The sequence below is a fragment of the Lepus europaeus genome, chromosome 7 (genome assembly GCF_033115175.1).
Source record: "Lepus europaeus isolate LE1 chromosome 7, mLepTim1.pri, whole genome shotgun sequence".
Taxonomy (NCBI): Eukaryota; Metazoa; Chordata; class Mammalia; order Lagomorpha; family Leporidae; genus Lepus; species Lepus europaeus.
Genome location: NC_084833.1, coordinates 64,642,791 through 64,781,197, shown reverse-complemented (window position 1 = coordinate 64,781,197; position 138,407 = coordinate 64,642,791). Strand labels below are relative to the sequence as shown.

The 138,407-nt window shown below is 55.7% G+C and overlaps 3 protein-coding genes, 1 long non-coding RNA gene and 2 other non-coding genes across 7 annotated transcripts in view; 2 read left to right on the top strand and 4 right to left on the bottom strand.

The window, feature by feature from the left end:
- KLHL35 (kelch like family member 35) overlaps positions 1-785 on the top strand; it is a 6,704-nt gene extending 5,919 nt beyond the window's left edge. Inside the window, exon 6 of the mRNA XM_062196724.1 lies at positions 480-785. Coding sequence (XP_062052708.1) covers positions 480-668 — 189 coding nt within the window. The 3' untranslated portion in view covers positions 669-785. The remainder of the gene's footprint in view (positions 1-479) is intronic.
- A 12,530-nt stretch (positions 786-13,315) lies between these two features.
- On the bottom strand, positions 13,316-19,204 carry RPS3 (ribosomal protein S3). Its single transcript, XM_062196727.1, has 7 exons — positions 19,101-19,204; positions 17,995-18,125; positions 17,641-17,734; positions 16,514-16,608; positions 14,416-14,603; positions 13,822-14,018; positions 13,316-13,386 (listed from the first exon to the last, which is right to left on the bottom strand). Exons 1-6 carry the CDS (start codon positions 19,128-19,130, stop codon positions 13,825-13,827), a joined length of 732 nt encoding a protein of 243 aa, XP_062052711.1. The 5' UTR covers positions 19,131-19,204; the 3' UTR covers positions 13,316-13,386; positions 13,822-13,824.
- On the bottom strand, positions 14,105-14,250 carry LOC133764933 (small nucleolar RNA SNORD15). The gene has a single exon (XR_009866501.1). It is a non-coding gene; the product is annotated as a small nucleolar RNA SNORD15 (small nucleolar RNA).
- On the bottom strand, positions 18,255-18,402 carry LOC133764934 (small nucleolar RNA SNORD15). Its single transcript, XR_009866502.1, has one exon. It is a non-coding gene; the product is annotated as a small nucleolar RNA SNORD15 (small nucleolar RNA).
- A 42,463-nt stretch (positions 19,205-61,667) lies between the features above and the next one.
- Positions 61,668-131,941, top strand: ARRB1 (arrestin beta 1). Of its 2 annotated transcripts, XM_062196722.1 has the most exons (16): positions 61,668-61,772; positions 110,483-110,513; positions 111,356-111,416; positions 115,955-115,999; positions 116,549-116,745; positions 118,310-118,369; positions 119,123-119,190; positions 120,659-120,794; positions 121,504-121,588; positions 121,916-121,988; positions 124,157-124,294; positions 124,981-125,064; positions 126,490-126,513; positions 127,928-127,998; positions 128,609-128,660; positions 129,799-131,941. In XM_062196722.1, the coding sequence occupies exons 1-16, from the start codon at positions 61,753-61,755 to the stop codon at positions 129,908-129,910; spliced, it is 1,257 nt and encodes a 418-aa protein (XP_062052706.1). In that variant the 5' UTR covers positions 61,668-61,752; the 3' UTR covers positions 129,911-131,941. The 2 variants fall into 2 exon arrangements, with proteins under 2 accessions (XP_062052706.1, XP_062052707.1); XM_062196723.1 differs by lacking the exon at positions 126,490-126,513.
- Positions 115,395-116,673, bottom strand: LOC133763276 (uncharacterized). The gene is made up of 3 exons (XR_009866386.1): positions 116,565-116,673; positions 115,796-115,983; positions 115,395-115,617 (listed from the first exon to the last, which is right to left on the bottom strand). It is a non-coding gene; the product is annotated as an uncharacterized LOC133763276 (long non-coding RNA).
- Positions 131,942-138,407: the final 6,466 nt, after the last annotated feature.

Here is a 138,407-nt window from a genome sequence, read left to right as displayed (position 1 = left end):
CACATCCTGGAAACTCCTCCACCTTCAGTCCCTGTCCCCCAAAACTTGAGAGAGGCTGCATACTGGTGTAGAAGGACTGGGGTCTCTGCCAGCCCTGACCTGCAGTGATCGTAAGGCCTGGCACCTCTGGCTTCTCTGAGTCCAAGAGCCGGGCTGCTGGTGGCGACTGCTGTTTGTGTGCTCTGGGAATTCAGACCCCGTCAAGTGGGGAGGGCATCCTGTGAAGAAGGTACTGCCATTCTTCTCACCTCCCACGTGACAAGCCCAAGACACAGAGAGGTCGAGGGACAGGCCTCAGGCCATTCACTGAGGAAGGGTCCAGCCAGACCTTGAACTGTTCTGTCCTGCCTCCTGCCCCTGTGCCAGCCAGGCTGCCTGTTTCACAGTCTGCAGATCAAGGTTCTCTTACCTGGCCTGGCCAGGGAAGGATAGGAGGAACCCCAGGTAGGGGCTGAGTTTGGACTTTGTTTGTCCCCCAGGAGAGCTGTGGCCTGACTGTGTGTGATGGGAAGGTCCACATTCTTGGCGGACGGGATGATCGCGGGGAAAGCACCGACAGAGTCTTCACCTTTGACCCCAGCAGCGGACAGGTGGAGGCCCAGCCAGCCCTGCAGCGCTGCACCAGTTCCCACGGCTGTGTCACCATCGTCCAGAGCCTGAGCAGGTGACTCAGGCTGGGACAGCCCAAGCCAGGAGCAGAGAGGCAGAGGGGATTCAGGCGCACCACTCTGCGCCCCTCCCGACACTGCCCTGTAAATAGCCCCTTAGTGCTCCTTTTTTGTAGAAATAAAACCTCGCTCAAAGGTTTAGTCTGTGTTCCAGCTTGAGCTGGTTCTGCCTGGAAAAGCAGCCCCAGGCTCTGCTGCCTGTTTTTGCCCCATACAAGGCACTTCCTGTCTCCGTCTGTCTGGGCTGCTGCAGCAGACAGGAATTTACTTCCCAGTCCTAGAAGCTTCTGGGACATCTGCGATGAAGGCGCCTGCAGATCTGTCATCCGGCAAGGGCTCTCCGCGTCCCAGGTGCTGCTTTCTCATGGTGGCCCCACCTGGTAAGAGGGGCCAAGGCAGCGCCCTTCAACCTCAATTCTAAGGGCACCACTTCACCCTCACTTCCCTCAGGGCCCCACCTCTTCATACTGTCACACTGGGCGTGAGGTTCCAGCAGGTGAATCTCGGTGGGCGAGCACCAGCATTCAGCCTGAGGGACGCCCTTCACTTCACCTGGTGTGCTACTGCCGTGACAGCACAGCAGGGGGCTTTAACATGAACACTGTTTAGGCAGAAAGAGAATGAAACAGCTCAAGAATGAATCTCTTTGCTCCTTCCAGCTAGGTTAAGAAATCACTGGTGACAGACGCCTCCATGGTCCCCTTTCGCACCCATCCCTTCCCCTCTCCTCGAAGAGATAATCACTGTGTGTGTTTTGGGAGGGTCGGCTCTTTTTCTGTATCCCTTGTCCTGAGCTCGGTCCCCTGCGTTCCACAGATGAGCACCTGCCTTACAACAATGACAAGAACCGCCCACATTCGCCGCTGGTCTGGTCAGGATAGTCTCTTTCTCAACTGCCCTCTCCAGTTCAAACACCTGGCAATGACAGATAGGCTCACACCAGAAAACTAGACAGAGGCACAGGCTTAGAAACAAACACAAGGGCCAGAAATGACAGGGCCACACAACACTGCGGAAGGCTGACATGCAAACTCAGGTTCACTCTGGAATTCCAACCAGGCCCCCTGCTAGAAGCCAGGCCAAGGTGGGACCCCCTCCCCATGGAAGAAGCTGAAGCAGCACAACAACAAACTGGGGGAACCCTGAGCAGCCATGGGGTTGAGGCTCACAGCAAACTGCAGGCCCCGGGTGGAGGCTGCCAGAGCCACAGGCCTCTGAGAACCCAGCCACCTGGCTCTGATTTCGTGTGTGCAGTGGTGGGTCTTGTTTTGGGTGCACCGCAGGCACAGCAATGAGGCTGACACCTTTCCTGCCTTATGTATGTCAGGGGAGACCTGAGCTGTCACACAGGAAGGCCTGCCCTATGCTGGGTGACAGAAAAGAGGCAGCAGATAAAGGGCAGAAGGAAAGAGTGGACTACTCCAGGCCAGGGCTATCAGGTGAGCCCAGGCATAGTGCAGGAAAGGACATGGGCACACGGAAGTGTCTCGGTGAGACGTCCATGTCCCCACAAAGAAACCTGCTCCTACTTGTGGCCTGGGTAGACAAGCAATATGGAGCCGCCTTTGGTTTGACAGAGGCGTTACCCTGGGCAGGGCATCCAGGCTGCTCCCCTCCCCCTGCTGCCATTATCAGCTGTGTCCAGATGGCCAGAGCATCCCTAATCTGGGATAATCGGGTGGTTGGAGCTCAGCTGGGACCCGGGCCTTTGTGCCAGGCTGTGATGGGCCAGCCCCAGCTGGAGAGACCCTGCAGACCAGGCCCTAGGGCTTTGCGAGACAGGGAGGGTTGTGCGGCTGACCCTGTGCAAGGGACGAAGATGGGAGGAGCAGATGGATAACTCCTCTTCAAAAGGCAATCCATGTGCAAATGAAGGAGAGCCCACAGATGGGGCTTGGCTGGCTCCTCCAGGCTCAGCCTCAGAATCTGTCTCTGGTGCCTTTGTTCCCCACTTCTCCTCCTTGGATCCCACCCCAACCTACCCAGCAGCTTCGTGTTGCTGCAGCCATACCAGGTGCTTACAGTGCCCTGGGGAATCTGTCAGTCTGTTGGGACTCTGGCTGCTGCTTCCCCCACACAAATGAGGAAACGGAGACTCAAGGGCCGCACAGGGAGGTGCGTAGTTACTGGGCTGGGGAGGGGCCAGGATTCCAGCCCGGGCCCAGTGCTCTCCAAAGCCCACTCCGCTCCACAGCCTAAGGCTCCGCTCACCTGACACAGCATGGTGCATGTAGCAGCACAGGGCTGCCGTCATGCCCACCCTGGGAAATCCCAGCCTGCTATGAGATGCAGGGAGACGTGGGTCATGTCCTTGATAAGTGAGGCTCACAGGAAAACAAGCAAAGGTGACATCCACGTGTTCTCATCTCCCAGGACTGCTGGGGACCACTACACTTCAGACCCCCCCGGGGCTGCCTCCTGTAGGGAGGGGCAGCTACCCAGGCCACAAGTGGCAAGCACTAACCCCTCAGCCACGCAGGCCCACCATGTCTCCCCCATGAGAGCAGAAAGGCTTGTCTCAGGCTGTGTGAAACAGTAGATGCCACTGGACCTTGAGTGAGCTTTTAGGTATCTAGCAGTTCTAGCTGTGAGGACTGGTATTTTACATTCTATTTCTTAGTCATCTTCCAAAGGATAACACAATTTACTTAAAACAGACTGAAGGCTGGCGCTGCGGCTCACTAGGCTAATCCTCCACCTGCGGCACCGGTACTCTGGGTTCTAGTCCCGGTTGCTCCTCTTCCAGTCCAGCTCTCTGCTGTGGCTCGGGAGGGCACTGGAGGATGTCCCAAGTCCTTGGGCCCTGCACCCACATGGGAGACCAGGAGGAAGCGCCTGGCTTTTGGCTTCAGATCGGCTCAGTGCGCCGGCCATAGCAGCCACTTGGGGGGTGACCCAATGGAAGGAAGACCTTTCTCTCTGTCTCTCTCTAACTCTGCCTGTGAAAGACAGATGGTGGGGGAGGAAGGAAGGAAGGAAGATAAAACATAAAAAAAAAAACAAAAAAAACAGACTGAAATTCATCCTATCTTTAGGTTGCCACACGGGGTCATTCATTGCATTTTTATAAAAAAAAAAAAAGGGCCGGTGCCGCGGCTCAATAGGCTAATCCTCTGCCTTGCAGTGCCAGAACACCGGGTTCTAGTCCCGGTTGGGGCGCCAGATTCTGTCCCAGTTGCCCCTCTTCCAGGCCAGCTCTCTGCTGTGGCTCGGGAGTGCAGTGGAGGATGGCCCAAGTGCTTGGGCCCTGCACCCCATGGGAGACCAGGAGAAGCACCTGGTTCCTGCCTTCGGATCAGCACGGTGCGCCGGCCGCAGCACGCCAGCCGCGGCAGCCATTGGAGGGTGAACCAATGGCAAAGGAAGACCTTTCTCTCTGTCTCTCTCACTGTCCACTCTGTCAAAAAAAAAAAAAAAAAAAAAAAAAAAAGGGCCAGTGCTATGGCATAGTTGGTAAAGCCGCCGCCTGCAGTGCCAGCATCCCATATGGGCGCTGGTTCCAGTCCCGGCTGTTCCACTTCTGATCCAGCTCTCTACTATGGCCTAGGAAAGCAGAAGGAGATGGCCCAAGTGCTTGGGTCCCTGCACCGGTATGGGAGACCCAGAAGAAGCTCCTGGCTCCTGACTTCAGATCAGCTCAGTTCCAGCTGTTGTGACCAACTGGGGAGTGAACCAGCGGATCAAAGACCTCTCTCTCTTTTTCAAATAAAAAAAGAGATTTATTTATTTGAAAGGTAGAGGTACACAGACGCAGAGGCAGAAGCAGAGAGGTCTTCCATCCACTGGTTCATTCCTTATATGGCTGGAGCTGGGTGGATCTGAAGCCAGAAGCCAGGAGCTTCTTCTGGGTCTCCTATGTGGATGCAGAGGCCCAAGCACTCGGGCCATCTTCTACTGCTTTCCCAAGCCATAGCAGAGAGCTGGATCAGAAGTGGAGCAGCCAAGACTCGAACTGGGGCCCATATGGGGATACCAGCACTACAAGCAGCGGGTTTACCCGCTATGCCACAGCACCAGCCCCACTGCACACTCGTAAATTTAAAACACTCTGAGGACTTGATGGGCTTACTTTTCCTGCTGCATCTTCAAACACTTTGCTATCTCATCATCCTAAAAATTCCTTCCTGTTACTCATCAGTTATTCTCAGCTCTGCTAGACAAGATTCCGAGAAGCAGCAGATGGAGGAATGACAGTGTGCCCGTCACACAGTCCTTTCTGCATTTTCCACAGTGCTGTACCATCTTCCAGAAGTCTGCAAACACTGGCCGACAACCTGGTTTCTTCCTTTTCTGCCCCTACTAAGAAATCGGACAGAAGACACTCACAGCAGCTCATTAGGCTCTTAGGATGGCAGCAAAGTTAGTCATGTGGGCAAAGTCTTTCCCAGGTCAGCCACCTCACACCGGGGAACTGTCGCCCCAACCACTTGAGGAGGTTGGACTTTGGTCACTTCCAACCTAGGGTCTCATGCTACTTGTTCTTAAATAGAGTGGGAATTGAGAGTGTGGCATTTCCCAAAGCCTAAGAGAAACCACACCACTCCCCAAGATGTACTGCGTGGGTTAAACTCATGTAAAACAAGGTGGGTAATGGATCCTGTCAGTCACAGGGACATTGAGATTAAATGAGATGTTTACAGCAGGCTCAGGCACGTACCAATGATCATCTTGCCATGGCTGTAGCTTTGATTAATGAGAACGGTCTGGGAGACAAAACAATATCAAAATCTGATGCCCCTGGGTAAGACGACAGAGGAAAGCCATCCCTGAGGTTGAAAACGTTGACTCTGAATGTTCTGCTCTGATGCTAGCAGGCCCCCTTGGAAACACAACAGCCTTACACACAATAGCAGCGGCACTCAGAGACAATTACTGGATGGGAAACAGGATAGTGCGCAGTAAAAGACTAAATTCATCAACACCAATCTGGAGCTCCTGACCCCTGCCCAGCCACTCCCATCTCCCAGAAGAAACCACAGCCCCCATGGTCGGGCTCTTCCATTTAGGATGGAGAGAATCCAGCATCATGAAGTCAGCTACTAATGATATCCAAGTAGCAGTACCAACAGCTAGCACATTGAGCACTTGCCACAGGTCAGGTGCTATGCAAAGGACTCCCTGTGCCGATGACCAAATGGAAGTACAGACAATGTGAACCCAGGGCTGATTGCAAAGCCCAGTGTCTCCCCAAGATGTCTTTGTCTCCTCAGCAAAGGGCCCTGCGGAGAAAGGCTCCTGCCACCACGGCAGCTCTCACATCCTCATAGCCTGCACCTAACTTCCAGCACAGCGTGCAGGACTGATGGAGGGGGCAAGCTGGGGCTGGGGCTGAAATCACTCAGACCTACCCTCAAGGGTGCACAATCACAGCCAGGGGAGCAGGCTCACAGGCTAGTACACGTCACCTTCGGGTCCTCAGCTTCACAGAGCAGAGGCTTGGCTGCCCTCACCTGTTTCTGTGCTCCTCCTGGCTCTCTAAGCAGAGGCTGCTGTCTCTTTCAGGCCCTAACCTCTCACCTGCCCTCTGGGTGCATCCTATGCCTCACACGTCTAAGGGATGCTCTCTCCTAGCCTGATGAGCAAGTGGCTGCCAGCTTGTCAGCAGCTGCCAAGACTCCTAACAATCAGAACCTAACCTTCAGAGCCTGACGGTAACCTCTTGGTGGCATGTCCATAAAAGGCTGCAGCAGGGACTGCCCAGCAGCACCAACATGTTGCCTGCTGGGGGCAGAGGGACTGTTTGAGCCAGGACACTTGACTGTGTTACACCTCCACTGTGGAAGCTGAAAGGGAGGCCCACACGCTCCCCAGCCTCAGCAGCTGGGCCAGACCAGAAGCATGGTAAATCAGATGTTCACACCTGCAACTTGGAATCTTACAGTGACACACACACACACACACACAAACCCAGGACAAAAAAATGCATCACTGAAGCCCGGTGATGTCATCCTGAGCCACAGCGCTTTTCAGCCATGAAAAGCCATGAAAACCTTGGCTGTGCTTTCTGGTGCCAGCTTCCCTGAACTCCATTTCAGAGCTGAGTTTTCCTGGCTTCTCAGTGGATTCTGAGTTACCTGGGATCCTTAAAACAAAGCTCCATGCTACTTTGTGGCAGCCCGTTTTTCCCTTTGCTTACAGGTAGAATACCTACTTTGCTGTCAAAATGCAGCTCAGGGTGACCCATGCTAGTCTTCTCCTGAAATCCTGTTGTGGTTAGGTTACCAAGAGCAAGCCTGAACTTTTAAAAATGACTTCTGAACAAACTACATTCAGACTGCTGCCAAGTATCGCAGAACTGGACTCAAGTAGCACTGGAAGGTCACAGTACACACTTACTCTAGAATACACCAGTCACACAACCAGAGTGCCTCCTGCAGGTGGAAAGGAAGGGTGCAAACAGTGGGAAGGGGCTGACACTTTATTTTATTTATTTATTTATTTATTTATTTTGACAGGCAGAGTGGACAGTGAGAGAGAGACAGAGAAAGGTCTTCCTTTTTGCCGTTGGTTCACCCTCCAATGGCCGCCGCGGTAGGCGCGCTGCGGCCGGCGCACCGCGCTGATCCGATGGCAGGAGCCAGGTGCTAATCCTGGTCTCCCATGGGGTGCAGGGCCCAAACACTTGGGCCATCCTCCACTGCACTCCCTGGCCACAGCAGAGAGCTGGCCTGGAAGAGGGGCAACCGGGACAGGATCGGTGCCCCGACCGGGACTAGAACCCGGTGTGCCGGCGCCGCAAGGCGGAGGATTAGCCTAGTGAGCTGCGGCGCCGGCGGGGCTGACACTTTATATACTCTGCAGTTTTTACCATATACATGAATATGTATTATTTATCTGAAAGGCAGAGAGGTGTCTTCACTCCCCAAATGGCCACAACAGCAGAAGCTGGGCCAATCCAAAACCAGGAGCCTGGAGCTTCTTCCAGGTCTCCCATGTGGGTGCAGGGGCCATCTCCTACTGCTTTCCCAGACTATAGCAGAGAGCTGGATGGGGAAGTAGAGCAACCAAGATGAAAACCGGCACCCATATGGGATGCTGGCACTGCAGGCAGTGGCTTTACCCAATAAACCACAGCACAGGCCTGGGGCAATCTTCAGAAGTCAAAATAAAAGTACATAAACACATGTTGTTTTTGTTTGGTTATTAGACCTTTTAAAATATGTGAACCCCAAGAGAGAAAACAACGGCCCTGAAGCTTTCCCATAAGCCTGAGCTCAGCTTTGTTCCTCCTCTAGCCAGAACTTCTGGCCCTGTGCAGAGGAGCATCCGATCACTTTATGTTCAGGGTGGAGCAGGCTGAGCACAGGGTGCAGGGAGAGGCTGCAGGAGTCCTCAAAGACAGAAGGTACCTCATCTGCACTCTATCTTCTTGCCCTGTCTTGCAAACCCTTCTTAGAATGTGCTGTAGTGCAGGAGGCTAAGCCGCCATCTACAGCACAGGCATCCCTTATGGGCACCAGTTTCTGTACTGGCTGCTCCACTTTCTTTTTCTTTTTCTTTTTCTTTTTTTATTTTTGACAGGCAGAGTGGACAGTGAGAGAGAGACAGAGAGAAAGGTCTTCCTTTCCCGTTGGTTCACCCTCCAATGGCCGCCGCGGTAGGCGCGCTGCGGCCGGCGCACCGCGCTGATCCGATGGCAGGAGCCAGGTGCTTATCCTGGTCTCCCATACGGGTGCAGGGCCCAAGAACTTGGGCCATCCTCCACTGCACTCCCTGGCCACAGCAGAGAGCTGGCCTGGAAGAGGGGCAACCGGGACAGGATCGGTGCCCTGACCGGGACTAGAACCCGGTGTGCCGGCGCCGCAAGGCGGAGGATTTGGCTGCTCCACTTTCAATCCAGCTCCCTGTTAATGTACCTGGGAATGCAGCAGAAGATGGCCCAAGTGTTTGGGCTCCTGCCTCCATGTGGGAGACATGGGTGAAGCTCCTGGCTTCGGTCTGGCCCAGCCCTGGCTGTTGTGGCCATCTGGGGAGTGAACCAAGGGATTCAAGATTTGTCTCTCCCGCTCTGTAACTGTGACTTAAGTATATACACAGATAAAAAGAATTAGGAAGGGATAGAAACAGAATATTCAGGCACGTGGCCTACAGGTAAGCAAATCTCCCCCTCTCCAAAGCCCAGCACTGGAAGCAGGAAGTAGAGCCAGCTGCGGAAGAGAGAGGTGCCTCCAGGCAAAGCGGGAGACCCCAAGAGCCAAGCTAGCCTAGTACCATTCAAACACTTCCCATGTTAGTCCCTGCACCTTCAATTGTCACTGCACACCTATATTCCCATTTAACTAACACATGATGAAAGCTGAAATACAAGTAGGTGAAGTTCTGTGCCAGCCAGGGGCAGAGACTGAACCCTAACACAGGGAAGACTTCTCAAAGCTGCAGTCATCCAGTCTGCTGGACTTCCCTGTGCCAAGGTGCCTCAGCTTGGCAACCCCTCAGGTTGCAGTGCAGTCCCTTACATCTTCTTACCCAAACTCAGCTGGCGGGCATGTAGCGAGGTAACTCTCATACTAAAGGTACCAAAATGCCCCACACATCTGACAAGTTATAAGATGGCAAGCAGGTCTGGCCTCAAAACTGGCTGCTTACTGAACACCTTAAGCTGGGCCCTGGCTCAGCCAAGGGCAGAACACCAGTGGGCTCCCAGGAGACAGTTCTGGGTCTCCCAAGAATAGACAAAACTGCCTAGTAGTGGCTCAGGGATCAGGAGGTACAGCTTGCTCCCCTGCACACCCACTTTTATTCATGCAACACACCTCTCTGATGGTGACCGTGCAGTTAAGGCTGGAGATCAAGCTAAAGGGGGAACTGCAACACTGGCAGGCTGTGTACTGCTGGGGGTTGGCCAGGGAGGCGGGTGTAGTAGTCTGTGAGCTGCCATAACACCACACCAGACTGGGAGTCTAAACAAATTTGTTCCCAGTTCAGGAAGCTCTAAACTCTAACGCTGGTTTCTATTGAGGTCTCTCTTCTGGTCTGACAACAGCTACCCTGCGTGGTCTTTTCTGTGTGATCTCCTTCTCTTAAGGACACATGTCCTTTCTGATCAAAGCCCCAACTTCAAAACCTTATTGACCCTTAATTTCCTCCTGAAAGGCCCTTCTTCAGCATACAAATTTTGGGAGACACAACTCAGTTCCTCATGGTCAGGGAAGGCTTCACAAAGGCAAACTTCAGGTTCAGTCACTGGCGAGCAGGCAGAGTATGCGGCAGGTGCAAATGCACACGGGGGAGTGGTGAGGGCTGGGAGCTGCAAGCCCTTATTGGACAATCTTCTTTCAAGGCTGCTGCAGATGGGCTTTACCCAGGCATTTAACGGGAAGCTTGTACAGTCAGCAGCTCTATCTACTTACATAGGCTGTGGGTTGTCTAGGATCACGTGAGGCTTATCGCCTGTAGTTCACTGACAATATCTGAGTGCTCCACCTAGAGCTAGGCCCCATGAGAAAGGAATGTCCCATGCATCCACCCACCTTCCTGACAGCTGCTCCATTGGTGAACCACTCAGCTTCTGCGTCACAGCTCCGGCTCCAATAGTAAAACCATTTGGTCAGGCAACAAATACTTTAAAGAAAAAAACAACTCACTTGGGGGAGTAGACACAAGAGGTTTTGAAGGGAGCTTGCATTTCTTAATGAGCTGCTCTCTCACCTGAGCTCTACATGTGTCCTGTGCCGTTTCCTGAAAGCATTTAGAACAGCAAACTCCCCGATTTCCTCAGATCTAAAAGCTTTGCTTCTAGTGGCCACAGAAGTGCTCACTTTGACAATTCATCAAGTTATACCATACTCACCTACGTAAGTTTTTTGCACCACCAGTTATTTCTTCCTCCCCAAGCTGCTACTGAGAGGCACATTTCCTTTGCTACAGCACCACCTGGTGGAATATTAATAACACTACTTTGCTCCAGAGATAACTTTCAATTTCAAGTATACTGAGGTTTGCACCTGTGTAGGAGACCCAGCAGCTGCTCCTGGCTTCAGACTGGCCATTTGGGGAGTGAACCAGCAGATGCAAGTTCCATCTCTCCCTCTAACTCTGCCTTTCAAATAAATTATATATATATATATATATGATTAAGACAGAAGTCAGTGTAGTCCTCAGCCCTAAATAACCATAGGCTCAGTACGTGCAGACTCACCAACCTGACTGAATATATTTGGGGAGAAAAAAATCATGTCACATGACTAGTACATGCATTAGGCATGGTAAACTTAAAGGTTACTTAAAGCAGAGAGGACCAGTGGTGTGGCACATTGGGTTAAAGCCCCGGCATCCCATATGGGTGCCAATTCGAGTCCTGGCTGCTTCTCTTCCGATCCAGCTCTCTGCTATGGCATGGGAAGGCAATAGAAGATGGCCCAAGTCCTTGGGCCCCTGCACCTGCGTGGGAGACCCAGAAGCTCTTGGCTCCCGCCGTCATGGCCAAGTGGGGAGTGAACCAGCAGATGGAAGACCTCTTTGCCTCTCCATCTTTCCCTGTGTAACTCTTTCAAATAAATAAAAATTTTTTAAGATTTATTTATTTACTTGAAAGTCAGAGTTACACAGAGAGAGGAGAGGCAGAGAGAGAGAGGTCTTCCATCTGCTGGTTCACTCCCCAGACGGCTACAACAACCAGAGCTGAGCTGATTCGAAACCAAGAGCCAAGAGCTTCCTCCGGGTCTCCCATGAGAGTACAGGGGACTTGGGCCATCCTCCGCTGCTTTCCCAGCCATAGTAGAGAGCCGGATTGCCAAGAGCAGCTGGGACTAGAACCAGCACCCATAAGGGATGCCGGCACTGCAGACAGTGGCTTTACCCGCTATACCACAGCACTAGCCCCTAAATAAATTTTAAAAAAATAAAACAGATGGAGGATGTGTTGTGATCATAGGCAAGCAGCACCCTTTCAGGAAGGGAGAATACCACCTGCAAGATGCTAAGTTCTGGAGACCTACCGCATATAACGTGAACATATTTAACACTATGCAAAGTGCACACTTAAAATGCTCAGGATGGTGAATTTTCTTTTTTAAAGATTTATTTGCAAGTCAGAGTCACACAGAGTCGGGGGGAGGGGCCGGAAGGTCTTCCATCCGATGGTTCACTCCCCACTTGCCCACAACGGCCGGAGCATGCCAATCCAAAGCCAGGAGCCAGGAGCCTCCTCCCAGTCCCCCACATGGGTACAGGGGCCCAAGGATCTGGGCCATCCTCTACTGCTTTCCCAGGCCACAGCAGAGCTGGATTGGAAGTGGAGCAGCTGTGTTTCAAACCAACACCCATAAGGGATGCCAGGGCTTCAGGCCAGGGAAGCAACCCACTGTGCCACAGCACCGGCCCAAGGATGGTGAATTTTTTTTTTTTTTTTTTGACAGGCAGAGTGGACAGTGAGAGAGAGAGAGAGACAGAGAGAAAGGTCTTCCTTTGCTGTTGGTTCACCCTCCAACGGCTGCCGCAGTAGCGCGCTGCGGCCAGCGCACCGCGCTGATCCGATGGCAGGAGCCAGGTGCTTCTCCTGGTCTCCCATGGGGTGCAGAGCCCAAACACTTGGGCCATCCTCCACTGCACTCCCTGGCCACAGCAGAGAGCTGGCCTGGAAGAGGGGCAACCGGGACAGGATCGGTGCCCCAATCGGGACTAGAACCCGGTGTGCCGGCGCCGCAAGGCGGAGGATTAGCCTGTTGAGCCACGGCGCCGGCCGGTGAATTATTTTTTAAAAAAGATTTATTTATTTAACTGAAAGGCAGAGTGAGAGAGACAGAGGGTCTATTCCCCAGATGGCTGCAATGGCCGGAGCCATGCCCACCTGGAGCCAGGAGCCTCCTTCTGGTCTCCCACACGGGAGGTCCCAAGTAGAAACTGCTTTCCCAGGCCATAGCAGAAAGCTGGACCAGAAGTGGAACAGCCAGGACATGAACTGGTGCCCACATGGGATGCCGGCACTGCAGCGGCGGCTCCCTAGGATAGTGAATTTTATGCTTACAGTAGTTAACAGGGTGTAAGCACAGGTAATTCAGCGTGCCCAACATCCTAATGATGGGAAGCCCCCCTCCCCGCGAGTGATCAGAATCTGGCTAATCATCAGTGTTACAGGAGTTTCAAACCAACCTGTTCCCTTTGAAGTTCTGCCTGAATAAACCACTCAATCTTTTGTAAAATAGACACTGGTATGAAAGAAAAAAAATAACAACTTCGAAATGCCATGACAGGTAAACTGTTCTCCACAGAACAATGGCAAACAATAGGACTTAGGAATGTGGATCCTGAAAACGGCTTTATACCACATGGCCAGATTTACTGCAGAGCTTGAAGCTCAGTGGCAAAAGTAAATCCCCTTACGGTTAGAGATACTGGACTACATGAATCTGTAAAGGACCCTTGGAGCACATGACACACACATGACCACTGTAGTTATTCGAAGCAGTCCTCTTCTAAACCCATCCTCCTGACCGACATGACAACCACAATGCTGCTGGCTAAGCACCCTTCACTGTCGTTGGATTTTCCACCCCACAGGATTGATTATCTCTGCCAAGCTCTGCTCGGGTCCTTCCATTCTGTCTCTTGTAAAAACAACGGTAAAGCTAACAGAGTAAGGCATGCCCACACAGGCCAACGAGACCCTCACCCTCAGGCTGAAGATGGACAGTCAGTCAGGCTTTGCGTCTTTGTACAAGATTTTATTAAAGATCTTTATAAAGTAACATCCAGACTCCATACAGCTGCCAGGGAGACCCTGTAACCAAATAAAGAACAGTAAGAGAAACTTACATCTGAGTATTAGGATCTTTCATTTACCAAGTCGGCACACACCCACTCTTAGGGACTGCACGAAGTGTAGTCACAAAATACAGAGACCAACTGAAAACAAACAAAAGCCCCAAATGTGCTGGGCGTGGGAGGCTCAGAGCCACCACCACTCAGAGGGACTACAAAAGGACAGAAAACCTAATTAATACCAAGAATGCCTTCAAAACCTTGAGCAACCCAGTAGTCAAAACAGAAATTTCTGACAGAGGCAAACATACAACCCAACAGAATCATGAGCTAAATGGGCCCAGCTTTCCAACCTATATTCTCCCAGATGAAGCAAACATAATCCAACCATCATTCATCCAGTGTGGGAGAAGAAAAAGGAAACAGGACCCCCTCCTGCCCTGTGCAGACGTACCTGTTATGCTGTGGGGACTGGCTGGGGCATGGCAGGCGGCTCTGGCTTCCCACCCTTCTGCTCCGAGATGGGGGTGGTGGGCAGAATCTCATCTTTGGGTTCCACAATGCTCACGTGGTCGGGCAGGGGCTTCTTGGGGCCAATCTTACCACTCGGGTCCCAGGGCAGCATGATCTTCACCTTGATGCCCAACACACCTAGGAAACCCCAGAGTTAGAACCTAGTAAGGTTCACTAGCCCCTACCACAACAGCAAGAGTTACCCAAGAACCTCTGATCTGGTCCCTTCTCAGACAAATGCCTCTAAATCAATCAATGAACAGGACACTTCTGCCCAAGGAACCCACGCACAGCACCACAGAACGTGGCACTGACACAGCCCGAGGGCAGGACGTGACCTTTCTGACTCGTCATCGTGTCATCACCGAAGGGCACACAACTGGTCTTCCTGATCAGCTGTGTCAATGCCTATAGTTCAATGCAGGTAATCAATAAATCCCAGCTACTTCCAAAATGAATTTCCTCAAACCCTGGGGCACCCATGGAATGACACCTACCCACCAATGGCCCTCTTCACGCATTCCCAGTGGCTCACCCTGTCTGAGCAGCACATGGCGCACAGCGGTGTCAACATAGTAGTTAACAGGGTCCCCACTGTGGATCATCAGGCCGTCCACAAACTTCATGGACTTAGCCCTCTGTCCTCGCAGCTTCCCAGACACCACGACCTCGCAGCCCTTAGCTCCGCTCTCCATGATGAACCGCAGCACACCATAGCAGGCCCTTTGGAAGAACAGGGAGACACACTTGGATTACTACTGAAGCCGGAGCCTATTGACCCACCCCACCAAGTTAAAAAACAAAGATTTAGGGGCCAGTGTTGTGGCGCAGCAGGTTAAAGACCTGGCCTGAAGCACTGGCATCCCATATGGGTGCCAGTTCTAGTCCCGTCTGCTCTTCAAACAGCACTTCTTGCCTCTATCACATTTTTTCCTTGGGAAATTAAAGGCAAGCTCCTATTCCGAGTGCTTTCCAACCATGACTACAAATCAGTTAACTCAGAAAACTTAATCCACAGGGGCCAGTGCTGTGGCACAGCGGGTAAAGCCTTTAACACCCACATCACAAGTGGGCACCAGTCTCGGCTGCTCCACTAATGATCCAGCTCCCTGCTAATGCACCTGGGAAAGTAGCGGATGACAGCCCAAGTGCTTGGGCCCCTGTACCCACGTGGGAGACGGGGAGGAAAATCCTAGCTCCTGATTTTGGTCTGGCCCAGCCCTGACCATTGCAGCCATATGGGGAGTGAACCAGGGGATAGAAGACCTCTCTGTAACTCTGCCTAATAAATCTTTTAACAAACCAAAAACCTCTTGATAGCCCTCCTCCAGGCCAATTACAGCAGCAATCACAAGTGGTGAGCCCCAGGCAGATTATTCTAATATGTAACCCGGGTTGCCCAAAACTCCCACGATGATGGGATCTGGCCCTGCTAAGGCAGCCACAGTCAATCTAGAGCAGGCTGATTTTTAAGCTGGTAATTCTGTATGGCCTGTGAAATATTATTATAAACATCCAAACAGCCCTTTAGCAGCTACTACCCCTGGTGTAGTTAAACTTGACAAACACACTTCGAAGCTCTGTAAACACTGCAGTCACTCAGTGACTCACTGAAGCCTCCTTAGGAAGCCCGCACTGCACGTTCCAGTGCCTCTGCTCCCTCCAGATGTGGCAGAGGGTTAAGCTGCTCCTTCTGATTCCAGCATCCCATATGGGTGCCAGCTGGAGTGCTGGCTGCTCCCCTTCTTTCCAGCTCCCTGCTAATAATGTGCCTGGGAGAGGAGAAGATGGCCCAAGTGCTTGGGCCCATCACCCAACATGGGAAACCCAGACTAAGCTCCAGGCTTCTGGCCTAGCACCAGCTGTTGAAGTCATTTGGGAAGTGAACCAAGGGAGGGAAGATTTGTCTCTCCCCGTTATCTTTCAAATATCAAAGAAGTTCAGTACCTTGCTTAGTTTAAGAACTTCCATTCCCCCAAAAAGCCCCCACCCCGACCCCAGGGCTCTGTGCTAAGTACTGACTAAATTCCAAACAGCCAGGCAAGGCTTTCCAACCACTTCACAAACTTGAGAGAACACACTGAAACCTCACCAGCAAGCCCAGCTTTGGCGGCAACCTAACTTCATGCCTCTCATACCCTGTGCCACCTGTCACCTTACTATCTACGCACAGCCCACCACCTTCAGTACCTGAATTTTAAGCTCTCTCATCAGGACTGCTTTCTCGGTTATAGTGCCAATAAGAGTGACAATCTCAACCGATCAAATGTCTTCTATCTTGTTCTTTCGGGGCACCCCACAAATTACCAGTAACAGGCTGACTTGCCCACCTCCCAGAGGACACTTAAATCTCATCCAGAGACCAAGGAGAATTGGTCCCCTCCCTAGACATCTGTTTTTGCTCTCTTCCCAAGCACCCAGAACACCTGTCCACCTTTTCTCATTTTTCTTCTTCAGTCTTCTTAGCCTGCGGCCAGCAAAGGCATGGATTAACAGTACTGTGTTGCTGGAACCCTCAGAGGCTAGCAGAAGCTGTCACTCAAACACAAGTTCATTTGTGAAACCAGCAAACAGCACACACCACGTCCTGATGCACACAGGAGGGCATGACCACCAGGCGGCACAACACTTACCTCCGTACAGCGAGCCCTCCTAGGAGTTTGTAACGCAGAGACTCTGCCTGGGCAATGGCACACAGGCCCCTCGTGGCCACCTTTTCAGCATAAAGCTTTAAAGGAAGCAAAGCACACCCTGTTACCTTCACCCTTGTTTTCAATTGAAAGTCAGCACACTCATTTCTTTCCCTACACATATGAGGGTACCTCAAAGGGTTTGTGGAAAATGGAACTCAAAGGTAAGTTTATTTCAGTGCAAGCATTTTTGAAACGTATGCATGACCAGTCTTCAAAGAGCACAGGAACAAGAAGAATCATGAAAAAAGCCACAGACTTCAAATTTTGGAGGGGCATTAAAATAAGTATCTCTGGGCCGGCGCCGCGGCTCACTAGGCTAATCCTCCGCCTTGCGGCGCCGGCACACCGGGTTCTAGTCCCGGTCGGGGCACCGATCCTGTCCCGGTTGCCCCTCTTCCAGGCCAGCTCTCTGCTGTGGCTAGGGAGTGCAGTGGAGGATGGCCCAAGTTCTTGGGTCCTGCACCCCATGGGAGACCAGGAGAAGCACCTGGCTCCTGCCATCGGAACAGCGCGGTGCGCCGGCCGCAGCGCGCTACCGCGGCGGCCATTGGAGGGTGAACCAACGGCAAAAGGAAGACCTTTCTCTCTGTCTCTCTCTCTCACTGTCCACTCTGCCTGTCCAAAAAATAAAAAAAAAATAAAAAAAAAAAAAATAAGTATCTCTGAATTCCATTCTTCCATAAACCTTTTAAATTATATCACAGTAGTATCCCTCAAGTCCAAAAGCACTCCTGCCCACACCCAGGACAGACGCAAGCGGACCAAGCCTCACTGCCCCACCTCTGGCTCCTCCTACAGCTTCACCAGGGAGACCAATGGCACAGAGCATCCACTTTGTGTCACCTGCACATTCAGGTGGTGTGTAACATCATCATCCACCAGAAATGAGCACCACAGGGTTGTAAAACCAAACCACTGCCCACTGAGAACCTCAACCAATGCCAATCCCACTGTAACACTCACTGATCATGTGTAGGTCTCCATGGTGAATAAGGGATTTCAGAAGCACCATTCTAAAGAGCCATTTTGACGTCCACTTAACCTCTGGCATGAGCCAGACCACTCACCTCTACGCTGCCCTCTGGGAAGCCAAACCTCTTCTGAACAACGGCGGTCAGTTCCCGGATTCGCCGCCCTTTCTCACCGAGCACATTCTGAGTCCTGAGGCAAGAAAGAGACCACTGATGACGCACCCAAGATCCTATATGAACTTTAAATCTTGCATTTTACACATGGTACTAAAGCCCCACTTATCTGCCCCAACACAAATATAAATTGTACATGACAGAAACTAATGTTCAATTTTTAAAATGCCACTTTAACGCCAGATTCACTTGGCCATACCCTTCAAATTTATAGAGAGTGATTTCCTTAGTGTATACAACTAGAGATCACTACCCTCCAGTCAAGTGATATTTTACCTGGTGGCTAAAATAATGATTTCTGTCCTGGTTGGTGTAACTCGGACCTCAACTCCAGAGTAGCCATCTTCAGCCAGCTCCCGGGTGAGAAACTCGTTCAGCTCAGCTTTGAAGATGCCGTCAGCAACAAACTAACCAAAAAAGCAAGTTCAGAATTAAAGGAGGGGCAGGCTCACTTCCCCCTGGACCAGCCTAGCCTATCAGACGCCAAGGCATCCTTCATCAGAATTCAATACTTGTGCCAACAGGGATGCTGCAACCCTTCTCAGACAAATGCCTCTAGGTCATCTTGGGGATGTTGCTTCCACCAGGGCCCTTTCCAGGATGCCACAGAACGCAGCACGGCAGGAAGACCCCCGGGGAGAGCCAGCACCCCCGGTCAGACTCGTCATCACCTCTTCATCGAAGGGCCTCAGAATTCCTCCACTCTGCGCAGCAGGCACACTGCTCTACCTTGTCATAGGAGCAGGCGTGGGCTGCAGACCTGGGTCGAAGCGGTCTCACCTGCACCCAGCCAGGCCACCCCGCCTTACCTTGTGTACCTGTGAGCTTACCGACGGCGGCGCTGCCAACCCTAGCTGCTGTGGAATTTTAACAACGATATACACACGCAGGATGGCAAACTATGGATGTCTAAAGCAAGCGATTTTGACCCAAAATGACTTCGAAGTTAAACCCGAGGGAGCTTCCTGCCCCAACGGGACAAGTGAGACCTGTACTGTCGGAAGGCGGCACCCAGGTACCCGCAGGGCGGCAAGACGACGCTGCTATCTGCCCTTCCCACAGCCATGGGTCAAGAAGCGAGAGAAACGGCTCACGCCCCTCAAACTACTACACAGTCACTAGAGTTGTTGACCAAGACAGGCTCCCCGGGACAGGTGGGGCGCCCCAGGGTCATCGCTGCACTCTTTCCAGCCGGCCACCAGCGCCCGCCTGGCTCGGGCCGCGCATTCAATCCACCGCCATCCGCGGCCCGCGGCCACACCACGCACTCTATGCCACTGCCCAAGGAAGGGAACGGAGCTCGGCGTCTCGCGGAGGCGACCCGAAAAGTCCCCGACCCGCGCGGCACCGCAGTTCCCTGGATCCGGGCTCCAGAAGCTCACCTTCCTCTTCTTAGAAATCTGCACCGCCATCTTGCCGCCGCGCGCAGCCGAAGGGAAAGGAAGTGGCTCGCGGACGGAAATGAGTATAAACGGCTCGGCGCGACGACGAAGAGCGGCGCGACGTCGACGCCTGCGGGCGCTCATGGGAAATGTAGTTTTAACGCAGAAAGGCCGTAAAGGAGAGAAAAGAGCGAAGGAACACCTGTAGTCGGAATCAGGAACTGCTAGGGGACTTAGAGTCCCATTCTCTAGTTTTGAAAAGGACGGAGAGGCTCAGAGTTTCAGCAAGAGTTTAGCCAGCGTGGAACCCTGGTCCCCACACTTTCAGGTCGATGCTAACGAGTATCTACCGAGTATCTACCGAGAGCTCCCATTCTCCCCAGTCTGTATCCATTTCCTCCCTTCCCAATGATGATAATACCTACTATGTGTTAACGTCCTAGGAACTATTCTGTGCTCTTTATGCTATTAACTCATCACTTGCATACAAGCTGTTACAACCTATAGCAGAACTCAGGGTTCTGGCTCACGTGCGCACAATTCTTCTACATTTAACTTCGGCACTAAAATAACTCTGATGCAAATGCCTGGTCCTTTCATCATGAGATTATAATAAAGCGGATTTCCGTGGGAGCTAAGCAGAGGGACAAGGGAAGGGAAAAGAAGTGGATGGGGGCTGGCATTTTAGCCTAGCCCCTAAGACGTCGTACACATCCCACATGGGAGTGGCTCAATTTGATACCTGGCTCCAGGTTCCTGCTAATAAAGACACTGGGAGGCAGCAGCCATGGTTCCAATGACTGGTTCCGTCCACTCACCTGGGAGAGCCGGATTGAGTCCCCAGCTCCTGGCTTTGGCAGGCCCAGGCATTTGGAGAATGAACCAGTGGATGGGAGGCCTCTCAGTGTGTCTGTCTCTCTCTCTCTCTCTCTCTCTCTCTCTCTCTCTCTCAGAGACAAACACACTCATAAATAAAAAGAGGATGATCCAAAGACACAGCTGGGACCCTGACATGTCTTGATGACAGATTGAGGTTGAGGGGGAAATCGAGGTGATACCTGGTTTCTGGCTTCCATGGTGGCCTCCTCGTGACAGTCCTCACTGAGACATGGAGCTGGAGAGCAGGGGTCTTCCTCATCGGCTCCATGGTCTGCTGAATGCGGCCCTGGTTAGTCCCCCCCTCCTGACTTCTCTAGGGAAGTGGGCAAGCAGCAGGGCACCCACCCATGAGTGTGGGGTCAGAGGAAAGTCCCCAGGGCCCACTTCAATCAGGCTCCTGTCCTTCTAGATGACCTGCTTTGTGTCCTCATCCCCGTGGGCCTCTCTTCCTCCCAGTGTCTGCTCTGATCTGTGTCAGAGCTTGAACCCCACTCGCAGGAGCCGCCACCCCACCCCCCACCTCACCCCTTGACCACACAAATGATACCAACAAGAGCTGCTCCCTCCCACTCCCTGTGTCCCGCATGTTCCTGGCCATCCTTCCCCACCTCCTTCCCCGCGTAGGAAGGAGCTGGCATTGTGGCAGAGCGGGTAAAGCCAACACATGGGCACCAGTTGGTGTTCTGGCTGCTGCACTTCCAATCCAGCTCCCTGCTGATTGCCAGGGAGAAGCAGCAAAGGATGGCCTGGGTGTTTGGGCCCCTGCACCCACATGGGAGATCTGGATAAAGCTCCTGGCTTCAGCCTGGTCCAGCCTGGGCCATTGTGGCCATCTGGGGAGTGAACCAGTGGATGGAAACTCCTCTCTCTCACTCACTCTCTCTCTCTCTCTTCCTCCCTTCCCCCCCACCCCCGTAATTCTGAGTTTCAAAATAAATAAATCTTTAAAAAAAAAAAAAAGTGAAGAGCCCCTGTTTCTGCCCAAGGTCAGCCTCCCCTTGATGTTCTGTCTGGCTCAAGTGTGGTCCTGTGTCTCTGACTCACTGGGTTGGGATGGTCTATTTATGTGTTTCTCTCGACAGGCCCAGGCTCTGTAATAAGACCTTGAACCAAGGCTGGTTTGTTCATTATACCCAGAGCCTAGGACCCACCTGGGCCCAGGCCCCCAGCATCAGTGGAAGTCTGATGGCCATACACACACTCTGCGTTTCAGTTCGGCTTCTGGTGGCATATTTCACACAAACTTGCTTGCAATTTAAAATTAATAAATAATTTTATTTGAGAAACAGAAATCTGTGCACTGGTTCACTCTCTGAATGCCTACAACAGCCAGGGCTGGGCCAGACTGAAGCTAGGAGCTGGAATGCCCGCCGGGTCTCCCATGTACTCAAACCATGGTCTGCTGCCACACAGAGCGCACATTAGCAGGGAGCTGGAATTGGGAGGGGATTCGGGGCTGCCACAGAGGGGATGCAGGCACTCCAGTGTGGGATGCAACTTGGGAAGTCCATGCTGTGTCTTCTCAGCTGTGTCTTCCCCGGGACCTTCCCAAAACCTAATCCTAGAGCCTCAGCGCTAAGGCTCAGAGCATGGCTAGTTCTACAAGGTAAATGCCACCTCCTGAGGCACTGCGGTGTCTCACCTGCCACCCTGGAGCTTGCCTGGGTATTATGCCCTGGCCCAGCAGAAAATCCATGGAGGACGACTTCCTCTTTGTCATAATGCCCTTTGTCTGACCTAAAACTATCATGAAGGGGAAGCCATCCGCTCACCCGGCTAACACCAGAAGATAATCGTACTACCCACAGAGTTCTGATGGAAGAGCAGGGGCTGTGGGAGAGCCTTGATATCTCCCTGCTCTCCAAAATGTGAACCAGGGTCCGTCGGTCCAGTGCACGGGGTCCCAGAAGTGTGAAGAAGACTTGCTGCCTGAGGACACACACAGCTTCGTGGCCACACTCAGGCCACATCTGGGCCCCCTGAGCACCACAAAGGTCCTTTCCCAAAGTGCTTTAAAAAAAAATCAAAGGTCGGGCTGGCGCTGTGGCACAGCGGGTTAACGCCCTGGCCTGAAGCAATGGCATCCCATATGCGTGCCGGTTCAAGACCCAGCTACTCCACTTCTGATCCAGCTCTCTGCTATGGTCTGGGAAAGCAGTAGGAGATGGCCCAAGTCCTTGGGCCCCTGCGCCTGTGTGGGAGACCCAGAAGTTTCTGGCTCCTGGCTTCAGATCGGCGCTGCTCCGGCCATTGCAGCCAATTGGGGAGTGAACCAGTGGATGGAAGACCTCTCTCTCTCTCTCTCCCTGCCTCTCCTCCCTCTGTGTAACTCCGACTTGCAAATAAATCTTTAAAAAAAAAAATCAAAGGTCAGGAGCCAGCATCATGGCCCAGTGGGTTAATCGCCACTTGTGATGCCAGCATCCCGTGTCGGTTCAAGCTCTCGCTGCTCCACTTCCACTCCAGCGCCCTAGTAATGCACCTAGGAAAGCAGCAGACGATGGCCCAAGTACTTGGGATCCTGTCACCCATGTGGGAGACCCAGAAGAAGCTCCCGGCTCCTGGCTTTGACCTGGCTAGACCTGGCTGTTGCAGCCATTTGGGGAGTGAACCAGTGGATGAAGGTGGATGTGTGTGTCAGGAGGAGAGAGAGAGGCTCTATCTTTCAAATAAGTCTTTCACAAAAATCAAAGTGAGATAAATGCTGGTTGAAAGGATTCAGTCCACAGTTTCTGAGAACAGTTTAGCCATTTCCAAACTGGTGAAATGTGGTGGAATGAGAAGGCCATGCCAAGATGGCTGCTGGCAAGCGGGCGTCAGTTACTCAGGAATGGCTTTGAAACCCACATGGCAAACAGAGCCTGCCTGGCAACAGGCTATGATTGGATGGCTTTGGAAACTGCCTGGCAACAGGCTGTGATTGGTTGGGGCATAGCCCGCCCCTTGACCGGATTGGCTGATCTTGGCTATATAAGCTGTTGTACTAACTGAAATGAACAAGTCTGCGGGCTGCTTGCCTCAAGCCCACTTTCACCCGACTCTGGGGTCTGTGTGGTGACTCCATGCCTCTTGCCCTCACCACGCTCCTCCTCTCAGAAACAAATCCATTGCAACATTGTTAAGAAATCAACTGCAGGCCAGCCCTCTGCAATGGCCTGGGAGTGCAGTGGAGGATGGCCCAAGTGCTTGGGCCCTGCACCCCATGGGAGACCAGGAGAAGCACCTGGCTCCTGCCTTCGGATCAGCGCGGTGCGCCGGTCTCAGCGCGCCGGCTGCAGCAGCCATTGGAGGGTGACCCAACGGCAAAAGGAAGACCTTTCTCTCTGTCTCTCTCTCTCACTGTCCACCCTGCCTGTCAAAAAAAAAAAAAAAAAAAAGAAAGAAAGAAAGAAAGAAAGAAAGAAAGAAAGAAATCAACTGCAACAGTGAAGTAGAAGGAATTTCAACTCCTTGAATCCAGCTGGAGGAGCTTAGCACAAAGCATGGAGATTTTCAGCTGGGCAGCGGATGGGCTGGGTCAGGAATGATTGCCCCGCTGCTGCAGGCTCAGGGCAGGCCAGGGCAGAGCCGTGTCCTCTGCTCTCCCAGGCCACAGCCCCACTTCCCCCCGGGCTACTCCTGGGGTGAGCATCGGCTGAGCTGAGAGGGCAAAGACAGGGATTTTTTCTGCAAGACCCCAAAACAACCTAACAATTTTATGTCATGTCTGGCCAAAGAACAAGGGCTCTGTGCCAAGCCCGAGGGAGGGCCGGGCTGGCAGGGAGGGATGTTATCACTCCGGTGAGCCATGCTGCATCCTCACATTCTCATTGATCTGATGAAAACGGACCCACCACTCACTCCGGGCCTTGACTCAGTCTCCATGTAGGAGTGGAAGAATACTGGAGAGTAAATTTGGACAGCGTTTTTACTGCTTTTTTATCTTTGCTGGGTGGCTCACTTCTGAGTCCTCCTAAATGCAGCAGGAAGAAGACCCAGTATATGGAAGGCACTGAGAAAGCCAATCGCCCCCACTGCGTGGGTGGAGTCTAAGTTCGGAGCTCTTTTTTTTAAGGTTTATTTATTTGTTTGAAAGGCAGAGTTACAGAGAGAAGCAGAGACATACACACACAAGAAAGACCTTCCATCCACTAATTCACTCCCCAGATGGCTGCATCGGCCAGTACTGGGCCAGGCCAAAACCAGGAGCCAGGAGCTTCCTCCAGGTCTCCCACATAGGTGCAGGGGCCCAAGGACTTGGGCCATCTTCTACTGCTTTCCCAGGTGCATTAGCAGGGTGCTGGATTGGAAGTGGAGCAGCCGGGACTTGAACCAGGGCCCATATGGGATGCGATGTCACAGGCGGAGGCTTAACCTGCTGCGCCGGCCCCAGGTGGCTATTTCTCAGCCAGCTCAACAGAGCCCCTAAAATGCAGAGTTCCCAAGGCCCAGCAAATGCATGCATTTCCCACCACTCGAGAAAGCTTCTTACCATTTAAGTAAAGTGAAATGAAGACCATCTATGCGTGTAAATGCGCAGAAGGATCCAGACCCAGCTGGCAGGTGTCTTAGGCCACGTCCGGGATTAGAGCGGCATTTGCAGGAGGGGATCAAGGAGCAGTGGACCGTGCTGCTCAGTTTCCCATCGTGAAAATACACGGAGACAGAAAAGCCCACATGGGGGCCGGCGCTGTGGCACAGCGGGTTAATGCCCTGGCCTGAAGTGCCGGCATCCCATATGGGCGCTGGTTCGAGTCCCAGCTGCTCCACTTCCAATCTGGCTCTCTGCTATGGCCTGGGATAGCAATAGAAGATGGCCCAGGTGATTGGGCCCCTTGCACCCACATGGGAGACCCAGAAGAAGCTCCTGGCTTCGGATTGGTGCCGCTCCGGCCACTGCAGCCAATTGGGGAGTGAACCATCGGATGGAAGACCTCTCTCTTTCTCTCTCTCTCTCTCTCTGTCTCTGTCTCTCTCTCTCTCTCTCTCTCTCTCTCTCTGCCTCTCCTCCTCTCTATGTGTAACTCTGACTCTCAAGTAAAAAATAAATAAATCTAAAAAAAAAAAAAAAACAAAAACAGAAAAGGCCCCACACACACGGAGCTCTGTTCACGCGCTGCCTCTCCGTGTCCAACAGCCAATCCTGTAATCCCATAGTCCTTTATGCTGGGGCACTGGAAAATGCCAGTCTGAGTGGAAATATGCTGTCAGTGTGAAACACACTCCAGATTCCAAAGGATAAGAGAGAATATGGAGAGGCCGGCACTGTGGCGTATCAGGTAAAGCCGGCAAGGGCGCCAGTTCAAGTCCCGGCTGCTCCACTTCCAATCCAGCACCCTGCTAATGCCCCTGGGAAAGCATTGGAGGATGGCCATAGTGCTTGGTGCTTGGGCTCCTGCACCCACATGGGAGACCCAGTGGAAGCTCCTGGCTTTTGGTTTCAGCCTGGCCCAGTGCTGGCCATTGCAGCCATTTGGGGAGTGAACCAGCAGATGGAAGACTCCCTCTCTGCCTCTGTCTCTCTCTCTCTGTAACTCTTTCAGATAAAATAAATATTTGTTTAAAAAAAGGTAAAAAAAGAAAAAATATGGAATATCTTAAACAACTTTTTATATTGATTGCTTGTTGGAATGACGACATTCTAGATATATGGAGTTGAATCAAATGTGCCATTAAGAGTCAGTTCTCATGTTTGCATGTGTGGGGAAATCAGGCACAGGAGGCAATTCAAAGATGGCGCCCAAAGGAAGTAAGGTGGCTGGTATCCAAAGTTGTCTACCACCAAAGCTGATTGCCCGCGCAGCATCAGGGGAGGTGACGACAACTGATGACGAGTGTACAGACATGTGGCTTGTCCTGTAAAAAGTCACCCCGTAAAATGACCTTTTAAGTAATTGGTTGGTCCTTATGCCCTGCCCCAGTAATCCTGCGGTCTTGTGCTTTAAAAGGGTTTGCTATGCACGCAATAAACTGAGTTCTTGCTTGCTTGACTTGACTCCCCGCTGCGTCTGACTGTCCCCGGGATGAGGGGTGGGGGGCTGGGACACGGGCGAGCGGCGCACTTACCTTTCTTCGGACCCAGTCCATCCTCGTTCGGGTGGACTAAGACCCTGCTGCATGTGCTTTTTTTCACATAGCTCTTAGAAAATCTCTCCTCTGGGCTCTCCTCTTCTGCTGGCCAGTGCTGCTGTCACCTCACTTACACACAGCAATGATGTTGACTTGTTTCCTGAGCTTTGGAAAGAAAGTGAGCGATCTTTAAATATCCGCAAATGTGATGAATAAACACAGGACAGCTTACCAGAGTGTTAAATACGAGCCTTCTGGGGCTGGCGCTGTGGCATAGCAGGTAAAGCCTCTGCCTGCAGTGCCGGCATCCCATATGGGCGCCGGTTTGAGCCCTGGCTGCTCCACTTCTGATCCAGCTCCATGCTATGGCCAGGGAAAGCAGTAGAAGATGGCCCGAGCCCTTGGGCCCCTGCACCCACGCGGGAAGAAGCTCCTGTCTCCTGGCTTTGGATCAGCGCAGCTCTGGCCATTGCAGCCAATTGGGGAGTAAATCAGTGGATGGAAGACCTTTCTCTCTCTCTGCCTCTCCTTCTCTCTCTGTGTAACTCTGACTTTTAAATTAATAAACAAATATTTAACAACAACAACAAAAATACTAGTGTTCTTTCCCTGTTTGCCTGGGGCGCTGGGAAACTCAGAGCTGAGTTCCTGGGACCCACCCTGGCCCAGAACATCAGCCAGAGAAGGCTGGTGGAGGCAGGCCCAGGGAAGGCAGGTTTGTTTCCAGAGCCCTGGAGTGAGACCACCACAGTGGTCGGTGTGAGAGCAGGGCAGCGAGGCCATCACAGCCCCTTGTCCACACACACGCTCCTTTTCGTCCACAATCTGAGGCCCAAGAGAGGTGAACCCAGCTTCTCCCGAACAAGCCAGCTGTGTGGCCACTGCATCTGCAGAGTGGGCTGAGATATGGACTTAAATCCTGGCCTTTGCAGCCATGCAAAACATCTTTCTTGTTGAATGAAACCTTAGAAAAACATTTTTTAAAAAAAGTACTTATTTGAGGCCGGCGCCGCAGCTCAATAGGGTAATCCTCTGCCTGTGGCGCCAGCACCCCGGGTTCTAGTCCCGGTTGGGGCGCCTGATTCTGTCCCGGTTGCTCCTCTTCCAGACCAGCTCTCTGCTGTGGCCTGGGAGTGCAGAGGAGGATGGCCTAAGTGCTTGGGCCCTGCACCCCATGGGAGACCAGGAGAAGCACCTGGCTCCTGGCTTTGGATCAGTGTGGTGCACCAGCCATGGAGGCCATTGGAGGGTGAACCAATAGCAAAGGAAGACCTTTCTCTCTGTCTCTCTCTCTCACTGTCCACTCTGCCTGTCAAAAAAAGAGTACTTATTTGAGAGGTAGAGAAACAGAAAGACCTCCTATCCGCGGATTCGCTTTCCAAGTGCCTACAACCCTGGGGCTGGGCCCGAGCAGGGAACTCAGTCCAGGTCCCCTATGGGTGGCCGGAACTCAGTCCCTCCAGCCAGCCCTGCTGCCCCCCAGGGTCCGCTTTGGCAGGAAGCTGGGACTGGGTATCAACCCTGGCACTCCCATCGGGGACACAGGCCCCTCAACACTAGGCCAAATGGCCGGCCCTAGGATTCTCATCCAACAAGACGTTACCAAGCCCAAGCTCCACAAAGCACGGTGCTCAAGGTCACAGAGCTGGGCCCACATCCCTGGTCTAGGTTTCAGTAGTTATGCGACCTTAGGGCAGTTATCTGTGCCTCAGTTTCCCCATCTGTAAAATGGGATGGAAATAGTAGTAATCTACCCTAACGGGTATTGTGAGATCAACGCAGGCCAAGTGCATAGCACTCAGTAATGTTCCTGGGCTGAGCCTTTTGGGAGCAAAGGAAAAGGCCCCCCCTCCCAAATTATGAAAAGCTTTCTGATTCAAACGATGAAATAAATCCACAAATACTGAAAATGATAAAGACGGAATAAAGTGAACGCAGACTCAGTTCTTCGCCGAGACAGCCTCCTGCTTGTCCTCTCTGCCCTATTTCTCGTTATTAAACTTCGCTACTCCCTCTCGTCCGTATCTTCTCTTGCGCGAAGACAAGGCCCCATAAGCGGGAACCCCACGACACACGCGGGCCGCGGCAGGAGTTGGGAAGGCGGGGAGCGAGGGGAGGCGTGGCTCCGCACACGCACCGCCTGCAGCGGGAAGCTGTGGGAATAAGTGGGCCCCAGGGATCCCAACCGCTCAGGCTGCCCCCAGGGGCTGGCGCGTGGGCCTGCCCTGGACCCGGGAGGGCCAACACGGGGAGGGAAGACAGAGACGGGGCTTGGGCAGGTGCACGTGCAAGGCACCCATGCCGCGGTCCCCGAGCCGGCTCTCCTGGAGCGTGCGTGCTGCGCCCCCTGGTGGCCACGCCGGACAACTACAGAACCTGCCGTGACGTTTTGCCGACACCTTGCAGCCCTCATTGCTACGCGGGCCGCCGGCCGGCCGGGTGCCCGCCTTTGGCAATCTGAGAATCCACACGTAAGGAACAGCATTTGCTCCGTGACTCCGCTGAGTGGGTGGACGGGGGCGAGAGGATGCCAAGCCAGGGCTGCGACCCGCCCAGCTCCCTGCTCAGAGCAAGGCCGTAGCAACCGGGGCTGCTGCGTTCCTGGAGTAGGACAGGGGTGCGGGCAGCAGAGGGCGCTCTTGCGGCCGAGAACCATGCTGGCTTCCGGCGGGGTCTGGCTCCACAGGCTGGGAGACCTGGGGCCCGCTGCCGTGTGCTGGGCTTCTCTGGGAGCCGCTGCCTATGTCTGCTCAGTGGGCCACGGACCTCCACACGGCCACCCTGCCAGGATTTGAAGGATGCGGTTGCTTCTCTTTTAAAAAAGAGATTTGTATTTATTCGAAAGGTAGAGTGACAGAGAAACTGATCTTCCATCTGCTAGTTCACTCCCCACGTGGGTGCAGGGACTCAAGCATTCCAGCCATCCTCTGCTAGCACGTTAGCAGGGCGCTGGATTAGAAGTGGAGCAGCTGGGACTCGAACTGGCACTCTGGTGTGAGATTTTGGTGTCACAAGCCAAGCTTACCTTGCTGCACCACCATGCCAGCCTGGAATGCACTGTTCTTTTGTGCCTTTTAAGTTATATAGAACTCTAACCTAGGCAGAACTTCTTACCCTAAGTTCAAATAAACTTACAAAGACCATAATTTCCAGCATTATCGTAATGTCAACACTTTATATAAATGCCACAGTGATTTGCTACCCCCAATTAACCCCTTGAGCACACACAGATAAGTCTTTCTTCATCAGTTCCGCTTTTTGCATTGTCTCATTTTCTCCTTGAGCTTGTATTTCCAGCTCCCACAACCCTGAGAACGTCCCCATGCAGCCTGGAAAATCTGGCGTTCCCAGTGGAGTTGAGCTGTGACCTCTGCCACATCCACTCCCCTCGCCCCGGTTGGCTGAGCTGACCCCGGGCTGGCTTCACTGGGGACTTTTCCAGGCAGATCCTGACCCGGCCAGCTGGGTATTTTCCAAGTCCTGTGACCCATTAAAATCTAGTTTCTTTCCATTCCCTTTGTTGGCTCTGCACCAGGGTTCTGGGATGCAAATAACACCCTCAAAACACTGCCGCTCGCCTACACAGCGACTTCACACATTCAGAGCTCCATTGAGGAAGGCTTTACAGTGTGGCTGGCACTGGGCTACCTGATTCATGTAACACTGGCCCTTCATGCCGCCTCTCCCAGGCTGGGAGCTGCTGCTCAGGGCAGAAATGAGAAGTTGGAGACGGGGTGCAAAAGCCAAAGCGAGCTTATTTGCGGTAAGCGACAAAAGCTCCCCGCGCGGCAGAGGGGCCCAGAGCTGGGAGTCCTCGCCCCAGCCCCCAGCTGTTTCTGTGATTTCCTTCTGCTGTGGCCTGGCAATGCCTGGCTATTCAATGCTAGCTCCGCTGAGCCTGCCAGCCCCCCTTGAAGATACAGAATGTGGCCTGCAAGCCCGTGGGCTTGGGCGGCACAAACGTCCCCTTTCCTTCTGTTTTCCTGATTGTAGTCGCCTGTGGCCCGGGCAGGGATGACACCACTCATGCACCTAACAGGACAGCTACGTTGGGGGGGGGGGGGGGGGGAGGCCAGGGGGAATGGGATCCGCTCTGAGACTGCAATCTATTTTTTGTTTAAGATTTATTTATTTATTTTAAAGGCAGAGTTAGAGACAGAGAGAGAGAGAGAGAGAGGTCTTCCATCTTCTGGTTCACTCCCCAAATGGCCACCACGACTTGCGCTGGGCCAGACCCTTCTTGCACGTCTCCCACGTGGGTGCAGGGGTCCAAGCATTTGGGCCATCTTCTGCTGTTTTCCCAGGCACATTAGCAGGGAGCTGGATCGGAAGTGGAGCAGGCAGGACTCGAACCAGCACCCTGTGGGATGCCAGCATTGCAGATGCCGGCTTTACCCTCTACATTACAGCACTGGCCCTCAACTGCGTCCTACTAACAGCGACTAACCCCAGTGCATAAAACCTTGGATTTTATACAAGCACAACGTAAGTTTGCTGTCATTTTATATCCTTACATTGCATTTTTTGTAACTTAAGCAACCAGCACCTAACCAAGTTGAACGTTTCATTCGTGGCGAGTTCCAGGGATCTGACCGGAAGTCACAAAGTCCGAAGACTTGGTTAATATTTCTAAATCTAAGGCATTTTCAGAGGTTCAAAGCATTTGGTCAAAATAAAAATAGGCGGATGAGGTACACTTCACCTGAGCACTTTAACTAAAGCCGTGAGCCAGGTCTAGGTAAGCAATCACCAAAAATAGGCTGATAATTTTTTTTAAAGATTTATTTTTTACTTATTTGAAAGGTAAAGTTGCAGAGAGAGAGAGAGAGATCTTCCATCCACTGGTTCACTCCTCAAATGGCTGCAACAGCTGGGGCTGGGCCAGGCAAAAGCCGGGAGCCAGGAGCTCCTCCAGGTCTTCCGCGTGGGTGCAGGGGCCCAAGCACCTGGACCACCCATCCACTGCTTTCTCAGGTCCATCAGCAGGGAGCTGGATCAGAAATGGAGCAGCCGGGACTCGAACTGGCGCCCACATCCCATGTGGGCGGGCGGAGGCTCCACCTGCTAACCTGCAGCGCTAGCCCAAGGCAGGTAATGTTAACTCCTTTAAGACCCAGTTCTCCTGGATAATGAAGACTCAATGCAAAACCTTCCCCGAGATGCATAAAATCCTCATTATTTGGGTCAGTTGGCATAGCACAGAAAAGCCGTGATGAAAAGGATTAGCACGTGACTGCACCACCTTGAAGCCTAGAAGACAAAACATGTAAGTGTTGAGCAAGCCATGTTTCGTTAAAAGACATGGCTACATGAGTGGGATTGCAAACATCTCCAGAGAAGTACAACTGAAGGCCAAAACCCTTCAAACAGATGCTCGTGGTAACTCAGCAGTTTGTGGCATTCTAGAAGGCCCTGCGAGGGTCAGACTTTGATCACGACAGCCCCAGGACCTTCTGTGGAGGGCGGTGGTGATGGGAGAGCTCTGAGGTTAACAGGTTTCAGGAGGCACACACTGGCCCCAACTGTACAGCACAAGGATCTTACACCGGTGGGCCGAGAAACCCCGTAATGCAGCGAGCAGGAGCACAGGAAGCCTTTGGGTGAGAAGGGCCAGGAGGCCGGCGCTCTGACCGGTCTGGAAAAACTTAGAAGGGGGGCGGGACACACACCCTGCAGGGCTCTGCAGTGGTCACCAACAGCAGTGGACAATGACCCATGTTGTCAGAGAAACAAGGCCCGGGACCCACCATGTGAGACAAAGGGGAGGGGCAGGGAATAGACCCTGCACGGCCCAGGCCAGCCAGGGAGGGCCGCGAGGGCCCAGGCCGAGAGTTTGGCCAGGGAGGCCGTGGCTGGCAGAAGCAGAGCAGGGTGTGGCCAAGGCAGCTGGGCTACAGGAAAGCGGGCGAGCCTCTGTCTCCACAAAGCATTGGCGAAGGGACTTTGGCTGTCACAAGACAAGGCCAGATGCAGCAGTCCTCAGAACTTGTCCCTAGGCTTTGCCCGTGCCCCACGTTGGGCACCGCATATGGTACCGGGGCCGGTGGCTCGGGGTTCAGCCGTGAGCCAGAGAGGAGCGGTGGTGAGCACAGTAGCAAAGCTTAGTGAAGAAGGTGCACCTGGCAGGCTGGGTGGGCGGCTCAGCAGAGTCAGAGAGCCCAGTCCCCATTCAGATGGGAGGTTTTATGCATCTGGGTGTGGGCCCTCCCTTTGTCCTCTGGCCTACCCCCTGCTGGGGGGAGGGCTTTCTGGGAGTAGCAGATGAGACTCCCTAGGCACCCCCCCAGGGACAGAGCTGGGCCCCAACCGAGCAGGCCTTTGAACTTTGCATATGTACATGCTGGTTTGCTTCTAAGGCTTGCTACCTTACTCCGTGTCACAGAAATTCCCACTACCTTACCAGAGCTCACCAGACAGCTTAACCTGCTACTAAACCATTCATTTTGCCAACTGCATTCCAAGACCAAACATCTCGCTCCCTAAACCAACTTGCAAATAAACATCCGGGAATTACAGGGTTCGGCAGGCAGAATGGCTGGAGAGGTTAAGATACCTAAGACATCGGAACCACAGAGACCTGCTGAGAAGGTGGAGTGTCAGGATAGCAAACACAGGGGCCAGCGCTGTGGCTTAGGAAGAAGCTCCTGGCTCCTGGCTCTTGGCTCCTGGCTTCGGATCCGCTCAGCCCTGGCCATTGCAGCCATTTAGGGAGTGAACTAGCAGATGGAAGACCTCTCTCTCTCTCTGCCTCTCCCTCTCTGTCCGTAACTCTACTCTCAAATAAATAAATAAAATAAGTGGTTGGGGGCCGTTAGGACACCCGGCTCCCTAGACAGAAACAGGCGTGTCGCTAGATGGAGGGAGGCAGGCTGGAAAAGGCGCCGCTGGGGGGCGACAGAGCCCGCAGCAGGAGCGAAGCTGGCCTGCCGAGGTGCTCGCGCGGAGCTGGGGATCGGAGGCTGTGGCCTGGGCGGGGGAGGGAGGGTCAGCGTTGCCCGATGGACATGTAACGTGAGCCCGATGTGTAATTGCAAGTTTCCTATTAAGTTTCCACTTAATAAAGCAAATAAAAAGAGAGTCGCCTGGAGACATGAAAGCCGAGGAAGTGGACTTGCTAACTCCCTGATCTGATCCATTTGTGCTGTGCGTGTTGAAACACTGCCCAGGACACCATAAAAGCCGACCGGTGGATGGAAGATACCTCTCCCTCGGTCACTCTACCTTTCAAATAAATACATAAATTTTTTTAAAAAAAAATAAGGAAAAAAGAGCATGCGATGTGAATTTTACTGAATTTAAGCCCATAAATCCAAAATGCTATCAGTTCTACAATAACTGATATCAACATTCTTCAGCCAGCACGTGTTCTGTCTCTGATACCTCTTTTCTTCTGAGCTCGGACGGCTGTGGCTGTCCCCAGCCAGCTCTGCCCAGGCAGCACCTGCTGCAGGATGAGGGGCTCACTAGGACAAGGACTTCTGGCCCCACCTGCCTCTCCACCAACAGCGCCATATTGCCGGCCACCCTGCACCTGCCCCACCCATCTGAGGGCTGCTCTCTGAAGTGCAGCTCGGCCCATGGGGACCCAGATTAGGAGACAGGTTCCCCCATTCTGACTTCTTCCCTCTGGTCTGAGGTCAAAGCTACCAGGATTCAGGACGTTCGAGACTCAATGACTTAAATAAAAAACCCTCAATGCTTAGATTCTTGATCTGGTGTCCTACCCAAAGAGAGGTTGACAATAGGGTCTGGACCCGTGACGCCTGGCATGGACCCCGGTTGAGAGACCTTGGGGAGATGGCTGAAAGCCTCAGTTTCCTTATCTGTACAGTGGGGATAAGAATAATACTTGTCCAACAGGTTGTTGTAAGAATTGAGATATGAGGACATTTTATGCAAAATGAGAGTTAAAAGATATTTGTTTTGTTGCACAAACTATTTTGTAATCTATGTGTACAAATGACCATCAAAAAGTTTAGGAAAAAATGCATATTATGGGGCTAGCATTGTGGTGTAGCAGGTTAAGCTGCCGTCTACAATGCCCCATATGGGTGCTGGTTCAAGTCCCAGCTGCTCCACTTTCAATCCAGCTCCCTGCTAATGCACCTAGGAAAGCCGCAGAAGATGGCCCAAGTCCCTGGGTCCCTGCCACTCATGAGGGAGACCTGGATGAAGCTCCTGGCTCCTGTCTTCAGCCTGATCCAGTCCTGGCTGATGTGGCCATTTGGGGGAGTGAACCAGCAGATGGAAGATTCTGTGTGTGTGTGTGTGTTTTCTTTTCTCTCTGTAACTCTGACTTTCAAATAAATAAATAAATCCTTTAAAAATGCCTATTATGGGGGTTGGCACTGTGGTGTAACAAGTAAAGCTACCTGCCGCCTGCAGTATGGCATCCTATATGGGCACTGGTTCAAATCCCGGCAGCTCCACTTCCAATCCAGATCTCTGCTGTGGCCTGGGAAAGCAATGGAAGATGGCCCAAGTCCTTGGACCCCTGCACCTGCATGGGAGACCTGGAAGAAGTTCCTGGTTCCTGGCTTTGGGTGGGCGCAGCTCCAGCCGTTGTTGCCAACTGGGGAGTGAACCAGTGGATGGAAGAACTCTCTCTCTTTCTCTCTCTCTCTCTGTCCTTCTCTTGGCTGTAATTCTACCTCTCAAATAAATAAAAAATTTTTTAAAATTTTAAAAAAATGAATTGTAGATGTTAGAGGATGGCCGATGGCGACAGGAGGTGATGTCACAACACGGCAGCCCAGGCGATTCATGGATGCTGTCAAACAAGGGCACCTCGACAGCGTTGCAATGCGGCTCTGAAAGTGCAGATTTTTGGATGTTGGTGCTTATTTAGCAGGGACCCAAGCACTTGGGCCATCTTCCACTGCCCTCCCAGACCATAGCAGAGAGCTGGATCAGAAGAGGAGCAGCCGGGACTCGAACCGGCGCCCATATGGGATGCTGGCACTGCAGGTGGAGGTCCAGCCTATTATGTCCCAGAGCCACCCTTGCCATCTACAATTTTTTAACAGTAAGAAAAAGCTGCTCAGCTGGAAGAACCCTTTTAAAAACAACTTGATTCTCTGCTAGTAAAAGGCTCTTGGCAAAGTGTCGGGGTTTTTCTCGGGGATGCCTTAAAGCACCTCGGAGATGGGCTTCGGTGTTGTACAGCCAGGTTGGGCAGCTGGGACGGGACCAGGGTCAGCCTGAAACCCCGAGGGTCTAGCTCTGGGCTCTGAGTCCCCCGGGCCACCCCCTTGCCCATCCTGCCAGGTCAGTCACTGCCCACCTGAGTCCTAGCTCTCCTACACTGCCCTCCGCCCCCGTCTGCACACGCATGACCCCCCACCCCCACCCCGTGCTCACCTCTTGCCCTGTCCCATCTGGCGCATGGGCCTCTGTGCCTGTGGTGGTGTCATCGCTGGCCTCTGAGTACCCTCTCCTGCTGACCAGCAAAATCTCTTCCTTGAGCACTCAGGCCTCCCGGGAAAGGCTCCCGCCTGTCCGCACCCCACCCTGCCCTGCCCTGTGTCCCCGGCCCGGCCACGTGACGTGATGGGCTGTGCTGGAATCCAGTTCCTCATACCAGGTGTCGGCTCCCTGCCTGGTGACAAGGCCCAGGCCCAGGCCCAAGCCCGGGAGCCTGGTAAACCGAGACTTCATTCTGGCTCTGTCGCCTGCTTCGTGAGTGCCTTCAACAAAAGGCTTAATTCACCATGCGTCCTCCAGGACTGTGTGAGTGCGGCTGGCAGTGCGTGTCGAGTTCCTGTCACACACTCCAAGTTCATCCGTGGTGGCTTCTTATTACCCAGCACAATGATTGCCTTGTATTTTTCTCTGAATTTTAAAAAATACATAATTTCCTTGTGATCATAAAATAAGATAATCAGTAAATTGCCGGGAAAGGCAATTGGATAATAACCTTGCCCGCTTTCAACACACTTGCCCTTTGAGCCAGAAATTCCACTTCTGGGAACTTATGTTACAAATATATTCCCATGGGGCCGGCGCAGTGGTGTAGCGGGTAAAACCGCCTTCTGCAGCACCGGCATCCCTTATGGGTGCTGGTGTGAGTCCCAACTGCTCCACTTCTGATGCAGCTCCCTGCTAATGCACCTGGGAAAGCAGCAGAGGATGGGCCCAGGTGCTTGGGTCCCTGCACCCACGTGGGAGATCCTAATGGAGTTCTTGGTTCCTGGCCTTGGTCTGGCTCAGCCTTGGCCATTACAGTCATTTAGAGAGTGAACCAGCAGGTGGAAGACTTATCTCTCTCTGTCTCTGCCTCTCCCTCTCAGTAAATCTGCCTTTCAAATAAGTAAATAAATCTTTTTTTAAAAATTCCCATGCGTAGAAATTGCATATGCACAAGAATGTCATTGTAGCAAAATATTGAAAGCCTCCAAAATGTCCAAGACTAGGAACTGCTGAAGTGAATTGCAATGTCTGCAGCTGAGACGCTATGAACCAGGAAGACAGGAGGGTATGGGCCACCGTCCAGGGTCGTCGTCTTCTTCTTTTAGACTTAGTTATTTACTTGAAAGGCAGTTAGAGAGAGAGAGAGAGAGAGAGAGAGAGATCTTCTATCTGCTGGTTTAATTCCCTAATGGCCACAACAGCTGGGAATCCCATCCAGGTCTCCCATGCAGGTGCAGGTCATCCTCTGCTGCCTTCCCACTTTCACTCGCCGGGAGCTGGATCAGATCAGGACTCAGATCAGGGCTTATATGGGATGCTGGCATCATAGGCGGCGCGTTAACCCACTGTGCCACAATGCTGGCCCCTCTTTGTCTTTTAATATCAGGAAAATGTACTCATGCATGACTTGCACAGTTAAAAGTTTAAGATTTTGGCCAGCGCCATGGCTTAACAGGCTAATCTCCGCCTTGCGGCACTGGCACACCGGGTTCTAGTCCTCGTTGGGGCGCCGGATTCTATCCAGGTTGCCCCTCTTCCAGGCCAGCTCTCTGCTGTGGCCCGGGAAGGCAATGGAGGATGGCCCAAGTGCTTGGGCCCTGCACCCGCATGGGAGACCAGGAGAAGCACCTGGCTCCTGGCTTCGGATCAGCGAGATGCGCCGGCCGCAGTGGCCATTGGAGGGTGAGCCAGCGGCAAAAAGGAAGACCTTTCTGTCTCTCTCTCTCTCGCTGTCCAGTCTGCCTGTCCAAAAAAAAAAAAAATTTTGAAATTTTAAAAGTATTTTGCAAACACAGTTCTTGGGTAACATAGGGGGAAAGAACCGGAAGTGAGGGAAGCACACTTGTTTCTCTTGCCTGAGGCCACCCCCTTGCCATGTGAGCAACTTTCCCTCCGCGGTGTTATTTTTATGCACATTATACCGCTGGGCACGGTTGAGAAAGTACATGCAACTTAGGATTCCAGTTTTCCCATTAACATTATGACCTGGCATTGGCTGGCAGCTGGACATCTGCCAGTCGCTGCATCTCTGAACGACTACGGGAGGTAAGCAGGCACACAGGGACCGAGGGGAGGCAGGGGAGAGCTCTGTGCGCTCTGAGCACCCGTGGGCAGCTTCCGCAACCTTAGCGCTCTGGATACTGTGGTCTGGATACTTCCTGACCGTTGGGGGCTGCCCCTGTGCGCTGTAGGAGGTGGAGCCTTATCCTTGCTTTCCACCCAGAGAAGCCAGCAGCAACCCCAACCCAGCGGTGACAGCCAAAAATGTCACTGGGCTTTGCCAAACTACCCAGGGGGAAGGTTGCCAGATTGAGCTATAAACATACAAGCCGCCCAGCTAAGTGTGAACTTGGATTTCAGATAAACAACACATTTTTTTAAAAGCTTTGTTTATTCATTTGAAAGGCCCAGTTACAGAGAGAGGGAGAGACAGAGACATCCATCTGCTGCTTCACTCCCCAAATGGCTGCAACAGCCAGGGTCAGACCAGGCTAAAGCCAGGAGCCAGGAACTCCATCCAGGTCTCCCACATGGGTGGCAGGAGCCCCAGAACTTGGGCCAGCTTCTGCTGCCCTCCCAGGTGCAATATCAGGGAGCTGGATCAGAAGCAGAGCAGCTGGGACTTGGATCAGGGCTCATATAAGATGCTGGATCTGCAGGTGGCTTAACCTGCTGTACCACAACACCGGCCCCTCAACAGAGAAGCTTTTTTAAAAATTGATTCAAAGACTTACTTATGTATTTGAAAGGCAGAGTGAGAGAGAGAGAGAGAGAGAGAGAGAGAGAGAGATCTTCCATCTAGTGGTTCATTCCTTAAACGGTGCAACAGCTAGGGTCAGGCCAGGCCAAAGTCAGGAGCCGGAAGCTTCTTCTGGGTCTTCCACAAGGGTAGCACCAGCAACGGATGATAGTCCAGGGGCTTGGAACTGGATTGGATGTGGAACAGCATGGACTGGAACTGGTGTTCCTATGGGATGCTGGTGTCACGGGCAGTGGCTTAACCCTCTGAGCCATATTGCTGGCCCCTCAATGAATAAGTATTAGTGTAAGTATGTACTGATAGCCTGGTGAGGGAACACACTCTGAAAATTACCTGTCTATCTGATAATAGTTGATCAATTCATCTCCTGCATGCTTACTGCTGTCAGTGCTGGGAAGCTCTGACCACTGGGCTGACCTGAGGGCACCCTGCTCGGGACAGCAGGTGCGGGAGGTGCAGGCAGCAGTGGGGTTGGGGCTTGCGTGAGGGGGAGGAGTGGGGTCCAGAGGATGAGCCTGGCTGATCTGGGGGACGAGGGGTGAGCAGTGGTGGTGTGGTTGGCTCTGGACATGTGTGAAGTCCCAGGTGCTGGAGACATTTGGGTCAGACATCCAGGGCCCAGGAGAGAAATGTGGGCAGAAGCCGCCAAGGAGAACGGTGCAGTGAGAGTAGCAAGAGCGCGAGGAGGCTGAGGACGGGGCCTGGGAGCCTCTGTCTTGGGGGCAGTGAGAGAGACACAGAGAGGGAGGTGGGGCTGGATGTCCAGCAGCCAAAGCAAGCGACACAGCTAAGAAGGCAGGTGAGCTGGAGGCGGGTGGTTTCCCAGCCCCTCAGACATGGAGCACTTGGAGTGGTGACGCTGCTGCATCCCTGCCCCGAGCTCAGTCTCCTGCTGTTACTTGGACATGGCAAATGTGGTTCTGCCTCAGGGCCTTTGCACTTGCAGTTCCTCCAGTCCAGAAGATGCCACAATGTCATTTCCAGACTTTTACTCAAAGGTTGTCTTGTCTGTCCCTAACATAATCTGTTTAAATAGCAACATTCCTGCATCTTCTTTCCCACTTCATGTCTCCCCATAGCCATCTAAGGAAACCCATACAAACTTATTCTAAATGTCTGCCTTGACTTGCAGGAGAATACGTTCACGTGGCTCCAGATCGGAAGTTGTGCCTTTGCCGTGACATCAGCGCCGCAATGAATGATCTTGCACCTGCATTACCTTGTACCATGCAGATGCCGCTCTGGGCTGAAGTCCCAGATGCAGGATTGCTGGACTAATGGTTAAGAGCATTTGTAACTTTATTTGCTTCCTGACTAGAATGTGAGTTCCATGAGAACATGGGGATTTCAAAGCTTTTGTTCATTGCTGTGTCCCCAAGTGCTTCAGGTAAGCCTCGGCACCTAGCAGGTGCTCAAGGAATACACGGGTTTTAACAATGTTTAAATGCAATCAAGGTTTTAAAGAATGGAGTGATTTCATTTTTCTAAAAAATGTGTATTTATGTATTGTTTATTTTATTTGAAAGGCAGAGAGCGACAGACAGAGATCTTCCATCCTCTGGTTCACTCCCCAAATGCTTGCAACAGTCAAAGCTGGGCCAGCCTGAAGCCAGGAGCCAGGAACTCAATCTGAGTCTCCCAGGTGGATGGCAGGAACTCAATTACTTGGGCCGTCACCTGCTGCCTCCCAGGTGTGCACATAGCAGGAAGCCAGAATGGAGAGCGGAGCCAGGAGTCGGCCCAGGCACGCTGACACGGGATGCAGGTGTCTGAGAGGCATCTCCACCGCCGCGCTGAACTCTTGCCCAATAAACACCTGTGGAGGCAGTGAGTGACCCCATTGCTGGCGGCCCTTCCAGCTCCAGCTCCCTCCCAGCCACATGTCCTTAGAGAGCTTGGCCTCCCCCCCACCCCCGTAGCCACCACCTCCTCTGGAAGCCATGAGCCCTCTTCCTTCTCAGACGCAGCAGGGCCCTTCTAAGCCCCCCTTGCTCGCTCTCCTGTGTCCCCTGCTTTCTTTACCCAGGAAGACATTCTAAACACATCTCCTAACCAGGCATCATTTCATCTCTACATTCTCTCCCTCAACTACATTTTCCTCCTTTTTAGGAATTTACAAAACCATCCAACCCTTGAAGATTTATCAGGTGGCAGAGCAGCAAGAGCGATACTTTTCAAAACCTAAATTGATCATGGAGTGAGTGGTGGTTTGGTGCCAGGCTCTGTGCTGGCAATGGGAACAGGACAGGGCCATGGGGACAGTCGTCCCTGCAGTGGAGGGGGCATCAGTCAAAGGAAGACAGTACCCAGGGGCAGTGTCCTGGAGGGCGGGAAGTGTAGCTCCTCATTTCAGAGTGCCCAGGTTTCAGCACCCGACGTGGCATAGTCACGACACCTACCTGCCCTCCCCTCTCCACATTACAAACAGGACTTGCAAGGGGTCAGCTCTGTGTGTAAAGCTGCCGTCTGCAGCACCGGCATCCCATATAGGCACCAGTTCAAGTCCCAACTACTCCACTTCTGATCCAGTTCCCTGTTAATGTGCCTGGGAAAGCGGTGGAGGATGGCCCAAGTCCTTGGGTCCCTGCACCCACATAGGAGACCTGGAGGAAGCTTGTGGCTCCTAACTTCAGATCGGCTCAGCTCCAGCTGTTGTGGACATTTGGAGAGTGAACCAGTGGACAGAAGATTCTCTCTCTCTCTCCCCCCATATCTCCCTCTCTTTCTCTCTCTCTCTATAGTTATATATATAACTCCAACTTTCAGATAAATAAATACATCTTTTTAAAAAAAAAGGATCTGAGGTTTAAGCCCCCTGCTGTGTTCAGAACAATAGTGATCAGGTTGCTCAGAAGAATTCCCTGTTTTCCCCTCACCTGCGGGAAGGACCCTTTGTGCTGGCTGGCTGGCTTTGGCCTTGGCTTCGTGTTTCTGGGTGTGTCTGTTGATATTTGTCTAAGCCAACAGTTTAACTACAGGAAACTTGGCTACGCTGATTTCAGGCATGCCTGTCTGTGACCCTCAGTGAACACCCAGCCCGGGATTTGGGTTTCTCCCTGGCTTCCAGGTTTTCCATGGGAGTGGGGCAGAAGCGGCAAAGGCAAAGGCGTTTGAAGCCTGGAGCCAGATCTGTCTGGGTTCAAATCCCGGCCCACAGGGTAGCAGCTGTGAGATCCCGGGCAGTTAAAGGGAAAGAGCCCAGCCCTGATCTTGTGTCCCAGCCGTGCCTGCTCTTCCTGGCCCCCTGCCCCTTGTAACCAGCCACCCCAATAAGGAAGGGGTAAAGTCCACAGCCGTGACTCAGGCCCGAGACAAGGCTTCCACGAGGACAGTCTGTGTGCCCAGGGCCAGGCTCCTCCCTCACCGTCACGGTCAAGTGCACTCTCTCTCAGCCCAGCCTGGGCTCTGAGACTGTAGATTATTTCTGAGGCTCTTCTGTGGTGGCACTGCCCCACCTTTTGGCTCCTAAACTGAACTTCCCAGACATTCTAAGAGGTCCCGATACAAATGCGAATGTTCTTTGGTTGTCTTCCATCCTATATGGCACTGTCTCCATGGCGTGTGCTATCAGGGACGCTCTTAAATTTCTTTCTTTCTTTCTTTCTTTCTTTCTTTCTTTCTTTCTTTCTTTCTTTCTTTCTTTCTTTCTTTCTTTTTTTGACAGGCAGAGTGGATAGTGAGAGAGAGAGAGAGACAGAGAGAAAGGTCTTCCTTTTTGCCGTTGGTTCACCCTCCAATGGCCGCTGCGGCCGGCACATCTCGCTGATCCGAAGCCAGGAGCCAGGTGCTTCTCCTGGTCTCCCATGCGGGTGCAGGGCCCAAGGACTTGGGCCATCCTCCACTGCCTTCCCGGGCCATAGCAGAGAGCTGGCTTGGAAGAGGGGCAACCGGGATAGAATCTGGTGCCCCAACCGGGACTAGAACCCGGTGTGCCGGCACCGCAAGGTGGAGGATTAGCCTGTTAAGCCACGGCGCCGGCCTCTTAAATTTCAATAAATAGAAAAGCACATAAGATTCTAGAAGTTAGACACCTGTGTCAGTATTCATACCGGAATGGGAGATACCACATCTCTTTTTCTATTTTTTATTTATTTGAGAGGTGGAAAGACAGACATAGAGAGAGCTTGCATCCACTGGTTCACTCCCCAAATGCCTGCAAAAGCAAGGGCTAGGCCAGGCCAAAGCTGGGAGGCAGGAACTCAGTCCAGGTCTCCCTGGTGGGTGGCAGGGACCCAAATACTGAGCCACTGCCTGCTGCCTCCAGGGTGTGCATCAGAAGGAAGCTTGAATTGGCAGCAGAGCTGGGACTGGAACCCAGGCACCCCAATATGGGATGTGAGTGTCCCAATAGATAGGAATTTCCAAGTAATGTTGAGGAGGTGGAGAGACTTCCAGCTAGATTGGGTTCTTGTCTCCCTGTGTGCAAGAATAGAACCAGGAGCCGTAGACAGAGGGGAGGAGAAGAGCAGGACTTAGCAAATGGCAAAGGCACAGTACACACTCAGACAGGGTGCAGGCAACCCCAAGAGAGGGAATGGCCCCCACCCAGACTGGGATCAACCTTTTATAGGGCGGGCCCTGACTGAATTCCCAAAGGAGACGGGCCTGGGTCTGGGGTTGCAGTGCCTGGGGTGGTCTTCGGGAAGGTGTCTGGAGCACAGAGCAGAGTGAGGCTCGCTGCGCGAGGAAGAGCGCGGGTGCTGCCTTCCTGATGAAGCAGCACGGAGGATGCTGGAATCTGGGCAGTGCGCACAGCGAGGGGGTTGGCAGTCCTTAGCGGCTTATCCCACATCAGAATGAGAGAGAGAGAGAGAGCGCTCTTCTATCTGCTGGATCACTCCCCAAATGCCTGCAACAGTTGGGGTTGTGCCAGCCCAAAGCCAGGAGCCAGAAACTCGATCCAGGTCTCCATGTGGGTGTGTGGGTGGCAGGGACCCAAGCACCTGGGCCATCACCTACTACCTCCCAGGGACATGTGCAGGAAGCTGCATAGGAAACAGAGGCAGGACTCAATCCTGGGCACCCCGATATGGGATTCGGGCATCCTAAGCAGAGGCCTAACCTGCTAGACCACCATATCTGCCTCCTGTTTGTTTGTTCTTGGTTTCTGGAGGCTGTTAGACATCCTGAAACCCTACAAATGCCTTGGGATGTCTCTTGTTTTCTTTGGTTTTGCTCAGCCTTCAACAAACACTTTTAACCTAAAGACTTATTTATTTATTTATTTTTAAAGATTTATTTACTTATTTGAAAGGCAGAGCTACAGAGAGGAAGAGGCACAGAGAGAGAGAGAGAGAGGGGTCTTCCATCCCTTGGTTCACTCCCTAGATGGCTGCAATGGCCAGAGCTTCGCTGATCTGAAGCCAGGAGTCAGGAGCTTTTTCTGGGTCTCCCATACGGGTGCAGGGACCCAAGCACTCGGGCCATCCTCTACTCTAGTGCTTTCCCAGGCCATAGCAGAGAGCTGGATTGGAATGAGGAGCAGCCGGGACTTGAACCGGTGCCCATATGGGATTCTGGTGCCATAGGCGGAGGCTTTAGCCCACTATGCCACAGCGCCAGCCCCTTATTTGTTTTTTGGTTGCCTTTCTATTTTTCTCTGATGGTTTTCTTGCCCGTATTGTCTTCCTCCTGGAATGCTTATTAGACAACAGTCAGACCTCTTGAACGGAGGCTTGCTCTGTGACTGGATGTTTTCTCCCTTGTTTTAAAGCCTTTTTTTGCCTTCAAATTCTTGGAGAATTACACAACTTTTGCTTCTATATTTAAAAAAAAAACATTTAATTATTTATTTATTTGAAAGGCAGAGTGACAGAGAGAGTGGGAGAGACAGAGAGACCGGTTTTCCATCCGCTGGTTCACTCCCCCAAATGCCCGCAACAGCCGGGGCAGGGCCAGGCTGCAGCCAGGAATCTGGAACTCCATCCGGGTCTCCCACATGGATGGAAGGGGTCCAAGCACTTGGACTATCTTCCTCTGTCTTCCCAGGTACATTAATAGGGAGCTGGATTGGAAGTGGGAACAGCCAGGACCCAAACTGTGATATGGGATGCTGGCATCAAAAGGGGCACAGGGCTGGCTCTGCTCCTAGAATAGTCTTAAAGTAAAATCTAAATTCTAGGATAATTTTAGATTTATGAAAATGTTGCGCAGAGAATATACAAACTTCCCATACAGCAGTTACCCAGTTTCCGCTAACGTTAGCATCTTACACAATCAGGCCCATCAAAACCTGCCAATTAGCATGCATACATTCCCAGGGACCAAATTCCAGCTCCGACTCGGATTTCGCCAGTTTTCCCACTACCGTCCTGTTTCTGTCGCAGGAGCCAGTCCACAGCTGTTTGTCCCTACAGTGTCTGTGACAGCGTCTCAGCCTCTCCTGCTGTTGTAAAATCAGTCAGGCTGAAGACTGGCACTCTCTAGCGTGTTCTTCCATTTGGGTTTAAGTGCTTGGGGAGAGAAAGCCGAACAAAGCGAGAAGGGCACGGCTGGTCCCACGGCCGCAGCGGGGGACGGTAGCCTTGGTAACCTGGATCACAGGAGGAAAGCAGTGACTGGCAGGTTACAGTGCCCCTGCTGTCCCCTGCATGCTGTCCTCTGGAGGTGAGGCGCCAGGTCCAGCCTGGAGAGGAGGCGGCGGGCCAGTCAGTGCTGGCGTACACGTTATCTGCTGTCTTCTCCCCACGTGTTTATTTATTTGACCATTTATTTAGAGAGTAGGGACGCGTGTTTATTTATCTCATACTTGGATTGTAAGTCAATGCAACCTTATTTATTTTCTTGCTCAAATTGTTTCAGTTTTGGCTACTGCAAGCCTTGTCAGCTCCCGCCTCCCTCCCATGAGCCACAGTCTTGTTGAAACACCTTCCTTACCGTCTGGCACTGGCTTCCAGACTTTTCCATCGTATTTTCACTTGAATAATTGTTTTTCATTTCTCTGAAATTGATCATGTTTTCTGATCCTTTGAATGAGCAGATTTTTTCTTGTTTTATAGATCCAATGTAATTGCAAATTGGAATTTTTTTCTAAAGATTTTTATTTTATTCGTTTGAAAGGCAGAGTTATAGAGAGGGAGAGACAGAGATCTTCCATCTGCTTATTCACTCCCCAAATGGGTGCAACAGTCAGGGCTAGGCCAAACTGAAGCCAGGATCCAGGCACGTCATCAGGATCTCCAACTTGGTGGCAAGGGCCCAAGGACTTGGGCCAACTTCTGCTACTTTTCCAGAAGCGTTAGCAGGGCGCTGGTTCAGAAGTGAAGCACCCAGAGCCAGCACTGTGCATAGAAGGCTAAGTCTCTACCTGCAATGCCAGCATTCCATGTGGGTGCCGATCCAGCTCCCTGGAAAGCAGCAGAGGATGGGCCAAGTCCTTGGGTCCCTGCACCTACGTGGGACCCAGAAGAAGCTCCTGGCCCCTGGCTTCAGCCTGGCCTAGCCCTAGCTATTTTGGCAATTTGGGGAGTGAACCAGCAGATGGAAGATTCTCTCTCTCTCTCTCTCTCTCTCCCCTTATCTCTGTATCTCTACCTTTCAAATAAAAAAAAATCTTAAAAAAAAAAAAGAAAGTGAAGCACCCCTATGAACCCTTCCCATATAGGATGCCTGCCGGTGGAGCAGGTAAGGGTTTAAACCTGCTGGGCCACAGTGCTGGCCCCAGTGTTTTCTAGTCATACTACTGAAAATGCTACTGAGTGGATTTAAGTAATCAATCAGAATTACTCTCTAAAAAGACTTAATTATAGGTACAGGACACATGCAAATATTATAACTCATGGCAATGTGAAAGTAATAGTGTTACTGTTGGCGTGGGAAGACAGGGAGGCCGGAGGATGGAACAGAGTCAGGTGCTAACTTCTTCATTCTCTACAGAAGTCAAGAGATCCTGTCTGAAATGGATAGAACTGGAAATAAAGGTTTTAAGTGATTGTTAGCTGAGAGAAGAATGAGTCTCTACCTAACACTAACCCAGTATGGAAGGGGTTGGAAGAAGAGCACGCTGAGGACGCTGGTTGCCGGGTGGCAACAGGGGAAGGACAGGGGGACTCCAAGGAAGGGAACCAGGGAAGGTGGGGTGGGATAGAGGGAGGCAGTGTGGCTTTTCAGCCACCACAGTTTGCATGTCTGGGCCATACAGTGTGGCCCTGAGAAGGGACCAGATTGTCACGCCCACTCCATTCCTAACATACATGTAGTTAATGAACATTTACTGAGCACCTACTATTATATACTAGGCACTAATTTTTTAAAACAAGATTTATTTATTTATTTGAAAGGCAGAGTTACAGACAGACATGGAGAGACACAGAGAGATCTTCCACCCATTGGTTCATTCCCCAAATGGCCTCAACATCCCGGGCTGGGCCAAGCCACAACCAGGAGCCAGGAACTCCATCTGAGTTTCCCAAGTGTGTGACAGGGGCTTGGCGCTTGGACCATCTTCTGCTGCTTTCTCAGGTGTGTTAGCAGGGAGCTGGATTGGAAGCAGATCAGCCAGTGCTCTGATAAGGGATGCCAGCGTAGCAGGTGGTACCTGGACCAACAGTGCCCAGAGCTGGGCCCCTGCACTCATTCATTCACTCAGTCCTAGGCTCTGATGATGTGGCAGGGAATCAGGCAGATCAGATGAGACACAGAGTTTTGATTAAAATGGGAATATTGACAACTGACTATCCTCTTGTAGGTTTATTTCAATTCCATTTATCTACTTGCCTATCCCTACATTTGTCCTGTTCATCAGTCTTCATAACTATAACTTTTCTTTAAAAAGATTTTTATTTATTTATTTGAGAGGTAGAGTTACAGAGAGAGAGAAAGACAGAGAGGGATTTTCCATCTGTTAGTTCACTCCCCAAATGGCTGCAACAGCCAGAGCTGAATGAATCAGAAGCCAGGAGCCAGGAGCTTGGGCTCTTGTGCCACCCTCACCCCCCTTCCAAACCTGGGGAAGAATGCAGGGGGTGGGGTGGAGAACAATGGAACAACAGTGCGAGACTGAATTGGGATTCAGAGACAAAGGATAAATTCCAATTTTATCTCTCTTCTGGGCAATGAGCTAGAATGGCTGAGGCTTATGTCTTTGTTCCATCAATCCTGACTCTGAGTATAGATACAGAGATGGTTTCTTTCTGGCTACTTCCTGCTGATGGGGGTTGTGGTGGGTGTAGATGTGGAGTGAGATGGCAGAGATGGCTTGAAATATAGCAGTCATTCGTTCCTGTAAGAACCTTTGGAACAAGTTAAGTATACATGGTAGGAATAGGAGCACTATGATTATGAGGATAAAAGGAGATATCAGAGACATTGCCCACGGTGGAAACAATGGCCAAAATGAGGCAGAATTATTTGGGGAATACATTTCGTAGTTTTTTAAGGCATTTTGTCCTATCTCTTATCACACCTGATTTATTCCTATAAAAGCAACATTCTTCACCCAAAAAGAGGCAAAGTCCTCCTCTCTGGGCTGTGAGGAGGTCTAGTTCCCTGAGGTTTTGCACAACTAATGCTGGCAGTGAATCCCCCTGAGCCTGCAGGTGAGACAGTTGCTGTGCTAGGTCATTTATGTTTTCTCTGAGATGGAGCAATAAACCTTCAATTTTATTTACCTTGTCTACTGAAATGGCCAGTCTGGTGTTCCTGTTCCAGTTCCTATCAGGACACCCAGAAAGGTTAGCAAGGGGGTGAATCCGAAATCCCTCTTGATGCGGAGGGCTAGAGGGACAGAACATAGAGGTTGAGCCAGGGTATGGGACAAAGGAGGAAACAGGAAGGTGGGTGTACAAGTCCTTGTCCAGTTTGTGGGGAGGTAGGAGCTTCATCCAGGTCTTCCCTATGGGTGGCAGAGGCCAGGTACTGGGCCACGTTCTTCTGCTTTCCCAAGCGCATTAGCAGGGAGCCGGATTGGAAGTGGAGGAGCTGGGACTTGAATTGGTACCCATATGGGAGGCTGACATTACAAGTAGCAGCTTAACCCACTGCGCCACAACGGTGGCCCCCAATCTTTTTATTCTTAGTATTAATGTTGAACATTAGATTTCTAAAATTGTTCATCCTAATGTTTCTTTCTTTTTTTTTTTTTTTAATTTTTGACAGGCAGAGTGGACAGTGAGAGAGAGACAGAGAGAAAGGTCTTCCTTTTGCCGTTGGTTCACCCTCCAATGGCCACACGGTAGGCGCGCTGCGACCGGCACACCGCGCTGATCCGATGGCAGGAGCCAGGTGCTTATCCTGGTCTCTTATTTGAGAGGCAGAGTTACAGACAGAAAGAGGGAGAGATAGGGAGAAGAGTTTTCCATCTGCTGGTTCACTCCCCCAAATGGCCTCATAGGAGCCAGGAGCTTCATCTGGGTCTCCCACACTGCTTCAGGGGATCAAGGACTTGGGCCATCTTCCACTGCTTTCCCAGGCCATAAACAGGGAACCAGATCAGAAGAGGAGCAGCCAGGACGTGAACCGGTGCTCGTGTGGGATGCCAGTGCTGCAGGTGGAGGCTTAGCCCACTATGCTGGAGCTCCAGCCCCTACTTTCATTCTTGATATTTGTAATTTGTGTTTCCTTTTGTAAAATCGGTGTCACTAGGGATTTCATGGTCTCGTTATTTTGCTTTCACCATGCCAACTTTTGGTTTTTTTGGATGTCTCTCTTTTTTTATATTTCTTTGGTTTATATTCTTAAATTTATTATTTCCTTTTTCCCCCTTACTTTGGGTTTAATTTATTCTTTATTTTCTAAGCAAGGTAGAAAATTATATCATTAATTATAAAATTTTCTACTATAAACATAAAACTATACATTTCTCACAAGGCACAGATTTAATTGAATTCCATACAATTTTATATGTTGACTTAACTTTTTTTTTGTTTATTTTCATCTTATTTGAGAGGCAGAGAGACAAACAGAAATCTTCTATCTGCAGGATTACTTCCCAAATGTCGGCAAGAGCCAGGGCTGGGCCAGGTAAAACAAGGAGCCAGCTCTCCATCTGGGTCTCCCGCTTGGGGGTCAGGGAAGCAGGTGCCTGAGCCATCACCTGCTGCCTCCCGGGATGCACTGGCAGGAAGCTGGAATTGAAATGGAGGAGCTGGCACTCCACCTGGGCGCTGTAATCCAGAATGGGGACAGCCCAAGTGGTGGCTTGACTGCTGCGCCACACGCTGGCTCCTGGGTTAACTTTTTTTTTTTTTTAACAGATTTTATTCATTTATTTTAGAGGCAGAGTTACAGAGAGAGAGAGAGAGAGAGAGAGAGAAAGAGAGAGAGAGAAGTCTTCTATCCACTGGTTCACTCCTCAGTGGCCTCAATGGCTGAAGTTGGACTGATCTGAATCCAGGAGCCAGGAACCTCTTCCGGTCTCCCACGCAGGTGCAGGGGCCCAAGGATTTAGGCCATCTTCTACTGCTTTCTCAGGCCATAGCAGGGAGTTGGATCAGAAGTGGAGCAGCTTAGACATGAACTGGTGCCCATATGGGATGCCGGCACCACAGGCGGAGGCCTTACCCTCTAAACCACAGCACCAGCCCCTCTGTGTTTACTTCTCTTGATTATTCCGTTAAAACATTTTCTCATTTTCCTAGTGATTTCTTCTTTGATACATGGGCTAATTAGAAGTCATTTATTTAATTTCTTAATATCTGAAGATGTAAATTTCTTTTTTTTAAAAGATTTATTTTTATTTATTTGAAAAACAGAGTTAGAGAGAGAGAGAGAGAGAGGTCTTCCTTTCTGCTGGTTCACTCCCCTGATGGCTGCAAAGGTTGGAGCTGCCCCAATCCAAAGCCAGGAGCCAGGAGCTTCTTCTAGGTCTCCCATGTGGGTGCAGGGGTCCAAGGACCTGGGCCATCTTCCACTGCTATCCCAGGCCATAGCAGAGAGCTGCATTGGAAGAGGAGCAGCTGGGACTAGAACTGGTGCCCATATGGGATGCTGGTGCCTCAGGCTAGGGCTTTTAACCTGCTGCGCCATAGCGCCGGCCCCAATGTACATTTCTTAATTTCACTGGTTTCTACTTTAATTCTGTCGTGTTCAGGGAATGTGGTCTATAGGAGTTTGGTCTTTTGAAATTTATTTATTTTTTACTGGGCCAGTAGACAGTTCGTCTTGGTGAATATTCCACATATACTTGAAAAGAATGCGAATTCACAATTGTTGGTTGTGGTGTTCTGCAAATGTCAGCTAGGTGTGGGAGGCTGGCAATACTGTTTTTAAGTCTTTTATAATTTTATCTATGCTGGCCTAGATGTTCTAACTTCCTGGAAGAAGGAAGGACTCCAACACAATTGTGGGGTTGTCTAACTCTCCTTTAATTCTGTCTTTTTATATATATATATTTTTCGAAGCCCCTTTATTAGATGTATACTCATTTGTGGTTGTTACATCTTTCTAGTGAATTAACTTTTTTGTCATTATTAAATATGTCCCTGAAGTCTACTTTCCTTGGCATTAAAATAACTATAGGAGCTTTCTTAGGCTTCCAGTTTCCATAGGCTATCTTTTCCTGCCCTTTCATTTTTCCAACCTTCTATGTGTTTATATTTAAAATGCATCTCCTGGGCCTGGCACTGTGGCATAGTGGATAAGGCATCCACCTGTGTTGCCAGCATCCAATATGTGCACTGGTTCCTGTCCCAGCTGCTCCACTTCTGATTCAGCTCCCTGCTAATGGCCCAGGGAAAGCAGTGGAAGATGGCTCAAGTCCTTGGGCCCCTGCACCCATGTGGGAGACCCAGATGAAGCTCTTGGCTCCTGGCTTTGGCCTGGCTCAGCTCAGGTCATTGCAGCCATTTAGGGAGTGAACCAGAGGATAAAAGATGTCTTTCTCTGTCTCTGTCTCTTCCTCTCTCTCTCTGTAATTCTGCCTTTCAAATAAATAAATAAAGACTTATTTATTTATTTGAAAGGCAGAGTTACATAGAAAGAGAAGAGAGGCAGAGAGAGAGAGAGAGAGAGAGAGAGAGAGGTCTTCCACCCACTGGTTCACTCTCCAGATGGCTGCAATGGCTGGAGCTGTGCTAATCCGAAGCCAGGAGCCAGGAGCTTCTTCTGAGTCTCTGATGTGGGTGCAGGGGCCCAAGCACTTGGGCCATCTTCTACTGCTTTCCCAGGCCATAGCATGGAGCTGGATTGGAAGTGGAGCAGCTGGGACTTGAACAAGCGCCCATATGGGATGCCGGCACTGCAGGCGGGGGCTTTACTGGCTATGCCACAGTGCTGGCCCCATAAATAAATCTTTAAAATAAATAAGTAAAGTGTGTCTCCTGAGGGAAGTACATCATTGGGTCTTGCTTTTTTATTCCTTTAATCGAAATGCTTGACCTGCTCACAGTGTAAATTTTTTTATAGGGCAAGATTTAAATCTACCATTTTACTGTCTGCTTTTTTGGGAATATACTCTGTGTTTTGTCATTTCATCTCTTCCTTGTTGTTTTCTTTTGGGTTAATAAAAACTTTTAGTACTTCATTTTAATTTGCCTACTTTTTAAAGATTTATTTATTTATTTGAAAGTGAGAGTTACATAGAGAGAGGAAGAGAGAGAGAGAGATGGAGAGAGAGAGAGAGAGAGAGAGAGAGGTCTTCCACCCACTGGTTCACTCCCCAAATGGCTGCAATGATCGGTGCTTGGCCATTTCCAAAGCCAGGAGTCAGGAGCTTCCTCTGAATCTCCCACATGGGTACAGGGGCCCAAGGACTTTGGCCATCTCCCACTGCTCTCCTAGGCACATTAGCAGGAAGCTGGATCAGAAGTGAAACAGAGGGAACTCTAACAAGCGCCCGTATGGGATGCCAGTGTCTCGGGCAGCAGCTTTACCCACTATACCACAGTGGAGAGAGATATCTCACCTCCTGATTTACTCCCCAAATGTCCACAACACCCAGGGCTGGGCCAAGCCTAAACTGGAAACTAGGAGCTCAACCTAGGTAGCAGGGTCCCAAGCACTTGAGCCATCACCCGCGGCCTCCCAGGGTGTGCATCAGTAGGAAGATGGAGCATGGAGTGCAGTCAGGACTAGAAATCAGGCACTTCAATATGGGACAAGGGCATCCCCGGAAGCGTCTTAACTACTGCAGCAAATACCCACCCTCTGTGGGAGGTGTTTTTTTTTTTTTTTTTTTTAAGATTTATTTATTTCTTTGAAAGGCAGAGTTACAGAGAGGCAGAGAGAAAGAGAGAGAGGTCTTCCATCTGATGATTCACTCCCCAGTTGGCCAGAGCCATCTGCTGCTGCTTTCCCAGGTCATAGCAGGGAGCTGGATTGGAAGTGGAGCAGCCAAGACTAGAACCGGCTCCCATATGGGATGCCGGCACTGCAGGCAAAGGCTTTACCTGCTTCGCCACAGCACCAGCCAAGAGTTTTTAATGTATATAGAGATAAAATGGATGGCAACAACATCGTTATACTGTTACAAGGCTCATACATTTAACTTGAAACAGACCGTGATAAGCTAAGGATGCACAGAGCCTGCGTCACAGGCGGTGGCTTTCCCCGCCACGCCACAGCGCCGGCCCTATCTTCACTGCTTTTGGCTGGACTCTGGTACATTTTTCTGCTCTGTTTGCTTGTTTTCACACGCCTGGTGATTTTACTTTGTATACTGACGTCACGAGTGACCTGCCGTGGTGACTGGATTTCTGTTATCTTCCTGCAAAGTTCACCTTTGTTCTATAGCCAGTGATGGTGCTGGCTGATCATCTCACTTGTGGAGGCCTCATTTTATGCTTTGTTAGGGCAGATCTCGTTCAAATTTTATTAATCCTTTCATAATAAAAGTTTAGAAAATTCGCATCATTTAAAAATATTTTATTGGTGATATTATAAAATCTTAAGATTGTTGTCAAATTTGGAATAAAGAATAAGCTTCTTTCATGTATGAGTTGTAGGAAGATGTAAATCTATTTTTTTATTTATTATATAATGACTAACTTCAAATTCTCTTTTATTCTTTTTTTTTAAGTTTTTTTTTTTTTTTTTTTTTTTTTTTTTTTTTTTTTTTTTTTTTTTTAATTTGAAAGGCAGAGTGACAGACAGAGAGGGAAAGCCACAATGGCTGGGGCTGGGCCAGGCTGAAGCCAAGAGCCTGGAACTCCGTGGGGGTGTTCCACATGGGTGGGTGGGAGCGGCTCATCTCCTGCTTTCCCCGGCGCATTAGCAGGGAGCTGGTTGGGAAGTAGAGCAGCCGGGACTCAAACCTACACTCTTTATGAGATGCCCACGTTGGAAGCAGAGGCCTAACCTCCTGTGCCACAGGGCCGGCCCCAGGAAACGTTGTACAACGCGCGTTCAGTTTACCAAAAGGGATCGTTAAATGTACTTCAATCAAATCATTTATTTACACTGTGATAAAATCAGTAGGAAATCTGTAAACAGCATGCAGTGAATTTTACCACTTTTTTTTTTTTTTTTTCAGATTATTCCCAAAGGGGCAATTACTTAAGAGGAAAAGATAAATTTCAAATAGAAAAGGTAGGAAGAGCCCTTTGACAATTCAATTAATGATTAAAAGTTGATAAAATTACACCATTAAAAACACCTTTTTAAATTTTTATTTTATTTATTTGAAAGGCAGAGCTACAGAGAGAGACAGAGACAGAGAGATCTTCCATTTGCTGGTTCATTTATCAAATGGCTGCAGTGGCCAGGGCTAGGCCAGGTTGAAGCTAGGGAACTCCATCCAGGTCTCCTACCTGAATGGCAGGGGCCAGAGTACTTGGGCCATCCTCTGCTGCTTTCCTAGGCGCATTAGCAGGGAGCTGGATGGGAAGTGGAGCAGCCAGGACTCGAACCAGTGCTCATATGGGATACAGGCTGCACACTACAGTGCCAGCCCCTTATCTCGCCTTTAATCTCGGACAAAAACCCTCGGTTTTGAGACAGCTTTTGCTGTTAAGTTTTCAGTGGCAAGCCTGAGGGGTTTACTAAGTCTCTATAACTTGTGGAGACTTAAATTTCCAATTCTCTCTCCCTTGCAGTGGGAAATACTTGGAACCTTTGCTCAGTTCTCCCAGCTCTCTGCCCACCACTGCCTGCTGGCATCCCTGGAGTCACCAGCCGGGGTCAGCCTAGGGTCCGAGCAAAGTCCACGGCATCTCACCCTCCTCTCCAGGAGCCCCCCAGATTTGGGGCTCCAGCCCTCTGTGTCCCCTTCCTCTCCCGGGCTTCCCTGGCGCTTCCCCGACATCTCCACAGCCCCAAATCCCATCCCGTAGTGCTATAAGCAGGTTTCTGCTTCTCCCAAGACCTCTGAGCTCTGACTTCCCTGCACTGCTGAGACCGGGCATGCCTTCAGGAAGCGAACATGGAAGCATGATCCCCGCCGTGCAGTTCCTGTCTTCCAAGGGCAAAGTTCCCTGCCACTGCAGGCTCTGTTTGTTCTCTGGTGCCTTCAAGTCCTTGTAGGGTTGTTTTTCTCCCAAAGATTTATTTATTTATTTGAACAAGCAGAGTTATATATAGAGAGAGGAAGAGACAGAGAGATCTTCCATCCGCTGGCTTACTCTCCAAATGGCCACAATGGGTGGGGGTGGGCTGGGGTGGGGGCTGGGCCAGGTCAAAGCCAGGAGTGCTAGCAGAGAGCTAGATGGGAAGTAGAGTAGCCAGCTCACCGTGGGTGCAGGCATCGCAGGCAGTGGCTTAACCTGCTACACCGCAACACAGGCCTCAAGTCCTTGTTTTTATGTTTTGCCCAAAATGTATACTGTTGTCTGCAGAGGGTGAGTCTGAGACCGGTTCTCTACCACTGTTGTCTCCTATTCTAGAAAGCTGAGAATACTATCATGTGCTGCAATGGCCTCTCCGCTAGCAGGGGCATCAGCTCAGTCATGGTTCACGGTGAAGTGGACACTTGAATTTATTTATCTGCCCAGTCTCTAGGCTCTTTTCTTCTGTTTGAGCAAGTCTCGACCTCATGCGTCTTGGAGAAAGTTAAAGCTCGCATCCCGATATGGAAGTCACGCATGCCCACTACAGAGCTTCCTAGCTTTCTTGCTGCAAGGCCCAGGTCACGTGACCTGGGGTCAGCCAGGCACGGAGGGACTTTGATTCCCAGATGCGGGGCCAGCAAGGAACCCATTCGGTGAGAGGAGCAGCGGCGGCCTCAGGACCGGGTTGCGTGCCCGCCGTCGTCAGGGTGTGCGTTTGTCCTCTGTTCTCCGGCAGCAGCAGCTACCTCAACGTGTCTTCCGCAGACGTTTTACGTACTGAATTCTGCAGGAATTGCTTTTTGTTGATTGCAGTTGAGAACCTCGAATTGCTCACTTAATGATATCTGAATACCAGCAACCCCTCCACGAGGGCCGGATAGGCTGTGAGACACCCCCCCCCCCCCCAGAGAGTCCCCACCAGGTCGGGGCGCTGCCCTCTCTCTCAGTCTGCTTCCCCAGGATACGGCCTCCATCTTCCTCCCCAGCCCTGCCCCTCCCCTCTCTGTGCTGGGGCAGCAGATTTGCCGAGTTACCCCACAGCGGCCGGCCCTTTCCTTCCTCCCCGGCTTCACCACGGCTTCACGGCTGTTGTGTCGCTTCTCCAGAGTGCATGTACCATCCCTCCCTGAACGGCTGCCACCACCTCCTAACTGGTCATCCCCTCTGCATCCTCTCTGGCCCATGTCCACCCATTCTTTTAAACAGTGTACTTATTTATTTATTTGAGAGGGGGTGGGGTGGAAGACACACACACACACACAGCACAGAGATCAAGATCTCATCTGCTGTGGCACAGTAAGCTAGTCCTCCGCCTGCGGCGCCGGCATCCCATATGGGCGCCAGTCGAATTCCAGAGGCTCCTCTTCCCATCCAGCTCTCTGCTTATGGTCTGGGAAAGAGCGGAAGATGGTACAAGCGCTTGCGCCCCTGCACCCACGTAGGAGACCTGGAGGAAGCTCCTGACACTTGTCTTTGGATCAGCCCAGCTCTGGCCCTTGGGGCCATTTGGGGAGTGAACCAGCAGATGGAAGACCTTTCTTTCTGTCTCTCCCCTGTCTGTAACTCTACCTCTCAAATACATAAATAAAATCTTTTAAAAAACATTTAAAAATAATTTTTTAATTTATCTTTTAAGATTTTATTTATGTATCTGAGAGGTAGAGTTGGAGACAGAGAGAGGGAGAGTCTGCATTAGTAGGAAGCTGGAGTCGGGAGCCACAGTTGGGATTGAACCTAGGCACTGCAGGGTGGGATGCAGGTACCCTAAGCAATGTCTTAACTGCTAGGCCAAAAGCCTAGCCCTCCAATCCGTTCTTTATGCAACAATGCATGTCTGAGCACATTAAAATCCTCCCAAGCCTCTTCTTTGATCTTTGGATGAAGACCAAATCCCTCTGGCCCAGCATGGTTTGGTTCCTGTTCATCTCTCTGGCTCTACTGGGAGACAGAAGTACAGGGCGGGGTTGACATGGATGGAGGTGGACAAGGGATGAGTCCGGCAGGATACTCAGATTTCTGGTGGGGCAGCTCTTTAGTTTCCTAACCTCCAGTGTCTTCAAGGAGTGGGGCAGTCAGTGCAAATCCTCTGTTGCAGGCAGAGCTGAGTGCACACCCACCTATGCACTGGGGGCTGCAGTCTGAGCTCTGCCCTCCTGGCCGGCGTGTCAGGAACTCTGTGTGGAGCCCTCGCTCTGTCCTGGGCTTAGGCACTGCCTCCCTTTCAGCTTTGTTTTCTCATTCACAAAGCAGCAGTTATACTTCCTTTCACTTTTTATGGAAACTACTATTGTGCATGGCAGATTTCAGGCCTGTGACCCGTGGACGTGGGGCGTAGCTGGAGATAACCACCACCTAGGAGCCTCATTCATAGAATCCACTTTTTGTTTAGAAAGATCACGGAGCTGGCACTGTGGGTAAAACCATTGCCTGGGATGCCAGCATCCCACATGGGCTCCAGTTCATGTCCCGGCTGCTCCTCTTTCGAGGAGGCTAATGGCCTGGGAAAAGCAGCAGAAGATGGCCCAAGTGTTTGGGCCCTGCCACCCATGTGGGAGACCCGGATAAAGCTCCTGGCTCCTACCTGGCCCAGCACTGGCTGTTATGTCCAACTGGGACGTGAACCACTAGATGAAAGATCTCTCTCTCTCTCTCTCTCTCTCTCTCTCTGTAACTCTACCTTTCAGGTAAATACTCTTCTTATTAAAAAAAAAAAAAAAAAAAAAAGAACAAGAGAAACCACAGTGGTGTTCTTACAAATGGGTTAAAGCAGCAAGAATGGAGAACTCCCGTCCTCTCCACCATGACCAACCCCTCCCCTGGAGAAATGCATGGAGAGGTGGCCTGCATAGGGGGGGACAAACACTGCCCCAAACCTGTGGGTTCTTCTGGATCTTCTACTGGCCAGCTACATGTGGGATCCCGGTGTTGCAGGCAGCTCACCCAGCTGTGCCACAATGCTGGCTCCATTCTCATCTTTTAATTCCATTCTCCATGGAGTTCTAAAGAACCCTCACTTATCTGGAGCCCCTTTATCTGTTGCCACCACCCTAGCCCACGCTGCCATCTCAGCTACAGCAATAATGGGATACTGGGTCTCTGCTCCCATTTTATACTAAGTTGTCACCATCCTATAGCCAGTGTGACTGACCTTTAAAAACGTAGAACAGTGTGGCACAGTTAAGACGCTGCTTGGAGTGCTGCATCCCATATTGGAGCACCTAGGTTTGAGTCCTAGCTCTGCTTCCTGTTCTAGCTTCCTGCTGATGGGCATCCCGGGAAGCAGCAAGTGATGGTCCATGTGCTTGGGTCTCTGCCATCCACATGGAAGACCTGGATTGAGCTCCTGGCTCCCAGCTTTGGGCACCCATCTCTGGCTGCTGCTGGCATTTAGGAAGTGAACCAGCCGGCGGAAGATCTGCCTTTCAAATAATTACAGAATAAACTTAAAAATGTAAAGCAGATATTGTTCCTCATCTCCACGTGCTCCCAGGTTCCTCACTGCTGACTATAAGCCCTGCATGGCCTGGCCCTGCCAGCCTCATCTGCACCACTTCCTCCCTGTTCACCCAGACCTGAGTGCTCTCTCCTGGCTCCTGCACTTTTTTTTTTTTTTTTAAGATTTGTTTATTTAATTTGAAAGGCAGATTTACAGGGAGAGAGGCAGAGAGAGAGAGAGAGATCTTCCATCCGCTTGTTCACTCTCCAAATGGCCACAACAGCTGGAGCTGGGCCAGGCCGAAGTCAGGAGCCAGGAGCTTCTTCTGAGTCTCCCACGTAGGTAGAGGCCCAAGCTCTTGGACCATCCTCCACTTCTCTCCCAGGTGCCTTAGCAAGGAGCTGGATGGGAAATGGAGCAGCAAGGACGTGAACCAGTGCCCACATGGGATGCTGGTGTTGCAGGAGGCAGCCTTACCCGCTGTGCCACAGCAGTGGCTCCCGGTTCTTGTGCTTGTGTGGGTGCTGTTCCCGCTGCAGCCTGGCTCTTCCTGGACCTGCCCCTCCCGCCGCTGGTGCCTCACTTATGCGTCTCTGCTCAAAGGTCACTTCCCTGGAGAGCCTTTTCTTTTTCTTTTAAAAATGTATTCACTTGAAAGCAGAGTTACAGAGAGAGAGAGAGAGAGGTCTTCCATCCACTGGTTCACTCCCCAAATGACCGCAAAGGCCAGAGCTGGGCCAATCCAAAGCCAGGAGCCAGGAGCTTCTTCCAGGTCTCCCATGTGGGTGCAAAGGCCCAAGTACTTGGGCCGTCTTCTGCTGCTTTCTCAGGCCATAGCAGAGGGCTGGATCAGAAGAGGGGCAGCCAGGACTCGAACTGGTGCCCATATGGGATGCCGGCACTGCAAGCAGAGGCTTAGCCCACTAGGCCCCAGCACCAGCCCCCTGGAGAGCCTTTTCTAAGTACACTAGCCCCATCGCTCTTCCCATGACTGCTCTGCTTCCTTTATAACATGTATCCCTGCCTGAAATTTTATTGCTGACATACAGACTTCTCTCCCAGCATCACTGTTTTTACATTTTAGTTGATTTTTAAAAAGATTTATTTGATTAAAAGTCAGAGTTACAGAGGAGAGGCAGAGAGAGAGAGAGAGAGAGAAAGATTGAGATCCTCTGTCCTCTGGTTCACTTCCCAAATGGCTACAAGGGTCAGGGCTAGGCCAGGCAGGCAGAGGCCAGGAGCCCGGAGATTCCTCCGAGTCTGCTACGTGGGGGGCCCAAGCACTTGGGCCGTCCTCTGCTGCTCTCCCAGGTGCATTAGCAGGGAGCTGGATGAGAAGAAGAGCAACCATATGAGACGATGGTGCCACAAGTGGCAGCTTTACCTGCTATGCCACAGTGCCGGCCCCCGTTTTTATTGACTTTGATTATGCTAGGAACACACAAATATGTTTCGCATAGTCTAAGAGGGAAAGCAAAGTCCCCTTTAAATTCCTTTTTCCCCATTCTAGATCCCTCCCTGGAATCAAAGCTCTGTTAGTTCTGTTGTTGACTGTCTGTAAGCTCCTAGAACCACGTAGGGGCAGTTTCAGTCCCCAGTAAATGAATAAAGACGAAAGCAAGGTCACATTCTGGCTGCTCTAGATGTTAGCTTCCCTTTAGGGAGGGCTAGAGGAAGGGTCAGAGCCCACGATCCACAGGTTATGGATTTGGGAAAACTATTTAGGTTCTTTGAACATCAGTGTGTTCTTTTATTAAAAAGAAAAATAAAAGGAAAGCAGCATTTCTCTCATAGACACGTGAGCGTGGAAACAGCGTCAGGGAAGTGCCGGGGCCAGTCGGGATGAGCTGGCCATGCTGCCAGTAGACTGCACAGCGCACCAGGCTGCTCAGCACCCCCAGCGTGAGAGCCCTGCTTTCCAGACTGGGCATGGAGGAGGGGTACCCGAAACCATCTGGTGCATCTCTCTGGACTGTTTGTTTTACTCGGAAGTGATTTAAGACATTTTTATAGTAAAATAAACAGAAATATTTATTGAGTAGAACGAAGACTTTGCCTGAAGTTTTAGATTTTGGTGCTTTGTGCATCAACAAGAGGAGAAGTGCTAGGGACCCTGCGGTTGGGCGCAGCCCGCTGTTCAAAGGTAGGGAGACCCCACGTGGGAGCAGTGGGATCTGGCTTCCCTGGCTCTTGTCATCAGGGAGGACTCTAATCAGCTCCTCTCAAGATCGCTGACCCCAGCAGGAACAGCTTCCTCTGTTTGCCCTGAGAGGCTGAGGGTAGGGAGGATTCTGGGCTAAGCTTGGCCGGTTTTCCCCTACCTCCTCGCATTGTTCGGGAGGTGCACCACCCAACCCCCTCCCCAAATCCCGACTTAATTATAGGAATTAAACCGGGATATCATTACCAACTATATGTAAACAGCATAGGTAACTGCTTCCCATGGTAATTATAGGAGATGTTTACAGACCCACAATCCCACGGGTCAATGACAGCTTCCTTTCCTCCCATAATTCTCCAGCAGCAGGGACCTAACAATGTTAATTAGCCAAATCCCAGCAGTGAGGGGAAAGGGGAAAGACCTCACACTCTCCCACTACCTGTAAAGCAGGAAGGGACCTCGCACAAAGCACCGTTCCGGGCAGCCTTGCTCGGGAAGCCGAGCACCTGCACACAGCTGCGCAAGCATCTTCTAGGCACCTACTGTGCGCAGGCGCTCGGGGAGGCTAGCCAGCAGAGCGAGTTCTTCCAAGCTAGGAACAATACTGCAAGCTGATATTAGCATCCGCACTTCACCCAGCTGCAAACAGGTTCTGAGAAGGCTGGGGTTCAGGGTCATCTCCAGCAGCCCAGGCCACCCTCCAGCAGGCCAGCTCTCTGCACCCTCGTCTTATCTCCTCCCCCCACGGCTTCCTCTTCCCGCCAGCCCTGCCGGCCTCCCGGGCCCCCTCCACACCCTCACGCGTTCCCCGGCGTCGACGCTGTCTGCCGCCCCCGCCGCCCCTTCTTCCTGTCGCTGCAGGGTTGTTGGGTGTTATCTCCCCAGGGGGCGGGGACCGGGGTGGAGGAGCGTGGGCCCAGCGCGAGGGCACCCAGCGTCTCCCGCCGGCCTCAAACTGGGGCGCTGCTGGGGGCTCGGCCTTGGCGTCGGGGACCTTGAGTTTCCACCCACCCGCACACACAAAGGCTGCCCTGGCGCGCGCGGGAGAGCGCGCTCGCACCCACAGCCGTGCGCACACACGCACAACCGCACAAAGACGTGCACACCCCCATCTGCACAGACCCACTCCTCCTCCCGGCCCGCGCGCACGGCCGCGCTCACGCCCCCGCTCGGCTCACCCCCGCGCGTGCACCCCCGCGCCCGCGCGCGCCCTCACGTACACACTCGTGCCGGCGCGCCCCCGGCCAGACCCCCGGCCCGCAGCCCTGCCCTCGGCTCGCGGGCCGCGCGCGCACCCGCAGACACGCACACCGACACGCGCGCTCCCCGCACGGCTCCACGCCCCTGGCCGCGGCCGGGGCGCTGTGCGGCGGGCGGGGACCCGGGCGGGGGCGGGGGCGGCGGCGGCCGCGGCCGCGGCCGGGAGAGCGGAGGAGGCGGAGCGGGAGCCGGGAGCGGGCCGGCCCGCGCTCCTCCTGCCGGCCGGGGATTTTCCAGGCTAGGCGCTGACGCCGCGGACCTCCCTGCGGCCGCCGCGGACCATGGGCGACAAAGGGACACGGTGAGTGAGGGCGGCCGCCGGGCCCGGCGAGCGTGGGGGCGGCCTGGGCGAGGGCACAGGCGGAGGTTCCGGGACGCGCGTCCTGGCTCTGCGTTCGCGGTCACCCGGCGGCCTGGAGCCCCGCTCTGCTCCACCCGAGGTCGCCTGTGGACCTGGGGAGGGGGTTGCCGAGAGGGCGAGGACGGGCCGCCCCATGTGGCCCGCGGCTGCTGGCCGAGACACAACGCACGCACCCTCGCCGACACCGGCACCAGCAGGCGCGGGCACGCACGGGCGCCGGCTGTGCATTCACACTCGCTGGCGCACACTGTCACCAGCCCACACGTTCCTGCTGACAGTCCTGTTGACATACACAGGTTACACGAGACGCACACCAAGCCTGGCACACACATGTGGCCGTATAGGTAACACCTTCACTGGTGCATGCTGTGGCCCGCGCTCTTGCTGGCACGCTCACGTCGTCGCCCTCTCTGCCATGACACTGGCGTGACATGATGCTGGCACATTTCACACCAACGTAGTGGAACACACGATCTCACCCCAGGGATCCCCCCAAGCTGCACCACCCCGGCTGGCACCCCACTGCTGCTGACAGGCTCCCTCCAGTCCTCACTCAGCCGCTGGGGGGAGGGCGCCCCCTCTGGAGCTCGTACCCTAGGTTTCCTGTCCCCCTGAGCCCCTGAGCCTGGGGGTGGCTGGCCAGGGGCTTTTCTGAGCTGAAGGGTGGGGAGGGGGGTTCTAGTCTTCCTAGAGGGGGAGCTCAGGTGTCAGACACGGGAAACTGGGGAGGAAGGGTGAGGGGGCTGGGCAGGGCAGCCCTTGGGGACAGCCCTTCCTGCTTTGCCCCGGTCACCCCCTGAGCCCCTGAAGCCCGCCCCTGCACCCCCTCTTTTACTATTTTCTATGCTATTCTCTCTCTTCTTGAGTCCCACTTCTGCCTGCTCCCTTCCCTCTCCGCCCTCCCCCTCCCCTTCGCCTTCCAATATTTATGGAGCTCCTGCTTTGTACCAGGCACAGAGCGGGGATCACAAGTGTGCAAGACAAGCTCCTCCTCTGAGGGAGGGGACAGACCTGGGGGAGGGGAGAGAGAAGAGGAGAGGGGACCCCCTCCCCCGTAGTCATCACCTTTTGGGGCCACTGACCAAGCAGCTTCTCACCCACTGCCCTCCCCGACTCCAGCAGCATGAGGCGCGTGCTCCAGAGGTCCTCTCTGTCTTCAAGCAGAAACTGGGACTCCAGGTGACAGGCTGCCCCTAGTAGGAACTTGCTTCCCAGCCACCCTCCTGTCAGCCCTTCCAGGTTCGTTTTGCCCTGCCTGTTTTCCCAAAGAGGAAGCAGGGCTGTAGAGGTTACCCTACTTGCTTAAGGTCAGGAACAGCCAGACGCTGGAGCCCACTTGGTCCCCATCTCTCTGTCCCCGCTGGGACCCTCTTGGGCTCCCGGATTGAGAACTGGGCCCTGCTCTGTGCTGGGGGCTCGTGGGGGAGACTGCGGAAGAGCAGGTGGCATCTGCATTCACCTTGATGACCAGTCCCCATTGCAGCCACCCGGCCGGCACTGTGACCCGGGTCTCTGTCCTCAGCAGCGGAGAGTGTGACTCCCTCCTGCGCCAGTAGCCTCCTGTGCGGGCGTTTCTCCCTGCTGGGTACTGCAGGGAGTCAGGAGCCAGCACCCTTCTTTGTTCCTCCTGTGCTCTTCCTGATCTAGGTGACTCAGCCCCTCTGGGCCTCTCTGCGAGTTGGGGAGAAAAGACATCGCTCCCCTGCTGCCAAGCGCTGTCAGCAGGACAAGGGTGCCTTGGAGGCCACGTCCCTAGGGCCAGGGTTTGTTCCATGACTGCCCCTGCTGTGCCTCTAACTCACTGGTGGGCCTTGGGGGTGTCGGGCAATTGCCTTCACCTTCCTGGACCCCAGTTTCCCCATCTGTGCACTGGGGCTGTCAGTCTCTGCATTTTTCACATCTCTCCTGTGTTTACTGCGGTCACTGGACATGGAGGCGGAGCTGCCTGAAGCCTGGAACCAAGGTGCAGCTAAAAACTCCACCGTTGGTGGCCCTGTCCCCTTCAGGCTTCCCGCGGCCCCACGCGGGCTCCCTCTCACTGTCGGTACAGGTTCCTGAGTAACTTGGAAGAGGAAAAAAGGATCAATAATGGTCTTAGTCCATGAGCCAAAGGGCTGTGCTTTATGAATTGGAAGAGTACACAGCGAATATCCACCAGTGGGAGGATCGGGAACAGGCGCACTGCTCGCTGCATCTGGAAGAGACAGTGAAAGCCAGGCCCTCCAGCAACTCCCAGGGTCGGGGGACAGGGCGATTACAGGGCAGGTGGGTGGCCGTGGCTGTAGCTCTGGGGACCCTCGTGCATTTATGCAACAAGTGTTGGCTGGGTGCCTTCCACGGGCCAGGGGCTGGGGGGCTTAGTAATGAGCAGGTCTGCTTTGTCTGCTCAGAGGAGTTAGAACAGAGCAGGTGGGTATAATGTGAGGTGTTGCTGTGGCCAGTGAGGGGCCGGGCAAGGATGCTGTCCTGGATAGGTGGTGTTTTTGGAGCCACAGACCTTCATCTGGAAGGGTGAGGAGGCTCAGGATCTGGGGAGGTGACTGGGGACATTGTTCCTGGCCAAGGGGGCCTGGAGGCGTGATGCCTGCTGGGGCTGTTGGGAGAGCCCCCAGGAGGCAGACATGGGGCAGTGATCAACAGCCTGGGGATGTCAGCCTAAGGGCAAAGGATTTTCTCCTCCAGTGCATGGTGAGTCAGAGACAGCATGGGGCAGGGGGCGAGGAGGGCAGGTTCTCTTCAGAGAGATGCCTTTAGCAGAGGCAAGCACAATGCATGGGAGGAGCAGGCCTGGAAGCAGGTGGACTGGCAAGTGGGCCGGCAGAAGCCGGAGAACTAAGGCCACAGAGGGTGGCATTGAGGCCCAGGAAATTGAGCCAGGAGGTGGCGGCCACCGGAGCCCTGCTGGGTGTCTGGTATGTGTTAGAATTAAGTGCATACTCTTCCCGGATACTCCCCACTGTCTTGTTCCCAGGGATCGCTCTCTCTGTCTTACAGTTTCGCTGAGATTAAGTCACTGAGCCAGCAAGCCTTGTGCTGGAGCCCTCTGCTTCTCTCTGCTTTCCCCCAGGGGGACGAAAACTTGTGTGGCCTGCTGTGGGCCTCCCTGGTGGGCCCCAGCCTCAGGCCGAGCATCCTTTCTGGCCCTTGCTGTTCCCACTGATACTGAAGGCAGCTTGAAGCATCGGGTTTAGACAGCAGGAGGGACTTCCTGCGAGGCGATGGATGGAATACAGTTTCCTGACTTGTACATGCTTATGAACTCATCCTCTTCTGGGGGAGGAGGTGGCTGTGATGGGGATGTGTCATCGCCAGCTCCCCGTGAACCTTGGCTGTCATTTCTCTTGGCGGTCAAGCCCCGTGGGAGCCGTCTGACTGGAACACAGGGAAGGCCATGGCCTCATCCAGGGCTGCTCATAGGTCTGCTGGGGAGAGGGAGCCTGGAGCCTGGTCACAGTCTGGCCTCTGGGCTTCAGACTTCTCCGTGGCTCTCTTCCTTCCAAGTTTGGGTCTCCTTGCCTGAGGTTGGCACGGGGTCCTGAGGCATGGACTTTGCCACTTCCAAGGCTTTTGACATTGCAGGGCCGGGGCAGGTGGAGAACAATGGCTGGGAGTCAGCAGGCATCATCGGCTACTGCCGCAGTGACCGCACTGACCATCTGGCCAGGGCCTGCAGGCAGGGAGCAGCTTGCAGGGCAGGGGGCTGTAGCAGCATTGACAGAGGGGGATCAGTAGAAGCATCAAGGAGATCCCTAGAGTCGCAGGGTCCTGTAGTTGACCAGGAGCATGGATCACATTGCACGGGGAGAAGCTGGAGCCAGAAGACAGAGGCTGGTGGCCTGGTGAGGGCACAGCTGGGCTAGGGGGCGAGCAGAGGAGAGAGGAGCACACCCTGCTTTTGTACTGCGGCTGAGCCTCAGTACGGCTCTAGTCTGGATGCCTTGGGGCTGTGGGTGTGGGGGCCTGGTGGATTATCCCATCTCCTTCCTCTGCCTTGTGTCTGGAGCCAGAAGACCCCAGCCCTGCACTGTCCCTTTAGGCACTGATGAGGGGGTGGGAGGAGTGGTGGCTGGTCCTGGGGGAGGCATGTACTCTTTGGCCTCTGAAAGGAGGAGTGTTGACTTAGGCTGGGGGACATGGGGAAGGCTTCCTGGAGGAGGGGACCCCTGAGCTGCGTGCTAGAGCATGAGGACTTCTTAGGAGGAGGAGAGTGTTCTAGACAGAAGGAGGTGCCTTTGCCAAGGTGCAGGCCCTGGGGGCAGGTGCAGGAGTGAGGAGGCTGCACTGGCTAGCGGGTCTTGGGTGCTGGAGTGGGTGGGTTTCCAGGCACTTTTATTTTTTTAAGATCATTTGTTTATTTGGAAGGCAGAGTGATAGAGAGAGAGCGGTCTTCCATCCGTTGGTTCACTCCCCAATGGCTGCAACCACTGACTGGGGCTGGGTCAGGTCCAAGCCAGGAGCCAGGAACTCTATCCAGGTCTCCTACGTGGGTGGCAGGGCCCAAGTACCATCTTCTGCTGCCTTCCCAGGCTCATTAGCAGGGAGCTGCATGGGAAGCCGAGCTCTGATACGGGATGTCACCATCACAGGCTGCGGCTCAGCTGGCTGTGCCACACCCAAAGGCGCTGCCCCTCCAGGCACCCGGGAGTCCTGCCCCCACTGGATGTGGTTCACAGGAGACGTCAACGGCACTGAACTCCTGGCTCCTCTCTTGCTGCTGCTGTCAGCCCAGGAGCTTGCTCAGTGCTCACATTAGGTCTTCCATCAGGGAAACCTGAGCACGGAAGGGAGGCTTCCACATCAGACTGGGTGCTCAGGGGCTGCCTCCTCCATCAGACTGGGGAGGTCTGAGGTACTGTCCCTATTAGAATGGGGCTCCTAAGCAGAGGCCTTTGCCTCGCCCATCAGACACTTGGCTTCTGAAAGAAGGGGTGTCTCCCCCATCAGACTTGGGTCCGGTCTCCTGTCTGAGTGCTGGGATTAGAACAGGGGTCACCTCGGGCTCCTTCCCTCCCTGCTCCCCTGCTGTGTACAGGCTGGGTCCTGTCCCAGAGGTGGCTTGAGTGCTAGCACAGGGTGGAGGACAGAGTGGGTGGCAGGACAGGGTGGACGCTTTTGAGAGGGGAATAAAGGGCTCTGTTGTCCCAGACCCTCTCCCCCTCCCTCCCCAGGGGCCCTGGCTGGGTCATCTCTCAGGAGACGGCCTCCTCCTCTCTGGCCAGCATCCTTAGTCCCACTTAAGGGGAACTGCTTGTTCCTTCCCAGGAGACCCGGAGCCAAGTGAGGCCCCTGGGAGGCCAGGCCACGGGGACTGGACCCGACAGGTCTCCAGGGCTCTGTGTGGCTGCTCACAGCGAGTGAGCACTCTCCTTCCGCCTCTGGCTGGGTCTGGGTGGGGCCTCCGCAGAGCTGGGGGCCCCCCTGCACTGGGAGGGGTCTGCCCCTCTGTCTGAAGGCCTTCCAGCAAGCCGGGTTCCGTGACCCATGTGAGGCCAGCAGGAGAGGCCATCCCGGGCTGGGATGAGGCAGGAAGTCCCTGGCCGTTAAGGGACAAGGATGGGTTTTGGCAGAGGCCAGAGGACAGGGGAGGGAGTGGAGCTGCTGGGGTGCGCATCTCAGGAGGGTTCCAGCCTGGGCAAGCTCGGGGCCCACCAGTGTCCTGGGACCCTCTCTGGGCCTGGCATGCCAGTGCCTTTTGTGCTTGCTGGTGGCCGGAGCTGAGCTGCTTCTGGGGGCCAGCTCTGAGACTCAGGCTGGGGAGCTGCCTCCTGGGGGAGGGACTAGGAGTGTGGGGGGTGCTGGGGACCAGGAAGGAGCTCCTCCCTCAGGGCCTGGACTGCCCCTCCCCAGGGACAAGCATGTGTAGCAGCCCTCAGGTCCTGGCAGGTGTCGCTCAGCGCTGCCCAGGCTGTTCCCTCCTCACTAACACTCTTCCCACTCTTCCTTTCAGGCCCCAGCTGGGGATAACTTCCTCCAGGAAGCTTTCTTGGGAGTCTCCGGCTCCATCAGTGATCTGATTAGCATAGATTAGAAGCTTATTAGCATAGAGGTTAGGCTCCTGGAAGAACCAGATTTCCTGGTTTTAAATCCTACCAGCTGGGTGACTTCGGCTGGCTCTTTAACCCTTTCTCAGCTTTAGAGTAGGGTAAGTGGGTTGTCCCCCAGACTCAGTGAGTTAAGAGTACAGAGACTCCCCCGCACAAGGTCAGTGCTAGGTGTGAGCGTTTATAGAGGGGCCTGCCTCCCTCATCAGGCTGTGAGCCCCGGGGAGGGACCCTGTTGGATTCATTTTTGAGGTCCCAAATCACTCAGTACAAGCCTGTATTATTGTTGGCCCTCAGCTGATGAGTCTTCACAACACTTTTCCTGTCCTTCAAGGCCTGATCACATGTGCCTCCTCCTCCAGGAGGCCCTCAGGGATCTCCGGGTGCAGTGGGCTGGTTACCTGTCCGTGTGTGTTGTCGTCATGTGGGGTCAGGAACTCCTCAAAGACAGCTGGCCTGGGTCTGCTTGTCCCCAGCGCCTGTACAGGCCTGGCCTAACACTGAGCTCCGGAAGTGTCTGTTCAGCCAAGGGAGCTGACTGTAGATGTTTGTTGGGTAGAAGATCTCCTTTGTGAGGGGAGGGACAGTGTGGTGGTGGTGGAGGGTGTTGAGGCATCATCTCTGATTTCTTTCTTTTTTTTTTTTTTTAAGATTTATTTATTTATTTGAGAGGCAGCATTACAGACAGAGAGAGGAGAGAGAGAGGTCTTCCATCCGCTGGTTCACTCCTTAGATGGCTGCAATGTCCGGAGCCCAGCCGATCTGAAGCCAGGAACTTCTTCTGGTCTGCCATGCAGGGTGCCCAAGATTTTGGGCCATCTTCCACTGCTTTCCTGGGCCCGCTAGCAGGGAGCTGGATCAGAAGTGGGGCAGTTGGGACTGGAACTGGTGCCCACATGGGATGCCGGCTCCACAGGCAGAGGCTTAGCCTACTGTGCCATAGCGCCGGCCCTGTCCCTGATTTCAAAATACGGAGCTCCAAGGAGCCCGGAAGCAGGGGGCTTAGCTGGTCCATTGTGATCCCAAGGGTGGCTTCCCTGGCTAGAAGAGGTTGTTTTCTGACCAGGGGACAGAGGCACCCTGCAACCCCTGGACCCACACGCCTTCCCTCTCCAGTGCCGTTCTAGCTTCTCTTTGCGTGTACAACTCCTTCCCAAACAAGCACCCGGCCACGGAGCCATCCTTCCCTGGCCCCTGAAGGTGGGCTGCGCGCATCACCCGCATGCTCAGCCATTGGCAGAGCCTCTCCAGGTGCAGGCAGCGGTGGGCCAGAGTGGGGCATCCCCCTCCTGAGGAGTGACACCTGGGCCTGGCCACAGTGTGCCTGGTGCGGTTTGACCTGGCCTGAGGAGGGGGCCGAGGCCATGAAAGAGCTCTTTATGCTCCGGAGAGCCCTCCCTCGGCCAGCAGAGCCCAGAATTCCCCATCGGCTGCCCGCTGGGCAAGTGCTCAGAACCCACCTCATTACTGGGGACGGAGGTCTGGGCACTGGATGCAGCAGGCTGCGGTCATAATCAGCTAATTAAACCACCCAAGAATTGCTCCTTGGCTCAGAGAAGTGTGGCGAAGGGGGCTGGGTGGTGAGGCTCAAAGGAGCAGGGGTGGAGGGTGGAGGGAGAGGCTTGGAGCAGAGCTAGGGAGGGTGGCAGGAAGTGGGGAGAGTGGCTGGGAACAGGGAGAGCCAGGCAGGTGCAGAGAGGGTGCCGTCTGGGAGAGGGCCCAGGAAGATGAATGGAGTTGGGGGACACAGGGCCTCCGTTTCTCAGCAGAAAGTGGGAGAGGCTCAGCTCCGAGGGGTGGGGGTATAACCAGCAGGTGGTTCCGTGCTGCACGGCGTGGCTTCTAGCAGTCCTGTGTTCCCGGGGTGGGCAGTGGGTGATGCCCGAGTCTGGCACCTGTGTCTGAGCTGCTGGAGGTCACTGGAGTGAGAAGGCTCAGGGTGGCAGCAGGCAAGCCCACCTGCCTTCGAGGGCACAGCCTGTCCTCCAGCCTGCCCCAATCCCTGCCCCTTCCTCAGGACTGTCCTGTGGCCCCCAACTTGCTGTCCCTAGTGAGGGACTCTTAAGGTGTGGGACTCCCTTCCCAGACCTGGGCAGTGGCTTTTCACATGTGTGCAGGCGCGGCCCTGGCAAGTGGAGGAGGCTTTGCCGTCCAGCTCCATCGCTCACGAGTTTCTTGGCAGGATCTCAAGCTGCCTCCTCTGGGAAACAGGTGTAACGGTATCACTATGCTAGGGGCAGGCATTTGGCATCGCGGTTAAGATGCCGCTTGGGGTGCCCACATCCCATATCGGACTGCAGTGCCTGGGACTGAGTCCTGGCTCTGCTCCCAATTCCAGCTCCCTGCTCACGTGCACCCGGGGAGGCAGCAGGTGGTGGCTCAAGTACTTGGGTCCCTATCACTCACCTGGGAGACCTGGATTGCAATCCCAGTTCCTGGCTTTGGCTTGGCTCCATCCCAGCTGTTATGGGCATTTGGGGAATGAACCATCTTGGGATAGGACAGCTCTGTCTCTGTCCCTCTGCCTTTTGAATAAAAAATAATACATGTATGTATACATGTATGTGTGTACACACACACACACACGATGTCTAGCAAAGGGTTGCTGTGGGCAGAGGGGTAGGGGCTTAATGAAAAGTCACTGTTGTCCAAGCCAGAGAGAGGCTCTCGCCTTGTCTTTGCCACTCCTCCGGCTGCACCCTCCAGCCGTCCTGGACTGCACACAGCTGGGGTCAGATGATGGCGGGAAAGGGAAGTGAGATTGCCCAGGGCTCTGTGAGCAGTGGGTGCCCGGGCAGCCGCCAGGGCCCTCTCCTGTGGCCCCTCACCCAGGGCAGCTCCTCTAGGAGGAAGTAGGGAGTGATGGGGAGCAGGAAGCCGGGGTGGCAGTAGAGGGAGGGCTGTGACCTCTCCCTTAGCCCTCGCTGAACCCAGTGCTTGACCGTCTGCCAGGGAAGCCAGCAGGCCACTGCTTCACACACTCTGGCGGGACAGTAGCCCTGCCTGGTTCCCGACCCCTCGCAGGAGGTGCCTGCTTGGAGCTCGTGGAGCTCGGGCACTTGGAAAGCAGCCGGCTGGCGGGCAGCTGCAGGGGTTGCCAGGTCTGGAGGGGAAGGAAGCTGCCTCCCCGGCCCCAGCCTCTCCTCCCCAGCGTGGGGCTGACACTTGCCAGGGCCTCCAAGGAAGCTGGTTACATAACTCAGCGTGACTCCCCCAAGCGAGGAGGTGCTGCCGGCTCAGACCTCCTGGGCCCAGAGGTCACAGTGACCATCCCCCTGCTGGGTGCTGTTCGTGCTGCCCACACTGTGTTGCCCTGTCGGGGCTGTCCCCTCCCACCCTCCAGGGAGCAGAGCTGTAAGGAGAGAACAGGCCGTGGCCAGAGATAATTTGCCTGCAAACTGCCCCCAGAGGGAAGCCGGCCTCCCTGCAGCCAGAAGCACAAATAGGCTGCATTTTCCAGTGTGTTCTGTTCAGCTCCATAAACACCTCTGCTCACGCCTTGACCCACCAGAGGCGAGAAGGCCATTCAGGGAGCAGCTCTGCTTGCCACCAACACCGACTGAACCCTTTCACCGAGGCTGGGGCCCAGCTTCTGGGGAGGCAGGGAGTGTGGTGACCCTGAACGCTGCTTTCCAGGGGCCTCCAGGCTAGGAGTGTTGGGGGGTGGTTTTTATCTTTTCTGTTGGGCTACCCCTGCTCTCCTGAGAAGGTTCCAGAGAACAGAGGCTTCTCGGAGTATCTGCGCCCAGCAGCTGAGATGTGAAGAGGAGGCAGCCACGTTCCACCTTTGTGTGCTGCTCGTGTGTTTTGGGGAGAGGGGACAGAGGTCACAGCACACTGATAGATGAGGGCAGTGGGGATCCGGTTATACTGGGGACAAAGCAGGGGCGAAGGGTCAGAGCGGTTATGGAAGCTGCCAAGGACAGGAGGTGGAGGTGACGCTTGTCACGGCTGCACCACTGTGAACAGGTTTTCCCTGGGACTGACCTCTGCCGAAACACACCTGGGAAGCCACCAGGGGGCCAGCACAGGATCAGCCACTGGGCTTCATCTGCTCTCGGAAGCAGTGGCTTGGGAATGCGACTGCTTGAGGACAACACATGCAGGGTGAGAAGTAGAAGTTCTGCCAAGTGACATCGCCGAGAGGTTCCAGCCTGCCAAGAGGAAATGGGGCAGGCACGGGCGCATCAGAGGGTGCCGGCTCAGCCACCGGCCTTTGGCAATGGCGTGTGGCCTGGTGGAGACAGGGAGACCCAGGCTTCCGTGCTGCTGTGGAGACCTGCAGAGGGAGCCGGTGGCCGTGACATGATGGGAGAAGCAGCTGCAGGTGGGCTGTGGGTTGGCAGCCGGGGCCACGGGCCAGGTGTCTGAAGCCACCTGGCAGGGTGGAGAGAGGCAGCAGAGTGGAGAGAGGCAGCGGGCTGGAGAGAGGCAGCTGGGTGGCCCGCCTGCCCCCTCTAGTCCCAGTAATTGCATGCTGTGGGTGAGTGTTCCAGCTCCATTGTTTCTGTGTAGGACTCAAGGTCTCAGCGAATGGTTGGTTTTATTATGGGTCTGTACAGCCCCAGGCTGGTGTTTTTTTTTTGTTTTGTTTTTTGTTTTTGACAGGTGGAGTTAGACAGTGAGACAGAGAGAGAGAGAGAGAGAGAGAGAGAAAGGTCTTCCTTCCGTTGGTTCACCCCTAAATGGCCACTATGGCCAGCGCTGCGCTGATCTGAAGCCAGGAGCCAGGTGCTTCCTCCTGGTCTCCCATGCGGGTGCAGGGCCCAAGCACTTGGGCCATCCTCCACTGCCTTCCTGGGCCACAGCAGAGAGCTGGACTGGAAGAGGAGCAACCGGGACTAGAACCCGGCGCCCATGCGAGATCCGGCGCCGCAGGCGGAGGATTAACCAAGTGAGCCACGGCGCCGGCCAACTTTGTATCCTTTTAAACGCTGGCCCCCTAGCCCCAGGCTGTTTAAAAGTGATTTCTGCCCCCAACCCCGTCAGGTGTTTAAAATATCCTCAACATTGCACTGAGATCGCACATCCCAGCCGAGGGGCGGGTCTGCACGCAGTCGCTTCTCCGTCACTTTTCCCCAGCAGTGGTTCCACACACATAGTTAAAGGCAACGCAGCCGTCTCTGATGCTTTTGCTGTTTTGCCGAGTAAACTTTGCCATGGGAGAGCTTTCACAGAACTATGACCCGTTTCTGAGACAGAGCTTGGGCTCAGGCCACAGGCGGACCTGGCACCCTCCAGCCTCAGAGCTGAACTGAACTGGGCCAGAGCTGAAGCGCAGAACTGGGCCGGAGGGCACCCAGCTCGTGGTCCCTACAAGAGAAGCCTGCTTCCTCCCCCAGGCATCCAGACCAAATGGTGACAGATACACATCTCCCCAGACCAGTGCTCGGTGGCCTGGACTGTCACCATGACCTAGTTGCTGTCCCTTTACCCAGCCAACCCCTCCACGCCGTCCTCTTACTCTGAAGTTCACACCTGCCCATGTCCTTCCCAGCTGTGAGCTGCCCTCTGTCTCCTGCAGAGATGTCCGCATCCTGTAGGTAGCCCCAGAGGCCCTCCAGCACCCATCCCTACCTCCTCTTCCTGTCCCCACCACCCAGCCACCACCCTGGCCCCACTACTGGTTTGAGCCGTGCTCCACAGTCTTGGTATTATCCACGCCTTGGTGCGTCTGTCCAAGCTGGTCTCTTTGCCTGAATTCCCTTCCTCCTCTGACTGATGAAATCTTCCTAGTAATTGAAGGTTGCATCTAAAGACCCCTGAATGTGGTTCAGCTGAACAACTGCACGGGGCACCTGCTGCGGGCCTGAAGCCCTCCGTTGGTGCCATGTTGCCAGGCAGAATGAACAGCCCTACACCTGCTCCTGCTTGGCACCTTGCAGGCTGCCCTGGAGGCTGTTTGTGTTGTAGTTGGCTGCCGACCTGGTGGTTTCTCCTGCTACAGGCAGATGTGCACCCGCTCCTCATAGGGGCCGGCCTGACAAGATGGGGCTGGGGGGACAGGAACTGGGTGGGAGAGTGAATCGGGGAAGAGTCCCTGGAGGAGGTGAGCCCTAAGGTGCTGACCCAAAGGAGAAGCACTCTTTCCCCCTCCTCACTTCCTCCCTGGTCCTGGTGCTGCAAGAAGACGGTTGAAACCGACTTTGAAAAGGGAAATGTTTGTATTTTGGATTGGGGGTTGGGTGCTCCCAGCCTAGAGATGATTCAATAAGACCTAAGCCTGCCTCCCTCTCCCTCACTTTCATCCTGCACAAGTTTGCCTGCCGGACACGTCTGTATTTGTCTGCTTAATGTTCATGCTGGAACCTGCCCTTTAGCCGTCTCTCTGGATCTGAGTTCAGGTCTTGGCATGTCACTTGTGGCTCTGTGACTCTGGTCGTCTCTCCTTTCGGAGCTGTCATTTTCTTTTGTGTACTGCGAGGGTGGTGCTGTTCTCACGCGGCCACAGTTGACCCTGCGCGTGCAGTGCTGGGCAGGTGCCTTCGACAGCGGTAGACACTTTCAGACCCGAAGTGGTTTTTGTTAAAGATTTATTTTAAAAAATTTGATTATTTATTTATTTGAAAGAGTTACAGAGAGAGAGGAGAGATACAGAGATCATCCATCTGCTGGTTCACTCCCCAAATGGCCACAATGGCTGGGGCGGGGCCAGGCAGAAGCCAGAAGCCAGGAGCCAGGAGCTTCATCTGGGTCTCCCACATGGATAGCAGGGGGCCAAGTACTTGGGCTGTCTTCTGCTGCTTTCCCAGGCCATTAACAGGGAGCCAGGACTTGAACCGACACCCAAATGGGATTCTGGTGTCACGGGGGTGGCCCCTTTTTAATTTATTTGAAAGGTAGAATGACAGGGAATGTGGGAGGAGAAAGAGAGAGAGAGAAACAGAGAAACATTTCCCATCTGCTAGTTCACTCCCCAAATGGTTGCAGTGGCCAGGGGTGCACCAGCAGAGAGCTGGAATGGATACAGAACAACCGTGACTCACACCAGCACCCCGTGTTGCAGGCAGTGGCTTAACCCACTGTGCCAGAAAGCCAGGCCCCTAAGATTGGGTGTTTCTTGAAGATGGTGGCCGTGCTCTGTTCACTGTGTTTTCAGGGCCTAGCCAGGGCCAGGCACACAGGCATTTGTGTGATCCACCACCCTGGTTTTCCTGGGCATCTTAGGACCCCCTCAGCTCCGTCCTGGGCAAAGCGGGATGGTTGGCCACCCACCGATAACATTTTGCGTAAAGGCCAGTGGGAAAACTGTGTTGGCCTGAGGGACAACTGTCGCGCTCGAGGCTTGTGAAAGGGAGGTGGCACAAGGTCCTGGAAGGCCCACGAGGCCGTGGCCAGAGTGAGGCAGGGCACGGGGAAGGCAAGGCCCTGAGCCCGTAAAGCTGTCGCTTTGGACCCACTTCCAGGCTCCCGAGGCCCATGTGCTGTTCCTGGGATCCGTCTAGACAGGAGGTAGTGGTCAGTGTTCCTTTTCCTGGGAAGGCCTGTGCTGAGCTGCTCTCCTGCCTCGGTGGCTGGGGCCGTCACGCCCCGGCCCGCTGCAGCCCAGCGTGTCATCCACTCCACACTGAGGCAACACTGGGTGGAGGCCTGGGCTGGGAGGTGTGAGGGCGGGGCTGCAAGCCCAGACCCAGGAGCTGAAGCCTGGTAGATGCATAGCACGCGTGGTTCCTTGCCACCTTGTAGAAAGTGGAGACAATGACAGGCAGCCTGCACGCCTCCCCGGGCTGCTGTGCGGGCAGTTGGGCTCTGGGGCTTGGGAACCCCCAGTCACCAGGCACAGGTGGGGCTGCCCTGCCGAAAGGGTCCCCTTGGGGATATGCCCCAGGGTCACAGAAGCCCGGGGTGCCTCTGCCCGTTTGAGAAGCAGAACCTGCAGGCAGCTCCTGGCCCAGTGCAGCGCTGCTTTGTCTGTAGCCACGGCAGGAGGGAGACAGAAGACTCAGGCTGACCACAGGGAGGGTTCAGGAGACAGAAGACTCAGGCTGACCGCAGGGAGGGTTCAGGAGCCACTGGATTCGGAGCCGCCGTCTGTTGGGCCGGGGGCAGGGCCTTTGTGAAGGCGGGTTGTGCTCGGATCGCCTCTGGGCCCTTCCTCCAGCCCCGAGACGGATTCACCGCCGGGCTGAAGCCCTCCACGCTCCACGGCCCTTCCCAAGGCCTGGCCACATGTCCACGTGCTCAGGGTTTTTGTGAAATCTGCGAAAGGAAGATATTTTGTAATTTTTTTTTTTGAAATAAGGCTTCCAAACTGTAGACACTTCAGACCCGAGCACTTGGCTCTGCCCGTGTTCTAGTGGGGTGCTCTTTAGTGCTGGGATGTTGGGGTCACATCTGCTGTGGGCCCTACAGCGAGGACCTGGGCAGTGCTGGCGCCCTCCCTGCTGTGACTGGGGGGTCCTGCTGCTCCTGTTGGCTGTGTAAATTCGAGGCTGGACAGGCCTTTCTGGCCTCAGTCTTCCTCGTCTGCAGAATGGAGAGAGAGTACCTGCGTGGCCAGGTTGGACTCCTGAGCCACAGGTGATGGTGCCAGGTGCAGCTGCGTGCTTGTCCCTGGAATCCAGGAAATGCTGGGGGTGGGGGGGTGGACTTGGCTCAGAGGGACCACCCCTTGCCTTGAGATGGAGTTGTGCTGCTGTCTGTCAGATTCACCCTGTTCCGTGCCTGGTTCTGGGGGCTGGGATGCTGGCTGCTCTGGTAGGGAGCGTTGGAGGTCGGATGAGCTACGCGGGGAGAGCGTTTACCAACTCTGGAATGTAGCACACCCGGGAAGGGGCTGTGGTCCGCTGAGTGGGACTTTCTGTGGACAGCTGGGTGGCCTTTCCTGCTCCTAGGACTCCGTGAGGAGTCTGGCCGGCTTTGTGCAGGCGAGAGACCGCCCAGGCAGCCTAAGCCGGCTTTTCCTGCTCTGGCCAGCAGGGTGTGCTGCGTCCCTCCCCTCTGGGAGGTTAGTGGCAGCATCAGTTTTGCCTCCTGTCCTCTCCTAACATCAGCGCCCCTTCATCCAGGGGGAGACAGGACAATGAGGACTTCAAGGAACGAGCAAGCTGGGTTCCATATCCCACCCCCACTGCTCGTTGAGTCATTGGCTTTGAGGCAAACCTCAGTTTTCTCATCTTTACAATGGAGACAGTAATGAGTGACACAGAGAAAAGAAGAGGCAGAGAGAGAGAGAGAGAGAGAGGTTTTCCATCTGCTGGTTCACTCCCTGATTGGCTGCAACAGCCGGAACTGCACTGATCCGAAGCCAGGAGCCAGGAGCCAGGAGCTTCTTCTGAGTCTCCCATGCGAGTGCAGGGGCCCAAGGACTTGGGCCACCTTCTACTGCTTTCCCAGGCCATAGTGCTCGGAAGTGGAGCAACTGGGACTTGAACCAGCACCCATATGGGATGCTGGCACTGCAGGCAGCGGCTTTAGCCGCTACACCACAGCCCCCCCCCCCAACCCCCCAGTGCCGGCCCCCTGATTGCACTTTGCCTGATTGTGACCTCCTGTTGGATGTGGCCCTCCCCACGGGAGGGGGCCAGGGGCTGAGTTTTGTTTGGCCATCTCGACACTCCCCAGCCCTGGCACAGGGCCTTCAAGACACCTTAATTTGAAGAAGCCACACTGGCCCAGAGAGAATAGTGTTGTGTTTTAGCTGGAATTCACTCAGTTGCACACCTGCTGGGTGCTGGGCTGCAGGACTTCCGTGTGGTGCATGCTGTACCTGTGGCTGAGCCACTCTGGACGAGAGACTTGGTCCTTCTTCCCAGCGCCCTTAGCACCTCCCCTGATCAGATCAGCCTTTGGTGAGTGCCTGAGATAGCTGCCTCTCGCTGCAGGAATGCAGGTGCCCCAGGGGTTCTGTGTCACCCACGTTTTTCCTGCACAAACAGCTGACTTTTCCTCTTCTGAGTCAGGCGCGGCTTCTCTTCCAGCCCAGCCACTTGCTGGCTGGGGCGAGTACCTCGGCCGCCTCCGGCTTCGCTTTCCCCATCATTAGCCGGTAGAGAACAGGGCCGGACCAGGCAAATCCAGCACCGCGTCAGATAGCAGCAGCTGCTGTGTTTCAGATGACCTCCCAGGGTCCTTCCAGCTGGGCCCTTCAGTGATCGCCCTGCCTGTGGCCTGGAGGAAGGAGATGGGGAGGACATTCCACGCCAGCAGCCCCCTCTCCTGGCTTCACGATGGACTTGGAGCCCTGTTTATGTTTCCTCGGCAGAGTTTATTACCCAGCCTGGCCTTCTGCAATTAATTAAAAGCAAAGCAAATAGCTCGTCCCTGGGAGGCTGGTTTTCGGCATAAACATTTACATGCAGCCAGGGGCCAGCCCCTTCCTCCAGCCTTTAAGGGAGCGCAGAGTGGATGGTCTGGGTGGGACGGGGGCCTGCGGAGGGGAGAGCAGCCTGCATTCAGCCATTCCTGGGCTTCTCTGAGCCCTTGCAGGGCTGGGGCCAGTAGAGGCCCTGAGGCCCAGCCCACGTTAAGCCATGCGCCCAAGGCCTTGCAGCTTGTAGGGCCGGCAAGATCACCAGTTGGGACATCAGCCAGGGGTTTGTTCATTCATTCATTCATTCATTCATCCATTCATTCATTCAATACATGCGAAGGGACTTTAAAAAGTTCACAGAAAAACGGAACGCAGAGACTGTCAGGCTCCTGTGAGGCCAGGGGTTCTGAGGAGGCAGTGACAGCTGTGGCTCGTCTCTACGCACAGAGCCGGCAACAGGCCCGTTACAGGCCTCTGTGTGGCCGAAGCTGTTTCCTGGAGGGTCCAGGAAGGCGGTGGCCTGTTTGGGCCTCCAGTGGTCATCACTGCAGCGTGTCACACTCACAGGTGGCTTGAACAGAAACAGTCTTCACGGGAGGGACTCGGGGGGGAGGGGTAGCTCGGGGGCACCCCCTCCTCCCACCCAGACTGTGGAATTCTAGGCCCTTGAGGGGTCCAGAGGCCTGGATCAGGAGTACGGGAAGGGTCTTCACAAGGTGCTTTTTCTCGTGTGCTTAGGACTGGGGGTGACCGAGTGCCACGGATAGAACCCCTGGCTGGCTGCCCAACCCTGGGCAGTTCTGGGTTCCGTGTTTCCTGATGGAGTCCCCGCCCAGCAGCTCCTGCTGCACGCTGTGCTGTGCAGCCCTCTGGAGCCATCTGCTGGGAGCTGTTAGGCCTCGTGGCTGGGAGGAGAGGAGCTGCGTAGTGGCCCCTAGCCCTGGATCCCGGAACCCCTGGGCTGGGCAGGAACCCATCCCTGGTGTGGGGGTTGGGGGGCCTGCAGCCCTTGTGTTGTGGTCTAGGTTAGGCCTAAATTCCTATTCCAGGCTCTTGCCTTTTACTTAGGGAAGAATTCTAAGCACAGGCACAAACTCGATGTGCACTGCAATGAGGTTTCTTACCGAGTGAGAAGAAAGCACAGGCATTCGAGGGCTTTAGGGAGAGTGGACCAGGAAGGCGAAGGAGGGACTTCCATAACCCGTTTTCCCTGGGTCCACAAGGGGAGAGAGAAAGCCCCCTCTCCTCCACCAAGCTTCTTAGGAGCTTCAAAAAGGGGAGTGGTTACACAGTCCCAGGTGAGGGGAGATACATCCTGGGGGGGGTCATGTGATTGACAGGTGGATTGATAGGATTGCATGGGGTGGGAGAGGCGTGGCCTCAGCTCATGAGCTAGCTCACTGACTTTTCCCCACATCACCCTGTGGCTCTAGCTGCAGCTGTCCACACCTCCACCAGCACCCTGCCTCAAGCCTGACAAGTGTCACTGAGGCCCAGGAGAGGTGTGACCGTGGGGTGAGTGGATGCTGGTGGCAGAGCACAGGGGGAAGGGCCCTGCAGCTTGGGAGGCAGGGGGCTTTGACTCAGCTGTGTTTCTCAGTGTCTTCTGGGGAGGTGGGGCCATAGCTGCAGTCCTTACTCGCAGGGTATGGGGAGGACTAGCAGGTGTCGTCTGACGATTCCCAGTAGCCCCAGCGGGGAACAAAGGCCGTGGATGCACAGACTGGTGAATCCGTGCCCTGCAATAGTGTGCAGCCATAAGAAGGAATGAAATATGACGCACGCTGTGAAGGGGGTAGCCGTGAAGACACGGGGGTGAGTGGGAGAAGCTGGACACAGAGGCCCTGTTACCTGGGCCTGTTTGTACCAAATCCAGCACAAATAAACCTGCAGCAATGGAGAGCAGACATCAGCTGTTGTCGGGCACTGGGAGAGGGGAGAACGCGGGGCTACATAATGGGTAAGGGTCTTGTTTGGAGTGATGGTTGTGGTGTTGCACAGCGTTGGGAGTGTACCAAGTGCCACCGAAACTATTCCCTTGCAAACAGTAAATTTATGTTTTGCAGCTTGCACCCCAATAAATTATTTTTCAAAACCAGTAACAATAGGGGTGGGTGTTTGGTGTAGTGGGTAAGGCATCACCTGGGACTCCTGCGTCCCTTATCCAAGTACCTAGGTTTTGGTACCAGCTCTACTTGCGAGGCCAGCTTCCTGCTAACACAGACCCTGGAAGGAGGCAGATGCTGGCTCAGGTAGTTGGGTCCCTGCCACTCACACAGGAGGCCCAGGTTGAGTTCCTGACCCAGCCCTGACTGTTTTGGGGATCTCCCAGTAGATGGGAGATCTGTCTCTGCCTCTCAAACAAAATTATTAAAAATAACCTTGATAGTAAAAAAAGGCAGTGTCTGTTAGGAGGGGCTATGGTGGAAAAGAGACATGGGTGTTTGGGAGAGGCAGCCAGGATCAAGGTTCTAGAACAATACTGCTGGGGTTCAAAGCTGTGTGGTTTTGGGCCACTTATTTAACCTTTCTTTGTTTCAGTTTCCTGGTCTATAAAGTGGGAATAATAATAGATTTTTATTATGGGAACCTAATTTTTCGCTATGGGAATCTCAGATTTCTCAGGAGGACTCAGTGAGTTAAGATGTCTGAAGCGCAGCACAAAGTAAGGGTTGGGCATTAGCTGCTCATTGTCATGCATTCACATTGGTGTTTGCTTGCTCGGTGGGAGCACCTGCACCGAGCTGGGCCCTGGGGCTGGCTTCCAGGGACGCGGCTGTGAGTGTGACTCAGTGCCTGCAGCTGCAGCTGGCGATGGACACGGCCCCTCACCTCCTGCTCCTGCAGCGCTGCCTGAGCGGGCCCCGGGGGCTCCTTCGTGGCATTGGGAGATGCCCTGCACCTGGGGTCTGATGCCCTGGGCCTTGGCTTCCCCGCCCGTCTCAGGAGAGGTCAGGCTGGCTAAACCTGAGGTTCTTGGGCCTCTGAGTCACACAGGCCCGAGCTGAAGCCTTGGCCACAGGTGCGAGCGTGTGGCGGCTGAGTCAGATCCAGGAGCCGTGGGCCATGGGGCCTGGAAGGGCTCTCAGAGGCCCTTAGAGATGCATGGGAGCGCTGGGGCAGGTCCGAGAATGTGAAAGAAGGGAGCCAGGCGGGCCAGGGGAGGTGCGTTGGTGGCCACAGCCTTGGCGAGAAGGACTCCCTGGCACGGGGCGTGTTCACGTTGCCTGTGTTTGGAGGGCTCTGAGCTGTCACACGTGTTCAGATTGAATTCATCCAAAGTGGGCTGGATCCTGGGCAGCCAGGGTAAGAATTGGGGTTGGGGGCTTCCCACCGGATTGCCCAGCCGTCTCCCGCATTGGCCTCCCCTGCCGCCAGCAGTGACCGCCACCACTATCCTGGACAGCAACAGCCCAATTCCAGCTCCCGCCCCTCCCCCTCTGCCAGCCCCGCCACTGCTGTCCTCAATTGTCGATGCCTCCACAGCTCCGCCCCGCACCCCCCTCGCCACGGCATCGGGCTGCGTGGCCCCTCCTCACAACCTGCACCTGACGCCCTCCAGTCCTCCCCCCTCCAGCCACAGGCCCTCCGTCTGTACGGCCGACTGTCCTATCGCAGAGGCGTCTCTGGGGCACAGGGGTTCAGAAGCTGTCCTGGGGGGGCTTGCTCTCTCCCGTCTTTGGGAAGCAGCTGCACGGAGCGTGGAGACCCGGCAGTGCCCGTGCTCTCTGCAGGGCTCCCAGGAAGGGGCCCGAGGGGGCAGCTGCAGTCGGAGTGAGGCCGGACAGGCTCCGTGTGGTCTCGGCAGCCGGGATGCGTGCCTGCGACCCCCGCTTCAACCTCACAGACAGGCTTTTTGTTCTTTTTTTTTTTTAAAAAAAGATTTATAAAGATTTATTTATTTATTCAAAAGTCAGAGTTACACAGAAAGAGGACAGAGAGAGAGAGAGAGAGGTCTTCCTTCTGCTGGTTCCCTCCCCAGTTGGCTGCAACAGCTGGAGCTGCGCCGATTTGAAGCCAGAAGCCAGGAGCTTCTTCTGGATCTCCCACATGGGTGCAGGCGCCCAAGGACTTGGGCCATCTTCCACTGCTTTCCTAGGCCATAGCAGAGAGCTGGATGGGAAGTGGAGCAGCCGGGTCTCAAACCGGTGCCCATATAGGATGCTGGCTCTTCAGGCCAGGGCATTAACCCGCTGTGCCACAGTGCCAGCCGGCTTTTTGTTCTTAAACTCTTATTTATTCTCATTTTGTTTGAAATGATGGCACAGAGACAGAAAGAGAAAAAGCTTCCATCTATCTGCCGGTTCACTCCCACAACAGCTGAGGCTAGACTAGGCCAAAGCCAGGAGCTTTGAATTCAAGCCACATATGAGTGGCGGGGACCCAAGGACTTGCACCAACCATCACATGCTGCTGCCCAAGGTGCGCAATAGCAAGAAGCTGGAATCCAGATGGAGCGGTTGGGACTTGGACCAGGCACTCCGACATGAGAGGCAGGCATCCCAAGGGGAAACTTAGCCCTCCACGCCACAGGGCAGCACCCCAGCCCTTCTTCCCTGCAGTCATTACCGTTCCTTCAGCTCCCACACCAGAGGGCACTCCCTCGGGAAGCCCTCCCTGACTCCTTAGGCTGGTGCTTCCTCCTGGTCTCTTCTGTTTGCTGGCCATGTCCTGTGCTGTCCACTCTGGAATCCATGCCATGGTGTCCTTGGTGTGGAGCCATACGAGGCCCTGCTGTCTTCCTTGGGCTGTCGGGACCCATGGCACGCTTCTGCCCTCCCCACCGCATGCCTGGGGCTGGTAGTGCCTGCCACGCAGTGGGCGTCCAGATTGCTGACGATGGACTTGTATTGTGTCACCGGGTACACAGATGGGGACACAGGGGAGTGTGGGGACTGGCGCCCTCTAGTGAGTGGAGGTTTCAGCCACAGGGGATGGAGCCCAGCAGGAGAACGCGAGCCTGGGCAGTGTTGAGCCTAGGGTTGTCCCACATCAGAGTCCCCGCTCTAACTAGAACCTGACTGCAGCTTTCTGCTGGTGCTCACCCTGGGAGGCAGCAGCGATGGCCCAAGTGATCGGGTTCCTGCCGCCCACCCATGTGGGAGACCCAGGTGGAAATCCAGGCTCCTGGCTTCTGCCTGGCCCAGGAATGGGAGATGCCTCGTTCTCTGTCTGTCCATCTGTCTTTCTCTCTGTCACTCTGCTTCTCAGTAGGAAAAAAGATAGTGAATGGAACAAGGACCCCTCAGTTCCAGCAGTTCTAGCAACTTGGATGAGGATTGTGGGGACAAAGCTGCTCTCGGGACAGGAGAGGAGCGTGGTGCCCCCTGGAAGGGGGAGAGGAGGAGAGAAAAGGCCTGCTGGATGGGAAGTAGGCTTGACTTGGGGGCCACTGTCCCCCTTGAGTGGCCATAGCTTCTGCCTCCCAGGCTTGCTCTCCCAGAGTGTAGACCATGGAAAGGGTGCCAGCGAGGGTGGGAGTCTCGCCCACGTGCTGAAGTTATAGCAGAGGCCTTGGCTCCTTACCTGAATGCCTGTGCTTCACTCTGTGACTCCCCTGGAAGCCAGGGACACAGCAGAGAACCCCCAGGGGAGGGCTGGGCCCAAGTCCCAGAGCCAGGCCCAGAAGTAGGGTCCTGGAAGGCCCTCAGCACTGAGTGTAGATGTGTGTGCACGTGTGTGTGTGTGCACGGTGCGGGTGTGGTTGAGGGCAGTGCTCCAGTCTCATCCTGATACCTTCCTGCTTATTAATATTTTTTCAATATTAATAAACCTTGTGGGCTCTTGCTGCGTATTCAGAGAATTCCGAATCCTGGCTCAAACAGATCAGGCAACATGGTAGGTTTTAAGGATTTTATTCAGTGAGATAAATGCACAGGAGAGTGAGGGCTTTATTTAGGGGGGAAAGAGAAGTCTCAAAGCTAAGTTGGGTCCACACCAAGCAGAGAGCGGGTCAGGAGCGAGCCACGTGCAGCAAGCATGCAGGCAGGAAAGCAGGGAGCGCGTGGCCCTAAGGCAGGCAGCAAGGGCCTTTTATCTACTTCCAAGGGGGCGTGGTTATGTAGTCTGATTGGCAAGTGGGCATGCAGGTGGGATCAGCTAGGGGCATGGGATCACACAGGGAGGTGGTGAAGGCCTGGTCTTCCAGTTCACAAATCTAATTGAATTTATCCTATCTGCCTGCCTTTATCAACCCCAGCAGCTGTCTCTACGCAGGATGGATCTGGGGAGCCTACCAGGCCCTGTTATCTGGGGTCCAGGGTCACCCCTGCCCAGCTGCAGGCCCCCTGGGTTTTTGCATTTCCCAGCAGACTCTGGCTCCCCAGAGGCTGGCCTTGACCCCCTCTCCACGTAGATCAGGTTTGCCCAGCCCCGGGGGTGGGAATGTGGGGGCCTTGGGAAGACTTGGGCACCTGAGGGAGGCCTGGAAGGAGGCGCAGGCGTCACCAGGTGGAGCCCGTCTCTTTCCTCCTGGAGCTTTCGGCTGCTGTGGGTGGAACTGGGCGGGCTCTGATGACTGCTGGGCCTCCTCTCCACCCCAGCCCCCAGGGCCGCCCAGAGGCTCCTACCCCAGGGCTGCCATCCAGCCCCTGCCCCGGGCCAGCCCTGTCCTTCCCGTCAGGTCTGCTGGGGATTCTGTTTGGGTTGGAAGGAGGCGGCGGAGGAGTTTGCGTGTCTGGCTCTTTCCTGCCTGCTCTCTCCTCCTCCCTTCCTCCATCTGCTGGCCGCACTCCAGCCCCTCCCTCCGCCTCCGCCTGGGGCTTCCGTGGGCGGTGGCTTTTCCACGCCTCCCTCCCGCTGCAGGGGCCCCACAGGGCAGCAGCTCCTTTGGGGTGGGGGCACCTTGCCACCTCCCTCCCTCCGTTGTTTAAGACCCCAATCTCTAGCTCAGGAGGCTGCAGGCCCTCTCTGGAGCTGCTCTGGGTGGAACTTGGGCTCATCCCTTTTCCCCTTGGGGCCTCCACTTCCTGGCACAGTTTGCCTTGTATTCATTAGCTAGTACTTTCCTGCTGCTGTCTAGCGTCTTTGCTCTGGGCCTTGGTCCCCCAGCCTTGGAAAGTAGGATTTGAGTACAGGCACCCAGCTGAGGCCCCATGAGCCCCTGGGGACCTTCGCGGTCCCTCCTGTCTGAAGTTCCCAGGATGAAGCAGGCCCACACCCTGGCTGCCGGAGTGCAGTCTTGGCCTTGTGTCCTCAGCACCTCGCTCTCTGGGGCAGGGCACAGGCGTCCTCGGGTTTTCTGGGAGAGGTGGCTCCAGAAGCAGCCAGGGAAGCAGAGGATGACACGAGGGACTGCGGAGGACTGAGGAGGTGGCCAGGCAGCACTTGCTGGAAGAGGTGGAGTTGAGCTGGGTTTTGCAGGGTGAATGAGCGTGGAGCCCCTGGGCAGGGTGGGAGGCGCACTCTGTGCAGAAGGATCAGGCTGTGCAAAGCCTGCAGCAGCAGAACAGGATCCGGGCTGAGGGGCCGTCGGGGGAGGCCGGACAGAGGGGCCTGGAGGCGAGCGGAAGCTGCAGTCTGGGAGAGGCACCCTGGCCTGCTGGTTTGATGCTGGCAGTTGGCCCCCTCAGCCAAGGCCAGGTCTTTGTGCTGCACGTGTGGGCTGGGAAGGCAGGCAGGCAGTGGACCGGAGGATCTTGGGCTGGCCAGTGCTTGCCACAGCTTGGGCTCTTTTCCCAGGTTTTGAGTCTGCTCCCCCGGGCCAGCAGGCTGTGGGATTAGAAACTGTCAGGACCAGCTGAGGTTGAAGCAGAATTGTGACAGTACAAAGGAGAGAGCCAGGTTCCATTCTGGTCACCACAATTTCCTGGCTGTGACCCTGGGCAAATCGTTGACTTCTAGGTGCCATGGTTGCGTCTACAGTATGGATTCTGGGAGCTGCCTGGCTTGGTTGCTAGGACTCAGCAAGGGGCCTTGGGTAGAGCTTCCTGCTGCCTCTCCTACACTGTCTGCCTTCTTTGCAGAGCTGGCCCTGTGGGTTGAGGTCCGAGCACACCCTGGAGGACGCTGGGCATGCACAGCCCCGATAGCCCAGTTCTCAGTGTCTCTGGGACACGGTGTCCCCAGCCCCTTTATTTTATTTTATTTTTTAAATTTTTTATTTTATTTTTTTGACAGGCAGAGTGAACAGTGAGAGAGAGAGAGAGACAGGTCTTCCTTTTGCCGTTGGTTCACCCTCCAATGGCCGCTGCGGCCGGCGCACCACGCTGATCCGAAGCCAGGAGCCAGGTGCTTCTCCTGGTCTCCCATGGGGTGCAGGGCCCAAGGACCTGAGCCATCCTCCTTTGTACTCCCGGGCCATAGCAGAGAGCTGGCCTGGAAGAGGGGCAACCGGGACAGAATCTGGCGCCCTGACCAGGACTAGAACCTGGTGTGCTGGCACCGCAGGTGGAGGATTAGCCTGTTGAGCCGTGGCGCCACACCCCCCCCCCCCAGCCCCTTTAGAAATACAGGTTTTCAGGCCCACTGCAAACCCGCCAACTTGGTGCTGTGGGGGAAGGGCTCCACCAGCTTGGTGTTTGTTTGTTTGTTTTTTTAAATGATTTATTTATTTGAAAGGCAGAGTTACAGAGAGGGAGACTCTCTCTCTCTCTCTCTCTCTCTCTCTCCCGTCCACTGGGTCACTCCCCAGATGGCCGCAACAGTCAGGGCTGGTTCAGGCTCCAGGAGCAGGAGCCAGGAACAACTTCTGGGTCTTCCATGTGGGTGGCAGAGGCCCAAGGACCTGGGCTATCCTCTGCTGCCTTTGCAGGCACATTAGCAGAGAGCTGGATTGGAAGTAGAGCAGCCAGGACATGAACTGTCCACGCACGTGGGATTCCAGTGTTGCAGGCCCTGGCTTATCCCGCTACGCCACAGTGCCGGCTCTGCCAGCTTGGTTTTAACAAGCCTTCCAGGTGATTCTGACTTTTCCCCAGATGAAACCCACTGGCCTTGAACAAACCAATGGGAGGAGCCTGGCTTTGACCCCAGCGTCAGGATGCACAGGTGCTGAGAGCCTCACGGCAAGGAAGCAGGTGCAGTGGTGAGGGGTTCATGCTCAGAAAGCCCTGGCCAGTGCTCTTCTGTCTCTCTCATATTTTAAAAGTGTATTAACTTATTTGAAAGGCAGAGAGAAAGGGAGAGAGAGGAAGATCTTCTATCCTCTGGCTCATTCCCTCAGTGGCGGGGCCGGGCCAGTGTGAAGCCAGGGCCTGGAACTCCATCTGGTCTCTCACATGCGTGACAGGGACTCAGTCCTTGAGCCTTCACTGCTGTCTGCCGGGTGCATTAGTGAGAAGCTGGGTCGGGGCAGAGGGGGGACTTGATCCCAGGCACTCCTGTATGGGATGTGCGTACTCCAAACAGTGGCTTAACCTGCTGCGCTACAGTGCCTGCCCCTCAGTCTCTAAATTGACATGTGAACAAAGGACCTCGTGTTTTCATTTTGCGCTGGGCCCACAGATTACACAGCCGGTCATGGCTGCTGGCCCCAGCCGTGTTCCTGGCTAACGGGATAACTTCAAGGAAGTCACTTTTCCTCCCCAAGACTCCCTGTCCTCGTCTGAGTGTCAGTGAGGGATGACACATGATGCCTGGGGCAGCTCAGCTCTGGCTCTGGCACAGGCAGGTGTGCAGTGGCTGTCTGAGGCCTGGAGCCAGCAGCTCTGGGGCTTATGGTTGGGAGCAGGGAGCCAGAGGCTCTGGGCAGGCCCAGCAGGGGGTCTGACTGGGGGTGGGGGTGGGGTGGATCCGACCTGGTTGAGGGTTAGCAAAGGCTGGATGAGCAGGACAGAGAGAGGAAGTCCCTGTGGAGGCAGCGACACACATTTGTTTCACAGATGTCAGCGTTACTGATAGCAGACGGCTGGGGGAGGCTGAGCTGGGTGGGGGTAGGGAGGCAGAAAGCAAGGAAGCCTTTGCCTCCGGAGGTCAAGGGTGTTGCCCAGGCAGGTTCCCCATGGGGAGTTCCAGGGGCCACGCTGTGCTGAGAGGAGGGATCAGTGGGGGAGAGTCCAGTAGGAGGTGGGCCCCAGGGGGTGGTGGCATAGGGCAGACGCCTGGATGGAACACCCCCGGAGCTGGGAGGAGGCAGAGACCTGGAGGCCATGTCAGAGAGGGGAAAGTGACTTGACCATGGTGGGTGAGTGCCCTAGCCAGCAGCGTGGGGTGTGGTATGGAGTGAACTGGGCCTCTGGCAGAACCCGTGGTAGGAGCAGCTTTCGTTTGCCTGTGGCTTCCCTGCGTGTCAGGCGCTGCTCTGCCCGCCTCATGGTTTTCCCACATTTAGAGATACATGTCAGAGATTCAGTCCCTGCCCAGGTCACCCAGCTCCTGAGCGGCAGACCCCAGAGCCTTAATGGCTACCCCACACTGACTCCTGCAGTGACGTGCTGTGGGCTGGGTGCAGGTCGACCCCCGTGTTCCACAAGGTCCCGCAGCTACGGTGTCCTGGGGTCTGCATTCCATGAGGGTCTGTCCCCTGGGAGTTGTGGCTGCTGTGCTGCCCCAGCCAGTCTGCTGTTGTCTTTCCTATGCAAGAGAGGACCAGCTCTCCCGGTGGGTCTCAGCCATCGCTTCCCCGGCTTCCTGTGTCTACGGCTGAGCCCTGGCCCCAGGTCCATCTCCCTTCTGCCCCAAGGGGAGTGGCAGGGGCAGAATCTGTTTTCTCCATCCGGTGTGCGGTGTGCATGTGACCTGGGCCGGAGCCCTGTGGGAGAGCCCAGGGTGGGGAAGGAGCTGCCCACGTCAGGGTAGGGACAGGGGAGGCCAGAGGGGTGTGCAGGAGCGGGACTGGGAAGGGCTTGTGGGGAGTGGTTAGGAGTTCTTAGGAGAGGAAGATGCCACCAGGTTTGCTTCTGGAGAGACTGAGAAAATGCTGCGTTGGCCATCGGTGCCCAGCCTCACGGCCTGCTAGCCAGGAGGACTTGGGCCAGTCACGAACTCCCGGGGACTCACTTTCCTCCCCAGTAAGACAGCAGGGTAAGGAGCTTTCCTCCTAGGGATTGTCTCAGGATCAGGGTCAGATAATGGGGGATTTCACCTAATTGCAGTTAATCCTGGGACACTCAGCTGACCCACCTGACACATGCCCAGGGCCCTTCCCCTTCCCCTGGCTGGGACCTGGCAGGGCCAGTCACAGGCTCTAGAAGGGCCCAGCCAGATAAGCACCCCCGCATGTACAAAGCTTTACCTTCTTGAGGCGCCCTGCCTCCTGCTGGCTGAGGATGCTCCCAGCCTGCAGAGCCCGTAGAGCTCCCCAGTAAGCCAGCGTGGTGTGCAGGGGGCTGTGGAGCACCGGAGGAAGTCATGTGTCTGCTCTGAGCCTCAGTCTCCTTATCCGTGAAATGGGAATGAGAATCCCCATCATGGTTGTCTCCTGTGGATCCTGTGACAAAACACCACATGCCTAGCGCCTTTGAACAGCATGGTTCCAGAGCCCCAGGGGACCTGCTTTTCTGGGCTTCTGGCCCCGTTCTCCGTCTTCAAAACTAGCAGGTGCACATCTTCCAGTCTCTCTCTCTCTCTGACCCTCCTTCCAAGGGCTCTTCTGTTTATATTGGGCCCACCCAGATTGTCGAAGGTAATCTTCCATCTCAGGATTCTCTCTTTAATGATTCAGTTTTTATTTATTTGAAAGGCAGAGTTACTGAGAAAGAAGGAGAGACAGAGAGCAAGAACCTCCATGGATTCACAGAACTGTCTGCTGGTTCACTCCCCAAATGGCCACAATGGCTGGGGCTGGGCCCAGGAAACTGGAACTCCATCCAGGCCTCGCACGTGGGTGCAGGGGCCCAAGCACTTGGGCCATCTTCTGCTGCCTTCCTAGGTGCGTTAGCAGGGAGCTGGATTAGAAGTGGAGCAGCCAGGACTCAAACTAGTGTTTGTATGGGATGCTGGTGTTTGGTAGCTGCTTTACCTGCTATGCCAAAGCCCAGCCCCATGGATTTTCAGCTACAGTGCATCTGCAGAGTCCCTTATACCGTGTGAGGTAACGTAGTCACAGCCCCAGCAGTTAAGGTATGGGAATTTGGCCTTGCAGGGTAGCAGTGAGGGTTCCGTGAGACATGGGACAAGGCTCACCCGGGGCCTGGGAGGTGGCAGCCAGTCTCCTCCGGGGCCTCTGTCTCCCCATCTGTAAAACGGGGCACCTGCCAGCTCCAGCAATCTGAGCCCGCTTTGTGCAGAGCCTGCAGCACAGCCAGGCAGACTGTCTACCCCGGACTCCAGACGAGGCTGCAGAACTGCGCCCTGCCGCCAGCATGGGTCCCCTCTCCTCCTCCCTCCCCGGGGCAGGCTTCCACTCAGTTCCTGGCCCAGTGAGTGGTTCCCAGCATTCCAGTGCTGGCTGATGGGAAAGACTGAGCTCACCACTCCCAGGGGAGGGCGGGGGGGGGGGGGGGGAGGAGATGGGAGAGGCTGGCGGCTGTGAGAAAGGGAAGAAGAGAGGCCCAGGAACCTGGAGGTTATCAGCGCGCAGAGGAGCGGAAGAGGGTGCGGCAGGGCCTCTGTTCCTCTGCCGGCTGCCGCTGCCCGCTGGCCACTGGGATGGGCTCTGGGGTCAGGAGTGTACACGTACATGGGGGGTGATGGCGTCATGGACCTGCAGGAGGCGGGGCATTGCCACTGGACGGGAGACGGGAATCCCTTGGTTTCCATGAGAAGAGGATCCGGCCCCAGGCACCCTCCTTTCAGGCATTAGTCACCTCTTGCCTGTGGACCCACCTGTCCTCACTGGACCGTGTGTGTGTGTGTGTGTGTGTGTAGGGCGTTGGGGCAGCTAACGGCACCATGACGGGATTTGAGAGCATCAAATGAAGGTGATTTTGAGCTGGTTTTGAAAAGTGCACTCTGCCATGTTGGGATGTGTCATTCCATGTGCCTGCACACCTCAATGATCTGGTAAACCCTCTTCCACCCTGGGGACCCAGCTCCCATGTCACCTGCTCTCTGCAGCCCCTGCTCTATGCAGGCGCCTGAGAAGAGTGGAGCCACCTCTGCCTGGAATTACCAAGACCCCCTTCCACTCCCCTCTTATGAGCCTCTGGCTGGCTGGTCACTGGTTTACACTCCCTTCTCCCTCCCAGTGTGGGCAGCGTGTCCGTGGGCACTGTCCTTGAGGCGGTGAGGGGGCAGGATGGCAGAGGTGTTGAGAAGCGGCCACTTGGGGGCTGCATGTGGTCCAGTCCTTGGAATTGAGCACGCCCCCATGGCTGACTCAGGGTCACAGGAGAATGAGCTAACAGCAGGGGCCCGGTCCTTCACCTCCCTGTGCCAGGGTCCCTGGGGGTGTGTGGGTCGAGTGCTTTACTAAGGAGGGTGAGGTCTGAGCCAAGGGAGGGAGGGAGTGGGAAGAGTGCTAAAGGAGAGGCCGCTGGGCAATGAGGATGCAGGTCCCGTGGGCTCTGCCGCCTGTTAGATATAGAGAGTGCCAGATAACTGGGGAGACAGGGCGGCGTGGTGGGCAGAGGTTCCCTGCCCTGTCGTCAACATGCTTTGCCCCCCCTAGACGTTAACCTCCCCCTCCCCCTTAAAGGCAGAGCCCTGGGCAGCCGTGTTCATCTCCATGGTTCTTGGACCTCTTGGTGCCAGTCGTGCTGTTGATTGGACTTGGGTTTTGTGCCAGGCATATTTTGACATCAGCTCATTCATTGCCCTCAGTTCCTGGTGGACAGTGCCATCCCAGGATCCAGGTGAGGATGGGTGAGGTGCTGCGTGTAGGGTGAAGCGCTGCGTGCAGGCAGGGCCATTAACCGCCAACATGGAATTCTTGAGCCTGTTCCCAGCTGTTCTTCCCCACATCCGTCTCCCCGGGCACGGCTCTCCCTGGGGTTGGGAGCAGCCTGAGGTCTGGGTTGGGGCAGTGGAACTGGTTCTGTGCTTGTCACTCCAGATGGGCTGGTGGTTGAGGAGGAGCTGGCCCTGTTCCCCCAACGGGCTTCTCACGGGCTGACCTGGGACAGTACAAGGGAGCCAGTTTGAGGGGCAGGTGGAAGGTCTGGGGGTGGCTCTGGGGTGTTTATCAGCATGTCCAGTGCATGGTTTAGGGCAAGGCTTCTCCCCTGCCCTCTGCTGCTCTTGACTGCTTCCGCTGTCCCCATCTCCTCTTCGAGCCTGTGTGTTCTTGGAAGGAATGGAAATGCACTTCTTAAAAGCTCTCGCTAATTCAGCTCTCCTAATATCAGGCCTCGTCTCTGCGTGGCACTCTGCGTTCCCTGAGCTCTTCCTCCCATTAGCTCGTCTCGGCCGCCCAGAGAGCCAGCCGAAGCCAGGGTGCACAGGCACCTGCCCAGGGCCATCCGATGTGTCTGTTTGTGGTAGTGGTGTTGGTGACATCTCCACTTCCCAGCCATAACCCTGCCAGGCCTCATTTAACACCGTCCCAGCGGAGGGACCGGGTGGAGGTGCTGCAGGGCTGCCTTGCCCCAGCTCGTGCCTGGCCCGGCTGCCAGGCCGTATCTGGGCAGTAAACACCCCACTGGATCATGCCCACCAAGCAGGATGAGTGAGAGAGCGAGCCCTCAGCCTGGAGGCAGGGCCGGAGCCCCGCCCTCCGGAGGTTTCTGCATTGGGGTTGGATCCATTAGGCAGAGCTGTCTGTGCACTTTGGTGCTGGCCACTCCCTGTGGGTGGGTGAGTGCATGGGCTGGCCACCTGCTGAAAGCACAGGACAGTGTGAGCAGGAAGGACAGGGTGTTTGTGGCCCACAGGCTGGGTGACTGCGGGCGCAGCTCTCTTCCTCTCTGGGCTCCAGTTTCTTTTGTAAAATGAGAACCCTGCCTTTTCCCTCCAGTGGTTCTGAAATCAAATGCAAAGTACCTATCACATGACTAATACATGGTGAGTCTTAAAATAATTGTTATTGTGGGGTTTTTGTTTTCTGAAATCAAACATTTGAACAGAAGGGCAGCTGTGATGCTGAGATGCCTGGTAATGTGTGGCTGCGGTCTGGAGAGCCTCCCGCAGAGCCCCTGCTCCTAAACTGTATGGCCCGGGTCCAGGAGGGAATGTGTTCGGAACATACCTAGGGTAAACTGTACCTTTCAAAAGTGTCTAATTTGAAACATCAGAAGCAGCATCACTGTGTTTTTACTTCTCAGTTTCTCAAGTAGATGGTTTGAGCTGCTTCTGATGATTTCCTGCTCTGTGGGTTCCAGTGGGGACACTAAGTACCTACTTCATAGGGATCTTGTATGCATTAACTTAGTTTACAGTGTTTAGTAAAATACTTCCTGGCTTGTACCCAACACTTAAGCATCAGTTTTACTAATAATAATTTCTTTTTTTTTTAATTTTTATTTTTTTGACAGGCAGAGTGGACAGTGAGAGAGAGAGACAGAGAGAAAGGTCTTCCTTTTGCCGTTGGTTCACCCTCCAATGGCCGCCGCGGTTGGCGCGCTGCGGCCGGCGCACCGCGCTGATCTGATGGCAGGAGCCAGGGGCTTATCCTGGTCTCCCATGGGGTGCAGGACCCAAGGACTTGGGCCATCCTCCACTGCACTCCCTGGCCAGAGCAGAGAGCTGGCCTGGAAGAGGGACAACCGGGACAGAATCCGGTGCCCTGACCGGGACTAGAACCCGGTGTGCCGGCGCCGCAAGGCGGAGGATTAGCCTAGTGAGCCACGGCGCCGGCCTAATAATAATTTCTTAAGAAGAAAATATACTCTGTTGGCTTGGCATGGGGGTGTTTGGCACAGTGAATCAGTTCCAGCTCCTCCACTTCCAATCCAGCTTCCTGCTAATGTGTACCCAGGGAGGCCACAGATGATGGCTCCAGTGCTTGGGTCCCTGCCACGCATGTGGGCGACCCGGATTGAATTTCTGGCTCCTGGCTTGAGCCTGGCCCAAGCCTGGTTGTTGGGGGCATTTGGGGAATGAACCAGTGATGGAAGAGCTGTTTCAAACAAAATAAAAGTAAGTTAACAAGTAAGTCAGACGGCATCATTAGCAGTCTAGATTCTATGTGCAGGGGGTTGCTGACATTGACCTCTGGCTGGTGGTGGGCTCGCTTGGGTGCTGGACGTGGGCCCAATTTCAGCGCTGGCTCAGAGGCTGCCTGGCTCTATCCTGTTGCCAGGCTTGTGGCCCTCGGTTTCTGCCTTGTGTCCCCAGCCCCATCCGGCACAGCACCCTGTGGATGCATGCTAACTAAGAGCAGCCCCCCGGAGCTGGCTTATGGAGGGAGGACAGCTGTGGGGGCTGCCTGGCCAGGCTCAGGGGCAGGCACCCAGGGAGGTCAGTGTTGTCCCTAAAGCAGGACCTCGGAATGGCCCATCTCCCTAGTGTGCTATGCTACTGTGGTTTGGAGGTGGGGAGTGTAGGATTGGTGGCCACAGTGGGGAGGTTTGTCCACTGAGTGGCAGAGACCCCATCCAGGCCCCAGTATGGCACCAGTGGTGGGGTACGTGGCGTGCCCTGGGCATCCTCTAAGAGAGGTACCCTGGTTGCCCCATTACTGTCTCCCCAGAATGCAGTGCCTGGCTGGGAGAGATGGCTGCTGGCCCCTGCCCAGACACGGTCTTCAGTACACAGGGCAGCTTCAGTGTAGGGGAGGCTGTGGAGGAGAGGTTGGCATGGGACCTGGGCAAGGGAGGATGTAGGCTGGACTCCTCTCCAGACTGTCCCAGCAGGAAGGTCTTCTTTTGGTCTTTGGCTGAGCTGAACTGTTCTGGAAACTGTATGAGATCAGCAGATGGGGACAGTGCTAGGCCGATGGAGGAGGCATGGCCCTGTCCTCCAAGGAGAGACTCCTGTCTAATGGCAGGAGATGGCTCTTATTCCCTGGAACGCCCTATCTAACAAAGGGGACCAAGACCCCTGTCCTTTGGTGGCTCCTTGTCTGAAGAGGGAGGCATGACCTTTGTCCTGCAGGAGCCTCCAATCTGATGGAGGAGTCATGGCCACTTCCCTCAGAGAAATCTCTATTTAATAGAAGAGACCTTGGCCGGCGCTGCAGCTCACTAGGTTAATCCTCCACCTGTGGCGCCGGCACACCGGGTTCTAGTCCCGGTTGGGGCGCCGGTTCTGTCCTGGTTGCTCCTCTTCCAGGCCAGCTCTCTGCTGTGGCCTGGGAAGGCAGTGGAGGATGGCCCAAGTGCTTGGGCCCTGCACCCGCATGGAAGACCAGGAGAAGCACCTGGCTCCTGGCTTCAGATCGGTGCAGTGCACCGGCTGTAGCAGCCATTTGGGGAGTGAACCAACAGAAAGGAAGACCTTTCTCTCTGTCTCTCTCTCATTGTCTAACTCTGCCTGTCAAAAAAAAAAAAAAAAAAAAAAATAGAAGAGACCTGGCCTCCCTGCTCGGGAAGGACCCCTGTTGCTGAGGGAGGCTCATTTTGTCCTGTCACTGAAGAAGCCCTGTTTGACGTCCCCTGCCTGACTCATGGTCAGCCTAGAAGCCACAGGGCAAGTTGGACAGGATTATGGAGGGGCTGCTGTAGGGTAGGCTGGGAGGGAAGCCTGGAGGGAAGCCTGGAGCAGGCGAGGGTGCCATGGAAGGCTTCCTGGTGGAGGTGTTTGGTGTTTCCAATGCACTCTGAAGGCAGGAGGTGCCTGGTTGTGACGAGTACCCCCCCACCTTAGGCTCTGGGTGGAGGCTCCCCCTGGCTGGGAAGGGTCATTCAGTGGAGTGCAGGCCAGGCTGGACTGCAGGAGTGGAAAGGGGTGCAGGGGACCATCCTTGGAGAGACCATCCCCACCTGGCTGCCTGCACAGGCTGAGTGCTGCCAGCCCAGAGACACCCGCCCCGGAGCAGAGCGGAACAGGGAGGAAACAGGACGCCCATCAGGCACGCCTTTTCCTTTTCTTTGTAACTAACCCCTCGTCCCTGGGCTGCGGGCTTGCCCTGGCCGCTGCTGCCGGCAGCCCCCAGCTCGTGTCTCTGTGGCTGCCCTCCGCCCCACAGCCCCTGCCCCTGCCGCTGCTCCTGGCCTGGCCCGTCCCGTCGCCGAGTCTCAGGGCTCTCCTCTGCGAAATGGGGTAAGGCTTCCCGGCTGCCTCCCCAGGGAGCTGGGTTTTTCTCTCCTTGGGGCCCTGCATCCTTTAGTCCCCTATCCCTGAGCTGTGCAGAGCGCTTCCTGCGTGCTGGACAGGGGTGGGAGCAGCATTGGGAGGAAGTCGGTTAGGGACTGTGTGCAGTCCCAGGGCTGGTGGGCGTGGGCAGAGAGGGTCTGGCTGCAGGTGGAGGCGTGGCAGTGATCAGGTGGGTGGAGTCAGCCTGGGAGCTGCTTGTCTGGGCTCTGGGGAGGGCGGAGGCACAGGGCAGGGATGGGAACTGCTCTGCCAGGGCCCCCAGTGGGGCTGACAGGGGTCAGTGGATTTGGTGCTCCTTGGGGGTGTTGAGACCCTCGCCTTAGCAGGATCTGGGGGTACAAGGAAGGGCAGAGACCAGCGGGTGAGGAGGCACTGAGCCTGAGGTCAGTGGGATTCTCAGGGCAGCCAGGGCAGTGCAGGTGTGTGCACATGGGGTGTGGGATGTGTCCGTGTGTGTGTGTGTGTGTGTATGTGTGTGATGAGTGTAGCGTCGGTGAGGAGACACAGTGTTTATAGGTGTGTAGTGTGCCTGTGTGCCTGTGTGCACGCGTGTGTAGAGCTTGTGCACGTGCCCACTGGCAGACCTTTGTTGCACACTACACACACACAGTAGGCTAGTGCTGACCTGTCTCCCTGGGCTGCCAAACTGGGGAAGGCTTGTGAATTTGCCTTCTGTGCTCAGGGTTACCCCCAGTGGTGCTCTGGTGACATCTGGCCCTCTAGGGAAAAGGCAGGGAGAGCGGCGTGCGGCCTCCGCCGAGTTCTGCGGTGTCAGTTCTGCACCATGGATCTCCCAAGGCTGCCGTGATGTCACTGGGCATGGAGTCGCGCAGTAGACACGTCACACAGCATTCCCCAGTCTGATGCAGTGCAGACATTCTAAAGGGCATAATAATAGAGACATTTAGTAAAATAACGAGTAAGTGGTAAGTTTTAAGTATGTATTCCCTTTGTGTTTGGTTTGAATTTTTTTGTTGATTTGTACTTATCTTAAGGGCAGGATGACAGAGAGACAGAGACAGAAACAGGCAGAGAGATCTTCCATCCACCGGTTCACTCCCCAAGTGCCCACAATAGCTAAGTCCAGGCCAGGCTGAAGCCGGGAGCCAAGAACTCCATCCGTCTCCCATGTGGGTGACAGGGACCTGTTTGCATCATCACCTCCTGCTGCCTCCAGGGCGCACGTTAGCAGGAAACTGGATTAGAAGTGAAGAGGCCAGGATGTGAACCCAGGCACTCTGCTATAGGATGCAGGTGTCAGGGACGGCTTAATCGCTGCACCACAATGCCAGATGTTTTGAATGTAACTCATTGAATTGTCAGTTTATACTAGGATTTCCTGATACCAGCATCAGCACTTGAGCTTACAGCCTCTTTGCGGGAGGTGGGGGACCGACCTGTGTATGTGGCCTCTGCCCACAAGGAAGCTTAAAAAGGTCATGGAAAACAAGTATTTAAAAATTTTTGCACCAAAATACACATCTTTTAATTCCATCCTTGAATTTCTGAGTTTTTCAAAGTCCCCTCTACTTGGTGCTTGTCGCCACTCTCTGCCTTGCCGTGACAACCCGCAGTGTCCCCAGACATGGCTAGTGTCCCTGGGGTGGACACAGGCTCTTGATTAGGAGCCACTGATAATGGCTATGTTTAACATTTAGCTGGGCAACTTCCTAAAAATGTAGCAGTTGGCTCTTAGGGCAGGTACAGGGCAGCTCAGCCCACTGGGGGCCTGGGTCTGGCTACATTGTCTCTGCAGCCTCCTGCTGAGGCTGTGTCGCTCCACAGCCCTGGCCAGGCTGCTGCCTCCAACTTGCTCTTCGGCCCAGGTCTTACTTTTCCCCAGCCTGGAGCTGAGGCCGTCCGTGGCTCCTGTTTGTTAATTCAGAATATTTATTAACAGATTGGCACCGTGGCATAATGGATTAAGCTGCCAGCTGTAGTGCCAGCATCCTATATGGGTTTCCTTTGAGTCCTGGCTGCTCCACTTTTGATCCAGCTCCCTGCTACTTGTGAAAAGCAGCCAAGGATGGCCCAAGTGCATGGTTCCTTGCATCAGTGTGGGATACTGGGATGATGCTTCTGGCTCCTGGCTTCAGCATGGCACAGCCCTGGCCATTGTAGCCATTTGGAGAGTGAACCAATGGATAGAAGATCCCCCCACACACACCATAACTCTGCCTTTCAAATAAAATAAATGTAAAAAAAAAAATTATTGGCCGGCGCCGCGGCTCACTAGGCTAATCCTCCACCTTGTGGCGCCGGCACACCGGGTTCTAGTCCCGGTTGGGGCACCGATCCTGTCCCGGTTGCCCCTCTTCCAGGCCAGCTCTCTGCTGTGGCCAGGGAGTGCAGTGGAGGATGGCCCAAGTGCTTGGGTCCTGCACCCCATGGGAGACCAGGAGAAGCACCTGGCTCCTGCCATCAGATCAGCGTGGTGCACCGGCCGCAGCGCGCCTACCGCGGCGGCCATTGGAGGGTGAACCAACGGCAAAAGGAAGACCTTTCTCTCTGTCTCTCTCTCTCACTATCCACTCTGCCTGTCAAAAAATTAAAAAAAAAAATTATTAAGCACCTGCAATGTTCCTGGGAAAATCAATGACTGGAGGAAGTTGGATTCTGCTCTCCAAAGTTGGTCACTGGCCCAGTTGCAGGCACCTGCTAAGGAGTGGCACTGTGCAGGCCCCATGTGGATGCCAAGTGGCAGGCGGGCCAGGGAGGGAAGGGCATGGTGTGTGCCCAGAGCCCAGCCAGCGGCGACACGCCGGCAGCTGCAGCTCCCCTCCTGCTGTGATTCTGAAGGAAGGTTTCATTCATCTGTGGAGTGTCTTCCTGCAGAGTGTAGCCACCCTGGGGACAGTGTGTGGTGCCCGTAGCCTCTGCAGGCAAGAACAGTGCCAGACCCAGAGGTTTGAACAATGAAAGAAGGGGGTAGGATGGGAAGGAGGGCAGGGGAGTCAGGGCCAGAGCACTGTAGGCCAGAGCAGTCAGGAAGGCTTCTCGGGTGCAGTGACGGCGGGAAGGGTGGGAAGGGTGGAAGCCTTGCAGGTGGGAGAAGTGCTGCCACCAGGCATGCAGGGAGAGGGAAGGCGTGTCTCTGGAGGTTTCTGGCATGTGCTGGGAAGAGAACATCACAGACTGTTTTCCCTGTGGAACTGTAGGGGAGACAGCAGCTCAGAGACTTCGCTGTGTGCAGGGCTAATGGAGCCGTCTCCTGCACGCCAGGGACCCTGGGCAAGAGCTCCATGCTGAGCGTGGGGCGGGCAGGTTATGTGATACAGCTTCCTTTTACTGATTCTCTCCGAGGCACCATATCTTTCTGGGTATCCCCACTGGTGGGCTGGCTGTCACCCCTGTTCTGAGTGCGAGCCTCAGACAAGGTTGGGGGTCACCCAGGACTCTGTGTCTGTGCCCCTTCCTGCCCCGCCCCTCAGGCAGGCCGGCAAGTGTGCACATGTGGACTGTGGGCTGCTGGGTAGCCAGCTGCCAGCCCACTCAGTGCAGTGTCTTTTAGCCTTTGATTTTCCTATCTCTAGTCTCTTGGCTTGCTGGAAAATGGACAAGGCTCCTTTAAGAAACTTTACCCTCTGCCTGTGGCCATCTGGGGCTCCCCTCCCCTGTGCCAGTCTTCACATGTGTGATGTGGGCAGGAGATTTGGAGTACTGTCTGCATTACAGCCCACAGGAAATCTGGGGCCCAGGAGCTCGACCTGACCACAGGGCCCCCCAGCACCACCCCTGACCCCCAGTCCTGCGCCCAGAGAGCTGTGCGGAGGCCTGCAGTAGCCACAGCAGCACCTAGAGCAGGAGACGGGCACAGCACACAGCTGGGTGCTCAGCCCCTCCCGACTCTGGGCACAGCAGTCCGTCTCTCTGAGCGAGGTTCTTGGCCCTGTGGGCTTTGAAGCAGCTCATACAGTGACCTCGCAGGCTCCTTCAGGCCACCTTAAACTCCTCTGGGACATGGGACACTTCCTGTCTTCCCGGCTCCTTCCTGCTCCCGGGCGGTCCCGAGGAGGAGCAGGTGTGCCAAAAGCGGGTAAACAGGCGGGCCAGTTAGGTTCTGGAAGAGCAGAGCAGCTGGTGCACAAATAACTGCTTCCAGGGGCACGTGAGCAGGGCCCTCCCTCCCAGTCTCTCTACTGCCACTGCCACCTGCTCCTCACACCTCCCCACTCCCTGTTGGCTGTTCTTGCACCCATGAAACTGGGTCAGAATGTAGGGCGGCCGCATTGCTGAGAGTGACTACCCCCTTGCATGGTCCCCATCCCCCTCCCCACCCCCACCAGCTGAGCCAGGACTGCTCTCAGGGGGCAAGGGTAAGAAATTGCTAGGGCTCTTGTCTTCCTCCGGGATGTGGTCCAAGACCTGAGCCTGGCATTCAAGGCTCCTCACAGCCTCCTGCACCCTCCTAACCTGGGATCGGCTCAGGAAGTGTTCATGAGCATCCGGGGAATGAGCAGGCCCTTCCCTTAGCCCCACCTCCTGCCCTGGTGCACCTCCCAGGAACTCTGGACACAGCCCAGCCACACCAGGTTGCTCACCGGACTCCCTAGCACCAGTGGCTTCTTCAGGCCTCCGCCTGCAGGGCCTCTCCTGGGCGCCTCCTCCCTTGAGGGCTTGGGTGGCACCGCAGGCAGTGTTGAGAGTGGATGAGGCATGGGCTCTGGTATCTGGCTCTGCCGCTTCCTCACTGTGTGACCTAATCACTCGATCTCTTTGTGCCTTAGTGTTCTCCTCTGTGAGACAGGACGGTAGTAGTGCCCCGATAGAGTTGCTAATGGGCTAAATGAGTAGATGTCTGTGACATACTCGGAGCAGTAACTGCACCTGCTTTATCTCCTGGACGAGTTTTCTGGCTGAAGACTGAGTAAAATCTGAAAATCTTTCCACAATTTGCCACTTTCGTAGCATTTTTTTCCAGCATGAATTTTCTTTCTTTCTCTCCCCTTCCTTCCTTCCTTCCTTCCTTCCTCCCTCCCTCCCTCCCTCCCTCCCTCCCTCCTTCCCTTCCTTCCTTCCTTCCTTCCTCCTTCCTTCCTTCCTTCTTGGATTGATTTATTTATTTGAAGGTCAGAATTGCACAGAGAGAGGAAGAGACAGAGAGATATCTTCCATCTACTGGTTCATTCCCCAAGTGGCCATGCAGCCAGGGCTGGGCCGGGCTGAAGCCAGAATCCAGATGCTTCATCCAGGTCCCCAGTGTGGGTGCAGGGGCCTGAGCAATGGGCCATCTTCTGCTACTTTTGTCAGGCTATTAACAGGGAGCTGGATCAGAAGAGGAGCAGCTGGGACGTTAACCGGTGCCCAATAATGGAATGCTGGTGTTGCAGGCAGTGGCTCTACCCGCTACGCCACAGCGCTGGCCCCAGCCTGAATTTTCTGATACAAAGGAAGGAATTGTTAGCAATGCTTTCTTGAGTCACTGGAAATGAATCCACACTTGTGGCCAATCTTCCCAGCGTGAGTTTTTGGATGTGGAGTGAGATGTTTGGACGTGTTACTTATGGGTCTTTGAGTCTCTGGTTTCTCCTCTGACAAATGGGAATCCTTAGATGGGAAGATAGAAGAGCGAGGGGGAAGTTGCTGGCACAGTGCCTGCCTCACAGACAGAGCTTTGCAGGAGGGCGCTTCTGAGCCTGAGCAGACAAATGGAATTCAAAGGTACATTTACGGGGGAGCAAAATCGCCTTGGAACCTGTGCATGCTTGTTTTTCATAATCCACATTTCCACAAAGCTTTTGAAGACCCCTCAGATTCATGAGTGTCAACGTTTTTTTGCACGAAAATAAACTTCCCTTTGAATTCCGTTTTCCGCTAACTTTTGGCAGAGCCCTTGTGCAGGGAAGCATCGTTCACGGCGGGTTTGTCCGACAGGGCTGCGCCCAGGTCCTTTGTCAGCAGCGGGCTGTGACGTGCTCGTGCCAGTGCCCTTAGGGCCTGGGACTGGTCACTGCTGGGTGGGTGGGCAGCTGGCGAGGGAGGACAGGATGGGCCTTGCTCAGAGGCCTGTTTCGGGTGTATCCGCTGCAGCCCCGGCCCAGCCTGATGGGGCGGTGACCCTGCCCCTGTGAAACACTGAGCCAGCGTCCTTGATGCTGACAGCCAAATAGAAGCAGAGACAAGAAGGCATCTGTGGAGTGCACTCACCCAGGATGAGCCTCACCACCGCCCGCATTTTACACTCCAGCTGTCCTCACCCTTGACTTGTTCACTCAACAACCTCGAGGGACTTAGAGGTGCTTAGTGAGCACCTGCTGTGTCCCGGGCTGCACACAGTGCCACAGGTGCACTCTCTGCTCTGTTTACTTTACACGAGGGAAGCAGAGTGTGCACTAACAGATCCTTTCGAAGGTGTGGGACATGCGTGGAGTTGGGGGAGCTGACTCAGACTTGTGTGGAATCAGGGAAGGCTTCCTGGAGGAGGGGGTGGCTGAGTAGAAGACGCAGCACAGTTGTAAGAGTGGACACAGCAGGCCTGGGTGCTGGGAGGAGTCAGAGGGGTGTGGACTGTGGAAGGAGAAGCCTCAGATGCTGTGACTCACACCGAGGCGCTCGGAGTTTGGGATCTGGATTTGTCCACCTCACCCACTTTTTTTTTTTTCCAGACTCCTTTCCTTTCTCCAAGACTCGAGACATCCTGTTAGGGAAGTCCCCGAATGTTTCTTAAAGGAATCAATACTCATTACACAGCCCGAGGAGATGAGAAATATGAAGAACCAAGTCTTTGATCGCTGTTCATTCTTAGGCATATTTTCTTTCATTCTTTTTTCTTTTAGTCTTTCTGAAAAGCTGAGATACGATTTCAGTATATTTTTATTATATTCTCAAGGTTGTGTAACTGACACCACTACACAATTTTAGACTATTTTCATCACCGCAAATGAACTCTGCCCAAGCCGGCTCTCCCCAGCCCCTGACAACCACTGATCCACTTTCCGGGGAGTGCTGCTAAGTGGAATCACTCTTACGTCTGCGTTCTTCCCTTACGTGTTTCCAGGATTCATCTGTGCCGCAGCGTGAATCAGTACTTCCTCCTGGTTTATGGCTGGATAATATTCCATTGTAGGAATAGACTGCATTTTCAAAGCACATTCCTCAGTAACGGACGTGGGGTTTTCTTCTTATTCTTTATGGCCATTTTGAGTCATACTGGTGTGAGCACTCAGGTGCACGCATTTGCGTGGATGTTGTTTTCAGTTCTTTTGGAATGCACTTGCTGCATAGAATGGTAGCTTTTAGAGGGGGCAGGTGTTGCAGTGCAGTGGGTTAAGCCATAGCTTGGGACACCTGCTTCATATATTGGCGTGCTGGTTCAAGTCCCCGCTACGCTGCTTCCAGGCCAGCTTCCTGCTAATGCACCCTGGGAAGGAGCTGATGATGGTCCAAGGGCGTGGATCCCTGTCACCCACTGGGGAGACTCAGATGGAGTTCCTGGCTCCTGGCTTCAGCCAGGCTCAGCCCTGGCTATTGTGGGCATTTGAGGAGTGAACCAGTGGATGGAAAATGCTCAAATTTCTCCCTCCCTTTCCCTCTCTCTCTCTGCCTTTTAAATAGATGAAAATAAATAAACATTAAAAAAAAAAACCCTTTTAGAGGTTTGGGAAAACACCAAATGGTTTTCCCAGTGGCTCCCCACTCTGCAGTCCAATGAGCGGTGGATGGGGTTTCCATTTTCTCCACATCCTTGTCAGCATTTGTTCTGTCCCTGTTTGTTACAGCCGTCTTGGCGTGAAGTTCATCTCTGTGATATTTATGTGCATTTCCCTGGTGAGTGGTGCTGTCGAGCATCTTTTCCTGGTTTGTATGTGCCCTCCTTGGAGAAATGCCGTTCAAACAAACCCATTGCTCATTTCTGTTTTTTTTTTTTAATTTAGATATTCCTTTTCTTTTTAAACATTTCTTCTTTATTTGAGAGGCAGAGAGACATACATACACAGAGAGAGACAGAGTGGGGAGAGACAGAAAGAGGAGAGGGCTCCCATGCGCTGGGTCACTCTCCAAGTGCTCGTAGCCATCAGGGGTTGGCCAGGCAGAAGCCAGGAGCCAGGAGCTCGCACAGGTCTCCTACGTGGGTTGCGTGGAGTGAATTACGGGAGCCGTCACTGCTGTCACCCAGGGTCTACATTAGCAAGAAGCTGGAATCACCTTGCCCATTTGTAATTGAGTTATTTGTCTGTTGTTGAGGTGAAAATAATTGTTTATGTACCCTGGATGTTACACCTTTATCAGAGACATGAGTTGAAAATTGTTTCAGAGCTGGTGTTGTAGTGCAATGGGTTGAACTGCTATTTGCAATGCTGGCTTCCCTCATAGGAGTGCTGGTTCAAGTTCTAGCTGCTCTGCTTCCAATCCAGTTCCCTGCTAATGTGTCTGAGAAGGCAGCAGAAGATGGTCCAAGTACTTGGACCCCTGCCATTCATGTGGGAGACCCAGGTGGAGTTCCAGGCTCCTGGCTTTGGCCCAGCCTTGGCCTTTGTGGCCATTTTGAGGAATGAACCAGAGGATGGAATCTCTTTTTCTCTCTCTCTTTCACTTTGCCTTGCAAACAAATAAATCTTTAAATTTTTTTTCTCCATTTTATGGCTTGTCTTTCAACTTTCTTGATAGCGATCTTAAAGCAAAAAAATTTTTTAAATTTTATGTCTTTTTCTTTAGTTGCTTGTACATTTGGTGTCATATCTAAGAACCTGTTGCCTAATCCAAGGCTGTGAATATTTATACTTAACATTTTCTCCTAAGACTTTTATAGTTGTAGCTTTTACATTTAGGCCTTTGGTTTGGTTTGCTTTTTTATATGGTGTGAGGTTGAGGTTCTAACTGCATTTTTGATTACGGTAGCTTGGCAATAAGTTTTAAAAATGAGAAGTATGAGTTCTTCAACTTTGCTCTGTTTTTTCAAGATTGGCGATTTGTCAATTTTAGGATCAACTTGTCTATTTCTGCCCCCCAGCCCCCCCCCCCAAAAAAAAAACCCTCAGCTGGGATTTGCTAAGGATTGAATACACAGGTTAGTTTGGAGAGTACTGCCATCTCAACAATATTGAGTCTCCTCTTTTTTTGCTTTGGGTATTGAGTATAAAGTGAAGCTCATGCCAGATGTGCTGTTTTGATTCCAGACTGAGTCTACCTAACAGGCTGTTACCGGCATGATTTAGTGTAATATAATATTCTGGTTTTTGTGCTGTATCAAAATGTAAACTCTGGCTGCTGGGTAATATGTCTTGGAAGGTTCTGCATCTGGGACCCTCCTGGCACGGTCCCCTCCCTGACCGGCACAAAGGGACACGGGGAGGACTGTGGCTCACCAAAGGGCAGCAGGGTATTGGTGTCAAAGCTGATCAACAGGTGTCTCCCCTGCACGTGGGGAATGGGCTCACTTTCTGGCCAATGGAAAGTTGATTCTCCCTGGCAGCACCACCTGATGGAGTAGAACCAGGAGATGGAAGACACCAATAAGACATGTTTGGTCTAGGCATGCTCTTCTAGAATACATTGTAAAAAATTTGAATTTTCAACCTGAAAGTCATTTCACCGTGTAACTTAGCGCACACCTATTCCCTGCAACCAAAGTTTCTCTAAGTGATGCTCACGTTTTGTATCGGCTAGGAGAGCTGGCCTGCGGCGGTAACAAACACGCCCAAATCTGAGTGGCTCAGGAGGTTCCTCTCTCGCTTGTGCTACACACCTGTCATTGGCAGGAGAGCCCTGGAGTTTCGGTTGATGGGGACAGCCCCATCCAGGTCATTGCTGCATCAGTGACAGAAGAAGGAGAACGTGGCAGGCGAAGGAATGCTCTCTGCAAACAAGCCTGTGTGCTGATTCTTGGAGCCTGTCATTGTGTTCCGTTCCAGGGCAAAGGGTAACGACAGCTGCCGATGGAGATGATCAATGTGTCTTAAAGAGATCACTCTCCAGTCTCCAGAGGGGCCCTGTGTTAGTCTAATGGCCTTTTTTTTTTTTTTTTTTTTTTTTTTTGTTAATTTAAAGGATTTAGTTGAAATCCAGCCTGGAATGGCTGGGGCTGCTGAAGCTGAGAACCGGGAACTCAATCCCGGTCTTCTACATGGGTGGCAGGAACCTGATTCCTTGAGCTGTCACTGTTGCCGTCCAGGGTCTGCGTTAGCTGGAAGCTGAGGCCAGGTTTCACACCCAGGTGCGCTGATGTGGGACCCTGGCATCTGAGCCGCTAGGGTCTTTAAAGGTGGGCGAGAGCACCAGCAGAAGAGGTCAAAGTGATGTGATGTGCAGGGAGCTCCCTTGCTGTTGCTGGCTCTGAGACAGGAGCGTGGGCAATCTCTGGAAGGTGGAAGGGGAACAGGTTTGCCCCTGTGTGCAGGTGGAACGCAGCCCTGCCTGGACTGGTTGTAACCCAGGGAGGTCCACTTTGAATTTGTGAGCTGCAGAACTGTGTGATAATAGCCGTGTGTTGTTTTAGGCCCCTAGGTTTGTAGTACTTTGTTTGAGCAGCTACAGAAATCTCATACAAAGGGCACACGGCATCGGGTGCGTTGAATGCTTCACTGGCCCGGGCGAGGCACATGGGCACAGGGCTGCACGCTCCCAGGAACCCTGCAGGGAGGGGCATGGAATACTGGGGAATTGGTGAATCTGTTAACCCCTACTACTTATAGGGCATGCTTCTGTTTCCCATTCTATGCCGGTCCGTTAAAAACCAAGACGTCTTTAAGTCGATGTATTATCAACCAGCGAGTTGTGACCCTGTTTTGGAAGCCCCTGCTCTGCAGACCCTCTCCTGCCCTCTTGTTCCGAGGCAGAGCTGATTGGCCTGGGGCCGGGACACCTGACCAAGCTGATCCATCCAGTTCCTCCCCTGGGCATTTGAAATCGGGCCACCCGGCCGGCTAGGTTAGGTGAGCTGGGGGAAGCTGAGCGGGAGGCAGAGAAGAGTGACATGCAAGCCTGGAGGCCGGAGGAAAGCCCTGAGTAAGCAGAGTGCACAGAGACAATGGGGCAGCCGCGCACCGAGAGCCGCAGCTGGGAGCCCGCGGCCCTGGGAGAGCTGGAGGGAGCCCGCAGCTGCCCGTGGACCTGATGGCTTCCCCGCACCTGCCGCCAGCCCCCCTGCGTCCTGCCTGCGCCTCCTTCCCGTGAGATTTTTGCCTCCTTACGGTACCCCCTGCCTTTGCTTGGGTTACCCTCAGCGGGTTGCTTCTTCCTCTTCCTTGTCCGGAGCCAGCTCCACCACTGCTGTTTTCTCTTGCCGGGACCCAGCTGTGGCTCTCAGGGACAGAGGGGGCGGGGGCACAGGTGGGACTGGGGTGAACCTGGCAGGCTGGTGTTGGCTCCAGTTGTGGGCATTTGGGCTTGCTCTTCTAAGCAGACAGCAATGCCATTTATTGGTGCTGTGTCTGGGGGGTGGGGGTGGGGGATGGGGGTGGGGAGGGGGTTCTTTGCTGGTGTGGGGAACAGGAAGTGGGCAGTGTTGTTTCAGCAGGGCTTGGAGGGGTGACAGCCTGCATAGGGTGTGGGCTGTGGAGACAGGCAGATCACAGGGTGCCTCTCAGAACCTCAGTGTTCTCATCTGTGAAATGGGATTGTTCTAGGTGTTGGCGGTGTGCTGGGGAAAATACCTTAGAGACGCGACTAAGGTGTGGCAGGCCCTCAGGGTACACAGCAGCTGCTGCTGCCTGGGGAGGCCACCCAGTCCCGTGTCCAGCAGGGGTTAAGTTCCAGGCGGGACGTTCCAGCCCTGGCCCTGCTTCCTGCCCATGCTCCTCCTCGCCCTTTCCTTTCTTCCTCTTCCTCTCCCCTCCCCGCCCTCATTTCCCCTCCTTTCTGTTATTCCTGTTGATGAAAACACCTGCTTCGGGAAAGCAGCGGGGCTGGGTCCGATCGTGGTGCCTGGGCCAGTGGGAACCGAGGAGCACCACACATGGGTGACATCGGACGGTCCCTTATTGCCGGCAGTGGAGAGCGCGCTCGTGCCCTAAAGAACTCTCCACCAGGATGCACAAAGCAACAAAGTTTATAAAGGCAAAAGCCAGGAGGAAGGGAGGGGGGGTACATGGTTGCTAAGATGGGGGGAGGAGTACAGTTACTAGGGTCAAGCTGACCTAGTGGGAAACTAATACCAATTACAGTCTTGACAATAGACAAATTACAATCTTAACATTAGTCCAGGTGCAGCCTCTCTGTTTCAAGCGTGAGCGATTGTGTTGGGGAGTTTCTGTGCTCTGCCAAGTGGGATGCAGTGGACCGTTAGATCATGGTTTCAGACCAGAGTCTCATGGTGGGGTGGGGTGGGGCTTCGCAAGATGGAGTCACGGGTGCCCTAAAACGGAGTCCTTACTGTCAAGATGTCACTTCAGAGTGCACCCCGTCTCTGTGGTGGATGGATCCCAGCCTAGCCCTTGAAGGCTGTGTGTTCCTGGGCAGATCACAGCATCTCTGAGCCATGAGTTCCTGGCCTGGAATACGGGGCTGTGACCCGCACTCCACAGTACGAAACCTGGTCAGCTGCCCAGCAAATCCCTGTCCCTTTGTGACTATCATTGCTCCTTGGCCTGGCGCGGGTGCCCCGGCCCCTCCAAGCAGTCCCTCGCTCAGTTGTTTGGGGCCTCGGGCACTGGTGGCCTCTTCTTTCCCTCAGAGCATGGGCTCCCAGAGGTGGGGGGGCGGGAGCTGGCACCAAGGCTTACTGGGAGCAGCTGGGTCCCCATGGCCTTTGCCACTTCTGCAGGTCCAGCCCCAGCCTGGCAGCTGCCGGTCCAAACCGTGTGATGTGTATTTTTTTCTCACTCTGGCAGTTATCACACCCCAGCCAACTGTGGCTTCTTCACACTCCAAACACTGATAAATATTTATGAGGAGCAAGAAAGCCTGCGGCTCTGAGGGGAGGTAGGGGAGGGATGTGCCAGGCTCTTCTCTGCAAGCCATGCTCCGACCCATCAGTGATCCCTGGGGGGCTGCAGAAGTGAGTGAGGGGTGCGGTGGGCGGGGCCAGGCCTTCCTGGAGGAGTGGCTTCCTCCCTGGTGAATGCCTGCTGGACCTCCTGCTGCAGGGCGGGATTTGTGTCGTCCCTCTCTTCCTCCCTGTCGGCCTCGTGTGCACCTGCTCCATCTTGCTGTCTCTGTGTCTCTCCGTCTCATGTATTTGCACATCACCAGAGCCCTTGTCCCCTCCTCCTTCCTCCCTCTCTTCTGGCCCTTCCCTGTCTCCTCTGTCCGGGTCTCCATCTCTGCTTCTCACTTTTCACCTCTCCCTCCCAGCAGCTACTCTGAGGAATGCTGGGGCTCCAGGGTGGTGGACAGGTAAGGGGGCTCTTAGGCTCCCAGGCCCAGCTGGAGGGGCGAGGAGGGCAGGGAGAGTCAGGGAGTTCCAGCGAGCACTTTTCCATCCCTGCCTGATTCCGTGTGCCGTGCTCTGCACATTCCCGCCCCTCCCCGTGCCTCGGTTTCTCAGTCCAGCAAGGCAGTTGATGGCTCATCAGCTCATCCATTCACCTCGTCAACTAGTATTTATTGAGAGCTTGCTACCTGCCACTAACGCGCTGTTGAACATCAGCATGTAGTCACTAAACAGCGACTGGGTTTGTCATTCAGGGTGCTTGGGATAGGTCGATGGACGAGAGAAACAAAGATTTTTGGCCCGCGGAGCACGCAGGCTAGCAGTGTGGACAGGACAGGCACATTGGGAATGAGCAAATGGCCAAGCAGGTTGGACAGCAGCGAGTGCTACGATAGGAGGGAAAAGTGGAGCCGGAGAAGGCTTAGGGGGCCGGGCGGGGTGCACAGTGGGTGCTTGGCCTGGCAGCTGAGCCACTGGTCTCACGCCAGAGAGCCGGGGTGGGGGGGTGCGGTTCCCAGCTCCTGACTTCAGCTTCCTGCCAGTGCAGACCCTGGGGGCAGCAGGTGATGGCTCCAGTGACTGGGTTCCTGCCGGCCATGTGGGAGTCCGGATCGAATTCCCAGGCTCCCGTCTTTGCCCCTGGCTTCAGCCCTGGCATAGCCGTGGCTATTGCAGGCATTTGTCGTGGTGGTGGTGGTGGAGGAGGTGACCCAGTGTATCCCCTGTCCGTCTTCTGTCTCTCAAATTGAAAATGGAAAAAAGCAGCATGGAATACGGCAATGGGGTTCAGCAAGCAGCTCTCTAGGGAGAGCCTGGTAGGAGCCATGGTTGCCGGAGAGCAATTGCCGGGTGTGGCTGCGGCACAGCGGGGAGTGGGAGGGCTGGAGGGGAGTGAGGGGCAGCACAGGAGGTGAGGCCCTGGACAGGAGTGGACTGACAGGCAGCTTCCTGGAGGTCGCGCCCTCAGGGTGCCCGTGAGTCCTCTCGCCCTGTGTCAGGATGTGCTCACCCTGCCCACGTCTCCTTCTCTCCACAGAGTATTCAAGAAGGCCAGCCCCAACGGAAAGGTGAGTCCCTCCCAGCCCGCCCTCCATGGCCCAAGCCCTACACCTGCTGTGAGGACAGCTGAGCCCTACACCTGCTGTGGGGATGGCGCAGGAAGTGGCCTCTCTTCTGGAAAGCACGGAGGGGCCGAGGCCACCCCGGCTGCAGAGAGGCACAGCTGTGCTCAGACAGGAGCTCCCGCTCTGGGGTGGGGACCGCAGCTGGGTGTGAGCCAGCTCCCTTGCTGTGCCGGGCCCCTGGCATCCCCTTACCCAGGGCAGCTCTCGGCCTGGCTCCACGCGCCGTCCCACCTCCCTGTGAGCACAGCGGAGACACAGCCCGACAGCCTTCCGTGCTAGGCTCGTGGGTGTGCTGAGATGGGTTGGGCATAGCCCGTGCTGCTGACAGCCAGGTGGCAGAGGCAGGCCCAGAACTTGACCATGGCAAGAGTGAGGATGCCCAGGGGCTGCAGGACGCAGCCTCCTGTGAGCGGCTCCCTGCCAGGCTGCATGGGGCCCAAGTCCAGAAGCCCAGCATGGCTCCCCCCGCCTGCCCTGGCCCTAGCCAGGCCAAGGCTTGGTGGTGCTTGCATGAAGATCTCTCCAGGCCTCAGCATCCTCATCTGTAAAATGGAACAGTAACACCTCCTTCATGAGGCTTTGAGAACAGGTGGTTTTGGGAGTTGCAAGCATTTGCTATTCTGAGCATCAGGGTTGGGGTGAGGGTCCAAGTGTAGTTAGGGTCTCCATTAGGGTTAGGGACGGGTCTAGGTGTTCCAGGGCCAGCTCCCAGGGTTTCCTCCAGGGCAGGGAGCTATGCCCTCCAGGCCTGCGTTGGCCAACACCCCCTGTGCTTCCCTCCCCAGCTCACCGTCTATCTGGGAAAGCGGGACTTTGTGGACCATATTGACCTCGTGGACCCTGTGGGTGAGTCCCTGGAGGGCAGGCGGGGAGGGGCCGGGCTGGCCTAAGCCTCTCCGGAGTGGACCTCAGGCCTGCAGAGGGGCCTGGACCTGAGGACAGGGCATGAGTGGCTTCCTGCTCCAGCTGCCAGGAGGCTTGGGGGATGGGGTGGGGCAGGATGGGGGTGAGAGATGGGGAGAGTGCCCTGAGGAGGAGGAGGGAGGAGGAGGAGGACGGTGCTGACAGAGCCGCCACCTCCCGTGAGACTTCTTACGTAGCAGACAGTGGAGACCTTGCTTTACAGATGAGAACAAGGCACAGAGAGGCTCCAGGGCACAGAGCAGCGAGCAGGTGCGGGAGCCCCGGCTCCAGCCCCATGGTCTGGCTCTGCAGAGGCACTGTGTTATGCTGCCTCCTGATGGCAAGCCTGGGGCTTGTGAAATGGGGGCCGTCCTCCTCCACGTGGGGGTCTGGCCAGAGATGGGGCTGTGGCTAGAGATCAGTGTTCCTGGCAGGTGCCTGGGCTGCGTCTTGGCTGGGCCCGTCCTGCACGTCACAGGGGGTTTAGCATCAGCCCTGGCCTCTGCCCCTCAGACGCTGGGAGCGCCTCCCACCTGGGCATTGCCATCTCCTTGGGGAGCACAGTCACCCCCAGTTAGGAGCCACTGCTTCCAGTTGGTCTCATTGCCTTCTCCCCCGCCTGGCTGAGGGAGGCAGGCCCGGAGTTACCTCTGTTTGTTAAAGGGATACATTGAGCCCCAGAGAGGTTAAATGAATTTTAAAAAGATTAATTAATTGGAAAGGCTGAGAGACAGAGACAGAGAGAGAGAGAGATCTCTTCCACTGGCTCACTCCCCAAATGCCTGTAACAGCCTGAACTGAGCCAGCCTGGAGCCAGGAACTCCATCCATGTCTCCCGCATGGGTAGCAGGGGTCCAAGTACTCAGGCCATCTTCCATTGCCACCCCAGGTGCATTAGCAGGGAGCTGGATCGGAAGCAGAGCAGCCAGGACTCAACCAGCATTCTTTTTCTTTCTTTCTTTCTTTCTTTCTTTCTTTCTTTTTTTTTTAAGATTTATTTATTTATTTGAGAGGTAGAGTTACAGACAGTGAGAGGAGACAGAGAGAAAGGTCTTCCTTCCGTTGGTCCACTCCCCAAATGGCCACAATGGCTGGAGCTGCGCCAATCCGAAGCCAGGAGCCAGGAGCTTTTTCTCAGTCTCCTATATGGGTGCAGGGGCCCAAGGACTTGGGCCATCTTCCACTGCTTTCCCAGGCCATAGCAGAGAGCTGGATTGGAAGAAGAGCAGCCAGGACTAGAACTGGCGCCCATATGGGATGCCGGAGCCGCAGGCGGAGGATTAACCTACTGTACCATGGCGCCGACCCCTCAACCAGCATTCTGATAAAGGGTGCACGCATCTCAGGTGGTGGCTTAACCCACTGCGCCACGGCACCCACCCTGACGAGTGCTTTATTAAAAGAGGGACACGAACAAACTCGAGCAAGGTCAAAGGTGACAGGCTGGAGGATGGGGACTGGAGGCTGCAGGGGGCCAGCCCAGATGAAGGCCCTGGGATGTAGCGCTTGGGAAATATGTTTCAGAGACCATGTCTGTGTTGTCACCTCCCTGCGGGCTGTGTGGCTCAGAGGGCAGCAGGGACCTGCAGGGTCTCAGAGCCGGGGGAGCAGAGCACAGTGGCAGGGTTTGGGTCACCGCAGGGTGCCCATGGTGAAGTGGGGACAGAGACCTGGGGGAGGGGGCTGCCATGCCAGAGGAGTGTGGGCAGGGCCTGGAAGCTGTACCCAGGCCAGCTCAACCCCAGCCGCCTCCCTGTGTGGCCTGGAGCGGGACGAGCCCACGGTTGCTCTTCAGCCCCGTGTGGGGTTGGTGACGTCTTCTGTGGCTCAGGGTCCCCTGTGCTGCTGTGTCTTCTCCCTGAGCCCTGCTCTCAGTGGCTGTGAGCAAGCGTCCGGGTGTCCACCCGTGGCCTGCTTCAAGCTGGAGCCTGTATTGGGCTCTCTGAGGTCTCATCCACCTGCCAGGACCAGAGGCAGCCCTGAGGCCGGGAGGGGTGAGCACAGGAGGGAAGCGGCTCCCCCAGCACCCACCCAGGCACCTTCCTGGCCCCTGGTGCTGTCCGGAGTGGTAGCGGGGTGCACAGTGACACTGCCCTCTGGCCTGGTCTGGTTTTCGTCCTCTCTGCTTTACTAAGTCCCCGGCAAGCCTGGGCCCTGGTCCTGGCCCCGGCCTGGCTGAGGGGGTCAGGCCTGGCCCTTCTCTTCCACCAGCCTCCAGAATCTGTGCCCCAGGCCTCAGAGCCATGCAGGCCTCTGGCTGCCGGCCTGGTCCCACCCTTCAGTCACCTAACTGAAGGCCCTCCCTGGTCCCGTGAGACCTGGCTGTGGCCCCCTCTCCCCCAGGGAGCCTCCTGTGACTCCCCTGCTGGGGTCAGTTCCCCTGGCTGGGGTTCCCTCTGCTCTGAGCCCAGTGCAGGATGCGGCACAGGGGAGGTGCCCACCATACAAGGAAGGAAGAGGGGCCAGCGCTGGGGCACAGCCGGTTGAGCTGCTGCTGGTGATGCTGGCATTCTGTGCTGGTGTTCCAGTTCGAGTCCCGGCTGCTCCAATTCCAGCTCCCTGCTGATGCGCCTGGGAAAGCAGCAGAAGATGGTCCAAGTGCGTGGACCCCTGCCGTCTGCATGAGGGACCTGAATGGAAGTTCTAGGATCCCGGCTTTGGCCTGGCCCAGTGCTGGCTGTTGTGGGCATTTGGGGAGTGAACCAGCAGATGGAAGACCTCTCTTTCTCTGTTACTCTGCCTTTGAAGTAAATAAATAAATCTTAAAAACAAAACAGAGGGAAGGTACGTGGGCAGTGCCCTGTCACTTGGAGCTGCCAGGGTGGCACTCACTTCCAACCAGAGCCCCTGAGATCGCGAGTGGCCCTGCGGCAGCCCGGGGTGGGCGTGGGGATCAGAGAGGAGACAGACATGAGGCGGAAGGTTGCTCCTGTGCCAGTGTCTCTGGGCTCCCAGGGAGCTGGCGCCAGGTCGGCTGGACCCTGTGCTCTGAAGGGCCAGCTTGCTCGCTCACTGGCCACAGGGCTCACACCTGCCAGGCTCCGTCTGGGTGGCTCACACGTGTGACATTTTTTTTTTTTTTTTGACAGGCAGAGTGGACAGTGAGAGAGAGAGACAGAGAGAAAGGTCTTCCTTTTGCCGTTGGTTCACCCTCCAATGGCCGCCGCGGTAGCGCGCTGCGGCGGGCGCACCGCGCTGTTCCGATGGCAGGAGCCAGGTGCTTCTCCTGGTCTCCCATGGGGTGCAGGACCCAAGGACTTGGGCCATCCTCCACTGCACTCCCTAGCCAGAGCAGAGAGCTGGCCTGGAAGAGGGGCAACCGGGACAGGATCGGTGCCCCGACCGGGACTAGAACCCGGTGTGCCGGCGCCGCAAGGCGGAGGATTAGCCTAGTGAGCCGCGGCGCCGGCCCACGTGTGACATTTTGCAGAGTGTCCCCAGTCAGTCCTCCCAGGAGCCCTGGGAGCGAGCCGTGCAGATCACTGCCCCTGACCCACAAACCCCAAATGCAAGAAGCTCAAAAGTCCCACAGCTGTCCCTCGGCGTGACGCACGGTTCGTGTATCTGTGGAACTTCACTGGAGCTGATGGGAGGCTGGGCCCTAGCTGACCTGGGATGGGTGGGGGTGAACACAGTGGCGCATCTGCCTTCTGACGTGTTGTTGGGTGACGTCACTGTGCGCACATGCAGAATCTGAGGCAGCTGTGTCCCGGGTGGCATTGCCTGACAGGGCCGCTGTGTTGTGCAGCTGCTGCTGAGCAAATGCTACAGCCGGGAGCAGACGGCCTTGGGTTTCCCTGCAGAGGGGGGAGTGGCTTGCCCTGTGAGCGCAGTGTGGGACTGATGGAACATGTGCTATTCAGAACTGCCCCGCTCCGAAGTGTGGTCCTGGGGCCTCCCAGCCTGTGTCATTGTCCTCTCTTTATTGAAGATTTATTTATTTGAAATGCAGAATGACAGAGAGAGAGTGATAGACAGAGATCTTCCATCCACTGGTTCACTCCCCAAAGGACGACCACAGCCAGGGCTGGGCCAGGCCAAAACCGGGAGCCAGGAACTCCATCCAGATCTTGCACTAGGGTGGCAGGGAGCCAAGCACTTGAGCCATCCTCTGCTGCCTCTCAGTGTACACGTTAGCTGGCAGCTGGACCGGAAGTAGAGACGGGACTCAATTCCAGGCACTCAGATGAGGGATGCTGTGACTTAACCCCCTGCGCCACAGTGCCCCCCCACTCCCTCCGCCTCATGTCATTACTCTTCCTTAGAGATGAGGAGAGGTCCCTAACCTTCCCGGAGCCACCCACTGGGTCTGTCCTGCTGACCTGGGGGAGAGGAGGGGAGGGCTTGGTGGGGCTGGGGGCGCCGCCCTCGGGGTTGGCCTTCCCATTTCTCTCATGGTGTGTTTGGGTGGATGGAGCGTTGGGTGTGGGGTGGCATTTGGGGCTCAGGGGTTGGGAGGGTCACTCTCTGTGCTCTCGCAGATGGTGTGGTCCTGGTGGATCCTGAGTACCTGAAAGAGAGGAGAGGTAGGCTGCAGCCCCACCCCCGCCTGCCACGGGGCCCCTCTCCCACGCCCCCTCTGTCCCAGGACCTCCTGGCCTCCCAGGGGGCTTCCAGCTCATCCCACTGCCGCTCCCTGCCCATCCCTAGTGGGGCCTCCTGCCCCAGCCCTTTCACACCAGTGAGGGCTGGGGTTGCCGACAGAGCAGGAGTTAGGACAGGGTCCCAGGGAGGGAAAGGGGTTCTGCAGGGTCAGCAGGAGGAAGGGACGGGATGCCTGGCAGACACCTCCCAGCACTGGCTCGCCCTCCCCTGCTGTCCCCTGCCCACCATCCCCGGCCCTCACTGCCCATCAGACCACTCCCTGTGGCCAGAGGGGGAGGGGAGAGGGACAGAGATAGCCACCGGCAACACACCCCACAGGCACACAGCCCACTGGCTGCCCTTCCAGGCCCCCAGTCCTGGCCTCTCCAAAGGGAGACAGGTGACTGCCGGGCTGCAGCGGGAGCTCTGGGTGGGGGAGGCTCCCTGCTGCTCTCCCAGGCCCCTCCTCAGTGGCCCCTGCTCCCCCACAGTCTATGTGACACTCACCTGCGCCTTCCGCTATGGCCGGGAGGACCTGGACGTCCTGGGCCTGACTTTTCGCAAGGACCTGTTTGTGGCCAACGTGCAGTCCTTCCCGCCGGCCCCTGAGGACAAGAAGCCCCTGACGCGGCTGCAGGAACGGCTCATCAAGAAGCTGGGCGAGCACGCCTACCCGTTCACCTTTGAGGTCAGGGACTGCCACCCTCAGACGCCCCAGCACAGGGGCTTGGCGGGGGCAGCTGCTTTGTGTCACCCACTTGTCCCGCATACGCTGGGCCCTGGGGCACTGTCACTTACGCGACCTGGTACCTGTCTCTTCTCTGGCCACTGCTGGAGCGTCCTCCTTACCTGTGGGATCCCTGCTGAGTGAGGGAGGGGAAGAGAGGAGCACTGTGCTGGGCCGGCCTGCCCCCCAGCTCCAACGCCCTGCCCTGCCCCCTGCCGATCGATTCCAACACTCCCAGATTCTGGGTTCCAGAACGCCGAGCTCTTAGATCGATTCCATGTTGTGGGCATTACAGCCAGGCCAGCTGCAGGCGTCTCTGTGCGGATGTGTTTCCTGCACTGCCCCGCAGGCCCCGGGCGATTACCCACAGGGATTAAGGCCGCTGACGTGGGTGATCTCACAGCTCTGGCAGCTGCAAGTCTGAAACGGCTCTTGCCGGACCCCGATCCGGGTGCCGGTGTGGCTGTGTTCCCCCGGAGGCCCGGCAGAAGCCCTTCCTCACCTCTTCTCGCCTGCATCCCCTGGCCCACGGCCCCTTCCTGCACCCTCAGCCACAGTGACGGTCGAGGTTTCTCAGGTCCCTTCATTCTGGCACAGACTTCCCGCATCCTGCGTCCTCTTTAATGGCCCACCTGGATTACCGCCTCCCCCTCACCTGGATTACCGCCTCTCCCCTCCCATCTGGATTACTGCCCCCCCAGATTACCCCCCCGACCTGGATTACCACCTCCCCCCTCCCACCTGGATTACTGCCTCTCCCCTCCCATCTGGATTACTGCCCCACCCACCTGGATTACCACTTCCCCCTCACCTGGATTACTGCCTCTCCCCTCCCATCTGGATTACTGCCCCCCCCCCCCCAGATTACCCCCTGGATTACCACCTCCCCCCACCCACCTGGATTACTGCCTCCCCCTCACCTGAATTACTGCCTCTCCCCTCCCATCTGGATTACTGCCCCACCCACCTGGATTACTGCCTCCCCCCCAACCTGGATTACTGCCTCCCCCTCACCTGAATTACTGCCTCTCCCCTCCCACCTGGATTACTGCCTCCCCCCACCTGGATTACCACCTCCCCCCACCTGGAGTACCACCCCCCCCACCTGGATTACATCCTCCCCCTACTTGGATCACCCCCCACCTAGATTACTGCCTCCCCCTCCCCCGAGGTCCTTGACTCAGTCGCAGCTGCAGGGTCGCTTTGCTGTGGAAGGTGACCTAGCCACAGGCTGCGGGCAGCAGGGGGCGGGCAGCCTTGGGGGCCATCACCCTGCAGCAGGCGCCAAGGAAGCCTCCTTCCCCACCATGACCGCGACGACAGGGCTGCGGGAGGCAGGGCATGGCACGGTCTGATGGGGAGGCCCAACCTGTCCTCGGGAGCCTCTAGTCTGATGGGGGAGACGTGTCCTGTCCTCGGGGCCCTCATCTGACGGGACAGGCACAGGCTCTCAAGGGCCTGGTGTGATGATGTGTGGGAGTGGCAGGAGCGCGGGTGACAGTGGCTCGTTCTGTCTCCTGAGCAGATTCCTCCAAACCTGCCATGCTCTGTGACACTGCAGCCCGGGCCCGAGGACACGGGCAAGGTAGGTCACCCCAAGGGCAGCCTCTCTGGTCCAGGGCCTCTTGCCCCAGGCCCTGGCCTTCTCCCTGGTTGGTGCTGGACCCACAGGACCACCTGCCTCGTTGGAGCTTCCTTGGGTCTGAGCCAGGCCAGTCCCACCTCGGATGGCCATAGCGCGGCAGAGCCGAATCAGCCTCCGTCCCCACTTCAATGAGGTGTCCAGGGGCTCACTGGGTCCCTCTCCCTGGCCGCAGGACCAGAGTGTTCTAAGCACCTACCACTGCCTCCTTGTGATCGTGTGCTGCTGTGTGACCACTGCCGTCCCCCAGAGGGGGACGAGGCTCGGGGGGAAGTGCCACAGGAGCCAGTACCGCAGGAGCCCGGTTCTCTTCTGCCAAGTGGGACGAGTAGGATGTGGCCCTCCTGTGGTCAGGACCGGGGCTCACCCAGCCAGCGCCTGAGCGGGCTCTGCCCACAGCAGGTGCTCCCGAGCGGTGCTGCCACCCCAGCACCTGCTGCTGCTTCCCAGCCCCGGCCTCGGTGAGGCCGGCTCCCAGCCCACAGCAGGAGAAAAAAGAGCAGAGCCCAGACAGGGAGGTTTGGGCCACCTGGTGTTGGGGGGAGTCGGGGAGCACTCGTTGGGAAGGCAGGCAGAGGAGGCAGCCACCAAGGAGGGCCGAGGACCTGGGAGTCAGACCTGGAGCAGCAAGTTGGTAAAGTGAGGGGCGGGCTGGCTGAGCGCTGGGCACCGGTGCTCAGTGCCCCCTGCCCGCAGGCCTGTGGCGTGGACTACGAAGTCAAAGCCTTCTGTGCCGAGAACCTGGAGGAGAAGATCCACAAGCGGTAAGGAGGCTGCGCCCTGCCTGCTGGGAGAGGGAGGGGCAGAGTCTGAAGAGGAGATAAGTCACAATCCCTGGAAGTGTGTGTGTGGGGGGGTGCATGTGAAAGGAAGGCAGGTCCTGGAGGGCTTCCTGGGGAGGTGGCCTCAGTTGCCCCGGCCCAGGCCCCAGCATCTTCTTTGCACCGCTGTAGCTGCTTCCTCCTCCTCCTCCCCCTGCTCTGCTCTCGTCCTCTCCAGACTACACAGCCTTTAGGGAAGAACGCACCGACTGCAGGTTCTGTTGGACGGGGAGCAGGCTGCCCAGGCCGGCCCATTTCCCTCCTGGGAGGAGGCGGGCAGCAGGAAGGGGAGTGTGGGGGGGCTCTCAGAGGCTTCTGGGCAAGGGAGGACAGGAACGTGAGCCCCCCAGGATGAGGGGAGAGGATGTGAGCCCCTGCCTCAGAGAGGAAGCTTCCTCCCGGAGGGCACAGCCTACACTGGCAGCGCGGACAGCTGGCCCTGCTGGCCCTGACCCCTCATGCCAGCCCTCCCAGGGCCTCCCTCCTGAGGCACCATGGGTAACTTCAGCACCCCCCCTCGTTAGTGGGCTGTGTTTGCCACCTGGTGGCCACAGGGTGTACTGCAGGCATTTCCCTCTGGCCCCCTCAGTGCTGGTGTGGGGAGACCTTTCTCCCTGCTTCCCGGCCCCCTTTGCCTCTTGACGCCGGAGGCCAGGAGAAGGAATGGTACAGTGGTCAGGGGGACGGGGCTCGACCAGAGCAAGCAAGAGGAGGCAACACTGAACCACCATGCTCACCCCACCCCCATGGGACCGCTCAAGTCCACAGCAAAGGGTTACTAGGAGTAGTGATGTGCTGCCACCATTTTCCAAGGCCTTCCTAGGTGACGGACTAATGCAATTCTCAGGGTGACTCGACTGGGTTGGTCTGCTGTCCCCACTTTGCAGATGTAGAAACTGAGGCCCCGGGAAGCAGTAGTTAGTAAGAGGGGAGGTGGGTGCTTGGCCCTGGCTCTCCAGGTTCAGGGGAGGGAGAAGTACAGGTGCTCACATGTGTAGCATGCCACAGAGACCGCAGCATATGGAGTCCCCACGCTCTCACCAGCTCCGCAAGTCCTGGCTGGAGCCGTGTCCCCTTCACTGAGCCCATGTCAGCTGTGGGCTCCGTCTCTCACCAACTGCCCCCTCCTCCCTGGCATGCTCCCCACGCCGAACCCCAGCTCCTCCCCTGCCCTCTGCATGTGTTCACTTGGCAGATACTGGGAATAAGACAGACACCAGCGTGCCTTCCCCAAGAGCAGCTGCCCCAGGTGGTTCTGGGACGGAAAGAATTGGGGGTGGGGGGTTATGTCAACTCCCTGAGGCGATGGGGCCTGGGGGTCTGTGGAGCAGGAGAGGGCTATGGGGGACACGAGAAGAGGGGCCCGGGGCGGGGCACTCTGGTCACTGCTCCCTCCTCCCACGTCCACCAGGAACTCCGTGCGTCTGGTCATCCGGAAGGTTCAGTATGCTCCTGAGAGGCCCGGCCCCCAGCCCACGGCCGAGACCACCAGGCAGTTCCTCATGTCAGACAAGCCCTTGCACCTGGAGGCCTCCCTGGATAAGGAGGTAGGGGGTGTGGGCCTGTGGGCAGGGGGCTTGGACCTCAGACCCCAGCTCTAGGGTCACAGGTCAGGCCATCTCAGCTCTCCCCTGGGAACATGAGGAAGGCTCCCAGGGCCTGGAGGAGTGGCAGAGGGGAGCAGTGTCAGTGGGAGGGGCCGGGTCACCCCTCCCCCCAGTGAACACCTGGGCAGCGAGCTGCACGGGAGGGAGAGGGCGCCCCAGGCTCCCAGCTTCTTGATCCCTTCCTTGAGCTGTGGGCACCGGCTCTGGCTCTTGGAGGCAACTGCAGGCTGGTGCTTGGGATAGGAGGTGGGCTGAGGCCCCCTCCGCGAGCGGCACTGCCCTTCCTCACCCTCCCGGGTCTAAACACCGCCCACACCCCCACAACCCCTCCCGCAGCCTGAGCCAGCAGGGACCTGAGCGGTGGCCCTCATCACAGAGACCCTGAGGCCCACGGTCAGTCTGCTGTCATGGTCACTGTCGTTCCCGGGGTTATGAGTGGCCAGACTGGAACTGGGGCCCAGGACCACCACCTGCTCACCCGGGCGGGCGTCTGGGCAGCGCCCCGCTAGGAAACTGAAGGTTCGCGGGCGTGGTGGCATCCGTGCCACCTGCACTTCAGCGCACCGCGGCGGCCCGGACTGGGGACGGTGGTCAGAACAGCCCGGTCTGGGGGGGCCTCTCCACCGACCCTCTCCTCCCGCCTTCCCAGATCTATTACCACGGGGAGCCCATCAGCGTCAACGTCCACGTCACCAACAACACCAACAAGACCGTGAAGAAGATCAAGATCTCGGGTACCCGGGCCAGGGGCGGGCGAGGGGGCGGCCCAGGGACCTACCTGCCCTTGCTAGCGGCCTCGTCCCTGCTGGCTCCGAGCCGCGGGCGTGGCGGCTTGTTGGTGCCGCCGGCTGCCTATTGGCCAGGTCACCAGTCAGTCGCCCGCGTCTCCTAGGTATCCCGGGTTTGGGGCGGAGCTGTCCCGGAAGGGAAGGGGTGGTGTCTCCGGCCAAGCCCCTGGGAGGAGGGGCAGGATGAGGGTGGTCTCCCCTCCGGCCACCACCGGCCACCCGCCCGAGGGCTCACGAACCTTGCTGTCCCCCCCCCCCCCCCCCCCCCCGCAGTGCGCCAGTACGCGGACATCTGCCTCTTCAACACCGCGCAGTACAAGTGCCCTGTGGCCATGGAGGAGGCTGAGTAAGTGAGCGCAAGCCTTGTGCTGGACTGGGAAGTGTTGGGAAAGGAGTCCTGGGCCCAGGTCTTCCTGCCCCGCAGGGTGGGAGATGCGAGAGCCTTCCAGAAGGCCATCTGAAAAGTTCTCTAGTCGAGGGAAAGACCCAGAAAAACGGAAATGACAAAAGAAAGGCTGGTGAATGTAAGGGGCCTGGAGCTGTGGGGAGGGAGGAATCACACAGGGTCAGAAACCCAGGTTGAAGGGAGGACTTGGCGCTGAGCTTCCTGGTAGCCAAGGCAAAGAGGGTAAGGCAGAGGGTGTACAGCTTTTCCCGTGAAAGGAGTCGTTTGGGAGGGTACCCCGAGAAGTTCTGGGTTTGAGGGGGGCTGCTATGGTGCAGCAGAACTTCATCCCCAGCTTGGTGCCAAGGCAGGAGTAGAGACTGCGGGTGAAATATCTTTAATTACCTAAATGTAGTAGGTGCTCCCGTTAGGAGTTCCTGCAAATATTTTTTTTGGCAGTGTGTTTTATGTAACCTCACACACTTGTGTATGTTTACATATAATTGCAGTCCTGATTTCTTCAACTCAAAACATTTTGAAAGTATTACCACATAGTCCTTGGCTAGTGTCTCCTGTCCTGTGGGTGAACATGCCCTGATCAGATCCAACACTGCTCCATCATTGGCTGTTTCTTACAGTCACCGTTCATTAAAACAACAATAACAGAGCCGCAGGTGCAGGTTCCTGGTGAGGGCTAGGGGTAAAGTGATGCGACCCAGAGCCCGAGCAACACACAGGGTGACTTCAAACACTTCCTGGAAAATGGAATCAACAGATGAGTGGACGGGTTCAAGTCCTGGCTCCAGCTTCCTGCTGATGCACACCTGGGAGGCAGCGGGGGCTAAAGGGCATGGAGACCTGGATGAGTTCCCAGCTCCAAGGGCCCCTGAGGGAGTGGACCGGCAGAGGGAAGTTGTCTCTGTCTGTCTCTGTCTGCTTCTCAAATAATAATTTTCAAAACGTAATTAAAAGGCCGGCGCTGCGGCTCACTAGGCTAATCCTCCTCCTGCAGCACCGGCACCCCTGGTTCTAGTCCTGGTCGGGGCGCCGGATCCTATCCCGGTTGCCCCTCTTCCAGGCCAGCTCTCTGCTATGGCCCGGGAAGGCAGTGGAGGATGGCCCAAGTGCTTGGGCCCTGTATCCCATGGGAGACCAGGAGGAAGCACCTGGCTCCTGGCTTCGGATCGTTGCAGCACACCGGCTGTGGTGGCCATCTGGGGGGTGAACCAACGGAAAAAGGAAGACCTTTCTCTCTCTCTCTCTCTCTCTCTCTCTCTGTCTAACTCCACCTTTAAAAAAAAAAAAATTAAAAGAGAGGTTTATTTTGGTGCAGAAAGTTTGAAATCCATGTGCAGTTTGCTCCGAGTGCACTTTTGCCTGGACTTCCTGAAAGCCCCTCGCGTGCTCTCCCAGGTCGTGCCAGCACCCGCACAACACACAGCGGGAGGCAGAGGAGGCGGTGCCCCAGGCCCTGTGTGCATCGGAACTGGGCTCCCAGACATGCGACTCGCTCGCTCGGCCTCGCGGAGCTGCGGTGCCCAAGCTGGGCCTGGGCCTGGCCCTGGGCAGCAGTGGGGGAGGGCGGCTGGCGCAGAAGCAGGTGAACATGGGACACTTAAGTGCCCTGCGTGTGATGGACAGACCCAGAACAGACTGAGCAGCAGATTCCGGGTTTTCTGTACTCTGCTAAGAGGCAGACAGAGCTCCCGGCTGCTGGGTCCCTCCCCAGACGCCCACCACAGGTGGCAAGGATGGAGGCAGGGGAGGGGAACAGCCAGGAACTTGGTGCAGGCTCCCATCACTGAGCCATCCCCGCTGCCTCCCAGGGCGTGCAGTGCACACTGCAGGAAGCTGGGCTCAGGAGCCGGAGCCCCGTTTCGAATCCAGGCCCTGCAGTGAGGGAAACCAGCGTCCAAGTGGTGTCTTAACCAGCAGGCTGCGTGCCCGCCCCCAGCAGGTCCTTGGCGTAGACCGAGGTGGCGGGTGCGGGAGGTGTGTGGTAGCTTTTAGTGCAGTGTACCCAGCTGGGCCGTGTGTGTCTTGGGGCAGTCGTGCCCAGGGTGGGGCCAGGCTGGGTGTCCTGGCAGTGGCGGGGGGAGTGAGTCCACGCCTGCCTCTCTTCCTCCCAGCGACACCGTGGCGCCCAGCTCAACGTTCTGCAAGGTCTACACGCTCACCCCCTTCCTGGCCAACAACAGAGAGAAGCGGGGCCTCGCCCTGGACGGGAAGCTCAAGCATGAGGACACGAACCTGGCCTCCAGCACCCTGTGAGGCCCCGCCCCCTCACCCCCACGCCTGCCGTGTGCCAGCGTGAGGACAGAGCTTGGGCTGCCCTTAGGAGCTTGACCTGTCAGGGAGGCTGTCCCCCAGGGAACAAGTCGGGCTGCTAGATCCGCTTGCCTTGCTCTGTCAGTCACCTGGGGGGAGGCAACCTAGAAAGACTTCCTGTAAGAGGTGACAGCTGCTGACCCGCAAGGCCAGGAGGAAGGCAGTGGTGCCTGGAAGGGTCCTGGCAGCAGAGGGTAGACAGGAGGGGCGGGGTGGCGAGCTGGGCCACACGAGGTGTGGGCTGCCCCAAGACCATTTGGCTACCCCTGTCCCTCTGATCCTCCAGGTTTCTCTGCTCTGGTAAGGCCCTGAGGGAGAAGCAGTCATGTCACCCTTCCTTGGGGACTTTGGTCCACTCTGAATGTGGTCCCTTGGCTCTGGCTACACTGTGTCCTCGCCACCCCTGCCCCTGCCCCCTCCCCGCTCCACTCCCACCTTCCTCCAGGTCTCCCAGAAGGCCTTCCTTGAGCCCAGGCCCCTGGCCCCTGTGGCCGCTGGCTCCCAGGAGGGTGGGAGGAGCCAGGGCTGTGGCCAGGGGAGAGAAGCCTGTGGGACAAGGCGGCCACTGCCCCTACTGCCGCACGCCCGCATCGGCCTCCCAGCCAACTTCCCCTGTCGCCCACAGGATGCGGGAAGGGGCCAGCCGTGAGATCCTGGGCATCATCGTCTCCTACAAAGTGAAAGTCAAGCTGGTGGTGTCACGGGGCGGGTGAGTGCGGGAACCGAGCCCGAGGGCACGCCCACAGCCCCCGCCCCTCCCCCTGCCTGCCGGTCCATTTTTCTCACTCGCAGCAGGATTGGGCACGAGGACTTCCTGTCCCTTCTCTTTCTCCTCCCCATCCTCACCCTCCTCTTTGTGTCTGGAGCGTGCACTGAGGGTCGGCCAGGGCCCCAGGGGAGGACATCCATGATGCTGGGGGTCCCGGGGAGACTCAGCCCCTCACCCACCTTGCAGTGCAGCACCCACCCCACTCCCGCTGGGGACATAGCCCAAGGGACTCAGGATCCTGGAGGTAGATTGGGGGTTTGCTGGCTGGCCTGGCTGGCCCATTTTACAGAGCAGGAAGCTGAGGCCCACAGTTTGCCACCCCCATGAAGGTCAGGGTGCAGCCTGGGTATTGGGGTCACAGCCGGGGACCAGGTGCTTCCTTGCCCCGAGCAGAGTTCGTTGGTGGGGACTCAGAGCAGGCCTCCACTCTCCCCACGTCCTGGACTATGTTATACACTGGAACTGGGATTTCTCACGGGTCAGAGAACTTGTTCTAATTTAGTTTGGGAGTTTCTATAGCGAGGTTGAACAGCGATGTAGGGGCAGGTGTGTAGCGTGGTTGAGGATGCTGGCGCCACAGCACCTGCGTTTGATGCTTGGTGCCGGTTTCCTGCTGATGGGGCCCCTGGGAGGTGGTGACGGTGGCTCAGATAGCTGGCTCCCTGCCACTCGCGCGGGAGGCCTGGATTGGGTTCCTGGATCCTGGCTTTGGCTGCCCTCGCTGTTGCGGTTCACTGGGGAGTGAATCAGGGGATGGGAGCTTTCTCTGTGTCTCTGCCTCCCAGGTAAATGAATAAAAGCTTAAAAGAGAAAAAAAAGTGAAATCCTTTAGATGTGTAGTCTCCTTTGCGGTGCTCCTGGTGAACCACAGGCAGGGGAGGGAGGCAGCACTGAGTGGGGTTTTTTTGGGGGGAGGGGAGGGAGGAGATCTTCCACCCCCTTGTTCACTCTCCAAATGGCATCAGCAGCCAGCTCTGGGCCAGGCTGAAGCCAGGAGCCTGGAACTCTATCCGGGTCTCCCACATTACTTGGGCCATCACCTGCTGCCTCCCAGGCGTGTTAACGTGGAGCTGGATGGGACTCAGACCTGTGCTCTGGTGTGGGATGCCGCATCGCAGGCAGCGGCTTAGTGCCCTGTGCCGCTGTGGTGTCCCCGGAGCTCATGTGTGCACCTGCTGTCTGAAGGAGCGTCCTGGGGCTCAAGGCCTGCTGAGCTGGGCAGTGCGCCCCCAGGGGAGGGGGGCGTGTGTGTCCCAGGGTCTGCTCCGTCCGAGGGGCAGCAGGGGTGGTGAATGAATGTGCTTTCTGTTTTCTTCCTCTCTCAACTCTCCTGACCACTCCTCCTGCCTCCTCTGACCCACCCAGCCTGCTGGGAGATCTTGCATCCAGGTAACGTCCCTCGCTTCGGCCTGGTTGATTACCTTCCTGCAGGGCCCAGACACCCCACGGAGCGGGGGTGTGGGGCGCTGGGTTGGAAGGACCCTTAGTGGCCGTTTCAGATGGCCAAGATCAGGTGCGTGCTGATGCCAGAATGCTCTCGATAAAGACACAGTCTCTACTCAGGAAGCTGCGCTCTGCTAGTCCTCGGCTCTCTCCGGCAGCAAAGCGCTGAATTCCCGAGCTACTGGATTACAGGGTATTTAGAAGTGCAGGCTTTGTGACTTCCAGACTTGCCCGCTGGTGAGCCTTGCCAAGGAGAGGCCCTTTGGGGAGCCACGTTTGTGGATGAGATGGCCTGGGTGCCAGCTGGATAGACCCACCCTCCTAAGACGCACGCCCTGGCTTCTCCCTGGCCCAAGCATCCCAAGAACGCTTAGCCCAGTGTGAAGGGAAATTCACTCAGCTCGGTTCGGTTGAGTTCAGCAGAGGTTTCTGGCCCGCAGTGCTCTGCCAGTGAGCGGCGGGGCTGGCGGGACCGACCTTGCAGCTCAGCCTGTGCCCCTGACTGCTCTACTCCCCAGCCGGACCTTGGAGGCGCCCGTGGGTCAGGGTCAGGGTGGAGATCCCAGGGTGAAAGGTGATGCTACGAGACGGCTTCAGGCCGCTGCTGTCACACTGTGCTGAAGGGTGTGGCCCGAAGCCAGAATCCTCTGTCACTCCCCATGAATAGCTGTGTAGCCTCGCGCAGGATGCTTTCATCTCTTTGTGCCTCAGTTTCCCCATCCATACATTGGAGGCAATGATACTGTTGTGCTTTATGGAAAGGGCCCAGGAGAGTCCTTGGCCGAGTCAGTGCCGTGGAAACCTCTGTCCTCCCTGTCCTGCCCTGCAGGGACCCGGCAGAGAAGGTTGGGGCTGAAGCCCTGACTGGTGGCTGGTGCCTCCCATCCGCCACAAACCTGTGTCCGTGCTGCGTGGACAGCCCTGGGCCCTGGGTCCCAGCTGACCCGAAACTGGTAAAATGTACCTCCAGCCGTGCCTCCTGCAGGTGGCAGGTGGCAGGTGGCCAGGGTCAGCTGGGCACTGTTTTAGGTGCCGGGAGTGTTGGGAAGGGAGTTGGGAAGGGCCAAGGCGGCTGTGGCCCTCTGAGATGGGCGGGGCTCGGGCACCTGCAGGGCCTCCAGTGGCCATGGTGTGCACTGGCTTGGGCAGTCGTGCCCCCGTGTCCGGGGGCCCTGATCCAGGAAGGGGAGGTTCTGTTTCCATCAGGGGCAGGGGAAGAGGTCTCCTACATTCCTCCCCTAGAAATATCTCCATCTCGGAGAGTGCGGAGTGAGGGCCAGAGAGCCCTCCGCAGCCCTCTCTCTGAGGGCCTGCGAGCTCACCTGAGCCCGGGCTCAGCAGGCCTGGCTCTCTGTTTCAGTGACGTGGCCGTGGAGCTGCCCTTCACCCTGATGCACCCCAAGCCCAAAGAGGAGCCCCCACATCGGGAAGGTGAGCAGGACTGGGGGGTCCCTGCGGTGAGGGTTCCCAGGGGGCCCACTCCCCTCTCCCCTGCCTGCCGCGCCCCTTCCCTCTGGGTCAGCCTCAGCCTGGTGCACCCTCTCCCCAGCTCCCCAGGATCTCCCGTGGGTCCCACAACTCCTCTCTGCCGTGGGCCCCGGTGGGACACAGCTGGCCCTCACTGTCTTCTCCGTGGGAGAGCGAGGCCTAGGCTGGGTCCTGTGCTCACTAGGGGGAGGGGCTGCGTGGACGAGAGCCCCCCCCCCAGCATACCATTCCCGGAGGTGCCCGATTGTTCATTGATAATAACTCCGTTTTAAAACACAGCTCAAGTTCAGCGAGGTCAGAGTTAGTGGGAGGCATGCATGCTGGGCAGTGCCCTGAAGTGAGCTGGAGCCAGTACCCCGAGGTTGCCCTGTTCCTGTGGGCACTCAGGGCCCTTCCGTGGCCTTAGATGATTGGCGGGTCCCCTTCTCCACGCTCCCCTTCTTCCCTGACCCTCCCCATCTGAGCCTGGCAGTCCTGGGGTGGAGGGCTGTGCCCACTCACCTCCATGTCTCCCCACGCACTAACCCCTGGGCACCCCCTGTCCTGTGTTCAGTTCCAGAGAACGAGACGCCGGTAGATACCAACCTCATAGAACTTGACACAAAGTAAGTGGAACCCTGCCTGCTGGGGCCTGGGGAGTTGCGGGGCAGGGCGGGGCCGGGGGGCGGAGAGGTCATTTGCACATACGCTTATTAACCCCGAGGAGCAGGTGGTCTAACCCCATCGGCTGAGAGCCGCCTCTGCTCGCCTCCTCAGCAACCCGCTTGCCTGCATGTGACTTGGAGGATCCTCCTGCCTTGGTGGGGTCTGTCTTCCTCCCTCGTCCCTGCACGTCCGTCCACCCGTCCGTCTGTCCATCCGTCCACAGCACCTGCTCGGCTCACACAGGGCTGGCTCGGGGCCCCGCCCACACCCCACCCCACCGATGGAATCAGGCTGCGGGGTGGGCCAGGGTCTGGGTCCGGAGGACTGACCCATGGGGCGCGCCCTGCGGTCCCGGACAGCGAGAACCACCCCCAGGGCCAAGTGACTTTCTCCCTCCAGCTCTGTCCCCCAAGAGGATTCTGGCATGTGGGGTGTCCAGTCTCCCCACCGGGATGTCCCACGCCTTGGTGGCAGGGTGTGGGGCAGGGAGCTTTGGTGGCTCCCGATGGGTCCCGAGTAGACAGATTTTAGGGTAGGAGGGAGCCCGCTTTCGTAGATGTGGCCTTTAGCCCTGCAGCCCCAGTCGGGCCTCCCCCTCCCGTGCCCCGCGCCAGCTCTGGACGGCTCAGCATGGACTGTGAGCCGGTCACAAGCCCTTCAAGGCTGTCTCGCGCAGTAAGCCAAGCCCACTTCTTCCGGGCCAGAGCCAGGCGTGCCTCCCCTGGCTGGGTTTTTGGTGGGTGGGGTTTCTTGGGTCTTAGTGGGCTTGAGAATATGAGGAAACTCCTGGGGCCTGGCCCCCGACCTGAGATCCTTCTGGGCACTGAGGCACATGGCTCCCCCCATTCACGCACCCCCCAGGTCCCCAAGAACTGGGTCGCTTTTCCAGCTATTAGCTTCCTGCCCCCAGCCAGCAGTCGCTAGCCGCTCTCGTCCACGTGTGACCACCCCCACTGCCACCGGTGGGCATCCAGATGGACCAGCCTGGCTGGCCTTCGTGCCCAGGGTCAGCCCCGGAGGCCAGAGGTTCCAGGGACCCAGAGCGGCCGGCTCTCGCGCCCCTGCAAACACGCCGCGTTTTCCTCGTCTCTCCCCCAGTGATGACGACATTGTGTTTGAGGACTTTGCGCGCCAGAGACTGAAGGGCATGAAGGACGACAAGGAGGAAGAGGATGATGTCACAGGCTCCCCTCGGCTCAACAACAGATAGGCTGGGCTGGCCCTCCCGGGGCGGCTCCAGGTCTCAGGCACTAGGATGCTTCTTCATCTACTTCCTGTTCTGGTGTCCCCACCCCCAGCCCCGCCCCCTTGTTCTTCCACTTTCTCCTGGGGGGGCCCAGTGGTCTTCCTGGGCCTCAGGACCGGGCCTGCATCACCATGCCGACAGGGCCTGCGTCACCACGCCGACCAGACCCGGTGCGCCCTTCACCTCCTTTGCCCACTCAGCTCTTTGCCCACTCCTTGTCCCAGAAAGGCCGCCTCTGGCCTCGGGGTGGCCTGGAGATGGGGGAGAGAAAGGGGGCGGCAGGGGCAGGCAGGAGGACACAGGGTGGGCTTGCGGGCCCCGGATGCGAGAGACCATGAGCACAGTCCCAGGTGGTTAGCGCAGTTCTGGCAGTGAGAAGACGGCCACCTTGAAGGCCACCCTCTCCTGGCTGTAAGGCCAGACCCCCTGATTGATTGGCCATGCCTTTGTGCGGTTTGGAGCACCAAAGACCTCCCTTGCTCTTCCCCCTGCCCCTTTGACTTTGGTGAAGGTTCCTATGTCCCAGGAGTGAAGAGAAACCGGTCTGACTGCTACCAGCAGCCTGTTTAGACCAAGGCAGGCCGTGTGAGCTAGCAGAGTAGACTGTAGCCTGGCGGGGGCGTGGCGGCGTCGCTAGTCTGTATTTTATGTGGTGCACCTGTCTGTATTTGTGCATGGAGGGGGAGGGGCTCTTTCGCAGGCACCCACCCCTGGCCAAGGAGGGAGGCTTTTGGAGGTGGGGATGGGAAGACCAAAGTCTGTCCTGTGCTCCTGCCTCTGTGGATTTAAGGCGATCACACAGGAGGCAAGGCTGGAGGTCCAGGGCGGCTGGCCCCCGACCCCGCCAGCCCGCTGCCGCCGATGCTGACAGCGTGTTTTCCTGCTTCCCCCTGTAGACCTCCCGCCTGGGCTGGGCTGGCCCTGCAGCCCGGGTGCAAGTGCCTGAGGACACCCTGCCCAAGGCAGTGCCCACTGAGAGGCACTTACCCAAAGAGGAGACTGCTGGGGAGCAAGGAACCCCTTCTGTCCTTGGCGAGCGTGAGGGCCCAGCAGTTGCCACCCGCTGGCTGCTGCTCCCCATGTGGTGAGGTAGAAGAAGGTGTTCAAAGACATCTTTCTCATCTGGCATTCAATGCTAATGTGCTGTGTGACCCACGGCGAGTTCCTTCGGCTCTCTGGGCCTCAGTTCCTACCTGGAAAGCCAAGCAGTTGACCAGATGATCACAAGAGGGCCCTCCTGGCTGTGGTCTGGGGGCAGCAGTCAGAGCTGCTGGCTGGGCCTCAGAGGTGGCCAGAGCCTCCAGAGCATGTGACCACCCCCCTGGCCCCTAGGCCTGGGAAGGCCATCTTGGGCCCATGCGGACACACACTGAGGGGTGGGGGGCTTCTCTGATGTCCAGTGAGGCCGCAGCCTACATCAGCTGCTCTGTCCTGGGGCCCGAGGGGCCTATGGAGGGGCGGGGCTTGTGTGTGCTGGGCTTGGGTGGCAGCTTGTGATAGGGCGTCCCCTGCAGATGTGGACACCCCGAGGCCCACCGCATGATTAGGTTGCCTAGCGGGACGAGGACACCCTCGGCATCTGCTCTCCTCCATCTCCATCCCTCCAGGCGTGAGAAGGGAGACCACCGTGCTTCTCCGCAGGGTGGACCCTTACCCTTTAAGGGCCGCTGCCTCCGGAGCTGGGCTTTGCAACCACTGCTGTCCCGAAATGGCCCAGTTCCCAGGCTCGGCCTCTGTCCCTGCCGAATCTTGTGCATACTCAGCCTGGGTCAGAACCACGTCATCTTGGGACAGTGGCGCCCCTCCATGGCCAGTCCTGGGGCCCAGCCCCTACCAGAGCTTGCTGGGCAGTTTGCACCTCCTCTGGGCAGCTGTACGAGGGGTCTTCAAAAAGTTCATGGAAAATGTGTATTATGAAAAAAAAAACTATGCATGGATCTCAATATTTTTTTTTTGCACCAATAAACTTAACCTTTGAATTCCATTTTCCCATCACTTGTTGAAGGACCCTCGTAGAGTTGATGGAATACATGCTGGATGGCACACAGCAAGCGTACTCTCCAGCGTCTTCCTCTGGGGCCGATGGCAAGGCCCTGTAGCATTTGGGATAACCAGTCCCCTGCAGCCCTCGTCCCCCGTCCCTGATGTGGGTACGCAAAAGCTTCATCAGGCTGGCCTCTCGAGCTTCCTCGTCATTGCCGCCCCTTCTGGGTTCATCCCGGTGTTTCACTGAAATGTCTCCAGCTGCCGGCCACTCTCCCAGCCCTGTCTGTCCTTGGCCCTTTGAGCCTGGACTGCACAAGGTCAATGGCCAAGTTTAACTGGACTCAGCCTCACCGTGTTCTTCCGAGGACGCCCCTGCCCTGTGCCCAGCATCGAAGCTGCAGAGACGGGGCCCCTGCCCTCAGCTCACAGCCCAGAACATTGCTGAGGGCATGTCTTGTCTTCTGGGCTCCCTGGCGGCTGCTGGCCCCCACAGTGCCTTGATGTGAATTAGACAACTGGGCCCCTTCCTGGTGGACTCAGACCCACACCGGAATGCACAGCTTGCTGTGTGGCTGGACGTCGGTGCCACTTGCCCTTGGCCAAGCGCTGTCCATGACCGTGTGGGACACTCAGGCTGCAGCACCCCCTCTGGCGCCTCTCTGAAGAGGAGGGCCCCATATCTCCAGGCTTCTGGTCGGGTGCCAGACCCCATCCCCTGTCCCCCTCTGTAACCCCCAAACAAGACCTTTGGGGTGCCGTCTCCATTCTGTAGTCAGCCTGTCCTGTGAGACCTTGGAGAGGAACTGGGGACTCGCCAAGCACCAGCCCACGGCAGTCTGTTCCCGTGCCAACCACTGTGGCGTGGGTGGTGCATCCAGGCCAATCTGGGGGGGGAGGGGCATGCCCCGGGTACAGTGCACTGAGCACGGTGCCAGCTGCGCTGCCTCAGCACCCCAGCCAAGAGAGGCATGGTTGGCTCCCTGAAAACAAGGGCCGAGCTATTTGCACCCTATGGGCTTCCTCAAAGACCAGACAGATTAGAGTGGGCTCGCCTGCACAGCGGGCCCAGCTGGGAGGGTGGCAGGTCTCCACGGGGTGCTGTGGGAGGAGTACTGTTCTGGAAGCCCCTGCTGCTGCCTCTGTGGGTGGCCTGGAGCATGTTAATACACCTCTTGGGCTCAGTTTTCCCAACTGTAAAATGGGACAGTGATCCCTTCCTCAAGGCATTGTGGGGCCCAGCCGAGAGGAAGTTGGTCATTGGTGCTCTGTCGGTCGGTTGCACATGGCTGCACAGCGAGGCCCTGTCACCCAGCCACGCCCCCTTCTAGCCATCTGGCTTTGGTGATCCAGGTGAGAGGGACGTTTAGACCCTGTTAAGGAATTCCATGTCCAAGGACAGCCATCTTGGCGGGCAGGACAGAAGACATGGATGTTGTCAGCAGTAGGGGAGGACAGTACGTTGGGCCATCCCAGGCCTGTGTCACCCGCATCTCTTACCTTGCAGACCCCACAGAGGGTCTGGCGTGGGGAGAGCCACACCCTCAGGCCCAGGGACTCTGCCCGCCACCCCACACTCCTTCAGAGCAGTCAAGGGCGAGGGAGATGGAAGTTGCCTGCTCCTTTTTTTCAGAGTGTCAGGCCCCACCCGGGATCAGCAGGAGGCACCATGGGCTCTGGGTGGCACCCAGGAGAGCTTCAGGCCCAGGGACACCATAGGCCTTGTGCCCAGCCTGTCCAGCCCCAGGAGGGCCAGGCCCTCATCGCGAGCTCTTGTGTCTCGTGGACACAGGACTGGGCTTGCTCTGGTGGCTTGCTTTTTAAACTCAGTGAGGACCAAAACACACACCCCTGCCCCTCCCACAGCCTGTGACGGGGCCAGCATCTGGCCCTCTGGGCTTAGGTGGCTCCATGTTCCTTCTGCCTTCCCCCCTCAGGGACAGGACCCTATCCCCTGCAAGGTCACTGCCTGGTGGCCTTGTCCCCCCAAAAGGACAGTCCAAGCACAGGTCCCTAGACCCCCGGTGTGCAGCCCCTGACCCCGTGGTTTCCCAGCAGGTGCTGTGGAGTGCTTGGGAGCCCACAGAGCCTTGTCAGGAGCTGCTCTGCTGGGAAGAGGAGGGTGGGGGCAGATGGGAGGTCTCCAGGCCTCCCCCCACCCCTGTTCCCACTTCTCTTCGTTTCTCTCTCTCCATTACTGAGGCTTCCCTTGCAGACTGGCTTTTGAGGACAAAAAGCCTTGGAAACCCCATTGTGAGGTTTGACGCGAGCCTGGCTTCTTTTCTTGCTCTGCCCGTTGGCATGGCTGTGGCGTCGCAGTCCAAAGGAGCTTTGTGCTGGAACTTGGGTCACAGGCCCAGGCCCAAGCACTCGAGGGCACGCCCACGATGGTTTCCCAGCCACCCCACCCCGAAGCCGGGCCTGGTTTTGATTTGGGCAGGGTGCTCGGTAAGGAAGGGTCTTGGCCTTGATACTGGCTCTGCAGCACAGGGGGGCCAGGGAGCAAGGAGGGGCTGCACCTGCACCCCTGGGTGGCACCGGCTTCCCGGATGCAGGCCTGTGGGACAGACGACAGGAGTGTGATGGGAGAAGCAGCCAGAGGCAAGATTCGGCTCTCCCTGCAGCCAGCTGTGAGCGATGCGGGCTCAGGAATGCACACGGAGAGAGGGTTTTATGATGGAGTCCTGGCTTTAGGCAGAATCCTGCAGGGGCCTTTTCATTGCCAAGTGTCCCTTGCTTGTGGACGGCCCTGTGTTTGGGTAATAGGAGGCTCTTAGGCTCAAAGAGAGGTTGCCCCCCCCCACCGGCGCCCCCCACATCCTCTCTGCCTGAGCCTCTCGCCCCAGCTCACGAGCAGGTGAACATTGTGGTGAGACCCGAACCAGCCCTTGGCACAAAACCCTGCCAGGGCCCTCCCCACCCCCAGGGCATTCCAGGTGAAAATGGGACACTCAGGACACAGCCACTTGCACGGCACAAGACAAGAAATGCTTGTTTTGGTGTTTCGTGTGGGGTCTGAATGTGCCATTGGGACCTCACTGGCCTCAGTGTGTAACATGGGGCTGGTGCCGGGCTCTGCCCACCTCACAGGGACCGTTGCAGAGGCCACGGGTGATGTGGGTAGGTGGCGGCAAAGCAGCGGCAGGTGCCTCACAGTCTCAGGCCTGCGGTGCAGGTCAGCAAAAGGATTAGGAATCATGTGGGCACACGCATCCCGGACTGCTCTGCTCCGTGTTCGGTCCTGGCCGCGGACACGGTGGCACCTGCCGCCTCCTATCGCTGGGGAGCCTGCATGGGGGGAATATCGGGATGAGGGGACGGGGCGGGGCTGGGTATCCAGATTTGTGGGCCTTCTGTGAAGTGATTATTTTGTGACACTTAATTCCTGGACCACCTGCCAGGTTAACCTGTTGTACCTGTGCCATTCCTTATCACGTCTGATAAGTTATTCTAGTTTCTTCAACTCTAACAGGACTGATGAACAAAAGAAGCATACGTAGGAGGCCATTAAAAGTCTTTTGTGACCGAGGGTGCTGTCTCTGGTTGCGTTCTGTCTCGTGAGCCCGGAGCAGGACACCGGCCAGAGGATGCAGCCCTGGACTGGCAGCTGGGGCCCAGGGCTGTGGCCGCCTTCTGCAGATGGCCAAGAGCTTGTCTCTGGCCACTTGCCAGACTTCGGCACTTTCCAAGTCCCTGACCCCTCCTGGATCCCACTGGGTCCCGTGACCCTTGGTTTGCAGGTGGGGTTAAGCCCCTACCTTCTCTCTGGCACACTGGCCCCCTCGGCTGTCCTGCGTCTGCCACACATCCCAGCCACCTGGTTGGGCAGAAGGCATGGGTGGAGTTGGGAACAGGTGGAGAAGAGCCAGCATTGTAACGGATATCGAGCTGTAGGGTCCCAAAAGGAAGAAGCCCACCAGGCTTCTTTCCAGGACTCCAGGAAACGGGTTCTATATGAAAAGCAACTTTTCAAACAATCCCTGTAAGATACGGTGCAGCTCCCTGTCAAAGCGTGGCCCTGCCTGGCCTGTGGCGCCTGGGCAGAGCCGGGTGCTGGGAAGACGGTGCCGCTGCAGTTGGAGACCTGACCTAGAGCGTTTGTTCTTTAGCCCGTCCATACGGGCTGTATCAGCCCGACTCCCATGCCGGTAGTGGGATTTTAATTGGAGAAATTATTGGTTAAAACGCTGGGCGAGATGGAAGGGAAAGTGGGCTGCGAGGGGAGTACAGCAGGAAGCCCACCGCTTCTGGGGTGGGAGGGCGAGGGCAGGAGGCGGGGCTGCCCCAGCAGGGGCCCCAGGCGAGGCACAGGCTGCCCAAGGTGGAGACAGCGGGAGAAAGTCCTAGTTCTCCCCTCCTGCAGCCCCCCCCGCCCCTGCAACACCGGCCCGTTCATGCCGGTGCCTCCCCCCGGCAGACTGTCATTAAACGCTACCTGTGCAGGGATGTGGGGAAATGCAGTTTGCTGTGGTCAGTGCCTAGCCATACAGAGCAGGAGAAGGCCAGGGGTTTCTGTCAGAGACAGAGGCAAGCCATCTGCTCCTCCCCCACTAAAAGTGACTGTTGCCCTGGTTACCCCAATTCAGAGGGCCCCCCTCCCCGGGAAGGGGGGCATTGCCATCGGCTCTCACCTTTCAGCTCTCCTCCTGCACTCCCAGCTGTGCTGCGCCGTCAGCCTCCTTTCCTCTTAACTGAAAAGCAGAGAGAGGGACACAGAGAGCGAGTCTCCCTCCTCTGGTTCACTCCTCAGATGGCTGCAACGGCCAGGGTTGGGCCAGGCTGAAGCCAGGAGCCCGGGGACCCCATCCCAGCATCCTCTGTGGAGCCCCCTTGCCACGCCATCAGTAGGTCAAATCGCCCTTAGTCAACTGACCATTACCATGGAGACATTGGCATTTCAACAGCTGCGTGAGGTCTGGGAGAGAAGTCCTTCTCAATCCACATATGGCCCTTGGGGCAATAGATGCAGAGAGGGTACTTGACAATGTGTGCCATTTGCTCACACATTTAAAAATCATATTCATTCATTTATTTGAGAGCAGAGACGGAGGGGGAGAGAAGCCCCCGTCTGCTGGTTCAGTTCCCCAGTCCGGGCTGCAGCCTGGAGCTGGAAACTCAGTCCAGTCTCCCTCGGAGGTGGAAGGAACCCAGCTGGGTCATCACTGTTGGCTCTCAGGGTCTGCATCATCAGGAGGCAGGAGGCAGAGCTAGGCAGCACGCCTGGGCACCCCGAGGTGGATTGTGGGTGCCTGAACCATTTGGGCCAGCTTAGCCACAATTTTTAAAAAACCGGACAACTCCTGTGAAATTCCCAGTCTGGTGCAGGGCATTTGCAATGTGCCTGCAGCTAACAGGACTCACGTGGAGACTGAGGCTCTCTAACACGGGGGCCAGGCTGGGGTGGTCGCCCTCACGCCCCTGTTCCACCTCACTGTGCTAGAGGTCTCAGCCAGCGCGGTGAAGTGGGAAAAACAGACGGTAAAGGCCTATGATGGTAGAGGCAGAAATAAAGATTGCTTCTACGAACTACACTGAAGACCCCCAAAGAATCGCCAAAATTCTACTAGAATTAATAAATCAATTTAAGTTGTAGGAAATATGATTATACAAAAATCAATTTTACCTCTGTATAGAAACACTGAACAACCAAAATAAAAAGATAATCCCACTTATAATTGAATCAAAAAAGAACTACCTATGTAGTAGAGGGTAAACAGAGCTACAATCTGTATATGATTTCTAGGCTGAGAAGCAAAAAAATACTAATGGCAGTCATCAAAGTGGATCTAAACAAACAGAGCCATATCACATTCTCGTAGCAGATCGATGTCGTTAAAATAGCCAGTCCTGCCCCAATTTTTTAAAAGATTTATTTGAAAGAGTTACAGAGAGTGAGGGAGAGGGAGAGAGAAAGCTTCCATCTGCTGGTTCACTCCCCATGTAGCTGTAACTGCCAGAGCTGGGCCAGACCAAAGCCAGGAGCCAGGAGCTTCTGGATCGCTCACTGTTTACTACCCAAATGATCACAACAGTTGGGGTGGAACCAAGCTAAAGCCAGGAGCCAGGAGCTTCATCTAGATCTCCCACGTGGGTGCAGGGGCCCAATCACCAGGGCCATCCTCTGCTGCTTTCCCAGGTGCATTAGCAGGGAGCTGGATTGGAAGTGGAGCAGCTGCAACTCAAATTGGCACCCATATGGGATGCTGGCACTGTTGGCGGCAGCTTAACCTGTTGAACCACAGTGCCAGCCCCACCAAACAATTTCTAAAAAGAACAAACTTGAGGGATTGGCGCTGTGGCGTAGCGGGTAAAGTTACTGCCACTTTCGGTGCCAGCATCCCATATGGGTGCCAGTTGCCGTCCCCGCTGCCCCACTTCGATCCAGCTCCCTGCTGTGGCCTGGGAAAGCAGTAGAAGATGGCCCAAGTCCTTGGGCCACTGCAGCTGCGCAGGAAACCCGGAAGAAGCTCCTGGCTCC

Excerpts from the sequence above, each read along its gene's own strand:
- RPS3 (XM_062196727.1), bottom strand. The coding sequence starts at position 19,130 with ATGGCGGTGCAGATTTCTAAGAAGAGGAAG. Across the intron at positions 17,735-17,994 it reads ATCATTATTTTAGCCACCAG|GACTCAGAATGTGCTCGGTG; the intron begins GTAAAATATCAC and ends TTCTTGCCTCAG. Across the intron at positions 14,604-16,513 it reads GGAGGGCTCGCTGTACGGAG|GGCCTGCTATGGTGTGCTGC; the intron begins GTAAGTGTTGTG and ends GTTCTTCCAAAG.
- ARRB1 (XM_062196722.1), top strand. The coding sequence starts at position 61,753 with ATGGGCGACAAAGGGACACG. Across the intron at positions 119,191-120,658 it reads GAGGAGAAGATCCACAAGCG|GAACTCCGTGCGTCTGGTCA; the intron begins GTAAGGAGGCTG and ends CACGTCCACCAG. Across the intron at positions 126,514-127,927 it reads CTGGGAGATCTTGCATCCAG|TGACGTGGCCGTGGAGCTGC; the intron begins GTAACGTCCCTC and ends TCTCTGTTTCAG.